Raw genomic sequence first — 144,179 nt, 5'->3', positions numbered from 1 at the left:
TTTCTCTGGAAATTATCATCACAGAGCAATGTACCCAGGGGAAAACAGCAGGCTCATCAGCTTGCTCATGTGTATATAAGGCTTTCTAAGACCACAAAGGCTTTTATAAGATGCTAAACAATAAAACAAATTGATTCAGGTCTGTGTAAATAACAATAGATTATAGTCTCGGATATTACACATTGATAGTATTTTCACAGGGCTGTCAAACACTTAATGGTATAGCCTTCAGTAAAAATGCTGAAAAAAAAAGGCAATTAAAATGGCATCTAATAATGGACTTTATGGTTCGTTTTAATATTTAATATTTAAATGTACATAAACTGAAAATTAATCTAAAAAACTCCTTTCTGAGATAGATTTGAAGGAACACTGCTCCGGTATAAAGGCAAATATACTGAAACAGCTGCAATGCTCATTCCGTTGCACTGTGATATGCATATTTGAGTTCAGTCATAGGCTCTTGTAATAGTTTGATTCTGACATTAAAGGATACTTTGTAATCTGTATTTTAGCATAGTACCACCACCCTATAGTAAAAAATATTTTCTGATATAAGCATGGCATGTAAAACAAGCTGTTTTTTTTTTATCAAAATGCTTCAGTTTTAGCAACTCAAGAAAGCTTTTGCAAATGAAATCCTATAAATGTGTTGTAAATAATAACGTACCCTTCAATTCCAGAAAAGAAAGAGCTCAGCAATGATATTATGAACTCCATAAAATTCCCAGTGGCATAGAGGAGGTGACAAGAAAAATTATATCATTCATGAATTAGCAGGAGTTCTAAAACAATTAAAAAAGCAGAAAGACACCCTGGGGAACTGAACGGGCTGAGTATAAGCTCTTAGTCATTTTTCACATGTGAGGTCAATGGTGGGGTCATTCGCTTGAGGTGCAAGCTGATAAGGCTCTGGAACCACCTCTCTTTCAGATCAAGGGTAGAAGTGGATGCCGTGTAATAGCAATAATAAGAACAGCAAGATATTTAAGCATTGTTTGTGGTTCGGTTCAGCTGTTTGCATCTATCCCTGATTGGCTTCTGTGGCATCACACCCACCAAAGGTAAATGCTGTGGTAGACAAGGAGCAAACAGCTAGAGAGTGGAATTCAGTTGCACATGGCAGAGTAAAAGCCTAATTCATGGAGCATAGAGCCTAGAGCAATACAGCAGTGGCTAAAATAGCTGAGATCTTTCTTGATAAACATTTATTTCTGTGTAACCTTCTCCATGTTGGACTGGAGATACCAACAGGTTGTGCAAAGGAAAGTTTCCAAAGTAACAATGGGACATTCCAGATCACGGCTGTGGGTCTAAAATGAGCATAGTGCAGAAGGACAGTAAAAAAACATGGGATAACCACCTCATTTATGAAATTATTTGAAGTCTGACTGTAAGAGTGACTCACTGCTCCAGGAACTGTCAGGGAAGAAAAATACTTCAAGCAGATTTATTGATGAATTATTGCCAGGAATGCCAATATTTTGGACAGAAAGTAATTATTGTACATATGCAAAGGGTACCTCAGAGTTTTTTTGGCTTATCTTTCTTGTTTTTTCTTGTCTGTGCAAGTGTATCACAGTGGAAGGTGCAATAGGAGTGGCTGTGATGGCTGACTGAAAAGATCTCATGAAAATTTTAGGTCCAACAACAGCAATCTCCCTTAGGAGTATATGATTGTAATTAACATAGTGAAATCCACAATACAAAAAAGCACCTGGCAAGGCAAATTACAGTATTTGAGGTGTAAATTAGGCACTGGGTCAGTAGATGTATAATTACCCAATCAAAAAATATCACAAATGTATTTTCATGCTTGTTGTTTCTGTCCACCTGCAATGGCTAAAATATCTCCTATACCTCAAAGTGTGGTGGGGTGACACTTGTTAATCTACTTCCCCTGTTGGAATTCTCCTTAGGTACCAGCATCTATCAAGAATTTCTCACTGTTTTGTAATGGGACCTGTCTTGGACTGGGGGATCACCATTCCCTTTTCCTTTCCTTCAAAGTGACTACACTTGCAGTGATGCAGGAGCAACCCCTACAGCTGAGCTAAATCTTCCTACAAGGCTATGGACCATGTCCTGATCTGTCAAACCCACTAGCAACTACACCAGTTCAGTTTAGCTTCCCTGACAGCATTTTCTAGGAGAAATGCTTTGTTACGGGGCACAAGATTTCTTTCTAGGGCCACATATCCAATCCAGAAGTCAGGAGGAGCAGTGACTGCACCAAAGTTGGGCTTGCAAAGTAGGGCAAGTTCTCAAGATACTTGAAATGTGTATCTTGGTAAAACTTTATATAAGTAATATTCAGTAAGTACACTTAAACCCAAACAAGTTTTTTTTCTGATGTTAGCTCTGTTCTCAGGTGTGAGATCATCCAAGAAGCAGATCTGTTCATTTGTTTGTGCTTCTCCTTTAAGTCTCTCTTGTAGTCTAAAGCTATGTTAGCTGGAATTCCCTAGGTGTGCTTAATCCCAAGTAAGAGCAGGTTCCAAGTACTGTACGTCTCTGGCCCAGAACACTTTTTTTTAAATTTTTTATTAGTTATGGGAAGGAAAGATTACACTGAGGCTGTGGAGGTCCATTTTCATGTTCTGTTTAGTTTGGGTGTTTTGAAGGTAGTACAAAATACACCGAAACTTACGTATTCATGCATACATCTCACAGGTTAAGCTCAGGAATTTCTGAACCATTAGTTGTACTCAGTGCCAGTCAAACCCTTATATAGTTTGTGATTTTTAATATGATATGTGAGTTTATAATACCACACTGATAGAATTCAGTGTTCACAAACACCATGATAGCACCCACAAAATAGAAGGGCAAGAAGATTATAAATGAAAATTTGTAATAAACAAATGCAAATATAGAATCCCTGTTCTCATTTTGTGGGCTATAATTGCATGCTTACTTTGGAAAAGATAGCCAAACAATATTGCAACCCATAAACAGAGATGTTTAAGTCAAACTTTAGCTGAAGCTCTGGCCTATAAAACCCTTTTTGAAGATGCCTAGTCCGTGACTATGAATAAGGATGAAAGGTTATCTTAATTGTTAAACCTAATGTATTCTTTAAAACTGTATTTTAAATTATTAACAGCATTGAAATGCTGAGAAATGTAAGTTAATGAAAATTTATCTTTGAAAAATGTTACCCTGGAGGCAAATCTGTTGAAGTTATTAAAAAAAAAAGTATTACGTGTTTTTAATAGGTCTGTAGGTATTTAAAATCTAATTTAAAGGTATCTTTATGTATTTCTTATTTCTTTTTTTCAAAAAATTTAACAAGAAATCAGAGAACTACTCAATTCCCTGAAAGAGCATTAAAGCAAACTCAGACAACAAAGCACAGAAGGTAAACTGCCAGTTTCCAAACCTTCACCCAAAGCAAGCCCAAACCTAAAGTCCTAAACATTTTGCTTGTTCTTTCCCCACTACTTTCCTTCTTCTGGGAAAATATCATAATTCAGCCTCTCTTCCAGGAACACAAGACAACAGTGCCTCAAACAGGCTTGAGATCAGCATCTTGCTGGTATTTTTTGGCTGCTACTGATCATACTCTGGCCAGACAATGAACATCCAGCTGCCCTCATATCAGGTATTAGGACTGTAAGACTCAACATACCTGTTTTTCACTTTCTCTGCTCTTGCTATCCTTTATTTCTATGTAATTTTCTCCTTATCTGATTCCAAATTATTATTGAATGTAATTGACTTGTCATTCCTGTAGAAGTGGCATGTTGGCAGGGTACTCTAGGAGACACTTGGCAAATATAGTTAGTAATTTGACTGCTGTGCATAGAAATATAAGGTTGTAAGACCCATTTTGATTTACTGCTGACAACATAAAAATGTCCTATGCCTGTTATTTGATGCAGAAGAATTTTGCTTACAAGTTGTTTTGATATGAATAGTGAAAATGCATCAATCCATACAGACTCATAGCAAAATCTTCATCATTCATTTTCAGTTATTGAGACAAATTAGTAGCAGGTACAAACCTTGTCATTAAGGCCTCAACCTGCAAACACTAATGTAACACACAAATAATTCAGTGGAAGTTTAGGTGACTCCTTCCATGTTCACAAGGACTCTCAGGATGGGGGCTCAGAGGTGGAAAAAGGAAACATAGACCATTATTTCACATCTTGCTCAGTACACCTCCCAAGAGGCAGTTCTTGCCTAGGTCATGCCAAAACCTCCATGCAAATGAACAGGGCTCAGTAAAAGTAGATTCCCTCTTGATTTATGTGTATTCAAATAGTTCTAGGTAAGTGCTGCACTGCACTGGATAGCACCACTTTGCTGTCTTAACTTACCCTTTCCCACTTGCTGCTGCATAACCCACCTTTCAAACCCTGTTCTTTGCTTGAGTGTATAAGCAGAAATACTTATAACACATCTGTGGTTTCTCTGATAACCCCTATTTTTGAAAGCAATGTCAAGATCTATATATGTTGAAACCTAATGAGGTGTCAGTCTCATATTTTCTCAACATAAGTTTAAGCACAAAAATAAAAGCCTGCCTTAAACCAGCTTACAGCCAATACAAGGTATGACAGGCAAAAACGGATTACACCCAAATCTGAGGGCAGTGCTGGGTAGTGGTGGTCCCACCAAACAAACATCCTATTAGGCTTTAATTACATACATATCTTCTAAAAGACATTTTATGAAAAGTTTACACAATTGTTTTGATGTAACCAAGGTACCCAAGGGGTTCTGGTGTATGCAATTCATTTTCTCAGAGCATCCTCATACTCAAATAAAACAATCTGTTTGAAAGGAGTCTTGTTTCAGTGCTTTATGATTCTTCCAGTTGGTAAAATTTTCCTTGACTTACACCATGGAAAAGTACAAACACTTCTGAGCCATACTGCCTGCGCCTACTACACTATGTCTCTTAGTCTTCGTAATTAGTACCTCTGAGATACTACATCTTCATTTTTCTAGATTTGTATTTTAGAGACTTGCTTCAAAAGTCTTTTCAAAATTGCAGTGCTTTTATTCATCAATAATGAACGGTACACACAGAAAAGCAAGAAAGCATCGTGTATGAGATGGGGTCAAAACTTTCTGGTGTTTAGTTTTTTGAGATACTTTGAATTTTCTTCTCCAAAACATCGTGCTTTCATTCACTGCTAGTAAATGACATAGCGTAAAGGCAGATATGTTTTTAAAGGCATCAGGTATAAGACGACAGAATCAAAATGTTGTAATACTAAGGGTCACTAAACTCATTCATGGAAATAGTACTCAAATTCAAGAGAAAATACATTGGATACTGAGTTTTAGCATGGGTTTCTAGTTAGTCAAGAAAGAATTGGATATTCTCAGTGGATAAAATTCAAGAAACAATTTCCAGTCAATTCTACTTGTAATAGGTGCAAAACTTCCTTTCACTTTGAATAAAGCTGGGTAGAGTGATGGCAAAGGAAATGCATGTCTAGCACTGCTACCAGGGTGCTAGTGAAGCATCTTTATCTTAAATTCCCTAAACCAGCAGAAAGGTACCTATGGTTTCAAAGATACTCACTAAGGAAGTGCTGAGGCACAAATTTTATGAGAACCATAGAAAAACATTAGAGAATTTAAAATAAATTTAATGGTAAATTTATGCATAAATACACTGAAGAACATTATTTTCCTTTGTGGATTTATTTAATGAATATGATCTTCACTTCTTTGTATTACCATTTTGAGATTTTTTTTAATGACAGTCTAAATTAATAGAAGCTTTCAGGCTCTGAAACTATGAAAAAGTATGAAGCTTCAGCTGTCAAGCTTTAAAACTTAGCGCACTGAATACAAATCTTTCTCATTGTGAGAAGGCACGAGGCAAAACCCCCCACTTAATTATTCACAAATGTAATATATTGAAGTATCATTAACATTCAGGACTCCATCTTAGAGTAATTAAAATGCAGAGAGACTTAGAGTGGAGGTCATTTAGAAAAATACCTATACAGGGGCATGAAGGAGGATGGCTGGAAGACAGAAGCCAGGCATTTTAAGGAGGAAAATAAATGCTTGCTGACTGAGTGTCCAAAACACCTTCAAAGAGCCTTGACTAAGGAGACATAAGATATCTACACATTTTTATAAGTGTATTTCATCTGAGTACTTTGTACATAAGCTCCCTGACACATCAGCAGCACTTCAAGGTTACTTTTTAGTAATGTGTTTTTTGTACAGACCACTTCTGTCAAGCTCTCTGTGTTGTGTTTGACCTTTAACCATGTGCAAAAACTCTGTGTATCCAGTGCAGTGCCTCAGGCATCTTGGCCTCAAAGCCTTCTGAAAGGGAAGACTGGTTGGTAGATCTGACTGAAAACTGGGATAAGATTTGCTTTGGCAGAAAATACCACACGTGTCTTCTTGTTTCCTCTGAATGCTGAGCATTTCTTCAAAACTTTTTTTTTTTTTAACCTGGATTTAAAATTCAGTTTACTCAGGACTAAAAGTTTCATTTTATGGTCCTCTGACCCTCATCGGTCAAAATCAATATTTAGATAAATGAATTTTTTCTTCCTTCAGTACTGTTTTCCTGAGATTAGGATGATTAAAATTTATTCTGCTAAAAACCCCACATTAAGTACCTTATGAGCCAGTGGCAGATTTAGTGGGTGTATGTGTCTCAATGCTATATGCTAGTGACGTACCTGTGACATCTGAAAGAACAATGTTATCCAAAATGGTTAGTAAGCAAAAGGCAAGTGATGACAGCCCCACATAATCTGACATACATTTCCTCTACACTTGGCTTGTTTTTTGAAGAAAGTGTTTAGGTAGATAAGTCCTCATATGAAAAGAAAGGACGGCCTTTTGGTTGAGACATTTGATTTGCATTTAAATTTCAGTCCTCTTCCTTTTTCTTAGAATCATAGAATCAGCTACATCGGAAAAGACCTTCAAGATCATCAAGTCCAAATTTTGCATCCTACTGCCCCACTAATTGGCTTTTTCCTCATTTTTCTCTTCTATGAAGTAGAGAGAGTCAAACCTTGGTTTTGCCTATTTGGACTGGGTGTTTCTAAAGCAGAAGTATGAATTAGAGGCTGATAAAGACCTTCTCTTCTGAAAAACGCTGCAGAATCTCAGCTGCTGAAAACTGGTTTTCCTGTTCAGCTATCCCTAGCTCCACAGCTTTCATGGATAATTCCTACTTCTTTTGTTAATCAGGTTCCTAAATTTTGTTATTAAAGGAATTAAATTAAAGTAAATACGAGATTAAGGTTTAAGTGTCACGCTCTGCATGTATTGCACAAGGCCAGGGGACAAAACACTTGAAAAAAAACCTCACTGGATTTACTCAGGTTCAGAAGTAGCAGATTTTGACAGTAGGCTGAAGATAGTCAAGTAACAGAAGAGGAACAGCATTTTCTGCAGCAACAGAAACTGCTTCAGACTGCTGAGGAAAGTTGCTAGTATTGGGGGTGGAAAAGGCAGGGTGCTAGTAACACTGAAGGATCACCCAATAGGGGAATGACTTACTACTTCACAAATTGGCTTCAAGGTGTTCCTGAGAGGCAGGAATTTACCTGTGACAACACCATGGTGCTGGGGAAGGAAGATCATCAAGTTACAGAACGGTTTTGATTGAAACAGACCTTAAAGATCATTCAATTTCAACCCCCCTGCCACAGATATGGATGCCTTCCACTAGATCAGGTTGATCAAAGCCCCATATAACCTGGCCTTGAACACTGCCAGGGTTGCCTAGCTTCTCTGGGCAACCTGTGCCAGGGTCTCACCACCTAGATATTAGATATTTTGCTAACATCTAATCTGAATTTACCCTCTTTCAGTTTAAAGCCTTTCTTGTCACTACATGCTCTTGTCACTACATGCTCTTACCTCTCCAGCTTTCTTGTAGCTCCTTTAGGTACTGGGAGGGTGCTCTAAGGTCCCCAGAGCCTTCTCTTCTTAAGGCTGAAAAACCCAACTCTCTCAGATTGTCTCCATTGGAAAGGTGCTCCAGCCTTTGGATTATCTTTGTGGCCTCCTCTGGACTCACTCCAACAGGATACTTCATTCACTCTCCCACAGGAGAAGTGGATTCAGATTCCTCAGAGCCCAGGCAGTTTACAAGTTCTGTGACGCTGAAAAAAATCTCCTGTGTGCCCCAAAGAATGTCTTCCATTTGCAGCTTACATTCATTTCTGTTGTAGGCAATGCCCATCTAAAAGCAAGTAATGGCAAGTTTACACCACCTGGAAGTGTGTGTGATCCCAGGGCAGATCTAACAATGATGGTCTCTAAGCTTATCCCACCTGGGGATGAAGGTCACTAAACTGGGGTCCCAGAATAAGTATACCTGCACTGGTGCAAGCCTGTGTCCAGACAGTTAAACATGTCTTTCAGAAAGCTGTCATCTATCTATTTGTGCTTTCATGGATATTCTTGCAGCAGACAGCACTTCACACCAAGGTATTCACTACTCTCTGTTTTTCCCAAAGTAGCAAAAAAATACACTATCACCCCTGGTCTGCTTGCTCTCTTCTAACACCATATGGACATATCAGCTTTCTATACCTGAACTGTAAGTTGAAATGGTCAGAAGACATTGACTCAAGTATCAGTGTAAGAGTGCAGTACAGATTTTATATCACCACTGTTATACAAACAACACACAGCTTCTCCTTTTTCTTTCCCTGCAGCAGCATTGCCCCTGTCTCTGGAGGGATATAATTCACAGATCATCAGCTGAATTACACAAATGGGCAAAACTAAAGTGATGCTACTCACTCAAGGGCTTGCAGTCATCTGGTCATGAAGCTTGCCTAGTTTAATAAATGCCAACTAGTACCCCATGCAGCAATGTGTTTTTGAAGGTGGGTGCAGAGATACAATGTGTAGTTTTTCTATCTACATTGGCCTTATGTTCCACAAAAGCTCATCCCACCTAATGCTCACACCACATAAGTGCTGTGCAGAGACCTCCAGCTTTACCACAGCCAGGCAGCTCCCATGGTGTTGCATTGCTCTGTGCAGGTGTATCAGCTTGGACATTGAAGCAACCCACCTGGAAAGTGCTCTGCAGGTTCCCCTAGCTCAACTCTACAGTGCAACACAGCTGTACTGCTTCTGATACCTGCCAGCTCAATGCAGAAGAAGTTCAAGTGCCTCTGCATTGTTTGCTACTGCTCTGCTTTTCAGGTTACCTCATTTGGTATTTGAAGTCGTATTTGCAGTTACTTTGTCTTCTGTTACTGTGATGTTAAGTATGGTGTAAAAAAAAAAAGTCAAAAGAGACTCAAAAATCATTGCTTTTTGGCCAAGAACAATTTTAAGCATATAATCCCTATGAAACATCTGCAGTGGTTATTTTAGGGTTATATTGCTTCCTAAAGTCCTTCACACTTCTGTACAAAACCAGCCTTTTTGCTAACAACCTCTGTTGCCAATTCTACTGCAAGCAGCAGCATAACCTTTACAAAAGATAAATACATGTGGAGCAAGAACCGCCAAGCAGTCCAACAGTGTTAATAACTCTCTATGGAAAGCAAACCGTAATGTTAATTTATGGAGTTGAAGATCAAAAAAAGATGTATCTGCACACTTAGACTATTCAAGTGTAGTAATCACTTTCAGATTTTAAAATGGAGCTTTCCATCAAGCCAAGCCGCAGCCTCCTTTCCCTTGCTGTGAGGAAGCTTTGTTGAGGACAGCTAGGTTTGTCTTTCAGAAAATGAGTGCTTTTAGCAAGTGAAGGCTGAGTTTAAATCTCACATCCCTGCACACAGGGACTAATATTTCACTTCAGAGGTAGGCTCACAACTGCGTGAGGGCAATAGAAGTGCGGTAGCCATCAGTTTCGATATTGTTATTGTAGTTGATGTGAGTTCAGTATCTCCACTCCTGAGTATGCTTTAAAAATACACAAGTCAATGAAAGTCATCTTTGTTACAAACAGTACAGAACATCACTAGGAGCTTTGTTAGAAACTATGCTTTCCTCCAGGTCCATGGCATCTAAAAGATATGCTCTCCAATACCAACTGTTTAAAATTCTATTACTTGTCCTTTCTAACACAGAAGCGGACACTGAGAAGCATGATGAGCTTCACTATCTCTCTGGTTAATATATTTGTCTTACACTTCCAATGTTCACAGCACAGGATAAATAGAGGCCTCAAATCAATTAGCAAATGTTTGTAAAGTTTCTTAGAGTTTAAAAAGCTAAGTGCAAGCTATTATTACCTCTTGCTATAATTTTGCTACCATTAATCATTCTGCTTCTCAGGGGGAGGACAGCTGACAACCTTCTTAAAATTTGATTCATTTGTATTAATCAGAAGTATTATCCAAGCCTTTCCTGGTGTGAATACATTAAATACTTCCCAAACGTAATTGTTACATTATGCATATTATTACCCCCTTTGGCCCCAAGTTGGTTAAGAAAACTATGGGGTCTTCCAGGTTATTCCTCTTGGGAAAAGACAAGGATGGCAGAGTAAAGTGCCAGTGTGTGTACAGCTTTCTTGAACGCAAGGGCAATCCAACAGAAGGTGGATGCTTCTTTGCTTACAGCTACAAACTGCTTTCAGCCAAGGCTGAGTACAAAAGACTCTTGGTGCACTTGTTCCGTACAGTGCTGCCCACACTGTTTCACAGTGGGCCCAGTGTTTCTTGACCACTTTCCCCACTTTTCTGATGTTCCTCTTTTCCCCCTCCTTATCGGCATGCCAGGCTATAACCAGACACTTTACTCTGTGACACCATTTCCTACGGCACACTGTTCCCATGTGTGGTTTTGTTTGGGCCCATGCCCAGTTTTCACCTCCGGTCCATACTTGACTTATGTTACATCTAACATAAGTCAGACAAGAGCAGAGACTGATTGCTGAGAAGAGTAGAAAGCAGACAGTAGGTGTGGGATGGGACAATAAGAAAGACTCTTCCTAAGTACCCAGATGGGACTGTGTGACTTTTATTATTGAAAGAAAGAACTAACGACAAGAATGTGAGATTGGTCCCTCTCTTCAAGAATAAAATATGAAGGCAAAGATTTGTTTACAAGCCCTTTTAATTCCTGTTTTTCTGAGTTACACATTTTTGTTCATTTAAGGGCTTTGTTTTCATAAATCTAGCTTTCACATTTGACTATTTTTTCCCCTGGAATTTCTATTTTAGGGAAAAGATTCACTCAGCTTCATACCAAAGCTCTGGGAAGCCTCACTGCAGGTGAATACTTACAGTGTGGTCTGGAGATGAATTTTGCAAGAAATTTGTATTCAGAAAAAACGAGCACAAGACTTGTCCAGATTATAATAACTTTTCACTCTAATTATCTTAATGACTATGCTCAGTTGTCCTAGATGACTGGCTCTGAAAGAACTTCCATGAAACAAATGAAACTGCCTTTTCTGGCAAAGCAGGATATAAACAGGAGCAGAGGGAAAGGTAGGCGTATTTTGTGTGGGAGTAAAATAGATGCTCTTGTCCTGTTTGCAGACTAGATCCTGGGGTGATCTCCTGTCACCCTGCCAGCTTGTCTGTCATCTGTCACGTTTCCAATTTGCCTATCAGCAAGACAGAAAGAAATTCTTTTGAATGAAAGTGATTGACTGTGTCTTGAGGAACCCGAATTCAATCCAAGGCTTTGTCCCAAGATCTCAGGATGTTACTGTGATAATCTCAAAATAGCTTCTGTAAAGGCATCCCAGGCTTCCCTCTGCCTACCCACTCACTGAAAGGTAAGAAAGCTTCAACAACCCTTCTTCCTTTGCTTTTCCCTGCTGTCACTTCAGAGGACATGGGTATATGCTGTGCTTATATGTGCTAATAAATGCAGCCAAATCCAGTCTTTGTATGGGAATTCAGGTGTTTCTGTATTACACATAATTAGTTCACAAAACCCATAGGAAGTATATATTTACCCTCCATTTTATATGTTGACTGCATAAGGGGAATCTTTAATCTGTCAGTTTTGGCAGCATGCTCTGAGAGCAACAAAAGTATTTTGATGTGTGCCACAAGTGACCCAACGCCTATGGAGGCAGCATGCTCCATCTCTGTGGCAGGATATCTTTTCCTGGAGTGTAAACAGAGATTTAAACCAAAAAGGAATCAAAACATATGAAAGCATTAGCTGAATCTTAAAATAACTACAGTAGGACTCAGCAAATGCTCACTACATTCGTAGTCTTAAAGCTCAAGACACGGGCCAAGTATTCAGGAGCTATGTGAGTCTGGGCACTTCTCCATGCAGGGATGAGCTAAGATAGTAGCAGTGATTAATTTAAATGACAACTGCAGCCTTTGTGGCACTGAGGACAAAATCTGACATCAACACATAGTTGATTGTGACTAGAAAGAGGTAGGTTTCTTTCTCTCTCCCCTTACTGAAAATCAGAAAAGTCCTGTTGCTGAACTAGTAGGACAGAGGGATACCAGCATCAGTCTGCCTTGCACTGTATTCAACTTGGTGTTACCAAGTGGCATATATTTGTGGCAATGCATGTAATTCCTGAGCATCTTCCCTTCACATTTCCCATTTCCACTTCTTTGTACTCAATAACTTTCTGATTATAATCCCCTAAAATCATATTGGCTGTATATGTATATAATCATTTGCCTGTGTATTTTTCTTAGTCTCAGGAAACTTTGTTTCTCAATACATGAAAGAAAAAAATTGAAGAGCTCTGAAAATACCTCCACTGTTGTTTTGTTTGTTTGTTTGTTTCAGTTATGCCATTCTCATTCCAGTGTTTTTTCTGACTGCAGTTGGTGTTTATTGGATGTTCAGAAGTATGATACATAATTTCAAAGTTACACAGCACCTTTAGATCCTTAGTCTCTTTTGATATAGACAAAAGAGGCAATTTTTGAGACTTCTTAGCTCCTTTTTGGAAATTCTTAACAGTATCCAAATGACAAGGTACCTGCAAATTCCTGGCTCTTAGCTGAGGCTATGGAGACAGAGAAGGCTTTGCCGGGAAGGGAACGGAGCATTTTAACATCTTCCTTGTCTTTTGTGAACTGCCTGGGCTCTTGTTGGAGACAGCTGATGCAGCCCACCTTTGACCACCGTTCCAGTCTAACTACAGTGTGGTAGATTGTGTCTATATGCTTTTATAGCACTTTTCAGAATGGTAAATTAGGGTAAATTAGGTCTATAGCATTTCCTGGAGGACATGAGGATTGTTTGATGCTTTGATGAAGAAGCAGGCATTACTTGGCAAGATCATTGTTCTCTTTTCCCTTTTGCTGTCTTAACCTATGGCAATATACACATCTTAGTAAAGAGAATGGTTCTGCAAGATGATCTAAAAAGAAGGATAAGCCAGACCCTGGTAATATTCTTTCACAGTTTAGTTTGCAGCTCGAGAACTGTGTCTGCAATTCAGACTCCTTGTGTTGGGCTCCAGGAACTGCTCTGGTAAAGTCATGAACGACTCATGAGTGATAATGAGACCAGTAACATAACTGTACCCAGGCAGTGACCAATAGTCTTGGAAACTGGAACTAAGATTTTTAAATGACTGAGAACATGGCTGAAAAAAACTGAGCCCAATAATAACGTAGTAATAGCGGACCAAGAAGGTAAACTGATGCATTCTCCATTACTGTGCAATAGTCAGCTATGGTTGAAGTTTTTGCCCGTGTGTATAGTAATCTTGCTATATAACATGTTATTAGTGTGAAAGGAATTTTGGTATTGAAAGTCCTAATGAATTAAAGCCTTGTGGGGTACACAGTGGAAAGAGAGATTTACTTGATGTGGACAGTGTTTGGAAGTTTTCTAATTAGGGGGTAGGGCAGTCAGCTTTGTTAGAGCTGGCACGTGTTTTTGGCTAAGTGGAAAGAGAAGTTGCTTTAATTCTTACAATGGGTAAGACATTTAATGAGACAAGTTGTTTTCATTTGAAAATATGTGATATATATGTAAGATACACTATCACAAAGTAAATGCAAATTAAATTAGACCAGAACAACACGGGACTCTAATTTTATTGCCAGGTGATATATATCACCTCTAGCTAATTAATAAACATGTAAATTAGGCAGGCTGAGGATAAAGAATATGTCAAAGAATCACTTTCTGGAACAATTCCTCAAGATGATGTCATCATGGCTACGATCTATCTTGCTTCTACCACACTAAGTATGTAGAAGCTTCTCTGTTTTGGTAAAGCTATTTTGGATTTTAGCAGTTAAGATGGTTATTCCAGATTTTGTTTGACTGTTTAAAGAAGCAAATCTCATACAAGCTACAAATGTGATAAATTAGAAACTTCACTAAACAACAAGATTAATTTATGAGAACCTTGAAGAAGATGATAGAGCAAATACAGGGAAAAAATATTAGAAGGAAGTATTGTTTGCATCTGACTCATAATCTAAATGCAGAGTTCATCATCTTGAGAAGGAAGCATCAAGTAGAACTTTTTTCCTGTGGGAGAAGAAGGCAATTCTTCAAAGTATCGCTCCCTCCTTATGAGATTTCACTCAGTCCTCTTGGATGGAGGGAGATCTCCGCATAGAAACACAGAATGGTTTGAGCTGGGAGGAGCCTTAAAGATCATCCAGTTCAAACCCCCTGCCATGGTCAGGGATACTTTCCACTAGACCAGGTTGCTTAAAGCCCCGTCAAGCCTGGCCTTGAACACTGACAGGGATGGGGCAGCCACAGCCTCTCTGGGCAACCTGTGCCAGTGCCTCACCAGCCTTACAGTGAAGGACTTCCTAGTATCTAATCTAAATCTACCCTCTTCCAGATTAAAGCCATTCCTCTCGTCCTGTCACTGCATGCCCTTGTAAAAATCTCAGTGCCAGTCTCTCCTCAAAATCAGAACAATCTTGTATTGCAATATATTAAAAAGGAAACAGCGTTACCTGACAGTAACAGCAACTGTCACCAGCAGCGGAACTGACAGCATCTCCTCCACCATTAATGGACGCCCTCAAGTTCAAGGGTTCAAGGTGTACAGTTTGGGCCCTGAATGGGTAGCTTCACTGAGTAGCTTTTCCTGCACATAGCACCCCAACTGGACCTGCAAGAGCCCACCATGGCTACCTATGCCACATGAAAGGATTCAGCAGTGGGATTCTTTTACCAGAGACCTCTTTATGATGGGCTTGCCCAAGGAAAATCCTAGTTGAACCATGTATTTATGGAGCCCCAGTAGTTCAGTTCTGCTCTGTACCTTGCCCTGCCTCAGTACTGACCTTGCTTGGCTGGGGAATGATCTGTGCATGGGAACACAATAGCAGGGGTGTTTCGCTTGGGCTGCAGGTAGCTCCAGACCAGGCTGCCCTTGCCTCTGATCAACCCGTGCTCAGCAACTGAAAAAACAGCACAGTGGTGGGAGAACATCAACACATGAGAAAAAGGCACACATTTTGCTGGTTCTCCCAGTTCTGGGTAGATCTTGCTTGACTCTCTGTTTAATCAGACTGCACAGAAGAGATTCCTAAAGCTGTGCCCACTAGACTTTTTTACTTTGCCTATGACCTGACAGTTCTGGTCACGCTTCCTTTCTGCAGAGACCAAATGTGTTTATTAATGTGATTGTTGGGTAAAAATAGTAGCAACTCCTAAACTCAGTAGTGTGCGAAGGGGTTGATGTACCTGCAAGCATAAAGAGAAGTGAGAAAGCCCAAGACACTCAATTTGGAGCTTTGAAAAAATGCTACACATACCCTATGAACTCCAGCCAATTCAGAAGGAAAGACTAAATCCCTATTCATCCTGCAGGTGCTTAGTAATGGGTTAGAGAAATATGCATGCATGTGGGCTGCCTGTGTTCCATGCTGAGGAGTTGCAGGGCTGCAGGCCTGTGCTTGCCCCAGGCACAGGCAGGGACATGGCTGGGAACACTGGCCTTCCACTATGTGTCAAAATCTCTTGGCCACACTTGTGCAAGGCATGCACCTCCCTTAAGTGTCCCATATAATCAGCCTCAAAACAGGTAGCAATTTAGCTTCTACAGACTCATTTTATGTGATTTTTCTCTCAGTTAAGGCATGTGAGAGAGTCTGGGACAGGGTAGCTTTCTTGCTAACTTGTCTTAGTCCTAACACAAGAAGACAGATTAGCAAAAGGGCTGCCTCTGTCAGGGCTACCTGCTCCTGAAGGAGTAAGAGGTAGACAGTGATTCCACTTGATCTGTGCGGCACATGTAGTTATACATAGATTAGTGATCTTATAGCTTGTGGGACATTTATCAGACAGAGGCTATCAGGATAAGAGGCAAAAAGGCAAAGATTCCCTGCACTTTTAATAGCACTTTTTTTTTGTATTATTTTTTTTTTTAAATTCAGATTCCTAAAATTAACATTTGCAGCAGATCTGAAGGAATGTCTCTCTTCCATTCCTCTCCTACAAGAAAGTGTGCAAGTGTTCCCCTGGGGTTATACGTCTACAAACTTCATGACTTTGCAGCTAAACTTACACTAAGCTTTTTTGCTTGGTGAAAGAGCAAAGCACCGTGAAACTGCCAGGGCTTGGTGGCCCTCTCCTGGCCACACTTGTGCCATACACTTGTTCTCAGATCCAAACCCGGCTGTAGCCCGGCGCTGGGCTCCGCGCTGTGCTCTGCACCTCGCTCGGCAGCTTGCTGGCAGCAGGCACCAGCTAAAAGCACACACGCAAAATAAAGTAAGAAGTTGATTATATTTACCTTGGATTAAACAGGACACCCTCAGGTTTTATGTACTGGCGTTTTGCCAAATGGTATGCTAAATATAACCAAAGCTCCTTTATTGCTCATGATATGAAGCACTGTTGGTCACAAATAAATGTAGAGAACCATGCTGATCATTACAGGTAGGGTCCACCTCACCTAACTTTGGCCCATCGGTTCTTCTGACACTTATTATATGTTAGCATCCTTTATAGTTATTCATTTGGCCTCTTTCAGGTTGAGATTACTTGCTTTCTAAGGGTGTCTCTTTCTCTCCGCTTCAGAGGCAAGTCATCAGTGCCAGCCACCAGAATAGTCAGTTAGCTTTTCTCTTTCCCTGTGAGAGGCTGACTGTCTTCTTATTTTCATTAGGGTGGAAAACAGCTATTCCAGCGAAGTCCATCACATTGCCTTAGTATGGAAAACACTGTAGATAAAAGCAGAACTGGGGCCCAAATCTCTTTAAGGATAAAGTTACTGGAATCCTTTTCCTTCCTTTCTCCCTCCCCCTTCTCCTCCTCCTGTCGTTCCCCCACTTCTCTGAGTGGGAAACCATTCAGGGTTTGTGATACTCCTTTTCTCTGAAAGCATGTCAAATTTGTCCTGCCTTGATTTCAAATACTGAAGACTAAAACATTTGAAATGCAAATATTTTACAAATATGCTGTCAACATGCCTTTCATAAAGACTGAAAAGTCACTTAGCAGGAAAAAGAAAGCAAAATACTCATTAATGATGTATTGCTGATGGAGTTTGCAAGTGACAGAAAAGACTGGGCAGTGCTAATGTGAAGTGTTAGGTCACCACTATAGTATAAACTGAATTCTTTGGTGAAGTAGTGAAATTCAAAGGCTTATGTTTTTATAACACCCCATGTCATGTGCATGTAGGAACACAGGAATTCCCATAGTATCAGGCACTCTGTCATAAGAAGCTGTGACTATTTCTTGTATATCTTTTTTAACCAGCTGAATATAAGCACTCAGTGCAACCACAGTCAAAAGCACCAATGTGGTCCCAGGAGACAAACCACCAGCCATGAGATGAGACCATTGCCCACTCTTTGGCCTGAGCAGGGGTGTGTGTACAACTCCACACCCAGTCCTGCTGCCCCAGGTTCCATAACTGCTGGAAAAACAAAGCAGGTGTCAGAGAAAGAAAAGAAAAGGAAAACAAGACAGGTGGAAAATGTGTTTTCCTCGTGAAAAACTGAGGTATCTGTTCATATTTCTCATACAATAGAAGGCTAAGGGTTTGAACAAAATTTCTAAGAACCTACATGAGAGCAAAACTTAGTTAAAGAGCTCACAGACCTGTAGGATATAACAAGCTGCCAGGACTGGAAGGAGAAGTTAAAAACATTTGTATTGAAATAAAAAGATAAACCACATGCCTGAAAAAAAAAAAAAAAGAAGAGATATAAAGGCATATAGTAACATCCTATGATGAGATTGTTAAAGGCTTGTCAATGCCTCAGAGCAAGAAGCAGCCTTTCTTGAGTATTTCAGAAGAGTGTATGATGCCAAGCTCTCATTAATTTGTCTCTGAAAATCTTACACTATGAATACACAATATAAATTGATAGCTGATCTAAACCTTTGTTAGCATAGCAATCACTTGAAAAAACTAGCACAGAAGGAGTTTTATAGCATTCTTATTTGCAGCAAGGTGATTGCTTCCTTAGGAATAGGCTCATGGTGTGAAAAGACTGACAGTGTAAACAGGCCAGATTTGTCCCTGGTCAAGAGCCAAGCCCTTAATCCATAATTTTAGAAAGAAACACATGAGAGGCAACTAAGGACTGGTTTTCCTTCAGGCAGCATTACTTGGCTCCAGGGCTGCCCCAGGCTGGGCCATCACATCTCCTTGGCTTCATCCCTGCTGCAGCTCTTGACTGTAACAGAGCACCACTGCAATGAGCCACGTCAGCTAGCAGCATGCTAAAATGACTCTGCAGCACTCTGCAACCTTGGAAAAACAATATTAGGTTGGCTGATGCTGGCTAGAGCCTGGTACAGGCAGGTGCTTTCCTGTTTAGAACAATATTCTTCTGTAAACACTGAATAGTGCTAAATCCTAACACCTACTGTTACAACGAGCAACACACTATAAAACCTGAATATTTATTGTAATGCTTTCCGGAAAGATTTGTCATAATCTGTAGTAGTCTTCTGAGATTAGTGCTGTTATTACAGACTTCTTTATACTTCTTCATATTTACCTATGAAGGCAGGAAGGGATCACGTAACCTCTGAGATGATAAAACCTTCCTAATACTGCCTTGTGTTCCTTATGTGTTGGCTTGCTCCAGACTGAGTCAGTCTTACATGGAAAGAGCTATCCTATTGTTAACTTCTGTAGACTTAGTGTGCTGGGGGAAAAGGAATTCCTGCGCTTCCTGAACTTTAAAAGTCCTGAACTCTGAATTCAAAGAAAGACATGGTGTTGCTTTACAGACTGACTTGTTTATCTGTTTCTCCCATCACCTGTTTAGTAAAACAAATCTCTGTTACTTTCTGGGACAAAGAAAGCTGTCAAATGCCAAAACATAAGAAGTCTCTAGAATGTGAGAACAAAGAAAGAAGCTGCCAAAGTATGCATTGTCTTGTCTATTGTCAAAGGACTTCCTATCTGCAAGTCCAAGAAGAAAGAAAAAAAAAAAAAAACTTCTTCCAGGGTGTTTTAGCCATTCTAGAATTACATTTAGGTGAAGCTGAAAACAGAACTCCACTTTGAAATTAAAAATCAATATTTTGTTTAAGTGCTTGAAAATGCTCATAATGTGTCTACTTTTCACTTTTCTAATCCTCTAAATGATTCTGTCAATTTGGCTAGAAGTTGCAAATAATTTCAGTCTATTCTCAAATGGCATCATTTTGCAAATGATGTGGCTTTTTATCTTTAAAAGGTGGGATGGTTCTTCTTTGCAAGACTTTATTCTCTGCATGTGTATGGGCACACAGAACTGCATGATCCCTTGGAGAGGGAGATGGAGCTAATATACTTTCTTCAGAGAGAGCTAGCTGAATACTGATAAGCTGCTAGGACATCCTTTCCCTGCCTCTCTCCCTTTTTTGTTTTGTACATCCATTGGGATGTATACAAACTTAGGTGTCGGGGAGAAAATACCTTTTCTTTTTCACCCCAAGCAACTGCATTTATTATAGATAAGTCTATCATGCCCTGTCCCTGTATTTTTAGAGCATAGAGGGAATTATTTGGCTATTTCTAGATCCAAAACACTGGATTAGACAGAAGACTGAGGGGTTCAACTGAATGCAATCCCACTGCTACAGCCCTTAGTAATGACCTTGACAAGCCATGCATGCCCACCATGTTGATGGTGTGCAAAACATTTGGTCTTAACTACCTGTAAATAATTTAAGTGCTGAAAAGTTTGGTGATACTTAGTAGGCCTATTATCCTTAAGTAGGCACTTAATTATCCAACAAGATTCCTAGGGAACTCCAACAGTTCTCCCTCATTAGGACAGAAATATATATATTTTTTTTTTGTCCTATTTCAGTAAATATCTCCTAGACAAACAACTAGATGTGCAAGCTGAAAGCATTAAAGACTGGTTAATGGTCTCCTGACATGATCATAGTAAAAAAGAGTAAAACCAGAACACGCTGTGTACACAAAAAAGACTTCAGCCTACATATCCATGGATGGCATTATGAAGTCTTGTTCAGCATCCACCTCTGTTGCACCATTTCTAATACTGTATTTCCCATCATTAAAAGGAAAAGAAGGTGCTGCAAATCACGTTAACAAGTAGCTGTTCTCAGGCTGTAGATGGAGCACCTACTTTATTGCATGTGCACATACCTGAGTGTCTTCAACCAGAGATGCTATAGTTTGTGACATTTATTCTACTTTATTATTAATGACTACTCTTTGTTATGGCTGGTTATGAGTACTTAGTGCTTTTACCAAAGGACTGTGTGATGGCTAAACAGATTTTGTAAAAGAATGCCACTTTTGACTTTTCTTCTTGTAATGTATTGAAGGAATCTAAGATCATTTCTCAAAAAATGATGGGCAGCAGGCCTTGTGCTTCCAGCCTTCAGGCTGTCAGGGACGGTGTCTATTTATTGCCCTCTGCTGGTGTCACCCCTAAATTTGATGTTTCAAACCTTACTTGTCTACCTTTGTCTCATTGTTTATTTGCAATTTGCTGGCAGTGAAAACGATATTCTAGAGAAAAGATGGATTTGAAGATGGTTACTGGTAAGATCAAATGTCGTGTGCTTAACTGTCAAGAAATGAGGATGTTCACAAACGAGCTGCAGAAAAGCTGTATCTCCTAGGATATTTCTTTAAAAGGGTCTTCACATATGAGAAGAAATATGAAAACACCTCCACAGAAATAGACCCTTGAGAAAGGGAATCACAATTTGAGGAAGCTGAGGAAACTCCTCCTGACTTTTTTTTAATAGAAAGCTCAAAGCAGTAAAACTGAAGGTTCCCCGTTGCTTAGGTATTCATTGCTTTACTACATCAGAAAAACAATGTTTTAGATAAGAAAGTAAAATTACTTTGAAAATAGACTGAAAATGTAATTTCATTTTTAGTTATGTAGATAATGTCTCTGTTCTTTTTTACATCATATAACAAATGATTAAGCCCTTCTGGAGAGAAAATATCTCCTTTGCCTTTAACAAAAAATGCAGTCAGCCATACTAGTATCTGCCAACAGATGTGGTGCTACACAACTGGGAAGTCTCAGGGTGTACTGTCCAGCTGGGTCCTCTCTGGTTTGTGATCTAATAATCCAACTGCACAGCTGAGTTCCTGGTCCTTCTTTCCTATATTGTCCTTCCCCTTCAGCATCCATCTTCTTCATCTATTCTTTTTCTTCTTCCTTTTCTCTTGCTCAGCTCTTGTGTTTATCCTGTCCCTGCCACTTCAAAGAGTTCAAGAAATAAAGGCACCAATTCTTCTCCCAACCTTATTAAATGTATAAAACTAGCTAGAGACTGTCACCTATAAAAAAAAAAAAAAAGGATAGTAAGCACAAAGTGCTGTAGTGGTCAAAGCATGCTCTTTAGAGATAGCAAACCTGAATAAGATACCAAAAGCAGTAAACCGATTACTTTCTTTAGGAATATCTTAAAGTGTTTCCACTTTCTTTCTCAAGAACCTTGCCTATATATTTATTTCTCTCTATGATCAAAGACTGCTTTATTACCTTGCATTTTCCTCTTGTGAAAATATATCACCCATGAACTTGCTTTTATATAAGATAAATAGGCTGAAAGATTTAAGTCTTTGATTGTATCAGTTTCTCCAGACCCTCAAAACTTCTCTCTTTTCCTTTCTCTTCTGTCCTTCAATGTCCCTGTGACATATTTTTTCTCCCAAACATCTCCTTGCTGGGAGAAATATAAAAGGAAAATTCTGATTCTGCTTCTGAATGAATTGAGGTTGACTGCTCCTGTGATCCCAGGCCAATTGTATCTCTGAGCAGTTGGAAAACACTTGGGCTGGACAGCTTCCAGAGGACAGAGCTAAAAAGCCTTCAGCATTTGCAAACTTATAGTAGTTTAAATGTTGCAACTCTGCAAATGTGAAGAAAGAAAATGGTATGCTTCCAAACCCAGGGGGAGTTCTCTGCTCCTGAAGAAGTCCAAGTTCCTGCTCCAAAGCAGAAAGATGCCTGCTGACACTGCTGAAAGAAATTGCTCGTAAAACTGTTTCAACTTAGCAGAGCAATCTGTTCTCTTCTAATTTCAGTCCTGAAAATTGCTAGACCAGTTTTACTGAAACTTGCTTCACTCCTGGGGTCTTCATCCCAGTTCTACCCCAAAAAGTACCAAGCCTAAATACCTCATCAGCCTAAAAACATTCAGCAGGTACACTGCAGTTATATGTAAAGAGCAGCAGGGTAACAACATGAACATCTATGCCAGTCATTAAGCCCCAGTATGCTTTGGATTTTATACCATCCATTACCCTTTTCCTAGAATTACTCTTCTGTTAGATTTCTATAGGTCTCCTTTTATTTTGGTACTGAACATCTCAATATTAGTCACTGAAATTAAGGTGGCGTATTTAACATATATTTTCCAGCTTGTATTTCTTTACATACAAGCCCAAATTTACATGATATATCTGTTCAGGTTTTCTGCATTCTAGTATTTTGGCTGTAAAGACTGATTTGAATAAACATCATATTACATGACTGTCACTTATGATTATGCAACCCCCTTTGTCCCTTGCTTTTCACAAATGTTTAATATTTCTAGATCTGTACAGAGAAAGAAAGCCCTGAAATACCTTTGTTGTTTTTCTGTACATTTTAAAAAAAACTTGCAAAAGGAGTTACGAATATTTATTACAATCATATATTTAAATGGTTCTTATAACATCTTGATCCATAAATGAATACTGCACAGCACAGAATGAATGAGAAATTGCTGAGTATTCTATGAATTCTGTCTGACTTGCTTTGCTGTTCTAAAGCTCCCCTTTTGTTTTGCTGTAGAAGTGAGTTATTGAGATCTGCAAGCAGCTGGTTCACTTCACATCACAGAGGAATACATCAGTCCTGACTAGCAAAGCAGAAGATGGACTGTACTGTATAAGAAAGGCTGGAACTGAGCTAAGCCATGTTAAATTAATGGGTAAAGCTTTCAGAACTAACATTTTATACATGAAGCTCTGCTACTTTCACAAGTTGCCCAAAGCAAAACTCCTTAGTTGAATTATTCACTAAGGGCAGAGTGAATTCTTTTGTCCCCTGAGAACTGCTTTCCTAACTCTCATCGAGGATGTATATTCTTCGGTCACAGTACTCTCCTTCATGCTGGATGAAGTTGGATTGATGCTCTTGCTGCCGCTGCATTCTCTGGTAAATCTTACCAGGGCAATCTTGACAGTGTGAGGCCAACTGATTTTCCACCTACTGTTCTCTTGGTTGATCTGCATTTGCTAAGGAGACACCAGATTTGCATGATTTGTCATCAGTTTTTCCCAGACCGCTGCTAGATATAGCATCATTCACGCTTATTAATCTTTGTGAACCAGACAAATTCAAACAGGAGGCAGGCCCGGCTTCTCCTCAGAGCATCATTTGGTGCAGTAAGCACATAAGGCGGACACCCAGTGACACACTGAGAAAGATTCAAGGCATCTAGCATGTGCTGATGTAAGCTGTAACCTGAATGAACAATAACCATAGCCACACTTTTCCTTTTTGATGTTTACCATAATGACACCTTTAGTTTTCAGGAAGCTCCAGGAGCTGTGCTGGTCAACCCATATTCTTGCAAATGCCATGAAGCAAAACTGGTCAAGAAGTCTCTGCTGCTCACAGCAGCAGAGTATCACCAACCAGAGAGTACCTGGTACCTTCCCCCTTTTGGGTCCCAGTTCCTCAAATATTCCTTGCACAGAGCTCTGCAGGACACAAAACCTCCACACGTAAGGCCAAGACTGGCAGCAGGATTTGGCAGGGGAAGGTGTATGCATTCTTTCCCCAGGGGCAGCAGGGCTTCCCAGCTGCAGGATTTGGCATTCCTGACTCCCTGTTCTTGTGGAGCTCCTGCTTGGGGTCACCCCAACCCCCTTTCTCACAACACAGGACTCTGCACCTCCAAGAAACTGCTGCTCAGCAGTGGTTTTGCCAGCACAAAGTAGTTTCAGTTCTTGAACAGATCTCCAGTGCCCCAGCCACTTCAGCTGAGGTTCCACTGTCCAGTTATAAAACATAAGTAGAACTCTTAAAACCAGTGAAGAGGTGAAGGGGGAAAAGGGACATGCTGGCAAAGATGGATACTTCCATCTGAGTTCCAAGTCTGTCACACCATCCATTAATTTGTCATCTCTAGTCTTGGCTATGCATTATCAGTGACCCAGAGATTGTGGATAAAATCAGGCATCAGCACTGTCAATCTTTTCTTATAGCACAGGCTTTATAAAGCTCCATAGCAATCCTGAAAAATATATGAAAAGCAGGAAGGCTCTTTAAGCTAGAAAAGATCTGTTTGGTAATGACTGCAACATCAGTGCCTGTGCAGAGGAGCTGCCAGGACTGGGACATGTCCCATTTAAAGCTTTTGTAGCTTGAACATCAGAATCCAATTCCAGGGGAGGGAAGAGGAGGATGGGTCCCTCTGCTCAGAAACAAAGATCTATAAATGATCACAGGCAGGTGGGACAGAAGAATTTTATGATGCTGAAACTGTGCTGAAGAACTGAAGAAAAGGTGGGAAGGAGACCCTGCAGTCTGACAAAACAGGTAGGGAGAAGATTGTATGTTGGACAAAAAGAGAAAATACATTCACCAAGGATACTCCTTGGTGTGGGGGAACTAGACTGTTTAGCCCTCATGTTATCTGAAATGTGGGAGCAGCTGTAATAACTAAACATCATGAAGAACTACACTTCACAGATTTCTTTTTCTTTTCTGTGTTTCCAATTCCAATTTCTGTAATCAGCTGACACCATATTTTTATTTTCTAGAATAAGCTTGCTGTCTTGTTCTTAAGTTTATCTGTTATCAAGACTAGGCCCCTCTTGGCAGACGTTAGGCAGTGACCAATCAGTAAGCCACAGCTTTGGGAACCCCACATGATATGAGGAGAGTACAAAGAGAAACTTTCATTCTGTTTCATAGGGGAAGAGGCAGACATAGAAAGACTGCACATATATCTACAAACCAGTGGAGCTCTTAGAATCCTTGGTGTCCTCTAATTATCTATCACTTCTGCCATTTCTAGTGGGACTTCTAGACAAATAATACTTGGTGAATCATAGCCTTTTATCTCTACAAATGCATTCTAGAAAACCCTTTACTTATGTCATTTCTCATACCACCCCTATTTTGCCTCCAGCTGTGCTGGTAAGATGCAAGTATGTCTGATTCTTGAAAAGTTGATGAAGAAATGTTTTAATCCTGATTTCCATACCAAACATTTAATAACCAAACAATAATTTAAAAGAAAATAAGTAGCTTCAGTCAACTAAGCAAGTTCATCACTGTAACAGACAGCTCTTTTACATCAGTTCATAATTATAGTGCAGAGAACTTTCTGTTAGCAAATACCTTAAAACAACTGGACCTTATGCCTTCAGTCATTTCTCTGTGTAACTCAGGCAGATGGCCACACAGAAGGTGTCCACTGAGAAATAATTATTTCCTGAGGTCCCTGTTAACCTCTCAGGCTTCATCCGAGGGTTTGGAAGCATATAGAAAGGCCCTGAGTAAAAATCATTCAGACTTGGCAAGCTTGCTTCAACAATAGCTTGTGGAAGAGCCTATTAGGAAATTTAACGATAGACTACATGAGCTCATTGGCCACAAACTGTATTAGTCCAAAAGGTGGCAGAGGTTCCAGTTAACGTATTAAAATACTTATGCCCTCATGAATGGATTGTGGGGCCAGGGCATAGAAGAATAGTGAGCGATATAATATCTACTCTTATTGAGCAACCTTTAACAGCTATTGAGTTTCAAGTGTCAGCTGTCAATGGTGTTTGTATTTTTCCTAAGCTGACTGTCTTGACCTCAAAAACTCCTACTAATTGAGCTAAATATAGGAAGGGAGGCTGATGAGATAAAGCTGTTGTGGAAGTAGGTTACAGCTTCTTGACAGTCTGACATGAAAACACTGTTTCTGCAAAAGGTAGTAATCAGCTTTCCCCAATGTTGGGATGTTCTCATGCTGCCCCACAGCAGCATGCTGCCCTCTTGGTTGTGCCAGACAAGAAGTTAAGCTCAAAGCAAACTAAAATCCTTCTTCTCATGCTTGGTGCAGGTTGTTTTGGCTATCCAGCCACAGCTCAGCCCCAACCAAGACCTTGGCTAGCAGAGCTGAGAGGAACAGACAGGTTCAGCGAGGGCTGGGGTGGGCAGGCAGGAAGCGGAGGGGGTGGCACTCTTCAATGAAATTTTGTATTAGCAGGTAATGTAGGTCAATAGGAGCAGGTATCTAGAGTGAAACAGTTGTGCTGAAGACTTGGTGCCTATGCTATAGCCATCTTTCTTGGGATGTGTATCCAGCTCTAGCTCAGCTTGTAAACTGAATGCCCATCTATGGCTGCGATACATTCACTGCACTCTTGAAGAACCTCTGCCCCTTCAGTTTTCCCGATGAAATTCAACCAGGTGGGCATTGATCAATTTAAACTTTTCACTGCTGTTTTTCTCCTCTTGATTTATCACACAACACACTTTACTTATTTTCCTCGTCCAAAAGAAGGCCTTCTTGATCACCACAGCTTACAAAGCAGATCTCCAAGCAACACAGTGAAGCCTGCAGCAGCACCTGGCAGCAGGTGGCAAAAGGAAGGGTCCACAAAGGAAGCCAACCAGTTTTTACTCTTGCCCAACCGTCCTACAATGGGAACCCCACCTCTCCCATTCAGGCATTGGATGGGGTCCATAAACACTGTGGGTGGAAGAAAGGAGGAGGCATCAGCATTGTGGATGTCCTCCATCTTAAGGGCTAGAGTGATAACTTACCCTCCCCACTAACAGCAGGTGGGGGAAATATATTCTTGCACTATTGTCTTTGTTGGTCCCATTACTTTTAGGTAATTTAGGTATCCACATAACCTATTCAGTTCACTCATTTCCAAGAATGAAGAAAGAGAAAGGCTCCAATAGAGATTCAGGGGCTGGATTTCACAGCTGCTGGTTCCATAAAAAAGCCTGAGGATGGGTGTATGGCATAATAAATTAGGCAATCTTTTTCTTTTTAAGAGGACACATAAATGACAAACAGATAAAATAAAATGCCTTTTTTTTTTTTCAAAAATGCATTGAAGAGCAGAGCAATTCTGATTTCATCGCCATCAACTTTTGGACATTCAGCAACTTCTATGCTAGAGCCACACGGGAGCTGCCACAGCATTATCAAGCAAATTTACTGAGATTACCATTTTTGTAAAGGATGACCAAAGAATTAATAAGGATGATGCAATTAAATTCTGTGGTTGACTGGAATATGCTATTTAAGTCTATTTAAAATTAGAAAAGGAACCTGAGACTTTCTTTACCTACATTTTAGTTCATTGCTTATTGCAAGAAATAAATTCTAGTGCTCAATTATTTACAATCCTAATGGTGTGGTTTTCCTTTAATTGCTGAATACAGATAATAGTTTCTTTATAGATAAATATATATCATGTTTATTCAGGAGTGAGGGGGAGCAATAATTAAATACAAAATATCTGAATAATTGCAAATTAAAGAAATTAATAACCGAAGAGATAAAATTATGTTTATATTAGTAGAAAAATTATCTCCCATTTGTGATTAAATTCTGCCAATAATATATTATGGCTGTCTTAATATTTTGCACTAGAAAATTAACTTGTCACCTCTGCAGTAATTCTTTACAAAAGATATATTAAGCTGGTCAGAATTTCTGAGTAATCAAAAATATTTCACAAGGACAATGATTAAGCATTAGAAATTAAAAAAATAATCAGACTACAGGATTATTTTATAAGCAGTATTTTTGGCCACTGAATCTGAGCATGGTGGAACCTGTTAAATATTAACAGACAAGTGATATGAAAGGATTAGTTTGGACTGTGAGCAGGTATGGTAAGAGGTAAGCCCTTCATCCTGGGTCTGAGTAGAACTGACAGTAAAATATTTTTCAATACCTCTGAGGTGAAAGCAGAAAAGTGGATTCTATTTGATATTCTAAATGAACAGATACTTGTTTTTTTTTTGTCAGAACATAAATTAAGTGGAAATAAGAGGACTCTTTCCAGTTCTTAGCACTGTTCTCACATTTGGCACTTATAAAATGTTCTAGATGAATATTATTGAACACAATTTTGTTTAAATAAACTTTTTTAATTTACTTTTTTTTTTTTTTACTTTTTTTTTCTACTTTTTTTTTTTTTTATTTTATTTTGTGGTGCCTTTTTACCCAGGAAATCAAGTGTGAACAAGAAGTAGGCTCTAGCATGCAGGAGGAAGGTTATGGCCTCTTGAATTTCCAGTTAATCTTTGTCTGCTGTTTTGATCCTTCCAAGAGTGCTCTTTCAGACAGAGTTACCGAGATGCTGCAGCAACATCTTATCAGTATCATCCATGCTGCTAGAGCTGCAAAACAAACCTGACCATCTTCTACAAACTGTAAGCAGGGCCGGCTCTGGTAAAAGCTCAGTGACTGTACTCAGATGGGTTACTTTGCCACATGAACCTCCCTTATTAGGAGCCGTGGTTGGTGCCTGGGTGCAAGAGGCTGCCAGTTCTCCAGGCAGTGCTGGTGACACTCGGATTTAAATGTTTCTCTCAATTTTTGGACTGTTAAAAGCTTCCTAGGTGACTAAATATGGGTCATGCAACACTTCATAAATCACAGCATCACAGAATGGCTCCGGTTGGAGGGAATCTTTGAAGATCATCCAGTTCCACCTCCCCTGCTATGGGCAGGGACACCTTCCACTAAATCAGGTTACTCAAAGCTCCATCGAACCTGGCCTTGAACACTGCCAGGGATGGGGCATTCACAGCTTCTCTGAGCAATCTGTGCCAGGGCCTCACCACCCTCACAGTGAAGAGCTTCTCCCTAATATCTATATGTAATTTGAATGCATAGTCAGTGAAGGGTTACCAGGATTTAGAGATTCAGAGCAGAAACACAAACTTCAGCATAAACATCTGAGGGGCTTAACCTGTTAGATAGATCACCATAGACCAAAACCTGCACTGACCACTCTGAGTGACCAGCCACAGTAGGACTGAGGATGTCACAGCATGAGATCCTGGCATGTGGACAATCACCCTGCTGAAGGCAAGTCTGTCTTTGGAGAGGCTTTTCACCCATGCTGTTGAGAGATATGTCCATGTATCTGTGTCAGCTGAGGGAACAGACTGTTTCTCACAGAAAACAATGAGATGAGAAAGGGCTTGATGATCACTATAACCAGAAAAATCAATACATAAAAAGAAATATCAGGCTAGGGCTGGAAAGTGATCTTGTTTCTCTATGCAGCAATTGGAAAACTGCTGCTAGAATAGTGTGCCACCAGGGAGGATGTCAGGGAGGGGGAAGTCAAAGGAAAGACACAGAAAATGATCCAGAATAGGGAAGGGATTCTTAAAATGCAGAAGGACTGAGTTATTTAGCTTAAAGAAAGTGTGAGAGGTCTTATAATAACTTTAGATGGGTATCTACACCCAAAAAAACACTGATATGTGGGTTACTTTAACAGACATGAACTCATGGAAAGAGGGAGGAGGAGGATCTAAATAGGGTTGCACCTTACTCTCAGCTCTGGTTGGGGTTGTGTATTTGCTTTTCTAGTGATACAGGAGCAACATTCACACATTCCCCCTTCCTCCCCAAGAAAGCTGCACATCTCCTCCAGCCCCAGCTCTTCCATCTGGCAGACAGCAGCTTACCAGGATTCAGCAGCTAGAAGCTGAACCCTGCCAGATAAACTCAGCTTTGAAATAGAACAAAATTTCCTTAAGTAAGGAAATTAGCAGCTGGAATGATTTATCAGGGGAAATGCACATGCTCTTAAAATGAAATTGTCTTTCTATAAACTGGCTGTCATGCAGTTGCAGAGAACATCCTGTTTATGCAGAAGACCAGAGTGCATGAACGCAGGGATTCCTTTCACCTCTACAGTCTATGAAAGATACAACAGATGTTTGTAGACATTTTGGTTCCTGATTGTGCTGACTTTGCAGCAGTGTGCTGACCCAAGGCAGGATGCGGTGCAGCTCTATTTACTACTTGTCAAATTTGGCAGATACAGGTAGGAGAGAAATGGATCACTTTCAAACAAAGAAAAATTGTGTTTCTTTCACTTTTTCTTCCCAGTGTCAATCAGTGTAGCAGCTGATTAAAAAAAACAGAATAAAATGGGGTCAGAGAGAAAAGAACCAACATCTAGTACAGAATTTCATGCCTTTTTGATCAATTTTTCAAAATAAATATGTGAATGTAGAGAAGTTTTATCTTTGTAGACAGAAGTACCATGCAGAATCAGGTCACTGCTCTGGTGGTTTGCATTTAGCTCCATCCATTTCAATGCAGCATATCTGAGGAGCCCACAGCGATCATGGCCATGCCTTGGCTGACACGGGTGAAGAAGCACCTGGAAGGATAGGAACACCATTGTGCCCTCTTCTTTCTTCTCTGATCCCAGTGCCTGCTGGCTCTGAAAAGGTGGTACATCACTTCTGCTTTTACACACACACTGGCCAAGCCTTAATGCGCATTCAGAGCAAGCTGTTTTTCTTGGGTATGCCAGCTGCAATGCAGAGTAAACAGAAAGGCAAATGGGCTTTGAAGCTCTGATTGCGATGCAGTGAAAATAAAAGCCTTTCTACTGCCAAAAAAAAAAACCCCAAACCCAAAAATATCAATTGGCAATGGTAAAGAGTCTCTTTTCAGTGTTATTCCTTGCTTACACTCGCACCTTTACTCCTTTATGTGCCTACACAAATCGACACCAGTTAAGACGCAGCAGCACATGTCATCTCGAGCGATTTGATGGCTGGCCTGGGAGAGCACTCTGCTCCTCTGTTCTTCTAACTCGCTTTGATCACCAGCTTTCCAGCACGGAGGTAGACAGAGCATGGAGACAGCAAGACCTCCCCTCTTCTTGGCCAGCGTATGAGGCTGGGTGTTGACTGGGCCAGCAGCACCACTGGGACCCAGCTGCAGATTCCCCTTTCTGCAGGTGGTTTTGCTCACAGAGATGCCGTAGGCTGGTTTGGAAACTCTGGCCAGGCATTTCCCACCACTGAGCCTTTGCTTTCCTCCCCTATTTCATCTGGCAAGCTCCTCAAGTCTGGGGTTCTTTTCTTTTGCTGGTCAATGTGCATCAAGTAACATCAAATAACAGACAGCTTGTAACAGTCCATGTTGCTCTGTTCCTCCCCTGGCTGCATACGTAGTACTTCTGCTACTTGATGCTTGTCCATCCTAGTAAATGCAGGCAGATTCCTGAGCACATGACCATAAGTATCTACCCTAAACTGCCCTGACCCCCATTTTGGCTGTGCTAGTGCTCCCCAAGAACAGGTTCCAGGCAGGCTGGCAGTGAAGGCAGCAGGATGTCCACTGCCAGCAGGCAGTGTGGCTTCAGCTGCCTTCATCTGCAACCCAGCAGGTAAACTGGCTGGAACACGGGCTGTCCTGATGGACAGGGAAATTTCTGGGCATGTTTAATTTATAACTGTAGACACATGGAGAGGGTCAGCATGCCTGTGAGTCCATATAGCACCCATACAGACAGTGTCTGTATGCAGACAGTGCTGCACCCAGAGAGCACATCCAACAGATGTTTTTTTTTAACTGTTTTTTTAAAACCAAGCTGGACTGAACTCATAGCCCAAAAGGAGTGTGAGGTAAAGTAGCTTCACATGCATTTTATTACTTTCATTCCTCAGCTGTTCCAGAGGCTGGAGTTGTCTCTGACATAATTAGGGTTCTATTGCTCTGACTATAATGTTCCCTGTAGCAGAGCTCATAGTACAGTCCTAGTGAAGAAACCCTGATGGCAGTTATCCTCTATTGCTAAAAGATTACTGCAATCATACCCTTGGCTTTTCCTTCATTTACTAAAGAGGCTGCAGTAAGGGAGTAGATCTTTATGTTGCACAAACATACCAGAGCATTGGGAACAGCATATCAAAAGCAATAGATTCTATCTTAAATTCATAGGTAATTCTTGAATAGCCAACTGGACAAAAATCTAAATTTAAGTACTCCCAAAGTCTGTCCTCCAGCAGATTTTGCATTTTGGTATTCTTATTACTCAGCTTTGTACCTGAGGTTGAGAAAAGAGCAAATGTGGAAAATATGAGGTAGTCCTAACAGCTATTTATATCACCTTAAATTATAGAAAACATAAGCTTTCTACTGAATAATGCTCGCACCACTTTTTTCCAAGCAGCTGCACAAAATCATTACTCTTTGCAAAACTATGCTTGCTTGACTTTGGAAAAAATAAATTTCACATATCAACATTTCGTTTTGATAACTTAAAAAAATATTATCTCCAAATGCCAATTTCTAGGTTATGATTAACAGCAGACGAGTTTACTTCGAAACTGTCCAGTTTTTACTGTAAAAGACTGTAGGTCTTAGTAGAGGACTTGGATTTATAATGAGGTCCCTTCCAACCCTTGGGATTCTGTGAAATCTGAAAATGCTGGGTTAGTTATTTTGCATCCCCAAGGTGGAGAGATAATTGAACTAGTTTCCTCAGCAAAGCAAGCTCAGGCCTGTGAGATGAAAATCTGACCACAAGATGGCATTTCCTTCTCACAGTAACATTCAGTAATGGGCAGGAATATTTCTGAAAAGAAAATGAAGCAGTGATGGGCATTTCAGTAAGCCAAAACCATTTTAGACAGGGCACTCACTGATCGCACTGCCCAGTACGGCAAAGGATTGAAGCAACAAAACAGGGAGCAAACAGCATCTCTTCTTCTCATGCCATCCAGACTGTGGTTTCCTCCCCTCAATGAAAATTCCTAATGAAAATTCTGCCCTTATGTTTTCAATAGCTGCAATTAAAAAAAAAAAAAAAAAATCAGAATCCACCATGAATATAATGCAAGCATTCTGAGGCTTTTAAAGGGAAGGTTGAGCATTAAAATAGATTTGAGAACGTTTTGATTGTAAATTACTCCAAAAGACAATCTGTAGCTGATTCTCTTGACAGCAAAATATTTCGTCATTCTCAAGGATGAGATAACAGTTTTCTGTAATTCTTCATTTCCAGTACATGCCTAATATCTGTGGTATGTTTCCAGTTATTAAAGAGTGATGAGACACAAAGTAAGGCTAAGGGCTCAGCTAAGAATTACTTTAGTAATCTTACCACAGGGAAAATGTGTCTGGCTCTGGAACTGATGTAGTATAAAGGCTAAATTTAAAAATACACACATTTTAGCTGACACTGCTCTTTAAAACAGAAGGCTTTAGAAAACAAATGTCTTTGATTTCTTATGTGCCCTATTAAGTAGTACCTTTCCTGTCTCAAAGCAGTTTATTAATTAAGGACTCGGTACATGAGTGTGGATTCTTTCCAGCCTCAGACATTTCATTTCCCCGAGTAATGCCACATCCTCCTGCACCAGCAGCAGTGCCCAGGGACTCCAGTGCCATAGGGGATGTTCCCCCAGAGTAGAGGGAGAGCAGAGGCTATAGGGTTTCAGACTGCCCTCTGCCTCAAGGCAGCAGCAGCAGCAGCATAGTCACCACCATCTGGTTTCAGTTAGGGCTTAAACAGAAGCTGGCTGTGTGATGAGGGATGCTGTAGGGAAAAACTGGGTGTCTGCTAGATAGAAGCTGCCTGAAATCTCCCTCTTGGCCTGAGTCATGCCTCTCCACACTGCAGGCAGCTGGGGTTACAGGCAGCTCTGAGAGCAGAGGGATGGGGGCAAGCAGGCAGGAAGTACATGTGCTACAAGGAGGGTAGGGCAGCTTGTGAAATGCCCTGACACATCATTCTATTTGGACATGAACGTGTCTTGTAAATCACAGTCCTGAAGGCTGTTCCTCTAAAGGCATGCATGTACATCAGTCCTTGCTCAGGCATGCTGCCCTACTCACTACTGCTCTTCTGCTTGCTCTGAAGTGAAATATCCTGTAAATGTTCTGTAAACCACAACCTAAGACAGCAAAAATGCTGCATCTGGCTGAAACTGCAGTGAGAGTTTCAGGATTAAGGCTGCTATCATCTGTACCGCTATCATCTGAACTGGATTGACAGGACCTCTTCAAAAAAATTGATGTGGGATCTGTAATGACCATAAGAGGTCATGAATCCACCACAACGGCTCATCAGGAAGATAGCACCATGTTTCCCAGTAAAAAACTGAGGCTTCTGCTCATCTGATGAACCATGAATATTGGCTGATACACCTTTGTCTTATTGAAGGCTTTCACTAATGCACTAGACAAGTATCTTGCTGCAATTAGCATCTGAAATCTAAGAAACAAAAGCAAAACTCTCTTCAACTGTGGCTTGGAGAAATGCCATATCAAAGTTTTCTCAAGCTCTGCCACTTTTGTAGAAATTTAAGAGACTCCTTGTTCAAAACATTAAGTGAATGACTGTGTGCTACTCCCTGTGTTTATTAGTTGGAGGCAACACTTTCCAAAGCTTTGTCTGTTCTTGAACTGAAAGAACCATGCAATAGTAATAATAAATAATAAAAAAATGAGAAGTGTTCAGAAAATATCAGAGAAAAATTAATCAAAATTGTCCTTTCGTTTCACACATCAAATTCTGTGTCATCTTTATCCAGCCTGTTTAAAAATGGCTCTGTTCTGTTTGCTGTGGGAAAACAATAGCATAGATAATTTATTCAAAGCAATCACTTATTTGAGATCTGTTATAGTCAGCAAGCTTCAACAAAGCCTTGTATCATCACAGAAGCTCATGAATGCTATTAAATATCCACATATACCTAATGTGACACTCCTGACACTCCTTGCCACCTGAACAGCTGCAAAAAGAAACCCAAATCAGCTTCAGCACACACTTCAGAGCTGAGAGCATCTTGCAAGAGCTTTCACAATTTAAAACACCGACTCAAGGGGAGGGGGGAGGTTGATAAAATTACTTAATAAATTTATACACATAATTATTAATATTTCATTTCTACTACTGCAGCTTAATTTTGGCTTTTCTCCTCCACACTTTCACCCAGGGGAGCTACTGCTCCATCCTGTGTGCACCAAAACCCTGGCACTTGGAAAGAAGCCCACACTGAATGCCACTGGGGTGGCAGAGCTCATCAGAACTAAATACTACTCAGGTAGACATGACAGCTTTGCCTACACACCATGAGTAAGCTTTCCAAGTCAGAGAGGGAGCAAGAAGACTGATGCAAATTCTTTCCACATAGTCTTGGAACCAGCTCCTTCATTTACTAACACCCAAGAGCTGGGACTTCACAATAAAACTGTTTAGCCCTGAAGATTATCCATGCTTCTACCTCTGTGACCAACACAGAAGTACACTTTGAGTGTGGGTACTTGAACTACAGCCAGAACCAACTATAAACTGGCCTCTCTCCTCCACTCTGGCTCCCACAGGCAGAATGATCAGATGAGATCTGCAATACATCTGCAAGCAAGTACAGATGCAGCTTTAGCTATTAACAGCTTAAAATGAAGGTTTTCCCAGATTTTCAAAGATATGAGTCCATATCCTAATAGACATGTGACATACATAGCAAATAATACATGCAGGCTTCTCAGATTCCAAAATGACTGGATCTTCACTAAAGTTATGCAAATAGTACAGAGATAGATTAAATAATAATTGCAACAAGTATTTGCCTCATTTAGTTTTTCTTCAAGTTAGAACTGGATCATCTAAGATCTTCACAGAAGTTCCATAGCTCAATTTTTGACCATTTGTCATGGTTTAAACCCAGTTAGTCAGCTCGTTCACTCACACCACCCCCCCACCCCGCTTTCTTGCCCTGCCTCTACTCCTGGAGGGACGGAGAGGAGAATCGAAAAGAATGCAACTCCCATGGGTTGAGATAAGAACAGTTTAGTAACTAAGGTATAACACAAATCACTACTGCTACCACCAATGATAATAATGATAAAGGAAATAACAAGAGAAGAGAATACATCATCTCACCACCAGCCGACCAATAACTTGCCCCCCCCCAGCCCGACCAAGCACCAACCGATACCTCCTCCAACCCCTCAGTCTACCAGCCCTTCTGGGTAACTCTCAGTTACCTCCTGGGCATGACGTGCTGTGGTATGGAATACCTCTTTGGCTAGTTTGGGTCAGGTGTCCTGTCTCTGCTTCCTCCCAGCTTCCCCTCCTCCCTGGCAGAGCATGAGGCTCACAAAGTCCTTGGCCAGACCCAAACATCATTGTTATCAGCTCTGTTCCCAGGCCGAAAGTCAAAACACTGCACTGCACCAGCTACCAAGAAGGAGAAAAATGACTGCTACTGCTGAACTCAGGACACCATTATACTTCTTTTGCCACTGAATGTCAGCCTACCTGATATGGCAAATCCTGTGGTCAAAAGATGTTCCCATTCATAGACTCATACCTCCTACCAAAACAGCCCTGTTGACTCTCTTTCTCCCTCTCTCCCAAAACCCCTTCTATGGCTCCATATAGTACAATCTGCTGTAGGGTTGTGACCAGCACACAATGAATACTGTGCTCAGTGAGATCTGATGCAGTCATGATATTGGAGTTAATTACCTTACTTACCTTACCCTGGTGTTAATTCAGTTAATTTGACAGTTGTCATCGTTTAAGCCCAGCCGGCAACCCAGAAACCACACAGCCACTCTCTCACTCCCCTCCATTCCTCCCCCTGCTCCCGGAGAGATGGGAAGGAGAATCGAAAGAATGTAACTCCCACAGGCTGAGATAAGAACAGTCCAATAACTAAGGTATAACACAAATCACTACTGCTACCACCACCACCAATAATAAGGGAAATAACAAGGGAAGAGAATACAGCTGCTCACCACCCGCTGACTGATACCCAGCCCGACCCGAGCAGTGATCTAGCCTTTCCAGGTAACTGCACCTGGTTTATCATATAATGGGCATGATGTGCTGTGGTATGGAACACCTCTTTGGTTAGTTTGGGTCAGGTGTCCTGTCTCTGCTTCCTCCCGGCTTCCCCTCCTCCCTGGCAGAGCATGAGACTCACAAAGTCCTTGGTCAGGGTAAGCATTACTGAGCAGCAACTAAAAACATCGGTGTTATCAGCACTGTTCCCAGGCTGAAAGTCAAAAACACAGCACTGCACCAGCTGCTAAGAAGGAGAAAAATGACTGCTACTGATGAAACCAGGACACCAGTCATCACAGGGAAAGGAAGGGAAAGGAAGCCACATGATGCAGTCAGTATAAGTAAACTTGGTTATGCTGCCTATTGCAGTGCCACTTTTCATACCTGGTACTATGACAGATTAAGAGCCTTCAGAGCCAAAGGTCAGAAGACCATCCTTCCACCCATGGCTGCAACTTCCAACAGCCTAACAACATTTACTTATGTAGTAGGTCTTCTGTGTTTCATCTAAAAATCCATCCTTCGGATACATTTTCTCTTACAGATGTTTTATCCAGATGCTTACTTCTACAAGGAGATTGTATTTTTCCATTCTTCTGCATGTATTCATTTGTGGTATAAGGCTTGCAAAGATTTTAGTATTTGTTCTGGTTTTACATGGTCTATAAGCATATTACTGTGACCCAAAATGAGTGTTTCAGTTCAGAAGGTATATAACCTAAGTACAGATCACAGACACAGATACACCTCAGAAATACACCAGAGACCGGTAACATTCTCTGCTGCTTAGCAAGAAAATTTTCTACTTACAGTAGATTCTTTTCACCTTGGTTACAAAATTTATTTGAAGAATGGGATTTAAGAGAGGCTACAAATGCTACTGTTTAGGAACAAAGAATATTTAAGCCTCGAGGAGATGCTTGAGGGTTGCTCTGGTTCCACAATGAATGGATCTAATCAATTAGTAAAATCAGTAACATCTCATATAAATGATGGTAAGGAATCCTTGGTATTGGTGGCATCATAGTACTACACATAATATGCTACAGATCAGTTGGTCTCTTTTCCCTGTGAAACAGGGAAAGTTAGAATTACACTGAAAACAATAGAAATAATAGTCCAATGTTGCCATTTCTGTCAGGTCTGCAATACACCATTGAGGAGATAAAATTATGTCAAAAGACCACTTTAAGTGGAAATGAAGAGAACTCCCTCTGTTTCACTTCCAGCTGCCCCTACTATGACTTGATTTCTGCATTCAGACTAAAGTTTTCAACCTAAGGTGCAGGCACTGCTCTGAAGTGGTGGTGAAGAAGTCCTGTATGATGCTCAAGGGGTGGGAACACTGACAGCAAAATGCGTGCAAAAATTCTTCACTGTGAGGGTGGTGAGATACTGGCACAGGCAGTCCAGAGATGTTGTAGCTGCTCCATCCCTGGAAGTGTTCAAGACCAGGTTGGATGGGGCTTTGAGCAACCTGGTGTAGTGGAAGGTGCCCCTGCCCATGGGAGGGGATTGGAACTGGATGAGCTTTAAGATCCCTTCCAACCCAAACCATTCTAGGATTCTATCTGCGGAGAAGGACTTGGGGTGTTGGTTGATGAGAAACTGAACATGAGCCAGCAGTGTGCCCTTGCAGCCCAGAAAGCCAATCGTATCCTGGGCTGCATCAAAATCTCCTGAGACCTCACTTGGAGTAATGTGTACAGTTCAACATAAAAAGGATATAGAACTGTTGGAACAAGTCCAGAGGAGGGCCACGAGGATGATAAGGGGGCTTGAACACATCCTATATGAAGATAGGCTGAGAAAGTTGGGGCTGTTCAGCCTGGAGAAGAGAAGGCTGCATGGGGGACCTCATGGAAGCCTTCCAGTATCTGAAGGGGGCCTATAAGGATGCTGGGGAGGGACTCTTCATTAGGGACTGTAGTGACAGGAGAAGGGGTAATGGGTTAAAACTTAAACAGGGGAAGTTTAAGTTAGATATAAGAAGTTCTTTACTGTGAGGGTGGTGAGGCACTGGAATGGGTTGCCTAAGGATGTGAATGCTCCATCCCTGCCGGTGTTCAAGGCCAGGTTGGGTGGAGTCTTAGGTGACATGGTTTAATGTGATGTGTCCCTGCCCATGGCAGAGGGGTTGGAACTAGATGATCTTAAGGTCCTTTCCAACCCTAACTATTCTGTGATTCTATGATTCATTCTGCATTCACCCGCAAGAAACCAGCCTGGGTCCAGCTGGATACTGCAGGATACAGATGGAGGGATCAGACCATGTAGCCCAGTGGTCTTGTATCTGAAAATAAAGTATGAAGACATTTAAATGAATCCCTGATTTAGTCTGTAAGCATCCCAAGTATATTTGTACAGTGCCCAGCACACTGGACTTTGGAAGCTATAGGGATCATAAAATAGTACTACTTGTTTTCTAGATAGGATTTAAATAAGCACTATAAAACTATTTTACCAAATAAATAAATATCTATTAATGTGCTGGTTAGCTTCCTAGACTCTAAATTAAAATGACCTAATAAAAATATCCAAATGTTTCAGTCGACTCAATTTTTTATCTAGATCACTTAAATCAGGATTATCATGTAGCCATATTATTTACCTATTTTTCAGGCCTGATTAAGAAAACACAGTGATTGGAAACTATCTCAATTGGGACATATAACATTTATGTGATATTTGAGCTGACTGGAGACTTAGAAGTGCTGTTTGTTATGCTACAGCCAGTTATGAAACAAATGATCTGGCTCCAGCATGAACTGTTAAACTGAAAACATGCCAGAGGGAAACAGCTGTCAGTACATTAAAAAGTAATTTTCTCAGACAACAAAGACTTAAACCAATCATTTTATAAACATATTTCTTTGCCCAACCAGATTTCTGTAATTCTAATGGTTCATCTGCTGCATGGAGAAATAAAGTAAGCTTTTGCTCATATGATTTGTCAAGAATTTCTACTTGGGAAGAACACACGGTGCTAAAAAAATGAACAAGGATAACAGTATTATCAGGATTTCAACTACAAAATCCATTCTGTCTACACGCAATGAAAATGGATGCAATGCATACCACAAACCTTTGACAATGGCCAATCCACAGTTTGCATTTAAATCAGACTGTTGCCAGTGTCAATGATCATATTTTTGGAGTAATTTTCTTCAGATTTGTGACAAAGGCTTTGGATTATAAATTAAAGACACGGCCAAGCTTCCCAGTGATGTAAATATGCATGTCTCTATTAAATTGGTGGATGTAGGGATTTACACAGCATACACATCCAAAGCCATGCTTTTCAAAAAATCTATGTCCTATTTCATGCTGACCCAGGCAGATTGGTCCTTCCGACAAAGGTCAGAGCACTGTGTTTTCCCCAGTATTATTTTGTCCTTTTGCAGCATCATCCAAACAATTATTCCTGTATCCCACACTGTCTTAACTCCTCTTCCGAAATATCACTTCTGTGACCCTTAGCCAGCTAGAGAAACCAGAGATCCTGAATTACTCTTTCTGTGCCTGCACATTCAATAGCCCAGACAGCAAAGGTAGCACTCAAGTGTAAAAGCCTGAAATCCCAGCTATTGCACTTCAGAAACTAAAACAAAATTCAGCACCAAAGTAATCCATTATCGTAGTGCTGTGGCTTAAGAGTCCTGAGAATTGTCCTAAGGGGACAAGAAATCTCAAGTTCACTAATTTAAGCTGGGGGATTTATGAGACTGGAATAGGGTGGCTTTATAACCCTGTTAATGACTGGTGTCATGAATAATTTTAGCTGACAAGCTATTGCTGGATGAAATATATTTATTTACTTTGCCTTTCACTCTTCAGCGAGCCAAGTCTTGACAGAGCTACTGTCTCTGTTTTTAAACTTATTTTACCTGTTACTTTTCTTAAACGCACAGTTCCTGGTGTTGCTTCGTAGAAATTATTTTTCTTCTTCTTGCTTGTTATTCTTCCCTTTTTATCTACCCTTCTTCTTCTTCTTTCTTTCTTCTGACCATCCCTCTTTCCCCCTTCCTTACTTCCTCCCTGCACTGAAAATCTTAGCCTGCTGTAGAGAGTAAAATACAAATGACCTGTATGGATGCTAACTACCTAGAAGCCAAATAGCAAGGAAAAGGAACCCTCCAACATATTTATTTCTAAATTCCCTAATCTGGGGCCAGGCGTCTCTGGGCTTTGAAGACATGGAACGGATAGCAAGGTCACCCACTAGGATTTAAATCCAGGGCTGTCTCCCCAGTGCAGTACTGCAAGTGGCAGGTGGCAGCCGTGCACAGATACAATGTGTTAAAGCAATAATGATGATTATTACTCAGCACTCCTCTCCAGAAGCAGCACCACTAATGAAAATGTGATCTGCTCTAACCTAAATATGTCATTACCACCGACTTCTAGGACACATCTAACAGCACTGGTTGCATACATCCTCAGCAAGGCCCACAGCTTCTGCTTCCCAAGAGATGGCAAGACACTGCCTCTGCTCTCCCGCATGGAGAAGAGCGAGCAACCCCATAAATTTGCCTGTCTGGTGAATATGTTTTTTTTCTCAGAGACGGTCTCTGTTCATCTGGCTCTGTCTGGCTGTGCCAGTGTCTGCTGTGCATGGGTGAGAGGGCAGCTGTGCCTGCACCTAAGAACCAGGAATGCCCCAAGCTCCAGGCAGGCATGGTCCCTTGGCACAATGGCATCCTTTGCCAGTGACTCTTCCCTGGCTAGATGCTGTTTTCCCCAGCTGAGCAGGATGATTCAGCACTTGCTGGAAGGTAAGTGTAGATCCTGCCAAAGTCTCCTCCATAGTGGCAATGTCTAAATGGGAGAGATACTCGGGGCTCTCAGCCAGTTTTCAGCCTACACCCATCTATCATCCATTCCCAAGTCTGGCGATTTAAGTCTGGCGCTGCTTCAAGGTCCCAAACTGACTTAGCGCCCATCTGTTTCTAGGACTGGGTGGATCTGCAGCAAGGATGCAGGCAAGCCAGAGCACTGGTAGCCTTGCATCCCTGTCCCCTGCAGTCCCCCAGCCATTCCAGGGCTCCTGCTGGCACAACAAGGGCAGGTCCCAGCACACCAGGTAACAGCTCCATGCTCCACTACACACGAGTGGATACAGAAAAGAGATGATGGAAGCATCAGTCACACTGTGGCATGGAAATGCTCCCACGCTGGGCTAATGTATAATCTCAACAAAAGGGCATAGTGGGCAGATACCATGCAAGCATGAGATCTAAACATTCACATCCTGGTCTTAAGTAAAGCTTGCTGTGGCACATGTCAATGTTTATCTTTCAAATAATCTTTCAAGTTTTTAAAAGCACACCACTCCTAATTACAGACATACTCTCATAAAAGTTGTTTTGAGCCTTTATTACATATAAATGCAGGGTAGAAAAGGAAAAACTTTTTTTTTCCTCAGCCTCTAAATACATTTAATGTAACCAATTAAATCAACATTTCCAGTTCAGACTCCACCTGTTTTTTATGATGTTGCATTGCCACTGTACATCGAATTTGCCCAGGAAGGAACAAAGGAGTACAGTCAGTAACTCTCAATTTGCAAGTGTGCAGCAAGTAATCATTTCTCAGACACAAACGCACACATGCCCATGCACAGACACTTTGAGCTCATGGCAAGTAGAGGTTTCTGAAGCCAGGGAGGCTGTGAGGCCACGTCAGACAGGGAAATGGTGGTAGGACCTCTTTCTCCAGGCCATCTACAGTGACAGCCTCCTTAACAACTGACTACTCTTTTCATTGTCAGCTTCATGGTAAATATTTACAAAGGAAGTATTTGGGTTTATATTTTTAAATCACTGTTTGCTCATTAGATTGCCTTTTGTATACCTTTGTAGTGATGCTACTGATGTTTTCTTCTGTTTCCACTTTCATCACAACTAGTTCCATCCAGCCACCTATGACTTCTTCTTGAATTTGTAAGCAAATCAGGTATCCAAGAGAGGAGCTCAAACAAATTAAACCATTTCAGTAGGAGGTATACAAAACCTGTATATTCTTGAGTAGGACAACTCAAGATATGAAAGAAGGTGTGAGGCCTTCTTTTGGGAAATTCAGCTGAGAACCCCATTTGTACTTATTTATTTTCCTTAGCATATTTTAACCAATATGTAGTCATCCATTTGAAGAGCCACCTTCATCTGACAGTCATCACCTCAACTTAACTAGCTTGGGTGTTGCAGGAAAATAAAAGGATAATGTGGGATAAAAGCAAATTAGTTTAGTTTGTCTGCTAAATATGTTCTTAAAACAACAAAGTGCTGAGATGTTATGCCTATCTAGCAGCTAAGATAGAGCCTGCATCTTCAGCCTCCACAAGCTTTAATAACCAAGGTACACTGTGCTTGGGAAGAGGAAGCAATCTCCTGAAAATGATCATTTGTGCACAGAACTATCACTCAGAGCAGGCATCCATGGTGGAGAAGCCACTAATCTCTAATTTTGGACAACTATGCTGCTTTTCAGGATTTGCATCTGCTTCCTTTTTTAGCTACTTAGTTTTGTGATGAATTGTAATGGGAGTTGTTCTGGGTAACACAAGTAAGAGTGGGCTAAAGAAGGCAAGCTGCCACAGAAACTGTGCTGTTTGTTAAAGCTTTATAAGTCACTTAAACAGCCATACTGATGAAATGTTGGTAACCATCTGCTACCAACATTTGTAAATAAATATAAGCAAACATAAATATTCCCTGGCTTGTTGCTCAATTTCAGGCATGGGTCTCTTGGGTTTTGGTTTTTGCTGGGTTTACTTTTTGTTAGGGTTTTTATTGTTATTCTTCTTTTTTTTTAATCTACATGTGGTTCATGCACAGACTTAATTTCTTCAGACTGTTTAGCTGCCTGGGGGTGATTTCATTCCACTGTCCTCTGGTACCCCTCAGTGCAAATTACTCATGACTGAACAGAGAGGAAGGATGCCTAATTCTGATTATTATTTATTATTGATATTATTTATCAGTGGCAAAACTAGCTGTAAAAATGTAATTTCTTCATGCAGACTGGGAAAACAGATTAACTGTAAACTTTCTTTACATGAGTTCCTTTTGCACATCTGAGCAAGTGGGACAAAAGTGTTCTATTTAGAGAAGAAATTTTATAGCATTTAGAGTCCTGTAAAAAGCTCATCTGTTTGGCTCTACAAAAATAAGAGCCAGACTCTTGGAAGTTTGAATCCTTAGTTTTGGCCTTATATCAGGGTCGACTGTATTACACTGTATTACACACAGCAGCAGATCTGGATCACTACTCATTTCAGCACATCCTCTCCCATGCATACATCCTCTCTATTTGTTATCACAGCGTATCTCTTTTGTTTCCACAACAGTTGCTCACTGGGAAAAACTGTATTATGAAAATTGTACTTGAAATCAGCTATCAGGTACTTCTTCAAGTATCTAACGCTGTAAATGTTACATTTGCACCATAGTGCTCCAGGGAGATAAAAGCTGCTCCCTCTCAGATCTGATTTCCTTTCTGACAGCTTTGTCTCTGCAACAAACAGTGCCTCTACGTTAAGAGTGCTCAAAGGGAAACTCACATTTTGGGGAAAGTGTTTAAGAGATTATGAAGAAATTAGAGGACTTCTTGATAGGCAGATTCTCTTTTAGAAAGTTATTTTCTGATGACTAGTAGTTAAGTTTTACAAGATGATTTTACAACTCCTCCAACACATTGAGGACTGTGCACATTTTAGACATCATCTTTTCTTTTGTTGATGCTCTGCACTGAGTTCTCTCTTATTGAACATTGCTTCTAAATAGATTGGTGAGATGTAATATAGTAGAAGCACCTCTTGATTAATTTTTTTAAAAAGTTTAAGTATTCCTTTCTCACTAGAGCGCTAGATCAAATATAAGCAAAGCTGCGTTTTTTTGTACAAACTAATGATCTTTTTCCTTCCAAATGACTGCAATGCTTATGAGAGTTGCCAGGATGGACAAAAATCATTCATGAATTTGTAATAAGGATCTTAGGTTCCACACAGCAAGTATTTTGTAGTAGAAAGAATACATTGCCAAAGAATTCATCCCTGTTAATAGCACACTGCAGTTTTGAAACACTGGCCTTTCAGACTTGAGTAAATTGGAATAGGGCAGAATCCTAAAGTTGGAGAGTAAATGGTCTCTTCTTACTGGGACTGACTTCTGACTGTATTTGATATGCTACTGTACAGGTGGAAACAGAAAGCAAGGCTTGCACTTGAGGAACAAAGTGATCACGGAAAAAGGAGGAGTTACTTGGCTCTCTTGCAGTGAATTTTAACAAATCTTAAGGGGTATGTGCGTGAAAGTACCACAAGAGGCTGTAGAACACGTACAAAAAAAAGTATACAAATGAAAAGGAGGAGAAAACTGACATCAAGGTATCAAAAAAGATGAAGAACAAGTCCAGCGCCAAACCCAGAGGCAAGAAGACTTTCATGACTTTGTTAAGGGTGAAACAAAACGGTGAGGTAAAGTATCACAAACATCACCCCCTCCTAGGCAGTATAAAAACAAAGTCCAAAATCAGCTCATCTGCCAATCAAGGAACCCAGAGGCACAAGGAGGCCTTAGCAGACAGCATCCTTATCCTCTGCGTGATCACACACGTGATCTTGACTAGACCATTTGAATCCACACACTTTGGTGCTTCTGACTGTATGGGTGTGAAAGCATAAAGGGAGACAGTAACTGTTTACAGATACTTAGTTTTTACCGATACTTTGTAAACTCACATTCCCCCTCCATTAGCTCGCACAATAAACTTTATCATACTCATTTCATATGCTTTTTAATTTTTCAAATTCCTTCAAAAACTAGAGATCCCAGGTACACATTCTTTTAACAGATGCATGCCCCCCCGCAAAGGTGTTTGCTGTAATTACCGTTCAGCAGCTTTAAGGTAGGCGGAGCACAGCACCACTACGACAGGCTTTATAAAGTAATGGCAACAGAAGGGGTCTAGACAGCTTGAACAAAACTTCATGCGAATCAAATCTTCTCACATGCAAAAACAGGCAGCGTAAAATCTATGCATCATTTAAATTCTTCTTGAGCCTTTAAAATTAGGGAGTAAATGGCTTACAGGCCTTTAGCTGCGCCAGTTTCATCCTCATTAAACACTTCAGACAAAAAGAAAATGGCAGTAAATGAAGGCCTTGCAGACTGCATCATCCCTTTCTGGTAGTGCCAATAACTAGGCAGATCATGCAATATATTTTCTTTAAAATGACAGAGAAAGTTGTACTGAACTCTCCAGAAGGATTTGAAATGAAAGCTTAGTATAATACTGTAGGATCAGTGTGGAAACTTGGGGGATTTAGGAGTCTGATGATAACACAGAACATTTTAGTTTTAGGTTACCATTTCAGATTCAGACCATTTTCCAAGTTTCCATGAAAAGTTTCTATCTGCTGAAAATCAGGACACATGCTATGCAAATCTGCATCTTCTGTCCTGGTTACACAGAGCAACATGCCAACCTGAGAAAGGCAGAAGTTGGAAAGCAGATTATCTCCTTGGTGCAAAAGGCAGTACCCTTTGGATTCAGGCTCCACACACAGTCAGACCAAGAGGCCTTACAGGATCACCAGTTAAACACGTTTTGTAGCGAGGACAGAAGAGGACACACATGCCTAAATGATTCTTAAGTGGATTTAGAGTAATCAAACTGGGTTCCAGAAAACCTACACACCGTCTTACTCTGAATGTGTCTGACTTCTCAGGTGTCCTATCCAGAACTGTGCTTTGATATATAAAAAAAAATAAAAATTCCTGATCCTGAACAAAATTGAGCCACTTCACATAAGCCTGTCCAACTACTTCTTCATAGAATCAAAGACTAGTTGGAAAGGTTGGAAAGGACCTTAAGATCATCTAGTTCCAACCCCCCTGCCATGGGCAGGGACACCTCACACTAAACCATGCCACCCAAGGCGATTCAATAAGTACTTATTGCTTAACCTGCAGCATTAGCCACTTCACAAACTGCAATGGCATGTACTGCTTTCTTAGGACTGCCAGAAGATGAGCAAGATATATGTGAGGTGCTGCATTCAACAACTCTTCGAAGTACTGATGCATTCTCAGGAATCCCAGCCTCCTCTCTTTCCCTTCCTCTCTCTCCCTCTCTCCCTTCCTCTGAGGAACTACCATGTGAGGCTGAAAAGCCATGTTTCCTCATACAGTTGCTTCTGAAACCATTCAATTCTTTGCTGTAGCCTGTAGCCATGGAGCAGGAAGAAGCACCAGAAGTCCTGACAATTTCTTCATAAATGTCTGCACAGCAGCTAGTTTTCTTCACTTCTGGGGCTTCCAAGCACTACTCCAACATAGACAGTGAAAAAACAAAAGATGAGAACATCACTGAAGTAGAGGATAGAAATCTGCAGCTCACTAGCCCAATGTACACAATGCTACCAACTGGCTTGTGCGTGTCTTATTGAAACGGCTGCTGTGTCTTGCACCAGGCTCAGGCTAATAAACATGGTAAGTAAAAGGAAATCCTTGCTGACTGGCAACTACTACATTTCCCTACCTCATTTCTGTATATTCAGATACTTTCAAAAGTTGGTTTTTATTTTCCAAAGCAAATGACAAGTGTAAAGCATGGTTTAGACTCTGCAATTTTTACAACCAGGCTGCGATTTTCACACTCCAGTTTCCAACTATTCCTTTAGCTCTGAAAATTCAACTTCAAGGATGAACATCTGTGATGCTCATTTTGTAGCTGTGCCTATCATACATTTTGCCTGACACTCATATTCCTGAGAGCTATATAAGACTGTTAGAAAACAACAGCATTTAAAAAAATTTCAATGTCCAGAAGTCTCTCACAGGCAAACCTGTAACCCTTACACAGAAGACACAGATGGGTTAGGATTCCAGGCATGATCCAATGATTTACTAGCATCTAGCAATCAGACTACTAGATTGGAATAATAGTAATTAATTGAGAGAGCTCCATGTAAAAAAAAAAGGAGCTCAGCAATGAAAACTGTCATTTATGGTCTCATGTATACTCACTTTGGCTCCACTGAGATTGAGTGTTCTACATGAATCATACCAGTGCACTGATAGTTTGGCCAATGTTCAGACAATACATCAGGGTAGAGAACTGCATACGATAATGCAACATCCTGTTTGGAGGCTTAAGAGGAAAAAAATCTAGCAATAATCACTTCCAAGGCTAGTAGCTCAGTTCTTATTGCCTTCATAATGACTCCACAGCTATTCAGTCAATGAAAATGGAGTCTGATATTGAGCATCATGAAGATAAATTAACAATAAAATGAGTCTCACTCATACATCCACCGCCTACTTTAGCGAAGAGATACAGTATGTACTTTTAAAAAATGTTGCCCTTCTCTTTAAAGTACTGAGATGGTTGAAAGGGAGGTAGAAACAAAGCCTTTCTCTACTAAATACTGGGTTACTTTCCTGAAAGGGAAGGGAAAAAAAAAATAAAAAAAAATGCTGTTAATATTCAGTAAACGAATTTCCCATTAGAATTAATAGTTCATATTATAAAAGCCTCTTGGTTTATCCAGCATTTTAGCTAAGAGTGAAAACACAACAGAATTCTTTTAGGGGGTTCAGATTTGGCACTAACACCGTGCATTAAGTGACAGATGTCAGGATGTTTGCCTTACTACATTTTTTGTAAGACCCAGTATCACAGACAAACCTACTATATCCCAGTTAATGAAAAACAAACAAACAAACAAAAAACCACACCCGAGCAACCAATCAAGCAAACAAAAACCCTTAAGAATTGACATAAACCATACCAGGCAAATTTAATCTCATTTGATATAAGCTTCCTCCCTCTTTCCCCAGCTTGAGGCAGTCTTTTCTGTGTCTCAAGTTATGCTGGAAATAACCTAGAGAACAAACTCTTGGCTGGGGACCCCAAATGTCTTATGGTCAATGGATATACCCCCTGAAGACTTGCCTTACCTCTAAAATGGAAAAACTAGGATTTTACAAGTGTAGCAATTAAAAAAAATCCATCCATACTAAACCTGGGGGTTATCAACCAAGGTTGAGAAACCAAAATACTGAGTTCATTCTTTAAAATCCATCTTGTTAAAGCCACATTTAGGACAAAAAACAAAGGCTAATGAACAGAAGACTCGCTGTGTCATGTGTAAAAGTAGACTGCATGACATTTGCATTGTGACGGGTCTGTGGAATGCTCAAAGGCTATTATATTATTGTTTTAAGCATCATATGTATCTTTATCAATTTGATAATTACAGCTAGTTCAGTATATTGCTAGTTCAACAGGTGACAGGATAATTTCTTACAGGAACAAATGGAGTCGGTATAAAGAGGCGTATTAGTACAAACTGCAAGGAAAAAATGCAAACAGCAAGTCTCCTAAAGTTCCCAAAAGAAACAGCACAAACAGAAAGGACAGCATTACCTCTGTTTGCCACTGCCCTCCCGACAGAGGTACTCAATCCTGAAACCAACTAACCCGGTTATCGTATCCTCACTTGTACAGCCAAAAGCTGCCTCATTAGCGATGCCCTGTGTGATACGCAGCTAAGCACCAGCACAGAAAAAGACATCAGAACATGAAGCTGGGAATGGAAGGACAAGGTAGGCGAAGTCAGGATTTAGATGATTTGAAACTGCCACAGAATTGCACCTTAAACTGGTTAAAGTAAGCAGAGTCATTTTGAGAGAAATGAGTTAAGGAATGATCATGTAAGTGGCAATCTGGGTAGACTAGATAAAATAGCATCCCCTGCCTGGAACAGTGATGAGGACACGCAGGACAGGCTGAGGAAGACAAAGCTTCAGCTGAGTTAGACACAGCTAGACACAGTTCCCACCATGACTGACATACCACTGGTATCACATGCTTTATGAGACCACCTGAAGCTGCATATGTCAGAGTGATTCAGACCAGAAGGAGTTTTAATTAAGAAACTCCAGGTTAAAGCCTGAAGTAATCCAGCCAAGTAACAGAGGAAGGGGAAAAAGAGTAGAGCAATTGCCCTTGTATCACTGGATGAAACCAGAAACTGAAAGTAAGCAGGAAATCTGACAAAAAAATGAAAAAAATAAAAATAGAGTCCAAAAAAAAAAAAGGAGGAGCTTTGAGACTCTATGTCAACAAATTACATACATTTCTTGAACCATCTGGGTAGTTCTGATTTCACTAAACTAAGCATTTGTAGAGTATGTGGTTTGATTCATATTGCATAAATATTTCATTGAGCTGGGAAGAGACAAATCAAAATACAGGTCTGGTGCAACTACTTCAGAAATTAACTTCTGAACTTCCATTACCATAATGATGCTAACATACTTGAAATAGCTCTGACGAAGAGAAATAAAAGTTGGCTTAAGATCCAGAAGCACCCACAGTGCACATGCACTTTTAGCACAGAACTCATGGGATATATGATGCTAAATTCAAGAACAGTGAAGTGCAGATTAGGAAAGAGATACTTTATGAAAGCTTTCTGAACAACAGGATATTTTAGATCATGGAACAGGATCACAAGAAACAAGCGGGAGCTGCAGTGCGGGGCAACCACAAAGGACAAAATAATACATTGGTATAAAGGAAGGCTCTACGAAGTAACAGATCCACACATATCTGTTACACTTGGTGACAGGTTAAGTTCAAATGAGAACAAGATGGCTGCTAAACAAACATTAAGTATGACAGTGTCCTGGGTTCAGCAGTAGCAGTCATTTTTCTCCTCCTTGGTAGCTGGTGTAGTGCAGTGTTTTGACTTTCAGCTTGGGAACAGAGCTGATAACAAGGATGTTTTGGTTTGGCCAAGGACTTTGTGAGCCTCACGCATTGGGAGGAAGCAGAGACAGGACACCTGACAAACTGACCAAAGAAGTATTCCAACCACAGCACGTCATGCCCAATGTATGGGGGTTAGCCGGAAGGGCAACTGCAGGGTTGGAGGAGGTATCGGTCGGAGCTTGGTCGGGCTGAGGGGGGGCGAGTTATCTCGGCTAGGTGTTGTATTCTCTTCCCTTGTTATTTCCTTTATCATTATTATCATTGGTGGTAGCAGTAGTGATCTGTGTTATACCTTAGTTACTAAACTGATCTCAACCCGTGGGAGTTGCACTGTTTTCGATTCTCCTCTCCGTCCCTCCGAGAGCAGGGGGAGGGCAAGAAAGGGGGGGAAGTGAGCGAACGAATTACCTGACTGGGTTTAAACCACGACAGACAGGAACAAGCCCCTAACATCAGTAGCTTTCACATTCTACATGAACTCTAATATTGCAATTGCCTTATCCATTCAGTTTGGTTTCATGAACCTCATGTCACTTTTGGCTAAGAGTTATAACCTCTGCTGTAAAAAGGGAAAGATAATTGCAGTTTTCCCCAAGTACAATTGATTACAGAATTCCTTGAAATGCCAGAAAAACTGGCTTACCTCTCAGACTATCCATATTTTTACACAAAAGCATTTCCAGCACTGGTTTCTGCTGACACAGCTGTTTGGCAGCCAGAACAACAGGCTTTTTTTTTAAGTATCAATAATAAAAATAAAAGCATGACATATCCCAAAGCACTTGGAGCTACTCCTAATGGAGAGCTACAGAGTGAGCACAATCTTCTCCTGTAATTCCATCACACCATGAAAGGATCTGGTGTTCAAAGTGATCTTTCCTCATTATTGCCACCTTTAATACCGCTGGGGTGGGGAAGGACAGGGATGAGCACCAGCGATGTAGAGACCATTAGGTCCTTAAAATACTTACAAATAAAGCTGCCTCAATTTTGGCCCAAAGAGACACATCTCTTGTGTTTCTTTCAACTAAAATTTCACCTAAATCATCTCTCCAACAAACTCACCAAAACCCGACCAAACCACAAAATCAAGCTGTTCTGGCACGAAAACCTCTCCAGCTGCACAGGAATAAAACCCGATTGCATTTGGGAAACACGACACCGCTGAACACATAACGGGGGCCCATCCTGCCAACCAAGCAAGGTGACTTTGAGGGAAAGCTTCCCGGTGAAAGACGGTGCCACCTGCCCCGGTTCTGCTCCGCACACGCCGGCGCACCCGCAGCGGGGAGGGAACTCTGCTGCCCGCCTCACGGAAAGGCTCAATCAGCGCCCAGACCCGCCTCTGCCGCCGGGCTCTTCCGCCCGCCCCCAGGCGGGGGGCGCACGTGCTGGAGGGAAACACGACGCGGCGCAAGCGCGGTGCGGCCGCCCCCGGGGAGGAGAGCCTTACATCTCCGGGCGCCTAATGGACTGATGTCATTTCCCCGACTCCGTGCCTCGCCAGCCCATTGGCTGCTGGAGAGACCGCTATCTGTAGTTACGCTTCCCGGTTGGCTGTTGCCTCGTCGGCTCTCGCCCTATCCCAATTCGGGCCACGCAAATTAAGGTCTCTAACCGCGCCTTCTGCCCCAGCCCCTCCTACCGCCCCTGCCAGCTCCTCCTTTCGCCGCCTGCTCCTCGCTCTCATTGGTCAATAAACGTGCTTTGCTCCTCCCCCCCTCCTCTGCAGTGAGCTCCCTGATTGGGTGGCGGCGAGCTCCCTCAGGTCCCGCCCCTTGGCTCGCCGCACTGCGCATGTGCTGGTGTCGTGCCCCACGCGCGGAGCCGACGCCGAGAAGGTGGGGGGGGGGGTGTACAAACGCACAGAGCACACCTCCCGCGAGTCCGGTCCCGCCCCGACCTCCCCGAGCGGGCGTGGGGTGGGGTGGGGGGGGTAAGAGGGGCTGGCCGTGGAACGGGTGGGTGCGCGCGCTGGCGGTATCTCCCCTGCCGTCAGTCCCGCTCGGCAGCCGCGGTGGCAACAGCGGTAGCGGTCTGGATAGCGGAGCCGCTGTTTTCTCTTCTTCTTTCTTCTGCTTCTTTTTCTCGTTCTTTCTCTCCCCCAGGACACGGTGAGCACAGTGGCGTGGAGGCGGGCTCCCCTCCCTTACAGCGTCGGGGTGCGGCGGGACGCAGGAGCTGTTCTTACCCTAGATTGCGGGACCTCCTTCTTTCCAGCCCGCCCCGGCAGCAGCCAGTAGCGACCGAGGGAGGGGGCGGCCGGCGGCGGCTCCTCGTCCTCCTGCCGCTCCACACCATAAAGAGGTGCTGTGGCGAACAAGGCGCTGCTTCCTGCCCAGCTCCGCGCCCCAAGCTGGGACGGGCGTCGGCTGCCCCTCGGCCGGTGGGCGCTGGTCTCCTCGCGGGGCGGGCCTGGCCCATAACTCGGCGGCCGGCAGCGTATCGCGGGGTCAAAGGGAGGGTCGCCTGAGGCAGGGGAGTGTTGTGGCGGCGGGTGGAGGAGACCGCGGGCGCGGAGGGTTGTCCCCGCGGAGGGAGCGCCCCGGCATCACCGGGCTTCGAGCCGCCGCTGCCGCCTCTTGTCTGTGCTGGCGCTGGTCGGAGTTGTCATCCGGGACTAGGCTGGGCTTTCTCGTCGTATTTCACGTCTGTCATTGCCTGGGAAACTTCACGAGCTCGAAACAACTTTGAGCGGAAAAAGAAAAAAGTAATTTTCTTTAATGTTATAGCTGCTGGAAAACACAGTCGGCAAGTTCCTCTTATAATTGCAGCATCACTCCTTTGGAGGAAGCGAGACCTGAACATAGGATCGCAGGGAAAGCACTTAATCTCAACTCCTTTTGTGTAATGTGTGGAAAGACTAGGCTTTTCTGTGCCGTAGGACTCTCCGTTGGGAGGTTTAATGTCTTTTAAAGTATTCTGAGGCTTTTCAGAAAGATTTTAAGTGCAAATTGCTCCTGCCGTAAACCTCTAATCTGGTGAATTCAAAATGAATTTGGGTATTTGAGGAGACTGCTGTGCTGGGTTTTGGGGGTTTGTTTTGTGTTTTGTTTTTTTTTTTTGTCATTTTTCTGTAGTAAATGTAAATGCAACCGCAACAGTGCTGGATATTGTTGTCTGAAATTTGGGTGTATTCGCTTGCTACTTGGTGTTTCTGACATCAGTTTACGAAACTTGTGTGTGGTTTCTGCTATCTTTGCTATCACTGACCTTATTCAGCAGAATCCTTTGTGTTATTGGTACTCGCAATCTTGTGTAACTGTCTGCCATGGCTATAGAAATACATAACATGGTTGCAGTTTTCGATGGCTATCTTGCTTCCTGCTTGCTTTTTCTCGCATAAATCTTTTTAGAACTAAGACTGAGAGTAACCTTTTTTTTATCCCCCCTTCTTTTCTCCCTGCCCCCACCCCCAATTCAACAGATGCAGTTTATGTTGCTTTTTAGTCGCCAGGGGAAACTGAGACTCCAGAAGTGGTATGTCCCATTATCTGACAAAGAAAAGAAGAAAATCACAAGGGAACTTGTTCAAACAGTATTAGCCCGCAAGCCGAAAATGTGCAGCTTCCTGGAATGGAGAGACCTGAAGATTGTCTACAAAAGGTTATTCTGTCTCACTAACCTTGTAATTGCCTTACATGACAAACAACGTAATAAGTAGCAAGCAAATAATGAAGGTTGATTTTTGTTGTTGATGTGGTTTTTGGTTTTGTTTTGTTGTTTTTTTCTTTGCTTCTGCTGGTTATGGAGAACACCGACTTCTCCCTTGAATCTAATTTGATAACCAACTAGGAATCATTCATATGTGGAAAATCATTCATGCGTTTAGAAATGTGCTGAAGAAATGAGGTTTCCTTCTACTTCCAGAAGGAGTGGTGGAGTCTTGGTTCTCCGTTGAGATTCACGCAGTATGTAAATGCTTACAAATATGAAGCATGTGAGGTTTAATACATGATAAAGAAAAACTGAATTTCATAAGTCAGTGACTTCATAAATCACCTGAAAATGTAGCTTGCTTTTAAAGGCTTATAGAAATAAGGAATAATTTTTGAGATTACCCAGTTTGTTTTTTTGTCATTTCTTTAATTTTGTTTTTTCTGTATATACAAAAAGGCATTTCTCCTAATTGAACAAATCATGGCTAGCTTTCTTCTGATGGAAGTAATGTATAATTTTTTTTGCAGTAATTTCATTTCTCAGTTGTTCACTAACTTTTCTAGGAGTATCTTAAAAGCATTTTTTAGTTTTGTGCTGATCTTTAGAATGTAATCCTCATCCTGATTTGGTAGGCTGAATCTCTTCCAGCTAAAGCTGGTGCTATGAAACCTTGAGTTATCTCCCCTAGAAGGTTTGTGCGTTTGTATTTCCCTCTTTGAGATACTAAATGATTTGTGCCCTACAATAAATATTATTATATTCTCTCTGTAGGTAAGGCAGAGAGGACTAGAGGTGAAATGAAGAGTTTGTAATTCTTTCATAGTGTACCAAATGCGTAGAATCAAAAAGGCTTAGAGGTTTAAGTCCTGTTTCGTATATATGTTGTTGCATGGAACTTCATGCCCATGAATGTCATTCATTCTAATGCATGTAGCTCTTTAACAGGGAGGAGGAAAAAGGAGGAACAATGCATAAGGCTGTTTTGAAAGCATAGGTAGTTTTTATTTCAGCATCTTGATTTTCTAACAAAACTTCTTGTACATGCATGTAGGCAAGCTTACTTGAATGCTGTGGGTGCTTGAGTTCTAATGCCTACAAGTGCTTCTTTAGCTGGGCTTTTCTGGGACTAAATCAGAAAAATTTAGCATGAGTAAGCCAGTCTGTTCCCTCCCTTGCCCAGTCTTGAACAGCAGTAGCTCTTCTGGTGGTGGTTTGATTTCACGCAGCTGCTTTCCCTTCTTGTCTGTTTATTGCTATTAACAACTTGTCATGTCCTTTTGTGTCTAAGGGAAGTGGTGAAAATGTGGCTGTGACTCTGTTGCTGAAAGTTTTGGTGTTCATGCATCTCAGTATGTGTTGTGGATCCTCTGGTCAGGGAGAATGAAGAAATTTGCTGGGAGATTTATCCTAGACCATTTTGGGCTGGACGTAGACTGTAGCCCGTCAGCTAGGCTGCTGGTGTGCGCAGCTGACTGCAGTAGCTTACTTACTTCACTGTGCAAAACAATCTGGCACAGTTAGCCTATGAAATCTTGTTTATTAGCTTGATACAAGCTGATCTTAACATCTCCAGTCTTTACTTCTGCTTTTTCGGCATGTTCCGTTAGACTAAAACATCATCAGAAGGACTAAGTGTAAGAGGTGATAGTTTAGATTCTTGTATCTGATAACATTTACAGCTTTTAGGTTAGTGGGATTTTTTCCACTCATCACATTGTCATTAAAGGTGATGAGTACAAGCTAGTATGATTTCTTTGAAAAGAGAGATCAGTTATAACTCAAAATTATATAATCCCCAAAAGACGGTTATGATAGTCAAAGCCTAATACATTCTGAAGGGTGGGTGGCTAAAAGAGAAACACATCTGCGTGAGTTTTGCATGGTTTGTGAAACTGCAGAAAGTGTTCCCAGTTGCTCACAGACAAAAGTATCTCCTGGGATCTGTTCTTGTCCAATCTGTTATTGGGAAAGATCTGAACTTCTGTTGCAAATGTTTTTCAATATAAACTAGAAAAGTATGTGCATAGTGCGATTGTATATGTTGCATGTGATGCTGTTAAGAGTCTGAAAGTGCTGAAATTGATGTGCTCTTTTTGTTTTTAGAGTGTATTTACTGTCAACATGTGAGAGAGAATTGATCTAGATATTGCAGCTCAGAGAACTGTTGCCATTATTTAGAAGTGTCCTCAAGGGTTGCATTGATGCACCTATTTTCAAGAACAGAATGAACTGAAATGCAAAATTGGCAAGCCAGTAGGTTTTGCTGCCTTGATACTTAGTGTTTATCAAGAAAGCTGGGCTATTTTGATTAGCCTCCTTAGCTCTCTAACGTGTCATCCTTAGTTTGCTTTCTGAATGAAACTTCAAGCAAATAGAACTGTTTTAAAATCCATCTGAATGTGTGTGATTTATTTTCTTTAGTTTCACACATGTAGCATTGATAACGGTTGCAGACTAGGGTCAGATGAAAAGGCGCCCTGCTTTTTATGTGGTTGTGAGTTGGGATGTATGTACTCTGTAGCTGGTTTGGAAGAGAGTTTGTCTGGCTAGTAGACACTGGAAGATTGGAAAAGGACATGAGTGTTTAACTTCAGGAGACGGAGATTTGAGTGACTTGCTGAGTAAAAAAAAAAGAAATTCAAATATGGGAAGTCAACAACAATTGCACTTTATGAAAATAGAGAGGGAGACATCTGCAGACAGCTGATTAGAAACTTAGCAAACACAGTTGATGATTGCTCTTCATGTTTTGTCCTTCTAAGAACTAGCTGTAGTGGTACTGGTGCATACAGGTTAGAAATTCATGCAGCTGTCTGCTTGTGGCAGAGAAATGTGTTAAATGCTAAAATTTGTAGTTTTACTGAAAAAAGGAACTTAAGATAGGATGTGATTTCCCCCCCCCCCAGATGTCAGCTGGTCACTATTTTAGCTTCTGGTGGTATGAATTATTTTCACAGTATACTGCAGGCAAAATTGGAATTGCAGAATAGCTGATTTTTATATAAATTTCACTTTAATATTTGGCTAACGTGAGGCTTGCTTATTGTTGTTTCATAATTTGATTAAGGTTTTTGCCTTTGCTTTTATATGTTTGAAGTATTAAGTTATAAAACTTTAGCTTGTGCTGCTCTTAATGTTGTGGCAGATGTCTTATACTTTAAAATAGTTTTCCAGAAGTCTTTAACATAACCTAAGTTCTAAAGCTTTTCTTTTCAACTGTCCCATCCCTCTGTCCCCTCCTGATTCCCACCCTCCCTCCCTTCCTTCCCCCCTCCACCCCAACAAAAGACACTCTTCTTTAAGCAGTGTGCCTCTTAAAGTATTATGAACCTAAGGTGCAGGCCTGTGGCTAGTGGTATGTTATGTGCCCAGCAGTTGACATAATCACTGTCTATGTACATCTTAGCTGCCAGTTGTATCTGTTAAAAGTATCACTGTGATGTTAATTAGGTGACTGTGTAAAAAAACTGAATGCAATTATAGTGAATTAGGTACTTGGGTTTGATTATTTTAACTTAATCAGGCCTTCTTTATACAGAATTTCAGTTCATGCGTCACTAAGAGGACCTTGGTATTGAGAAAAAAATTCTTAGATGATTAGCAGTACCAAGTTTTTGTTCATTTCTAAACCTACTGGGGGGTATAGCCTTGCTGAAATGAGAAACTGTAAAAAAAAAAATAAAAAATGCTTAATTTCAGTAGTGGTATTGTTAATCTCTCTATAACTGAATAGTGACTGATCTGCCTGTCGTAAATGCTCAGAACTTGTTTCATCAAACAAATGTGAGTTTTTTTGGAGGAGGAAAAGAATCTTCTACCAATCACAACTTACTAGCTGTCCCAGTTTTCATTGGGTCAACAGCTATCATCAAACAACAGATTCTTGGGCTCCTGTAAGCACCTGCCTGCCTTTTAAAGGCAGCTTGGTTGTCATTTGCATTTCATTTCTGCTCCTGTCAAACTCTGTAAGCTTTAAATTTCTGCAGTTGGGATCTATGTGCAAAGTGACTTCAGATGCTGACAGACTTTTGGCTTGCTTGTAGCTTTGCCTGGTGACAAACTTCCAGGGCTGGCTTCAAGTAGGCGTTCTCTCAGCTAATAGGAGAATACCACTGAACTGATAGGGTTTAATCAGTTATGCTCTGCACTCAGTGACCTGATCTCCCAGCAGAGTTACTGAACCTCGTTGTGAGTAGAGCAGTAGCAGAGAACTCTGCTGAAGCTTTTCCTGCTAATCATGAGGCTTCTTGCTGCTGAACTATTGCAGCTGTTGAGGGGTAGGTTCATGGATTTTTTTCGTGTTGCAAAAAAATCTCTCTAAATTAATCTGTCTGAAGGCAAGAGTTTGTAAAAGTATTTATATGCCTCTTGTGTTTCCTTTTTATTTAATCCACATTGGATTTTTAGTTTTTTTTTTTTTCCAAGCTCTTCTGGGGGCTTCTGTGTTTGCTTCCATGTCTGACAAGTGGAGGGAGTTCTGTCGTAAAATATTTCCCTAAATGAATGTAAGCACCTAACTTGGGTGTGAAGACACCTGCTGAGAGAGAAAAGGGAAAACAAAACAAATCCAACCCAACACAAGAACAAAAAAAACCTCAAACCAACCAAGAAAAAAAAAGACCAAATCCCCAAACAAAACACAATAGCAAGTGGAAGAAAATAGGGCAGAATGTTTCTTACAGACTGCACTAGATTTGCTTTTGTGTGATGTGGCATACTTTACTATAAAGATTTGTCTTTTCAGTGGGTGCATACGGAAGGCAGGTTTATGTCGGGCTCAGTAGGGGAAAACAGCATTTCTGCAGAGCAGAAATCTTTCTTCAGCCTTCAGCACCATAATCTAATTGTCTTTGTAGGGCATTCTCCATGTAAGCTTCTACACTTGGCAAAACCTCTAGTTTATCTGCAGTAGACTAAATGTGGATGCTTTTTTATGAAGCCCTGGCCTGCAAAAGAAAATTGATATTAAACTGTTGTCTTTGAGAATTTGCATCTGAAGAAAGGTATACCTTAGTAGTATGCTCATGCCCTTTGCAGTGATGGCTGACTTGTTTATAGTCTAACATTATTTGCCATATAGGCTTAATGAATCTGCATGTATTTTCTTTTGTTGAGTAGTGATCCATTAGTTACGGTTGCTACTTAGAAAATACTTGGAAAAATATTCTCTGCATATAATGATAGATAGCCAGGCCTCCCTTTCATGTTAAGATGCCCACTGGGTAGTTTTTGTTTCTTGGTATTCTTTTGCCAAAACTGCAGTTGGCAGAGCTTGAATGTGTAGTCTACTCACTAGCTGCCAAATAAAGTCTTTCAAAAGTATGCTATGTTTTCTTTTAAATGAGGATGCTGAGAGCAGACATCTTTCTGGGAAAGTACTTTGTTAGGTAATCTCTCCCTTCTATCCCCACCCCCGCCTCTTCTTTGTGGGTATTTGCATAAAGTAGTTCTGTTCATCAAAAGGGATTCATAAGTAATGGGGAAGCACAAAAGGACTGTTTTATGTGGATAAAATTCAAATATTTGATGTAAATTTGGTAATGTTTCCTGGCATGCGTTTAAAGTTGTGCTTAAGCACTGTAAAGGAACAGTTTAACTACACTTTATAATCAGTGCTGCTCATCTGAATATAAAGAAAGCTATATGAAGAAAAGATGGATCTGGCCTGAGTGCTGGTAATTAGTGCAAATGTCAACTAATGCACCAAAGCTCTTTCTCTACAATGAAATACAGTAAGTTGGAGTTTGACTTCTAAATTCCTCAGTAGATTTGAAAATGTTTTTTCTTTATAGCATCACTTTCCAATACTTTTTAAAATAGCTTTGTCTAAAAGATGCCTTATACAAATTGCATCTTGCAGGCTAGTTGAAAAATTAGTGAGGCACAAACACAACAATGTAAAATCAAAAGAACTGTGCTCAGATAGGATTTCTGATGAGCTGACAAGTCCCTATGGTGAGGAGATGAAAGAGCAGGGATTTAGTGTTAAGTGCTTCAATGGAGGTGTCTTCCTCTCTTCCCTCCCCCTAAAGTTTTGTGGTAGGATGGAAGAATTGGCAGGCAGTAATTTTGTTAAAATAGTTTAAAACTCTTATTCAAAACTTATTCTGGGAAGTTTTAACAATGAAGCCATAGCAATTTGACTCAGAGCTGGGGGGGGGAGGCGGCGGAGTGTTCGGATCATAAATGGTGCTAGGTGAGCAAATTTGAACATACTAAAAAATGCAACTTTTTTTCTTGGCCAGACTTCTAGCCCAAACCCTGACAATTTCTTTGTGGGCTTACAAAGTCCCAGCTTATAAAATATGCATAACGTTTAAAAGGTCTGTATCTCTCTGTGCATGGGAAACAAATGCATATCTTAAATTTGGCATTCATATCTGAATGGCTTCTTTTTTCAGTAGGGCTGGATACGGTGTGCTTAATGTGGCCAGTTGTTCTGAGTAGGTAAACAAAAGCTGTTTCTGTTTCCTGTAAATTATCAGTTACAAGAGGTGTGACTTGAAATCTCAGTTGTGCCATGTGTGTCTGTATAGCATATGGTTTTAGCACTTAAAAATTCAGCTTTCATTTCTGGTTTGTTTTTTTTTTTTAATCAGCTTTTTTTTTTTTCTACACATGACTTAAGAGTATGGTAGAGCACAGCAGAATTGAATGGTCTTTTTGTTAAAGTGGCAAGCCAAGATATCTTAAATAAAGAATTCCCTGTCTTCCAAGGTGGCAGTGGATTGCTAGAAACCAGATGATGGTGTCTTGTTAGCCTTATACCAGGATAGTTGGTAGTGATCGAGTTGTTGACTTTGTAGCAATTGGGGTATATGACATTAGTATTAATTTTGGAGCTTTTGGGGCATTTGTTAAATTCTCTATAAAGACCAAATTCTAATCGTTAGTTCAATTTATCTTTCCCAAGGTATTTTCTGTAGTTTTTATTATCTTAGTGTGTGGCTTTTGTGATAAAAATTTAAGATTGAATCTGTTAATTAGTATACCAGTGTTTGGATATTACAGATAGTAGAAAAAAAAAAAAAATTGCCCCAGAATTCTGCCAGGAGGCCAAAAAAATCCCAAATGCATTTCCATTTCCAATTACCTCTTAATTCCATCAACTGAAGAGTGATAAAGACTGAAGTCTTTCTTGAATCAAGGAGGCAGATCCCATGAGTATGTCTGCTGAAAGTTCTTTGGTAGAGCTTGTATGACTGCTGATGTAGCATAACAGTCTCCTGGACTTGAGTATGAAGGACTACTGAGAGCATAATACATCTCAAGTGCATTCATTTTGTACATGTTCTTATGCTAACATCAGGATTATTTTATTACAGATATGCAAGCCTTTATTTCTGCTGTGCGATTGAAGATCAAGACAACGAACTAATAACTCTAGAAATAATTCATCGCTATGTAGAACTTCTTGACAAGTATTTTGGCAGTGTAAGTTAGCGTCTTCATGTTACAGAACTTCTTTTTTTTTTTTTTTTTATGCCCACAGCTCTTTCAACAGCTAGCTGATTATGTTTTTTAGAGGTACATCTGACGCATGTTGCTTGCTTGGCCTAACTAAACTAATGGTTGCCTATATGACTGTTAAAATACAAAATACCAGTAATTTGAGAGAACTGTTATGAATCCGGAGTTAATTGCCTTGTATTTGTTTCATTTTTGTAATAGCCTTGCTGGAGGTCAGGCAAAATCTTGTATTTAGCTTTCTGGCTAGTCACCCAGACTTCCTTGTCCTTGACACTGCTAGTGTGTAAGCATTTTATCTGCTCCCAAAGGAAGCAGTTGGTTGTGAACTAGCAGGAGCAGTGGGCAAAGAAGTGGCAGACATCTGCTTATCAAGATAGCAAACAACTGCAGTAATGTACATTAGCACTCAGAAAAACTGTTGCTCATCCTTCTACTTTCCAAGGGAGGTGCACAGAATGAATAAGAAATTTGAGATGATTGTGATTTAATGTTTTATGCAAGATTGTGCGTTCTGCCTTTGGATACCACAGGCAAGAAGAGAACTCTATGTAGGAATGTTCTCTTGTTTCATGAAGAGCCATGTTATATTGACAGTTATGAATTGAATCCTTTTCAACAATGAAAATGTTTTGCAGAGAGTTTGCTGTAACTCTACTTAAGCAAAAAAAAAAAAAAAATATTTTTTTCCATGGGATTGATTTTTTTTTTTTGTTTGTTTGTTTTTGTTTGCTAATTTTTGTTGTTGTTGCCCATTTCTTAAAAAATTCCAGCCTGAGGCTAACATCTTGGTTTGGCGAAGCTGTGAACAAGTTAAGTATTGCGAGAGGATATACCTCAATAAATAGTATCCTCCTACTTTCTATTAATGCTTGGTGTTCTTTTTAGGTATGTGAACTTGATATCATCTTCAATTTTGAAAAAGCCTATTTCATTCTGGATGAGTTCCTTTTAGGAGGGGAAGTTCAGGAGACTTCCAAGAAAAATGTTCTCAAAGCCATTGAACAGGCAGATCTTTTACAGGAGGTAAGCAAATTCAGCTTTTTCTGGCCAAAGTAACAGCATGGTAGGCTTGAATTGAAAAGTCTCCTGTTTCTGTTAAGCTTGTAGGAGGTGCTTTTTAGCATGCTTAGCATGTAGTTTCTAGTTGGTTGTTCTAATTGTGCAATATGATGCTCTCTGCTCTTGGCATGTGTATATTGTAACCTACTGTGATTTTTTTTTTTTTTTTTGCTAGAAATTCAAGTAGCTGTTCTGTGTGTATACTTAAGAGAATGATAGTTCATGCTGCTTTAACGTAGTTTTGTTCATGTGTCTTTAATTTCTTCTTTTTATTAATCAACCATTAGTTTTTTGTCATACCTGATGCATGTTCACTTCTTTACTGTTTCATTGCTGAAATCCAGAAGCTAGACTCTCTTCTTTGAGACTCGTTCAGGTATAGTTCTTATTCTAAAGACCTGCCTTTCTGCTATAGGTTGCTTACCATGGAACATTTCTGTCTTTTAAGTTGACAAAGTAGTAAAAGTAATACCATAGAAATGTACAGAATGAAGTATAAGAACAATTGTTTTTTCACTTTGAATGCTTTTATTGTTCATTACTAACTTTGAAAAAAGATTGCATCTCTATACCATTTTCTTTGGAAAACATTTGATGGGAAGGGATTCAATGATATAGAAAAGCTTAGTATAATTTCCCCATGTTTCTCCATTGTATGCTGGTAGGTTTTTTTTATTGTTTTTGGGATGGTAATGGTAGTTTTGGGTTTGTGGTTTTTTTTGTTTGTTGTCTACATTTGTGTTTTTTTGTTTTCTGGGCATTTTTTTTGTTTATTTTGTTTTATTTTGTCTGTCCCCACCCCCCACCCCCATCCTCTGAATTGCTGTAGTCTTGAGGTGAGTGTTAAGGTCCTTCCAAACCTAAATGGAAATAGAAATTCTGGTGTGCTGGGGTACTTGTTAATCTTGTGTGCAAGTCAGTGGAACATCCAGTTTCACAGTGATGGTGAGCCTTAATTTTGTTTAAATGTACTGAGATTTGCGCGTAAGATTACATATAGATGTAAGCTCACTTTTTTTTTTCTTCCCCTCAGTGTATTTCATCCTGTGAGTTAATTGCTTAATTCTCTTATAACAGTTCTCTGTTCCACTTGGTACTCTTTTTGTTGAATGTGGTATTAATAGCATGGGGAAACACATAATGTTTTTACCCTTGTAGTTATGTTTGTAATCCTTTCAGAGTACAGGCAAATCCACAGCACATTACAGTTCTGGTCCATCAACAGCTAGTTAGTGTCATGAGCAAGGTCAGCCATTACAGATTTGCTGCCCTTAGTTTCTAGTAAGGAAATTATATGCACTTGCTTATGGCTTGTATTCTGATGCACTTTTGGTTAGCCCCTTCTTTACCTTTAAAAGTAATCATCTTAACAGGAAGTCCTGTTGCTGTTTACAAAGGGGGTGTGTGGGGAATAATCTGTGTAGTCTCTGAAAATGTTTTGCTGCTCTCTAGATAACTGTTATATCTGCTTTTATATATTCCAATCTGTCTCCTGCAAATGCGCAGTTAATAATACATAAAATAGAATTACTGTACTTATTCACACTAGTTTTGAATTTTGTTTTCACCATTTTCCTAGGGCTCTTCTAAAACCAAAAGGCATTCTACCTGTAGGAATTAATTACTGGTTTCTAGCCAAACAATTAACATTCTCTTTTTACACTTAAATTTTACACAAAAGTATCACTTTTTCAGTGGAAGACTTTTCCCTTGCCCTGATAGATGTACTCTGATTATCCTTCCCTTCCCCATCTCTGAGATTTTCTGTTCTGTCAAGGTTTATTAGGTCTTCTCTGATTAAATTGGAATGTAAGAATTTATCACAGTGCCACTCTGGTCTTATGTTTGATGTTTATGTATTTCATTCTTGGTTATATTGATTGTTGATCAAGTATAAAGCTACTCCATATATCTGATTTTTAGTTTATAAAACCTGTAAAAGTCTGAGTTCATATTTAAATCGAGCTTCCAAGAAAGTTGAACTCTTTCTGCAGAGGTTTGTTTTTGTATCAAATGCTGCTGTGTGCATGCTGAGTTTGATGAAGAGGGTTGTTAAAATAATAGTTTGTCACAACTGGAGACTCTCTAGTACTTTAGTTAATTTCTGCTTCCAAGAGTACTTCAAAGCTACTGTAATGAAATGTGGTTTGATTCCAAATGCAAACCATTTCTAGCAGGGTGGCTGTGTGTTTGTTTCTGTCCATGTCAGATCCTTATTATGTGCAACAAAAGAACTTCTATTTGGCTGTGAATACTCAGGTTGCCTAATTTAAAAATTATTAATCAGTGTTGAATACACAACATTATTAATTAGTAATGCTAGATACATTAATGTATGAAGCACCTTAAAGATTAAAAGATGCACAGAATACTTAATGTATTTGTAATGACTTTCCTTTGCTTAAGTGGCTATTTGTGTGTTAAAAGGAAATATGCAGAGGCATAAATTGCTGAATAGTGAATTAGCTCTTAATACCCTTGCTTGCTTGTTTTTTCTGTGGCAGTTTTCTAGCATGTACTGTTTCTGAGCACCTACTTCAGTTTGTCATTAAGTTCATAGTGCTGTGCAGTCCACCTACTGACGGCTGGAGTTCGTGTGACTGAAACATACTAACTTTTTAAACCTTCCTCACCTTCACTTTCTTGTTAGCTCTTTAATAATGTGCGCATTTAAAATATTCATTCCCTACACCCCATTTATTACCGCCTGTTAACTTGCCAATAGTCAGTTGTCAGTACTAGCTGTGTTATACATATCAATGGTAATAAAACCAAATTATTCCAGTGTGCTTACATGCTTCCTTGTAAATCTGTTGCTAGAAATACTTCAAAAGAATTATGTCATGTAACTGGATTGATAATTTTGTATCTTGCTTGCTGTACAAATCTTAAATATTTCACTAATGATTACAAAGTCATGCCTTTCTGAAAAGGTGTATGTTTGCTTGTGTGAACAGTTTGTACTGAGAGAATGGGCAGATGCAGTATGTTGTTGCATGACTTATACATGTGGTGTGTAAACAGCTAAAAGATAATCCTGTGCATGATTTCATGATACTTGCAGTGCATGAAACTAGGAACATAACATGCTCTAAGCAAAAGAAAAAAGCTGAATTTTTTCACTCAAGTCTACTTAATTGTGGTTTTTACAAGTAATTCCACATGGTGCTAGGAAGTTCATGGTCATTTACTGAGCTAAAATACTAATATCAAGGAGTTAATAATTCTAATGCCTAAACTAGGCAATGATCTATATGTTTAAAAGCAAATATGTACTTACTCACTCATCTTCATTTGAAGGAACTTCCTAAACTTTGGCTTTGAGTGAAAACTCTGTTATTCAACCTACGTAATTTTTATAAAAAGTATTTTAGAAATTACCCCCATTTTGTCCTCCACTGTTCTTTTGTAGGGTGTGTATGTATGTAATATTTGATTGCAGAGCATCTGAAATAATGAAAATTTAAATATTTTTAAGGATGTTATCTCAATAAAAAGACCAGTGGATCTGTTGACATATCATACTTGTTTGTTTCTATCACTACTTTAGTAATGATAAAAAAATCTAAAAGCGATGTGAGTCTTAGGCTCTTGCAGTTTAGCCTCAGGTAGTATTTACTAGTCCTTCTGCATGAAGAAAAATAGATAGTCTATCAATTAACCTTATTGTCCTTGTTATTTCAAGGCCTTACCTCATCCTGTATCAAGAAGGATGCTTAAATTGTTAATGTCAGTTAACTTCCACTAGATGCTTAGGGTTGCTGTGTAGATTTAAGCTTCTATTTTTTAGAATGAGTATTTTTGAAAAAAAAAACTTGGTGTATTTCTTATGCATGCCATGAAAATTGCTTTCTTAAGCATGAAATGTTCTAATTGGAAACTATAGGTTTAAAGTTATGCATGGTAGCAGAGAGATAGTATTAGGTTGTCTTTGAGATACGACAAAATAAAGGAATGTTAGCATAAGCAATGACAAAGAAAATCCCTGTTACCTAAGCCTGGAGTGAGTGGGAGTAGGAGGATTTTTGTCTGGTTTAGGAAACGGCCTTTGTAAGCACCTGTTTCTTAACAGTTGCCTGAGAAACTTAGGATAATTAATGCAATTAATTCATTCTTCATTTAATGTTAGCTCTTCAGACTGCTGCAATAGACTGCCTTCCTAAGTTGGCAGTGACATTAATTGCCTCAACTGTACCTGTATTCCTCTCAATGTGAAACAAGAATGGATAATGAGATCCTTATTATAATGGAGATCTGACTGCCTTGATTGCCATCTGTTCTTCATGTGTAACTTCTGGCTCAGTTTCAGGCAGTCAGCTTGGTTGGTCAGTTCAAGACTGCAGTTCTTAAGACATGTATGTGCTTGATTTTACTCACAAATAATGATCTGAATGTACTCGTGGAAGATAGAGTAAGTTGTGGTAGTGTTTTTGTAGCTGACACTTTTGTAAAATACATTTCAGCTGTCAGTCCCTGGAGGATGTTGGATATGTAGCAGGAAAGAGGAGGTAATGCAGTTAGCATGTTTGATCTTTTGGTTTAAGTATGCAGTGTACATCTTATCCATTTCGATGACATCTTGTCATTGATTCCGATACACTGATCAAAAATAAAGGGGCTTGTTTATGATACTAGTTCCAGATGTTGTTTAAAAACTTGGAATTAAACTATTTTTTATTTTTTTGTGATAGTCTATGCATAAGTAGAACAATTTGGGAATGCGCATTCAACATAATCACTTTCTTTTTGAGGCATTGCATGTTTTTTTAATTGTGCTATTCAAAGTATGGGTGCTTCTGAAGTAGTATGTGAGGAAATGGGTGCATGTGTAAATGGCTTTTTGTAAGGTACTTCAGGTATGGAGAGATAGGGTTTGTGTTTTGTTTTGGTATTTTTTTTTTCCCCAGTCTTGGAAGTAAAAAGTTTAATTGCTTGTTCTTAGACACTGACATAGTTTTCCACAAAACATTACCCCAAATCAACGTAAAAGTATATTGGGCCTAAGTGATTAGTTACTTTTATGTTTGTTTTCCTGTATCAGTTGAACAGATGGTTATTATTCTTTGAATGAATAGGTTTTGTATAACTGCTTGGCTACAGTTGTGCTCTGTAACATTATATATATAATATGCTTCACTTTGTAAGAATTTATTTGCACATTGTCTTAGGCAATTTGTTTATTTGCTGTTCAGTTATGATACGGGTTGTTACTGTGGTCATAAAAACTACACAGCCTCTTAAAGTCAGCATTTGCAAGATGGAGAGCAAAGAGATACACAGTTAAGAAGTGTTAGTGTGCATGGGAGGTGTTTCCAAATGTGTCAGTTAAAGTTCCAAGCCTTGTTATGCTAGCATTTGTTCTTTGTGTATGTTTGTGTTAATTACTTTGCTCTTTGCAGCATTCTGTTTAAGTAAAATGTGACTCAAGATCTTTATAGAACTGTGTTTCTGACTTTAGGTATATACATATATGTTTATGGCTGTCTTGCTTATCATTGTCTGTACTGTAGACTGATAAAGCCTACCAACAGTTTTTGTAAGAAGTTGTCATAGCTTTATGAATACCTAATATAAATTCAGCTGGACTTAAGGTAGAAGGAACTGTAAGAATATACGTAACAAGGAATCATACCAACATTGCTTCTCTTTGAAACAAGCCTCTGAAGACAACTAGTTGTACATTTTATAGTAGCAGACAGATCTGTAAACCTTGATGTCAAAGACGTTTCCATATTTTTAATAGATACTTTTGAGTTGGAGTACTGTGGAGTAAGCTTTCCTGCAAATACTTTACCAAATCATATTCTTCTGTTTTAAAACAGTAGGAAAATTGGTCCAGAAAATTAACAGTATAATCTGCATCTGTTTTCCTCCCAGTTAGGAATGGGAGAGGGGAAATTTACTTTTCCAGATTTAAGTGTAGTCTTGAAGAAGTGTCACTGAGTCAAGAGGTTACTGTGTCATTCTTCACCCCCTTCCCATTCTCAGAGTGCTTTTTTTTTTCTCGCAACGTAAATATTTTACTGGTCTGTGAGTCTTTTAATTATATTTAGAAACATGCAGTTCAGTATTTTAATGTTCTTTTTGAATTTTCTTTGCTTTTCTGGATATGTCATGATGCTTAGGTTTTATCATAGATTTGCAGGCTGTGATTTCTAAATGCTTTAGAAATCTAATTGTCTTTTGAGAAACATTTTGGCAAATCTTAATCTATCCTTGCATTTATGAATTGAAAATGGTAGAAAGCAGTCTTTTTACCTGAGTAGCTTTTGTTCAGACCTTTAAAATACCATTTTAGTAAATCTGTCTCCATAATACTTTCTTCTTCCCGTTTTTAGTGTGTATGCGTGTGAGATGTAAGTGATCTTATTCTATTAAAGAAATCAAAATGCTGATTAAAGTTTTAAGACTCAACAAGTTGTGAGGAAGGGGATGTCCATGTAAGTATTAAATATTCATTCAGTCAGCTTTGCAAATAGAAACGTAAGGAAATTTCAATTATAAGTGAGGCAAGTTAGTGTACGTAAAGTCCTTGCTGACTGATAAATGATTCAGTACCCTGGCTGGTATAAATTCCAGTACTGATCAAGATCATCCACTTTGCAAAATTACCAATGAAGTTGATCATGCATTGATATAAACACTTCTTGTAGAATGGTTAAGGGTGTATTAATGGTACCCTGAATTCCTTATGGATTATAATTCACTTAAGGGTGTGTTTATTATCTATACATTAACCTATAGATTTTTCTCCAGAGATATTCTTCTGTTGCTGTCTGTGGAAGCACTGTGTCAGGGTGATGTGATGAAAATTTTAGCACTGCTGCACATGTCATAACTGTTTTCAGGAGCTTAGCTGTGTGCTTTTGGTCAATAAACATTGTACATTCCATGAATAATTGTCGAAGGCTGCTTGACAGTAAAGAATATCATATCTTCAAAATTACACACTCTCTGAAAGAGCGCAAAAATTTGCATTTTAGCAGAACATTTTCCCTGAATCTGGCAGAATATTGGAAAGAGCACTGTTAATGTTTGGACCCTGAAATAGTGAGGAGAAAATTTGATTTTTACTGGTGGCTGAGATTGTGTGATGTTGCAGTGCTCCTACCCTTTCCTAAAGTTCTTGCTACCTGTGAAGATGAGTTTAGAGTGACACAATAGTAGGTGAAAAGAATATGAATGTCCCCAGGAGATACTGCCATTGTGTTCAGTTTTTAGAGTCATTTCTTCGTGGTCTTGTCTGTATGTTCTACATGTCAGGCACATTGCTGGTGTGTGTTTTGAGGCTTTTATTTATTGTTTTTAAGGGAGATGCTATGGTTTTGGTGTTTTTTTTGTTGTGTTTTTTTTTGTTGTTGTTGCCAAGCTGTCTAGCAACAGTAGCAGTTCTGGTGGTGGATATCAAGATGCATTAAAAGCATAATATATATTAAATCTTATGCTGAAAGTTTGATTTTAAAAAAGAAAAAAGAAAGTGGAAAAACCCCTATTGCTCACAGTTCCCTGAGAAATCTAAGAACACCTGGTTAACAGATGGATTAAAGTAAAAATGTTCAACTTTTTGCACCAAGCACCACTACATGAAAATGTCTGGTTTATATACTGCTCAGCAAGTAACAAGGAGGCTTAATAGTAAATGCAGTACATAGCTCTTGAATTGTTTAAATTACTTTAGGGCCGGTAGGTGGAGAAGTTGAATGAAATTCTTACTTCCTTTAACGGAACAAATCTTACTTTGATATCAGTATGAGTCACTGGATTAAGCATGTTTCACATAAATCACTGGATTAGCTATATGTAAATGTGGTAGTATTCTATTCTGATATGCTCTCTCAATCTGTTACAGTAATGCACAGCTGATCTTAAATTCTCTTTTTAAAAAAAAAAAACAACAACCCAAAACCCCCAAGTTTGAATTAGTACTCCTTCAAACAAAGGTAAAGCTTTCTCAACAGCTGTATAGAATTTATTACTTTAAGGTATTCTTTGTCTTGGTAAGAACTGAAAAATAAACTTGAGGGGTTTTTTTAATGCATCTATTTGGAGCCTTCAAATAGATGTTTTACTGGTGCATATTTGTTGTTTAAGAGTGGGCTTTTTAGTAGGACCTGGTAAAATTGTATTTACTGAGTAACAATAGCTGAAACACATTTGAATGAAATAACTGAATTTAATTTTGTATATAGTTCAGAATATTTTCTAATGTTTGTTTTAAACAGAAGTAACCTGTAAATAATTGGGTGGTTGTTGGGGTTTTGTTTGCTTTTGTGTTATTTTTTGTTTGTTTTGTTTAATTAAGTAGTTGGTATTGCATTTTCACTGCCGCTTGATTTTGTGTTTGTAGAGCCAGAATGAAGACTGGGGAGGTTTGTCTGAGGATATCTTATGATTAAGAGCAATCTAAGGCATTAGCCCTTTTGACCCCCATCTAAATGATTGGTAACTACCAAGTTTACCATTTTGGTGGCATGGATTAAATGGGTGCTATGCAAAGACTGCTGCACGTGTAATTAAGTCCTTGCAAGGGTAAACAGAAAATGGGTGATGGGCTTAACTTTCTGCAACACTTGCATGATGGTCTTTGAAGAGTGCTTTGAGTGTTCCTTTTTATTTTCCTTTGTTTACTAACTGCATCAACTGGAAGTGTCTGACTTCTAGCTTTCTTTGGTGTTGATAATCAAGTGGGATAATGCAAGTTAGAGAAATGGTTACTAAAACTAATAACTAAACAGATGTTTGGCTTTGTTTACTTACAATCAACCTATGTAAATGTGTATTTACTGGAAAATGAGCTTTTTACATCTGCTGTGCAGAGAAAATTGGCCCTAAAAAGACTGGGGGGTGCTGCTGCAGTTGACTGTATATTAAATGCCGGATGCTGCATGACAGAACAAAGCTTATTTGCATATATAGTGCATTGCAACGTATTTTTTGTCCAAAGCATAAGCGGAATACATTGTGGCAGTCCTTTAATAAAGGTAAGATTTTATTTTACATAAGTCATGTTTAAAACACATGTGAAAATAATTTGCTGGAGAAAACTTTGCTGCTTATTTGATACAATGATGAGCAAGTAGTTCAGTAAACAAATTGTCTTTTGTAATGGGGAACTGCAGGAATAGATCTAACTTCATATGCAGCTTTATAAACATCAGGGTTTAGTTTCTAGACAAAAGAAAATTCTAATAATAGACAAAAATATTTTGTAATGTGTTCAAAATCAAATTCAATGTTGGTGTATGGGTATTTTTACCGTTTAAATGTTACCTAGTATATGAAACAGTGTGGTGTTTAAAACCAGTCAGACAGCTTGTTCACTCACTCCCAGTGAGTGGTGCCGGCTGGAAGCAATCGAGGCCCGCGCCCCTTCCCCGCTCCTGGAAGGATGGGGAGGAGAATTGAAAGAGTGCAACTCCCGCAGGTTGAGACAAGAACAGTTCAGCAACCAATGTACAACACAAATCACCACTCTTGCCACCAACGACAATAGTGATAAGAGAAGATAACAAGGGAAGAGAATACAATACCCCCTGCCAAAAAAACTAGTCTGACCCAGAAGACCCTGTGTCCTTCCGGGTAACTCCCAGTTAACCTCCCAGGCATGATGTGCTGTGGTATGGAATACTTCTTTGGCTAGCTTGGGTCAGGTGTCCCCTCTCTGCTTCCTCCCAGCTTCCCCTCCTCCCTGGCAGAGCATGAGACTCACAAAGTCCTTGGTCAGGGTAAACATTACTTAGCAACAACTGAAAACATCGGTATTATCAGCACTGTTCCCAGGCTGGAAGTCAAAACACAGCACTGCACCAGCTACCAAGAAAGAGAAAAATTGACTGCTACTGCTAAACCCAGGACAGTATCTACCCCTTATTCCATACCATTCATGTCATGCTTGGATCCCACATTTTCAATATACCATTGCTCTCCCACATACATACATCCACATACATACACAGACCGAGAGAAAGATCATTTTCTTAGTGCATGGACCAATCCCTATAATGCTGAGTCCATTCGGTCCATGATGTCAGGTTCCATCTCTTGTAACAATATTTCACGACAGGAAAGGCTGTGGGCAGCATTGGATCGTTGCCTGCTGATGCTGATTGTTCCTTTACTGCAGAACTCATCTTGTTCTATCATTCTCTGTTGGGATGATGGTTGGATGGAAGTCAGGGCTATTTGCTGGTGACCTGAAGACATCTAGTTGATGGGCTATAAAAGTATTACACAGCAGGCAACAGCATACAATTAAGTTCATTGGCTGTTTTCCCCTAAAATCAAATACCCTTGAGGTATACATCGGACTTCCCCATCTTCCCGCATTACCCACCAAGTATATCCAGGTCCCTGAGCAAAAGCAATCCCACGAGTGGGTTTGCCTTTACCTGAAGCAGGAATAACCCAGACTGTCTGCCCTAGCAAATTCTTCATATGCACCACAGGAACTTTATCCCCCTCTACAATATGTAACAGTTCTGACTGGGCTGGGCCAGCCCTGTTGGCAGATCCTCTGGTGTTGACCAACCAGGTGGCTTTTGGTAACCGTGTATCCCAATGCTTGAAAGTTCCCCCACCCATTGCTCTCAGTGTAGTTTTTAACAGCCCATTGTACCGTTTGATTTTCCCAGAGGCTGGTGCATGGTAGGGGATGTGATATACCCACTCAATGCCATGCTCTTTGGCCCAAATATCTATAAGGTTATTCCGGAAATGAGTCCCATTGTCTGACTCAATTCTCTCTGGGGTGCCGTGTCGCCACAAAATCTGTTTCTCAAGGCCCAGGATAGTGTTCTGGGCAGTGGCGTGGGGCACAGCTTGTGTTTCCAGCCACCCGGTGGTTGCTTCCACCATGGTAAGCACGTGGCGCTTGCCTTGGTGGGTTGGTGGCAGTGTGATATAGTCAATCTGCCAGGCCTCCCCATGCTTGTACTTCAACCATCGTCCTCCGTACCAAAGAGGCTTTAACCGCTTGGCTTGTTTAATTGCAGCACGTGTTTCACACTCGTGAATAACCTGGGCAATAGTGTCCATTGTTAAGTCCACCCCTCGATCACGGGCCAATCTCTATGTTGCATCTCTGCCCTGATGGCCTGAAGTGTCATGGGCCCACCGGGTCAAAAATAATTCACCTTTATGTTGCCAATCTAAGTCCATCTGAGCCACTTCAATCTTAGCAGCTTTATCCACTTGTTGGTTGTTCTGGTGTTCCTCAGTGGCGTGACTCTTGGGTACATGGGCATCTACATGGCATACCTTCTCCACCAGGTTCTGCGCTCGGATATCTTTCCACAGTGCAGCAGCCCAGATGGGTTTACCTCTGCGTTGCCAGTTGCTCTGCTTCCATTGCTTCAACCACCCCCACAGGGCATTTGCCACCATCCGTGAGTCAGTATAGAGGTAAAGTACTGGCGACTTTTCTCATTCAGCAATGTCCAGGGCCAGCTGAATGGGTTTCACCTCTGCAAACTGACTCAATTCACCCTGTCCTTCAGCAGTTTCTGCAACTTGTGGTCAAGGACTCCATACAGCTGCCTTCCATCTCTGATGCTTTCCCACAATACGGCAAGAGCCATCAGTAAACAAGGCATACTGCTTTTCACTTTCTGACAGTTTATTATATGGTGGGGTCTCTTCAGCACACATCACCTCCTCCTCTGGTGACATTCCAAAATCTTTGCCCTCTGGCCAGTCCATGATGACTTCTAGAATGCCTGGACGACTGGGATTTCCTATTCAAGCTCGTTGTGTAATTAGTGCAGCCCATTTACTCCATGTAGCATCAGTTGCATGATGTGTAGAGGAGACCCTGCCTTTGAACATCCAGCGCAGGCATCCAGGGTGCCAGGAGGAGCTGTGCTTCAGTGCCAGACACTTCCCAAAGCAGCTCGAAACCCTTCATAGGCTGCCAGTATCACTTTTTCAGTTGGGGTGTAGCTGGCCTTATCATTGTTGTCGTTGGTGGTAGCGGTGGTGATTTGTGTTGTGCATTGTTTGCTGGACTGTTCTTGTCTCAACCCATGGTAGTTGAACTCTTTTGATTCTCTTCCCCATCCCTCCAGGAGTGGGGAAGGGGAGAGCTTTTGGGGGGGGGGGGGGGGGTGGGTGGACACGGACCTCGATTGCTTTCAGCCCAGCACCACTCACTTGGAGTGAGTGAACGAGTTGCCTGACTGGGTTTAAACCATGACAAACAGCTATTGATCCATGTTGGGGGGTGGCTAATAACCTGCTTGCATATTAGACTTGTAGAATTAGGGTGCTCAATGAGTCATTTGTTCAAAATAGACTCTTTTATATGAGTTTTGACATACTCTAAAATAATGAGAAAACCTAAATGCTCAAGCTTGATTCTTTTCCACAGTTTTTCTTCCCCATGTTTATTCCTCTTTTTCCTGTTTATAACAAGTTCTATGTATGAAGAGTGTGATTCTCATGGTGAGAATTAGTATTAATACTGTAAAACTTTCCTTGTAATTAAAACTTAAAAGTATTTATGTTGCTTGGGACCTATGCTAAACAGAGCTTTTACTTAGGAGTCTTCATCTGTTTGTTATCTTGGCTACAAAAAAACATTCTGGAACATGCAGCCTCGTGCTTGGAGAATTCTGTGTGACTCCAGTCTCCATAGCTGTCTGCAGTATGTCTCTGATTAATTCTGTGTATGGGCACAGTTTTAGTTGAAATGTGCTTTGCCCCCATTAATTTAAACATGGTGGCATTACTAGATGCCCATGGGATGCTTCCTGGCCCGTACTGTTCCTGGGAAGGAGTGAAGGAATAGTGGCTGTTTACAGAGCTTAGTTTACGTGGTTGGCATGACTCCACAGAGTATGGATAAAGGGGCATGGGACAAATAGATGGTTGTATATAACAGATGGGGATAGTTTGCCTGCTGGAAGAAACTGCAGCTTGTATATTTGAAGGAAGATCATCTGTAGTAAATAACCTTCTTTACCTGAGAAAATATTTATCTTTGGGCAAGGGGACGAATTTGACTTATACAGCTTTTGTGCTTGGATTAACCTGATATTTAACAGGTTATGCAGCTCAGATTACTTAATCTGTGTTACTTTATCAAGCATAAACAGTCACTAGAGGAGGACAATTTGGGTTTTTTCTCTGCTTCAGAGAGATCTGCTTATAAATTTAAGGTATACCTTGTATAATGTTAAAAACCCTAGAGTGGTATACAACTAGAAGGGGTGAAATCTCTTTATTGTACACTCAAGTTCTGCTGAATAGAATTTACGCATTCTGTCAAAAACAGTTTACAGGTGGTAAAGTCATGGACTTGAGTCAGAATACAGTTTCCTCATCACCTAAAATAATGCTGACAGTGTCTTATGTTGAGAAGGATGGATCCATTCCTGCTGCTACTTTTGTGGAGGCACTTGTGTTCATGCACTTGCCCTGTGATTATATGGTTCCTAACTTGTTAGCTAAAACCTGAGAATATGCAGGAGGGCATGAGGGAAGTGCCAGGAGGAGGAAAGCAATGGCATTGAAAAAGGAAGTAAAAGACATCTACTTTTAGTGGCAGCCAGGACTTCTGCTAGAGCAACTTAAATTACACTGGGAATTGTTAAAAATATATGTAATTTAAGTGTTTAAAAAGCCAGTGTTCCCTATATCTTGTCTTCTTTCATGTCTGCTGTGGACCCTTAAGTTAGCTAGCACAGTTAGGTAAGTTCTAATTCACCTGCACCCCTCCTTTTGACCTGAGTCGTAGGAGAGTTGCAGGAGCTTCAGCAGCAGTATTGACTTACGGAGTTTTCAGTTGTCCTTTCCCTCCCTCTCTCCTTTTGTGCCAGAGAAACTTTATATGTGACCATTCTAGAACTAGATTTCAGATCCATTTAAACTGATCGAATTTAAATTGCCTATTTCTAAAAACATATAGTCAGCAGGTTTTCTGTGTTTATAACTTGGCCCTGCAAACATTTGTCCAAAGAACTCTTAGAAGGCAAAGTGCTGCAGAACAAGAAGGAATGACAATGCTTAAATACCATTGCCATGGAAGCTGAATGATACTGGCCATGACATGGTTTGTTACAGCAGTATATTCTGGTCATACCTTCAAAGATACAGCCCTGCAGTTTAAGAAATGGTCCTTAAGGAAAGGGGAGTAAGTAATGTAAACTTGGAGGTGCAGTGCTGGAAGAAAACATTAATGAAACCTTACCTGTGTAGTTTGGCAAACTGCTGAACATACAGATGCTGTGAGATTATCTGATAGAGATCTTGGTGGTTTGTAATAGTTTTGGCTCTAGCTTTACAATAAGAAGTATTCAGCAGCAGTATTTGCTTGAAGCATTTGTGATTTTGTGGTGAGGAAGTGGAGCCTTCAGTGGATGCTTAGAACCATCCTTACCTTTTAAAGATTAGACTGTCAGTTCTTCATAGCTTGTTGTGTAGCAAATGATTGGCAGGTATAAACCACTACCTCCTGGAGAGATTACCACCTGTGATCCAGCAGACTGGAGTAGCAACAAAGAAGCAGGAAGTATCTGCTATTATCCAGTTACACTACATGAAATTTCCACTGGTATTTTTACTTCTGCTTTTGAGGAGGCAGGCAGACTGGCCACTGCTTATCTTATATCATGCCCTTCTGCTCTGGTCTGTTGGGGTGATGTTTCAGAGCCCAAGTGTTTGCACATGGTAAGGTGTTTTGCTGAATAACATTTGCATGACAGCTGCTGCTGTTTCAGACTCTGGTTGAGTATTGTGTTCACTAATTTACACCAATCTTGAAGATTTCTTCTTTTTGTTCTCTGTATAGGAAGCTGCAGGCAAGATCTTGAGCTGGAGCTGGCATTGATGTAGGATTGTACTTTGGTTTTGAACAGCATCATAGTTAATATTTGTCTCTGAACACGTTCAAGACCTCATGGGTGTTTCTAGGTTCTCTGAGAATACATCTTGCACTACTTTCAAAGTATAGTTTTCTCAATAACCGTGTAATTGGCGTTTCTAAATAGTTAGCTAACCAAGGATTGGGAAATGGGTACTCTACTGTTTTGAAATCCCTGAAGAGGCAAGTGAACAGTGGAAATTTCCTAAAGCAGGCTTTCATTAGAAATGTTTCCTAATAAAGTTTCAGAATGAGAGTGTAAAAGTAGTTGCTTCTGAAGCATTGCTAAAAACATTCTTCTTAAGTGTCAGTTTCTTCCTACTGTAAGAATTTCATGTTTCTAAATAGAAGCCTTTGCACCTACTCTCTTTTCCCTATAGCCTGTTTCTGTAGAATTATTCCCAAGCTGCTGTGCACTCTGCAGCCCCACATCTTGTCTGTGGTTCTAGCTTGGGGTTTGTTTAGATGCTGAGAGAGGGGGGGAACCAATCCTTTATCAAAAGATAACAGTTGTAATTTTTGACTGCAGCTTAACATGGATAGCCTTCATAGACTTTATGCTGGTTGTGATGGGAAAGAAGTTAAAATAAAACCTAAGCAAACTTTCCCTGAAAAAGAAGGCATGACAAATATTCATGAAATCTCTGTCACTTCTGTGATGTTGTCAGTAATATGGCAGCATTGCAAAACACTGAACTTAGGTCAGTATGGTGTAGGCATAAAAAATTACGTGTCTTTCTCTTGCCTGAGGTAATAAACTGTTTTCTTGTCCACTGCAGACATGAAATAGCTTAAACTGCAGCAAGAAAATAAATTCCAAATAGATGTTAGGCAAATTTTCCAGCAGTGATGATAATTAAGCATTTAAGTAGATTGCTTGGAGGGCATTAAAGTTTCCATCACTGGATGCCTTTACCAGATTAAATAGCTTTCAGGGATGTTGTAGGTATGCTGTTTTTGGGCCTGGATTAAATGAAGTCACTTCTAATTTTAGTTTTAATTATGATTTTTAATTAGGTTGGGTCATGACAAAGTTGGCTGAGGAAAAAGCTGGGATGGGCTAGCTAAATGGTCTGTTGACTCAAATCAACTCTACCATTTTTATAATTTAAATATCTAATGATTCAGGCTGTCAATTTCAGAGTATTATTAGCTTTTTAAAAGGAGTTGTAAACACAGATGTCAGTTCGAGAAAGATGAATTCTAGTAACTTTAAAATACTGTGGAATTGCAATGTGCAGTTTGTACTGTAGAGCTATTACTGTTTTGGCAAAGCTGGGATCTAAGACCTATCTATGTATTAAAGTCAGGTAAACATTTTATGTCCAAATTTTTAAGTGATAATTTTTCAGAGATAGTATCTCATGTTAGTTTGCCACTGTGTTGTGCTGTAAGGATGCTGTTGCCTCTTTGCTAGCTGCTAGATCAACTCTTTTCTAAATTCATTAGATCCAGATGTCTGACTATCTTAAGGACATGCTTCACAGGCTCAGATGTTTTGAGGTCTACAGAGTCCCACACAAGGTGGGCAAGGTAGTCTAGGTACTGGTTGTAGAAGCTGCCGACATCTGTCCTTTAAGCCAAATTGTCTTTTCTGGTATTCAAACTAGCAGGCTAGCTCTGGAGACAATGTGGCAGGGAGCACAGTAAGATAAAAATATTACTACTATTACTACTACTACTAAAACCACCAAAAAAACCCACAAAAAAAAAAACAACCCAAACCAGGAAACAAAACCAAAATTAACAAATCATAGTTGCAGCTTGTGAGATACTGTAGTTCTGTGATGGAAAATAATGTATCAAACCCTTATTTTCCTTTCTGTTGTTTGTCAGGCAGCCCATAGTGGCAGACCCTCTGTGTGTGATGGTCTTGGATGCTCTCCTCAGAGGTCTTACTGAAACTGCAGTGTTTTCCATCTCGCTGTATTGCTGTGATATAACTTCATATTTTAGTTATTGATGTCTTCCATTTAATCTTTTAGATTCACCTCTTCAATGTCAGTTTATTGCTAGTTTAGTTGCAGGTGGTGTTTACATGGTCTATAAACTAAAAAGCCTCCAGGAGCGAAATAACCACTTTCTTCCTATCGTTACCTGACAATTCATCTTGCTTTATCAGTAGATAATAATTATCTGTCAAGATGAGACACTAATCCCATAACAGTAATTTGAGTTAATAATTTAATTTTGTGTACCAGGATTTTCTCATCAAAGAGAATGTTAATGCCTCAAGCTCTAAACCATTGAAAATATGCATAGGGCAGGGAATACCATAGGAGTGTGTGGGAGGGTAGAACTTTGCAAAGTACTGGAAGGTAACAGGTGGGTTAACATGAAACAAAGACATCCATGTCCTTTTTTGTTTGAACCAGTGGTGTAAAATGGAACATGGTCAGCACTTCCAGGCCAAAGTGTGCTAAATAGTTTGTGCAGCCTTGGACAATCTTTGAACACAACAAGAATGAATTGTAATCAACTTTGTAAAAGTGCTAGAGAGTGAGCTGCTCTCATACCTTCTGTCCAGAGAGCTAGTGTAAAATTAAGGTGAAATCTGTTACCAGGCATTTCAGTGAAGACACCAACTTTACTGGCTCCAGGTTTCCAAGGGTGTGAAACACTGGAAGGCATGAGTTGTCTTCATGAATACATATCATGCCAACAGTGTATTCCTTGGACTAGTATTGTATGTTGCCCATTATGCAGTGCCTTTTCCAGTTAGCAATATGCCTCAATATCTTGTTTTTAATTTAGGCCGACACTTAAGTGCAATATGAGAGGTTTTAAGAGTAAAAATTTCACATCTGTAATTCTCTGTTATTTGTATTCTCTATTGTACACCAAGTTCTTCTGAATTTTACCCTAAAAAAAAAAATCACAGCAGACTTCTTATATTTGTTACTGTCACTTGGCATTAGGTGCTATTGTTTTGTGAATTACTGGATTTGTATTTCGCTTGATCAGAATGATTTTGACTACTGTGGGATAATATCCATATTATTGATAGTGAAAAGCAGTATAAATCCCATAAATCTTCTAAGATATTCTTGTGCTTTTTTGTGATTGGAGATTAGAATTTGAAAATATGTAAGCTTGAATGTGTGAACAAACTGAGATGGAAGAAATTTTTAGGTCTAGAAGTCTTGTAACACTTCTATAATTTTGGGAGTGGGGTGCTAAAATAAGTTGAAGATTTTAATTGGTACATCATGAAAGATTACTAACTGGTATGCAGAGAGCTGTGGTTTGTGACCCCCCAGCACTTCCCCCCCACCCGCCCCCATTCCTGCCAGGTGTGTAATGGGCATACTTCTAAATTGCTATTACTCCATCAAAAATATCCTCATCTGTCTTTGGGGCAATGATTTTAATACAGAAAATTGAGTGTCGCTTGCTTTCTAACTCATCTTTCAACAAATTGCATATTAATGTTCATGCTAATGAAACAAGAGAGTATTAAGTGGTATAATTTGAAAGTAAAGGAAACTGTCTGCTGAGAGGCATGTCTGAGATAGCTCCTGTTTTTCAAACAGGGATGCTTTTACAGATAATACCAAGTAACACCACTGCTGTACTACCCTGCCACGGTGCTGCTTACAACTGTGTTCTAGAGGCCTGTAAACAATCCATATTTATCAGAGCAGATTTGATGTGTGATGTCAAAACTTCACGTAGCTCAGTGCCTGGGCTGTTTATGACAGTAGCCAGTAGTATCTACCGAAGAGGCTAGAATGGAGCAAATACATAGGGTGGTCCATCTCTTGGAACAGTATCTCAGCTTCAGCCAAGTTTCTTTTGAGAAAAAGACTGAGCTTACATAATATAGTAATTACGAAGTTATCCTGTATGTTGTCAGACCCAACATGCAAGTATTGGGGGGTGAAATGATGGTGTCATGTGTTGTCCCCCGCCCCAGAAGTCTAGAGTAGTCAAAAAATACAGAATTATATTTATGTATCAAATGTCCTTTTCATGTCAGTGATACCACAGTGAGATAGTATTTTTGTTTTCTTGCACATCTCTCCACCTTTCTATTATGTATAAGAATATGTACATTTCTTTTGTAGCCACGTCATGAATACTTTAATGTCCCAGTGTACTAAATGGCTTCATTCATCATGCATGCAGAATTTCAGAGGAGATAGACCTGTGACTTACTCATGACAGGACATTATCATCAGCTTGGTGAATCCAGTCATCGTGAATCTAACAGAATGCCACAACCATTCTCTGCTGTTGTACTTTCCTCTTCCCCTTCTGTTTTACAGTGTTGTCTCTTCACATGTCTCCTTTCAACAGAACTTGTGCTTGCTGGCATATGGTTTTAACTTTTTTTGTGTGTAAGCTTGAAGTCTTATGCTTAAAAGTTCTGTAGAATTTTCCGAGCTAAATAGCTATATACTGCAACACCTATACTGTAACATTACTTGACCTGCGTTTATCTTGCAAATAAGTTGTGGTGGTATTTAAACATACTTAAAACCTGTAGATGAAGTTAATATTTACAGAGAAACTAATGAAGTAGTAGTATGCAAGCTGAATACACACAAACGTTAAATGATGTCACACAGTTCTACACAGACCTTGCATCTTAATTAAAGGTGCGCACAGCAATATATTTAATGAGACCTTCTTATAAAGAGGAGGAAGGCAGAACTGATATGGGCAAAAAGAATGACAGGTAAATCTGAAGTTGCAAAATTTGTATTTAATTGTTCAAACACTCTTGTGAATAGTTGAACAATTGCTGCTACTGAAGGAGAGAACAAGCTCATTGCTTCACAAATGGCTAGGGTTAGAAAGATTAATTTTTTAAGTCCATTTACAGCATACTTGAAAAATGTCATCTTCAATTGGCATTTCCAGTTTTAAGTACAGACTACCTTGTATATCAGAGAACTGCCACAAGGATGAATATAAGTGCCATTCATTTAAAAAGTAAGGGCAGAGAGAGAGGGCATGTATTGCATCCTCTGTTTGCCTAGAAGAGGAGAATAATTTGTAAGCTCAAACGAGTGCTGGTTTTGAAAATTGTTTAATTATCAAGAAATTGATTACTGAGATTAACCACATTCTAGTTGCATGTACTATATGTGGTAATGCACTACCTTTTAAATGTTAAACTGACAGAAATGGCAGATTTAGGGGATTAGACAAAAGATCTGGATTGGATTTGCAGCATTCTGAAGTCTTAGAAAACAAGATCACAGGAGTGGCTTTCCACTTCAAAGTTTGCCTTTTTTCTGTAAGACATTAACAATGTGTTTGAATGTCTGGTTAATGCTGCTTTAGCCTGCATTATTTCATGCCTGTTGGCTTAAAATGCTGTGCATTGAGCTGTAATGAGATGCTGTTTTTCTTGTTATCTGTATACAGCTGCTTGCTTCTAAATGACTAGGTAATGAATTAGCTTTCCTGGCATGTTTGAAATAAAGTATTGCATGCACTTTTGTCTCATGTGAATGACTTTTTTCCTCATCTGTGTTCTGATATATTTCAAATTTTCATTGTTTGCCTGGGGTGATTCTGAGCTGCAGGTAGTGTATAATGCTACAGAATGCTTTCCATAACAATTGGCTAAAATGTTTGACACTTCCTAAAAAAAAAGTAATATGAACAAAACATAATTCATCCTACTTGTTTCTTAAAAGTCATAATTGATGAAATAATTCCTCTAACAAAACACATTAGCCTTTAGGTGTTCCTTGAGATTGTACTGTTGCTGTGTGAATAAGAAGGCATGTCTGCCTCAAGGTTACTGCTGTAGTATTAAAAAAATTAAAATCTTACCGAGTTTTAGGGTGAGAGACCTGTGGGGAAGTAGCCAGTGTACTTGAAATACATTCTTTTAAGTTCACTGTTAGCCAATTACCTTGATATTCTTGAAGAAATTTAATCTTTACGTATATGCCTGCTGAAAATTACCCACAACTCTGAATTGGCAGTGGAGACAATAATACTGGGCTGCTCTAAAGACAGTAGCAGCAGTGCACTGTTTCTTCATAGCTATGGAGCAACTCCTCAGGTCGTTTAGTAAATATTGTGTCTTACCACTGAGTAACTGTAAGTATCCACTGCTGTCTAATCAATTTAAAATTGTGAAGTTGTTTTAGTACAAATGTTTGCAAGACCCTGAAATGCCTGAAAAGTTACACTTTGTCACTTCTGTTGCTATTGTTAATGTAGGATTTTGGGTTGTTTTGTTTGTTTGTTTTTTTTTTTTTTGGAGTAAAATGTTTTACGTTGGTAGATAGGGGTGATGCATGTCCTCTAAAACGAATGCAACAGAGTAATCTGGTAATAAAATACGACAGGTTATATTAAAAATGCTACAAAGCCTTTTCTTCAATCAGTATCTCTTTTGGGATATTTGTGTTAAAATACACATGTAAATCATTAATCCTGCCATTCTCTCTGGCTTTGTCAAGGTCACTGCAGCTCTAAGAATATTTAAATATTGCATCAGTGAGGAAAAACCACAACATCGTTAATATAACATACAAGTATCTTGTTTCCAATTTTAACTTATGTTTTTTCTTGCCATTTCTTACTTGCTGCTGGCTTTTGGAAGCCATCTCAAAGTGTTCAGAGGTGGCCTGTTCCCAGCACTGACTGACTTTTAAATGAAGTTGCCTTTAAAATATGGCTTGTTCTTTCAATTCTAAAATCACTTTATACATGAACGAATGAGGATTGTGAACTTGATCATTTTGTGCTACATACAGTCAGGGTTGATAAAGACGATGTTTTGATGTTACTTGCAAGATCTAAGACGTTTAATTATATATTTTGCTGACAGTGTTTTTCTAATATTTAGAAAGCAGTTGAAAAATAATTTGCTGCCTTAACTGTTATCTGCCTTTTTTTTCTGCTTCATGACATGTCTTGGTTTAGGATGCTAAAGTAAGTTTATTCAGTCTGTGGATACTAAACCTGTTTGTTTCCATAGGGGCACAGTATCCCTTTTTGATATTGTTAATAATTATGGAAAAGCACAGCCTAAATATTTCTGATTAAACTACCATTTTTTTTCAGATGCTATAGGAATAATGACTGATTATAACTGATGATAACCCTTTGCAATGTTGTATTAAACAACTTGCTCTGAATCTAAACAAAGCTATTTAAGATTAGAATTAATTTAAAACTTTATGCTTGGTGTGGAATAATACCATTCCAGTCCTGGCAATTACTCCACTTCTGCAGGGGTCAATTTTTGGACACCAGCTGTACCAAGTACTTTGTCCTGGTTTTATGAACTATGTATAGGAACAGTGTGGAAAAAAAAAAAAATAAAAACCTGATCTCCTATGAAGAGCTTAAGGGATACTGTGTCTTAGTTGCATCAGTCATTTCATTCATCCATTTATTCATTGTTCCCTAACAGATTTTTGAGACCTATGAAACAATTCACCACAAAAATCATTGACTCCATTGCAAGATGCTTCCCCATCTGTCCCCATTTCATGTCTTTGTTACTGGCTTGTGATTTGTTCCCTACTGGTACATCTGAATTTCTTTAGTTTTATTGCAGTTAAGGGCAATAAAATCTACCAGCGATTTCTGTGAGCCCTGGTAATCTAATTATCAGTACTTAGAAAATTGCAGCTAATCCTGTGTTTGCAAACTGCAGTACTTCTTTATTTTCATGCCTTTCAGCTTTTCTTCTTTTAATTACGCATTTTTCATACTAACTCAACTCATATATGGTACTGTTAACAGAAGTGCAGGGTCCATTTACCACTGTCTCCTATTTTCCCTCCATAGGAAGCAGAGACCCCACGTAGTGTACTTGAAGAAATTGGATTGACATAAATCTTCACTTCAGCTGATGACATATTAATGTTTCATACTGTAAATGTTCACTGCCTTCATTGTAATGTTTAGCTAATGGTGTAAGATGCTGTTTGTCAGTATTACTGTTTTGCTAAGCTGCTTCATTCGGGCCTACAAGAAAAATACTCCTTTTTGAAAAGGGAGTAAGAAATTAAAAAGTCCAGAAATCGTAAATGAAAGGGAATTACATTAAAATTGACTCAGTGTCTCATGTTGCTGCATTTATAACAAAATTGCATTTGACTTCAGTAAGTGTACTGTTTTTTTATAAGCAAACTTGACTTCAGGAAATAAGTGTATCATTATGACATATCTAAATGAAAAGAAACTATGAAATGTTATGGTGTAGAAATTGTGTTTATGCAACCAAAGACTTTGTTCATCTACATTTCAGTCACCAATTGTGATAATTCTGCTTATTTCAGTTGATGCATAAAGCTTGGAAATGCTAGTTTATTACTGAATTTGTCATTATACCAAAGAATCCTGTTAGGATCTGCATATCTCACTGGTAAAAACTGTTAAGGTGATACAGCTTTTGCAAGAAAACTGCAAACTGCTTAACTCACTAGGCAGGAAATGTAGCTACTCTGAGCAAAACTCTGCACGTTCCTATGCTAAAAAGGGAATGTGTGAATTTAAAAAAAAAAGGAAACTTTTTAAACTTAAAAACCTCTGCACATAAACACTAAAAAGGAGGTAGGCTTTCAGACTGTATAGAGGTGCATAATGAAAATTAGATAATTTTGAAGATGGGGAAGAGGGAGCTTTATAAAAGTGACTTTTCATTGTTTTCTTTCAAACTCTACAAATTAACTTGTATTTATTGGTGGTTTATATTTATGCTTTAATGGGTATATAGGTACCTTAAAAAAACCCAAATCCCACAGTAAAGGTCAATGTCATTTTAACTGCTTTTCTTAACTTACACCTTTAACTGTGACACATCCCTTACAACACTCGTGTGTGACATACAGTTGAACCAACTAATTTGTAGTTAAGAGCTTTTAAATATTAGATTTGTACAGTAGATTCACTGCAACTTACGTCAAATGATAGCAAGTAATATTTTGACACTTGGAGCAGCCAAGCAGTAGTTATAAATGAAACCTCTTTCACTTGCTTGAGGGAATCAGATTCATGTATACTTTTGAGGTCATGCATCATGCTTTAGACTAGCCAAATTCTGCTGTGCATCTGCATGGTCTCTGAGGAGGCAGAGCTGCTTCCCTCTCTTCCTCCCTCCCCAGTAACTTCACTCTAAGAGTTAATATTTTGGCTTGTTTGCTTGAGTCAGTAGTGCCACGTTTTCACAAACCTTAGCTTTGGCGCTGTTGCTGGAAGCAGTCAAGCACTGCTAGTATAAGCATTTACATAGCCATCTGGAGAGCCAGACTGCCAGCTTGATGCCATCTAGGTTAAATTTAACCCACTGGGACTGGCTTAGTGTTGCCACAGCCACCCCTGATACAGATCCCAGTATAAATAAATGCATGGGGCAGCAGAAGGGCAGTGCCAGGGTGGAGCGTATGGACTCACTCCTTCGGCCCTTTCTGGGATTTAAACATATGAATTGCTGGAGACTGTTTCTGTTCTAGGGCACACCAAGGCAGTGGTTTGCATTTCCCCAGTGCATGACCTGCAGGGGTAGGCAAGGGGAAGGTGGTAGCAGAATGACCCTTGTGTGAGCTTGAAGCACTAAAATTACCTTAAATCAAATCTGAAGCAATTTTGTATGTATTAAACATGTTTTTAATGTTTACACTGTCACTTGTATGTGCTTGGCTGGATTAAGCTTTGTTGTGGTTGTGACAAACTGTTTGACCTCTGTCTGTCATATTGGTTTAGTTGTAATAAATGTCCATTTTTACACCATTACCATGTGTTTATATGTAATCAGTTCTGGTATTTGCAAAGAAGAGGCTACTCGGTGCTAGCTTAGAAAAAGGGAAATTTTATTACAGTGCTTAACCTGTTCTTGAGCACTTTATTAAAAAAATGTGAGAGTATACTGTGTCCAAGATTAGTTATTTACATCCATTTGAAGTGTACAGAAAGCAGTGAATTGGCAAGTTTCTGGAAGGCTTACCACATTAAACATGGAATTTATTAAAGTGGATGCGTAGTGCCATTTCATCTGCAAATTGAAACAAACCACGTTGAGAAAGGGTTCTGGATAAGACAGACCGAATATTCATATCCTTACATGGAACTATGAGCAAGTCATTGCAACAGCCACAGTCCTGGTCTCGACCAAAAGTCTCTCAGATCAGTCTGTTCTCCAGCTTTCTGAAAGAACTGAACTGATTGATGTTATCAGAAGCATGGGGAAAACTTCATAAGCCACAACACCATCTTAGGGCCTTTCTTTAGCATGAAATGTTTGTTTCTTAAATTTCATGTTTTACAGGGAATAGGTTGGGGGAAGCTCAAGCATTAATTAGACTTTCTGGATTGTTTAGGCAAGTTGACTGTTGGCTTGAGTGTCTTCAACTTCACTGAATCTTAGTCTTTAACTGAAAGAGCCCTTCCTAAACATGTGCTGTTCCTTTGGGGTTAATGCCATGATGATGATGGTGGCCCTGTGTCTGTGTTTGGAACGGTACCATGTGTCATGGGTTGTGCTTGTACAGCTCGCTTTGTAACCTGCCTCGTCATAGTTTACCCAAGTGTAACCTTGTCAGTGTTACATATATTTTTTTAACCAGAGACAGATAACTGAATTCAGCTCATTCAACAGTGCTGAACAGAAGGATATGTGGAATAATAGGGATTTCTTTTAATTACAACTTTTGCAGTGAAAGCAAAATCAGCTGCACTCTTTAGATGATGTAAGAAAGTAAATGAAACCTTTAAATTATTAAGTAGCACAAACTTTTAATGTTTTGTAAGAAGTGCTGACCCAGGACAAGAAGCAACAGCATCTTTAAGCAGGCTCTTATGTTTCTTTGGGGAAAAAAATAAAAGAATGTCACTAATGAACTTCCTTAGGGCAATTTCTGATATGCCCAATGGAGTAATGCAAAGCTGAATCCAAGAAAGACATATCGTCATCAAAGGATGTAAAGCTGTGAAGTTACTTGGGTTGCATTCCAGGCCTCCTGCTCTATGAGCAATAGAAAGCTTTGCATCCATCTGCCACTCCTCACTCTGCTGGTGGTTAAGCTGCTCTGGGCAGGCTGCTGCAGAGGGGAACAAGCCCTGATCCCTGGTGCCTGAGTGCTGCTGGGCAGCACACACTATTGCCTGTGTCCGCAGGAGTTCTCGCCACGCTGCCATTATTTCCCTTCTGCCACTGGGAAATGCACTCTTCCTGCTGGAGATCTCCCTGCCAGGAAAGGCCTCCCTGCTGCCTTGACAACTTCTTCCCACTCTGTGTCAGCACCTGCTTTGCCCATCACCGTAACCCACCTCAGCCAGCCTTTCAGAATTCACAACTGAAAGAACTTTGAAAGCCACTGCTTTTAAGCAGCCACAGAAATGTAGAATTCTAGACTGGTTAAGGGGCCTTAAATATCATTCAGCTCCAACCCCCTACCATAGGTAGGGACACTTTCCACTAGACCAGGTCACTCAAAGCCCTGTCCAACCTGGCCTTGAACACTGCCAGGGATGGGGCAGCCACAGCTTCTCTGGGCAACCTGTGCCAGTGCCTCATCACCCTCGTCCTTCAAACCAAACCAAACCAAACCTTGGCCAATATGAATTCAGTTTCTAAGGTCCTTTTATGTGGAATAATGCAGAATAACAGGCAGTGAAAACAAGTTATTCCTTGAAAATTTAAATCCTTTCTGTGTTCTTCTTGGGTTTCTCCCCTTTGGAAAGGGAATTAAGCTTAACATTTAAAAACTTCTAGTCTTTTTGTCTCTTCAGAATAAAAAGCTCACTCAGCTAATAAGGAAACACAAAACCATGCATGTAACACTAAAGATTATGAAGTAGGGAAACACTATTGAAGTATATGGAAGTCAGAAAACTGGTTGAATCCCAGGTTTCATGCTAAAAAATACAAAATAAATATCAAGTTTTACAGCACTCAGTTTCTGTGTACTAAACAGATTGCATGTAGAAGAGAATGATAATTACAGCTACCAGTCCTACACTGTACAGGTACAGCCAGTACATTTGGGTCCAGGCCTCAAGAAAAAGAAGCTGAAGCTTCAGCCATTATAGTAGCAGAAATAAAGTATATTTAAATTTTTACATGCACCTCTGAGCAAGTATTTTTTTTTTTTTTTATTATAAGAACTTATTTTTTAAAAAAATACAGCAGCTCAGGTTCCCAAATCCCATTACAAAACCATGGGGACACAAAGCCTAATTACCTGTGGAATTCTCACATGGGCATTAGCTGGCACCCAGTTTCTAATCCTGCAGAAGCCTGCTTTGCTGGTCACGGGTTCCCACCACCCATTCCACTACTGCCCTTTGAGCTCAGCAATTGATTTCACTCGGATAATGCTCAGCTATGGCCTGCCACCTGACACAGGATATACAGTGCACTACAGGTGGCAGGAGTCAGTCTCAACCAGCAGGCTGGTGCAGCAGCAGCTGTGGGAAGCCAGCAGCACCATCCAAAGGGAGGTGTTACTGGCCTGCCAGTTCAATCCTGTTCCAGGGAGCCGAACTGGCATTTGCCACATTCTGCATCAGTGACCCAACTAGACAAGTGAGCATCTATGAAAAAATAGAAACCTTGGGGAAAATCTGCCTGTAAGGTCTAGTCACAAAAAAAGTACAGCACAAGAAAGCAGTGGTCACAAATTTCCCAAATGTAATTTAAAACTTAGTGCTGTCTATCCTTTGAAATATGCCTTTAAAACAAAGTTGTTATTTCAAAAGTTATGCTATTAAGTTACAAGTCCTACATCTGTTAATAACTAAAACATTTAATCAAATTAACTAAGCTACAATTCTGCCTACCGTTATGACAATATATAGTGAAAGTCGTTTCTGAACTGAACATCAATATATAGCACTTTTGTTGTATTACTCCATATTGGACAACAATTACACATGAAAGAAGGAAAATGTATAATCAGCATGCTAGGTGCAGTATGCATTTAGAAAAGCAAAAATATATATATTATACCCAGAAACAATGTTCATTCACTCTGAACTATCCTTGGGGAAAAACATTCTTGTGAGGAATGCTGTCATAAAGTTTAGATATCCAGATTTTCTGTGGGACTTTATTACTTTGTAGGAATTGTTAATGAATACCAATTTGGGATCACTGCATTTCTGCTTTAGGCTTCTGACTTCAGTGGTCAGAACTGTATTCTAATAGCGGAAGCCCAAGTTCTTTGGAGAGGCTGAAGAGATGGACGTGCCTCTGCAGACCCTTCAGGGCACCGTCAGTGCCACAATCTGCTCTCCAAGCACCTAAAGACACCTACGTACCCAAGTTAAATACCGTAAGTTAAACAGTGAAGTACAGTCCAACTAACAGCACAAGTCTTCCATTTAAAAGGGGAGAAATATTTGTAAGGATTTATCTAATTGCAGGTACTTTGCTAATAAAGCTGTCACTTAAAAAACATTTTTTCCCTGATAACTTCACTTTTATGTACCCTGCTCTCCACCTTGACTGTAGGAAAACTAGGCAGTAGGGTGCCTTAAACCATTTGTAAGATAAGCCTAAAAAGTCAAGTCCTCCTCTCGCAAAAACCTGAAGTATTGTTTCACTTATAAACCCTTCAGTTTCTTTAGCCACTCTGCCAGCATCCTGAGCCTTCAAAAGTACATATATGCATCTTTGGTTACCAGACGTGCACTTTTCCACCGCTCCTTCACAGGTCAGGCAGGTTGTTTTCAACTACAAATGGTATGCAACCAAGAGCTAGGACAGTATTTTCTATCCCCACTCGAGGATTACAACCTCATGGTCTCCACTCATACTTGGGGATTAAGATACTGAATAAATCAATTGTTTTTCTGTGTACTTCCTACTTGGTTTTAGTCTACTGCAATCCCTACAGGCACTTAACTCAGCAGCTCCATCAGGGGAGAGAGAAAAATCCAACACAAGTGACCACAAAGCTCCTACTGGGAAAGTATTGTACAATCAAACAGCAATGTCTTTTAGATCCCTTTTCTCCAACTCATAACAGGATTATATTTACTTTGTCTTGAACGAGATTTCCCATGAACAGATGGAAAATATAAATGGCAGTCTTCTACAGAGGCTTCAGGTTGCAATATGCTGCAGTGTGAATTTACAGCACACTGGCTGTTCTGTACTAACTCCTTAAAAGGAGAGTAAACATTTAACACACACGTAACACAGAAATAAGCATATACCAAGTAAGCTTTACTTCTCTCTCTATGTGTACTTGGTATGCATCCAGGTGTTGCAGCAGTTCAGAAGGACAGAGTAGCTAGAGTACTTGACATTCACACCTTATATAGGACTTAAAACTTTTAATTTTCTGAAGCTTAGCACACAATGAATTAGGTTCCTTTATTAGGAAGAAACATTTATTGTGCAAGAACACTTTATTTGAAACTCAAATATCTGGTGCCCTATTGGAAAGATTGCTTTGTCAGCTCTAGGTTTGATCAATTAGCAATTTCTGAAAGTAATTCTCACTTTGTTTTGGGAGTTTCACTATTCTTTCCTCTGCTGCTTGATCTCTTTTTACCCCTGCTCCTGGATCGAGAGGAACTCCGGCTTCTGCTCCTGCTGCGCGTTCGACTATGACTTCTGCTGCGACTGCGGCCTCTCCTCTTTCTGCCCCGGCTGTGAGACCTCCTCCGTTCTCGGCTTCTTGACCTTCCCGATCGACGCCTTCTCTTGTTTTTGCGGCGGTTCTTTTTTCTCTCAGATTCTCCATTTCTCCGGTAAGAATGATCTGGGCTGGGGCTGCCCCTTCTCCTTGAGCGGCTGTAATAGTCATCACGATGGCTTGTCCTTTTTCTCCTTTCAGAGTTTTTAGACGACTGATTAGTCCGTTCAGGAGAAATACGTATGTCTCTATTGGCCTCCCAAAACTCATTGTTTGGATTTTTGAATACATGAAGAAAATTGCAGTGTTTCCCTCTTGGACACTTCTGCCTTTCAAATAAGCCTGCAACAGATTAGGGTTTGCTTTTTTTATGAACCAGACCTGTTAAATCCCTTTCTTCATTATGTGCCTACCAGAAAGAAACTTAATAAACTGCATTTCACATCTTCAAACAGAAAAACATGCATCTGACCTCCCGTCAATTTAATTCACACAAGATTAGTTTTCAATATGTACATTCCTTGGAATTAACTTTCTAACAGCTATGAAGGTTTTAGCTTAAAACAATTTTCATAAATACTTTTACTACCTTAATCTAAGAATGTAAATATAGGTAAGTCGAATGTGATAGTTACTGCTAAGAACTGATGGTTCAGAAACTGCTGTTGCTTTTTAAAAATAAATTGGTACTTCCTGTAGTTTCACTTTAAGATTATTATTTCCAAAGCATAGATCCAAACCTTCTTTTCCAGTCCAAGGCACACCCACTAGAACAATTCAGACACACATGTGACATGGCAGGAGTATTCCCTTTCCTTCCTAGATCTGCAGTCAAGCAAATCAGCATGTTTGTCTTCCAAACAGAAATGAACTACAACATTAGGCAGATCTGAAAGCTACAGGCTAATTCCCTCTTTTTCACTTCCAGAAGTACACTTTCAGTAACACACATTCTCAGTTTGTGACTCACCACATATAGCAGTTTTCCACCTTGTCACAGGACAAAATTCACAATGAAGCTGTCGGCCTGCATACCATCGTCCACTGAAGAGAGCAAGAGCTGCCTGGCAGTCCTTCTCCCTTTGATAAGTAAAAATGACAAATCACGTTATCATCCTACAATCACTTATTATTTACCAATTTTAGGCTCCCATTACAGTATGAGAATGAATCAACTGGATTATACAGACAGTGTTTTTTACTGAACTTTGGAGTTTAGCTGTAAAACTGTGTAAGACTGTGAGTACTTACGACTGATACTGGACATATACATTTCCTCGAAGGTGAGGCTCATAGTTGCAACTGACCTGAGAGGATGGAAACATAAAGTTGGCACAACTCAAGGTTTATGCTATACAGCAGCTCACACATGCTAAGATCCTGCTATTCCAATATATCACAGCTCATCAATGTGAACTTACAAGTGATTCTTCTGAAAACTTAGTTTTAGCCAAAAAAAAAAAAAACAAACCCAAAAAATCCCAAACAAAACACCCCACAAAACAAACAAAAAACCACCCTTCTGACTTATGTTTGATGGTTTCCAGCATTATGCTTTTATTAACTCAGGGACCTCTGCTTCACTTAGTCTGCAAGACAGCCTGTACTAATTGTCTTGCATTTGTCTGGACCACCTCTACTCTGCAACAGCAAAATCCTGCTCTGAAAATGACCAGTAGTATCCTCACGTGGAAATCATAGAATCATAGAATCGTTAGGGTTGGAAAGGACCTTAAGATCATCTAGTTCCAACCCCCCTGCTGTGGGCAGGGACACCTTACGGTAAACCATATCACCCAAGGCCTCATCCAACCTGGTCTTGAACACTGCCAGGGATGTAGGATTCATTACAGTAAGAGAATCTTTAGAGCCATTTACCTTCACAGCATCCTCATGAGATGAGTTAGAAAAGCTGAAGTCGCTAACTTTCATCACTGAACAGTTCTGAAACACCTTTTTTCATAATGATTTAGAATTCAAAGTGTATCTAAAGGTCTCAAAAATACATTATTCAACTTCCAAAAAGCTTGTTGCTAGTTACAAAAGATTCTGAGGTGGGATGGCCCAAGCAGGCAAGAACCCAGTTCTCCAGGGCAGAAGAGCGTACCCAGCTTCTTTTGACTCGAGGCCTCTTCTGATATCAGCACCTAATGAGGCAAGTGGCTCCTTTCTTCACTGAACCGCGACCGGCCCTCAGAGAACACCTCTCTGTCCATTGGATTAGGCAAGGGCTTCAGACACAACCACAAGCAGTTGAATAATTAAATAGTACAGAATAAGCAGTCAAGCTCTGAGATAAACAATGTCAACACAAAACCAAGAATGGTTTTGCCATAGACATTTTTGGGTGGGAAAAGAAGTGTGTTTTGTCAGATCTGCCAGATTCTGATGTAGCTTCCCAGAAAGAACAGCAAGAATAAAACCTTAGGCCACATTGAAAATGGAAGTCATCTCTAAGATAGGGGTGTGCATAATCTGATTCCAAATGATAGCAGAGACTCAGCTCACAGTTAAGACCCCTGCAGCCAACATGCAATTTCTGAGTATCTCTAATAAATGAAAACACCCGTGAGAATCACATTACAGTTGCACAATTGCTTCAGAAGCTGAGAAATGCCATGCTAAAAGTTCTTACCCCATTATTAGTCACAGGGACCCAAGAAGGTGCAACTTTGCACAGTTGCATATAGCAATGATACAAAGTCAAGGATCTGAGTTAGATGGTGAGACAGCATTTCCACCCACACTTCATCGGGAATCTATATCCCATCTTCTAGGTTGGAGCATAGCCTGCTAATACTCCATGAGTCAAAATGTGGAGAGGATGCTCCTCCAAACCAGTGAAGGTTTTTTACCTACAAAGCTTATACAGCTATTGAAAATTCACTTTTTCTACTTTCCTCTTTTTTTAAATAATGCAATCTCAGTTCTGAGGCAGCTGTCAGTAGATGGAAACAATAGGAGAAAAGGCACTGCCTGCCTCCTGGTGACTGCAGGAAAACACTCAGGAATGGCAAGCAGGAAAGGATGCTGCACTAGACTTCACTGCAAGGCAATTTCACTATCCAAGCCGCGTATTTTGAAGCGACATGGGACTGTAAACACACATCATTCATCTCTGGGGTCTCCATACACAGGTCCCTGTTTTTCCCCCATAAGAAATCATAATATAAATGGGGAAAATTCAGTACAGAACGTTCAGCAAACCAAGCACACAAAGGATATATGACAAATCTCGACACCATTTACGTAACTTACCTTTTTATAATTCCTCCTAACAAAACATCTACTACTGTTGCAATTCATTGTAATTTGATATTATTTTATCCAACAAGCTCTAAAGTTACACTCTTTGGGTTTATAGTCCAAATACATTTTATATCCCCACTATTTAATTCCTTAGGCACAAATATAATAGCTCAGACATATTGTCTAACAGTCTTAGTGGACCCTCTGGGGCTTATCAAGGGCTAAGTAAAGCAGGGACTGTGAGGTAAGTGGACTGTTGAGCAGTATGAGTAACTTGCAATATAAAAGTACAAGCTTTTATAACAGTCAAGGGAACAGGACAGAAGATTTACCCGGAGTAAGACAATGCTCTATAACAGCATTGACAAGTTTACAAGTGACATGAGAGACGTACAGTTTGCTGTAAGGAAACTGTATAGTTCTCTTGTGTACATGGGATTTAGCTAAGGCATGCTGGACACAATTCCTGATAAGGCTAGTAAAACACAACTTAGGTGGTATATGTTAGATATTTAACAAGCTTACATTCAGATGCATACCTTGAACTGCACAACCTTCCCCACATTCTGAAACTCAGGGAGCACGTCCTCGTAGAACTCCAGGAACTGCTGATAGGTCTCCTCGTCACTATACTCGAGGCTTGCATCTGTGTCATAGTCATCTCTCCGGCACTGCTCCATGCCAAAAGTAATGAACATCCCTCGAACGAGTAGTGTCTTACTAGATGTTGGATAGTTATGCTTGCGAGAACACCTGCGCATTTGTAGTGAAGAAAGGAAAGTAAAAAGATTATCACTGTGAGCCAAAGATGCATCTATTGAAACTTCACAAATGCTTCCCATTTCAAGTTACACATATTACAACAGAAAATCAGTTAGGCAAAGATTAACATACTTCAATTATTAAAACAGTTATTTCAGAAGTGAGTTTACATATAACCTTAGTGCTTTCTGCCATGCATAAATACATTCTTGCTTAAAAAAGCACATCTGCAAAAGCTGTAGGTACTAGTAACACAGTAAGAGCTGAAGTTCTTTTAGGCTTCTAGGTTTAAACAATGTTCCCCACTTCTGAAGGGCTTTATAGAAAGACTACTGACAATCTTTTAAGACATTTTAAAGCAAGTCCTTGCTCTTTATTTTGCAACTGGAACAACTTTTACTGAAGTTTTTCTTATCATACAGAGGTAGGGAGAAGAATTGAGGGAAGGAACGCACATTTAGACCTGAAATTGGATGAGTACAAGATTGGTGTTTTTCCACTTCTAAAAAAAAAACTAAATTAAAAAAAAATGGATTCTTCTAAGTAAGTCTTACCTTAAACTGCATCTTCTTGGCAGCCAGAAAAGTATTAGACCTCCCTCATCATCCATCATGTTCAGGCTATCTCCCTCACATGCTAAAACAAAGTTCTGCTCTACAAACCTTTAGTTTTAGTACGAAAATGGATTTTAGCCATCGTGTTTATTTCACTGCGCTTTATGATCTCCATTTCAAACACTGCCCTGAGCAACTGGGTCATGCACTCTCCAACACATTTCTCCTTTTCAAGACATGATCAGAAAAAGTCAGACTAGTCTACTCTCTTTATCTAGCACTTGCAAAGCACAGACAAATTGGAGGAGGTCAGGTCTCAAAATGGGCAACTGCAAACTAGACTTCAGATCAGAAGTTTCTTTCTGTATCCAATCAGTCAGAAATTGACTCTCACTTTCTGGTTGACACTTCTGACTTAAAAAAACTACCGACAAAAACAAAACTCCAAACCCAAAACTAAATCCAGAGACAATTCATTTGTTCTATTTGAACAGAATCATAGAATAGAAGCTCATAGAATAACAGCAGCTCAAAATATACCCAACCAATACTGTCTGTACACAAAATGAATACAGCATTTGACAGAACACAATCAGCCTCGAGGAAAATGAATTACCCAAAATCCAGTATTACTACAAAATATTAGGGTTTGAATTACTGGAGAAATTAATAATGGTGAACTCAGCCAGTTTTTACCTTCTTCAAGACATAGTGAGCTTTGACAAGATTCAGCAATTATTTTATTGATAATACTGACTCTCAATTTTTCACCACTGAGGTCCTTTTCAGCTTCCGACCCATTCTTCTAGTCCTTATCCTAGCTGTACCTTGGTCCTTCAACTTATCGTCAACACCAGAGGTTAAAATGACCAGAATATGGAGGAAGCAGGTATATCAGGAGGAGGAAGGAAGATGAAGGAGAGGTAGCTGATGTCAACAACAGGTGAGACAAGAAAGGTGGAATATGATATTTCTCAGTATTTACCAAGGCTGTTCACAGTTCAAAGCAAAACTGATTTTTATGCAATCCATCATTAATCCAAGGAGATTACCTCCATTAAATATCACTGAAACACAAATACTATTAAAAAATATAAAGAACTAAACATCTGAAAAGCAAAAATGCTGCCTGCAGTGAAATAGCTGGCCAAAGTTTTATTTAGGAATTCTGACACATATTTCAGAATAAAGATGTATAAGAAGATGGAGCTATTGGAGCAAGTGTAGAAGAGGGTCGCAAAAATGATCAGGGGGCTGGAGCACCTCTCATATGAAGATAGGCTGAGAAAGTTGGGGCTGTTCAGCCTGGAGAAGAGAAGGCTGCGTGGAGACCTCATCGCAGCCTTCTAGCATCTGATGGGGTCCTACAAGGATGCTGGGGAGAGACTCTTCATTAGGGACTGTAGTGACAGGAGAAGAGGTAATAGGTTCAAACTTAAACAAGGGAAGTTTAGGGTATATATAAGGAAGAAGTTCTTTACTGTGAGGGTGGTGAGGCACTGGAATGGGTTTCCTACAGAAGTTGTGAATGCTCCATCCCTGGGCAGAGATCAAGGCCAGGTTGTATGGAGCCTTGGGTGACATGGTTTAGTGCAAAGTGTCCCTGCCCATATCAGGGGGGTTGGAACTAGATTATCTTAGGGTCCTTTCCAACCCTAACTATTCTGTGATTCTGTGTGGACTTGAAGCTTCCACAGAGTTGCATTATCTCATAATTATCCACAATTTACACCACACCGAAACAAATTACTTCTAGGATAGAGAAGGCTACAATAGCTGGACAGTAGTATAAATTAGTAAAATAGCCTTATTAGTTTATGCTGACAATTCATATAATAAGTATCAGAGTCTTTCTCTGCTGAGTTATAGTTCCTCCATAATACACACAAAAAAATCAGGGATTTTTAGCCAGATGACATACCAAGCCTGTACTAATAACAAACATATTCTGTTTGAATATATCTGTGCATGCTTCAGAGCAAAGGAAAAGTCAGTCTGACCAATGTAACCAGGATGCAACATCAGTAATTTGCCTTAACAACAAACAGTTCAATTCCAGCTAGGGAACGCTTTCGCTTTCAGTGTCTGGTTCCATCATGAATAACATAACCACATCCAAATAAATTAAAAGTAATTTGCATAGCAATTTTTCTTCAGTTTGCATATGACCTAATGAAGTTGCTTCCCTTTCATCTCTCCAAAACACTCCTTTGCTGGTAAATATTCAATTAATTACCTGTCTCCGAATCGGCAGGAACCTGTTTTAATGTAGAATGGGCAATTCGCTCTATCCTTCTCTGTTCCTATATTCTCTGGGGGTTCTGGGTTATGCCAGGTCACACCATTTTCCAGCTGTGTGGAAAAAAAAAAACCCAAACATTAAAATACACAGAAGTTAAAAAAGAATAAGGAAACACAATGTCAAAATAAAACCACTACCACCAATTAAATTCATATGTAGTTATAAGCACCATGTTACTACAAGGCAAGCTGAACCTACTTTAAGCACTGTGTTACTACGCTGCCAAGTGGCTTGGGTCTCTGGTGATGGACACCTCTTTTCTTGGTACTTGCTCAGTTTTAAGAACAAGCCTTTATTATTTTTTTTTTAACAACAATAACAAAAAAATGACTAAAGTGGATGCTTTCTTCTGTTAAATGAAAAACAGAAAAAGAGTATTTTGCTCCTTGAGCAGCAACTTCATTTGTTTTCCACAGGAATTACAAATATTGGACAGGTTCTTTCCATTCAGCTAAGCCAGTTAGCTACTTCGGCCCAGGACCTGCTGAGCAGCCCTTTATACACCTGGCAGATAGAAAGCTAGGACTATTTATTCATTAGTCTCTGCAACAGCTCAGAGCTCAGTAAGGTTACCATCATTATTATTTTTGTGCAGCTAGAAAAGGCTAAAATAATAGTAACATGCCAAAGGCCAGAATTAAAAAAAAACAAAATAAATTCAGCTGGCACTGGAAGTAAAAGCCTCCATACTATAATCTCAGGCCATTAAAAATTTCTGTAATTCAAAATGGGATTATCAAGTTGCAAGCCATCACTGACCACAGAAAGGCACATTTTAAAAAGGGAATTTTCATTTTGTTAACCAAGAGATTTGTACAGCTGACTCACCTAAGTTCTCATTTAAAATCAACTGAAAACTGTTTACTTACAAGCAGCATTTGACCCTGCTACTAGTTCTGTTCATGACTCTCGGACATAATTTTCTTGTAACTTAACAGCACCATTGCTCCGACAGCACGTAACTGATCCCTGTGCTGATACTATAATGAAGTGTCTAACATAGCACATTTCTGCCTATTCCTTTGCAGAAATGACTGCTAATACATCTTGAGCTCTGGGCAGATAGCTCAGAGCATTTTTCCACACATATTATGAAACAGATATATTCCCTACCTAAAGAACAGTTTAAACATAATTTGGAACTTAATTCAACTCCAATGTAGCTATGGCAATCAACATTCAGTGGGTTAACTAGATTAAAACTTCATTTTCAGATTCACACAGTGGTTTAAGCAGAGCAAGAATCTTCATGAGTTTAACACAGGACAGGAATACAAAGCCAAATTATTCTGTAAGGCAGTGGGAAGACTGAATTGATCCTCCTTAAGATTCAAATGAAAACCACACGCTGCCAGCTTGAGATCCATGCTTTTCCAGGCACCCAAGCAGTCAGCTTCTCCCTCCCATACCTTTCATTTTTCCCGTTACAGATCCCTGCCCTCCTCTACTACAGAATCCTTCTATTTACAGCCTGCCATCTGCTTAAAAAGACAAGTTTGTCTTGCCACCCAGAAGGACTGACAGATTTATTGAGAATTCTAATTCACATATAAACCACCACACACAGTGTTTAGCCTTTTTTTTTTTTTGAACAGCACATAGCAGTATTTCCGGATTTATTTTGATTCAGATCTCCTGAAGAGGAATAAGCATGCACAACTGCACTGACACCAACCAGCCAGAAATATGCTTAATTATGTTCCACCCAGTAAATAATTGTTTATAGCCATGCAAGCCACTACATATTAAATTTATTCAGGCCACTAGGCTCTTGAGAGCAGATGGACAACATGCTAGAAGGGAACACTGGATAGCAATTAAATTACTTTTCAGTTCTTTTTGAGAAAGTCTCTGAGCATACCTGGCTTTCAGCTTGATCCAGCATCCTCTGCACAGCTGCCTATAAATGGTGCAAACACAGGACTAGTGAAAACCCTGAAGACACACAAAACATCTGGTTTCTTTAGTTAAGAACCTAATTTACAATATTCAGTGATTATACATAATAAAAGTTTGATGGGGTTTGCTTTAAAAATGGAAGGCTTACTTTTGCTCTGTAGCAATTCAAGTACTACAAAGCTGTTAAAGGATACATCAGACAACACCTTTGTGTAGATGATTTTCTAATTTAAATGCTAGACAACTTTAAGTTTCATTTTCTCTTTTAAAACTATCATTGAGCTACTGAATACTTATATACCTCCTGCTCTAGTACTCAGTCTGGTTACAGACAGGTTCATCATCATTTAGCTGCCCTAAGCTTTTCAACTTGGAACATTCTATGTAACACATAGAAAAACACATTGCTTAGTGAGCTTCTGTTAAAGCAAAATATGTAACTGTTAAGAAACTTTAATATCATAAGTTCACTGTATCTAGCCTTTGAAATACCAGAAAACAATGAGGTTATTTTTCCCCTTTCTTCTTCTAAGTTGGCTGAGCAAAACAAGTCACCCTCCAAAACTGGCTGGAAATGCGTTCTAACAAATTATGCTCGGATGTTACAAGAAAAAAAGAAAAAAAAAATTTAAACCTAACCAATACAAGAAAACTTTGTTCTCATTTGGAAGAGAATTAATTAAATTAAAAAAGAGCAAATTTAAAAAAAAAAAAAAAAAGCAATCCAACATGAGGATCCAGACAGCATTATCAAGTATGTCAGATACTATTCACCTTAATAAAGAAAAACAAATCAAATCAAACATCGTAAAAAAAAACCAAAACCAACCCCAAAATACACACCAAAAACTAAATAATCAAAACCCCAACCAAAACACCATCAAATCAGAAAACCTATTTTCTCACCTTAGGGAGAGAATTTTATTTTATTTTTCAAATCACTAACTCAGAATTTGAATAAACTGCTGTTTAAAGAGACAGGCAAAATCAACTTTCTGCTGCTGAAATGAGTGCCTCCATTCACAGCTGGGTACGGTTTCCCTCTGGGTGACTGTCAATGCCCTCTATGAGCCAATTCAACCCACTAAACCAGTAAAATAGTAACCCAGAAAAAAACACAACAACAACCAACCAAAACCCTCCCAGCCAACAAAAACCCAAACCAACCAAACCAGCCAACAACCAAACCAAAAAGAAAGCAGCTTCCATCTAGTTCAGGGAACCAAATTAGCTCACTGCGGGCTTGGGCAAAGCCAGACACAAGGAGATGGAAGGAATAAAATCCAGCTGTTACCACTGAAGCAGTTGAACCTGCTTGAACTCTCTTGAAACTATATCTCAATGTTAAATAAAGGACATAACCATTATTTTCTCTCCCTATTCTACAAAAATAGGACACTTCACACAAGTGGAAGTAAGACGGGAAATACAACTGCTGTCCTTTTTCATTGCCCATGCAAGTGTTATGTAAGTAGTGACAAAACCAACTATTGCATGCAGGAGCCAGTCCTGCTCGCTCATGTCTCTTCTCCTGCTGTGGCTATGAGACACAGCAGCAAGACACCTCCCAGTGAAACAACAGGACTCTTTTGTGATTGTTGAGAAGCTAACATGACCGATCCTAGAAAGCTGCCATCACCCTTTCCTGGTGATAGGCCAGTCCTCACGTTGGAATTCTCTACAGGACATCTTACATCCAGGCCATTCAACTTCTAAAACTTAAGAAGAATGTATTGTTAACAGAAAAGTTATTATTGCCTTGTATCTTCAGTACCATTTTTATTCCACTCAAAGAGCTCTGAAAAAAGATACGTTCTGTTGGATGAGTCGGGTAAAGAAGAGCTGTATCTTTTAAGAACTGTGTTAAGGAACAGCAGCAATGTAATTCCGTATTCCATATCCTCATAGAGCATTTTCTTCAACACTGGCTGTATTCAACTGGGACATTTTAAGGAAGAAGTTCTTTACTGTGAGGGTGGTGAGGCACTGGAAAATGTTGCCCAGAGAAATTGTGGCTGCCCCTTCCCTGGAAGTGTTCAAGCCCAAGGCTGGACAGTGCTTTGAGCAACCTGGTCTAGTGGAAGGTATCTCTGCCCATGGCAGGGGGTTGGAACTGGATGAGCTTTAATGTCCCTTCCAATCCAAACCATTCTGTGATTCTATTAAGTAAGGATTATCTTTAATGCATGATGCAAAAAGTGTACAACAGAACCTGAATTCACAGTGTGCTTTTGTATTTAATAGATACAGAAATTGCATACTATGAAAACCTAGTTGCTTCTAGGTATATGGATTCACTGTATCCTCTTTATCAGTGAATAACAGTTTCAGGAATATAGACAGAACCAAGAGCAATAGTATTCTAACACATTTATACAATGGCTAATTAGACTGAAATCCCTCTTCCAACATTCAGACTGCTGTATCTGATAATGTAAGAAGATATGTAACACGTTTATCCTCCCACTGCCAGGAATCACCTCTCTCTCTTTCTTCTCCTGCTGCTTCTGCTGTGCCGCTTCTTTCTCTTTTCTTTGCTGCTCTTCCCACTCTTCTTTTATCTTCCTCTTTATGATTAAAAAAATAAAAAAAAAATATTTAAGGAAACTAATGCTTTATATCAATCAAGTTCAAAACAATCCTGTTGTAATACAACTCCCTGACCATTAAGTTTTCATCCAGTCATAAGCAACTAAACCTCTAGAGAAAAAAAGAAAAAAAAATTAAAGAGCCTTTTTTTTCCCTGTTTTAATTTTGCTCTTCTAGAGTGGAAGAAAGAAGAGCTTACACTTTCAAACATATCGACATCAAGAAAACTGAGTCCATTACAGAACAGTAAAAGATACTACACTAAATCTAGCTTGCTGCCAGACACAATTGTAATACTCGATTTATACATCACCTCTTCTTCTTCCTGACGTTTTCTTGCAGCCTCTTCTTTTTCTTTCTTAAGCTTGAACTCTTCTTGGGCCTTTTCTTCTCTCAGCAACCACTGTTCATGTAGCTTTTGTCTACCAAGGAAACCAGATACCACTTAGACAAAATTTAATGACTATCCACAACTGATAGAATTCTCATGCATACAATTCAAATGTTATTAGTTCAGGAATAACTACAGGTCATCCAATCTTCATTAAAAAAGAAAATTCCATAGGAATCATTCAGACTTTAGAGAAAAAACTGTATTGCCCAAAATAGACAAAATGGATTCAATTTTACAGACTATACTGAAACTTTTCAAAGTATCAAAGTGTAATTAACTACAAATGCATCTACTGCATATATGGCATTTTCTAGATTCTTCACCTTTCTGCCTCAAGTTTCTTTTCTTCTTCTTCTTCTTCCTCTTCTTCTTCCACTTCCTCCTCTTCCTCCTCTGACACTGATTCATCTTTTTCTGTAGTTTCTGAGAAAACCCACAAAACAATGCATCTAAATAACGGGATGCTGCACTTAGCAAAGATATACAAAATTATATCCTTTAAAAAAACAAAAAAATCACAACCTACTCGTTCCACTAACAATACAAACCACACTTACCAGAGTCTCTTAGTTTGGCAAGTGCCTGCCGCTTTTTTTTTCGTTTTTCTTTCTTTAGAATAGCTCTGTATTTTTGATGGCTGAGGATAAGAAAATATTAATTACATTAAAACAGCCAAGCAAAGGGTTTTTACTTCATAGATGCACTCAATTTACATCAGCAGTCCAAAACCCCACAAACCACAAAATTAACAGCTATTCATAAGAAACAGTAACTCTACAGGGACATCTGACATGATAATGAATCTGTGGCACCTGCTGTCAGAGCCACATGCAGACAGCAGCAGCAATCACATTTGGACACAACACAGAGGGTCTCAACCTTCCAGAGCTGTGCAGTATAGACGTTATTGCCAACTCCATGAACTCTCCCTTAGTTCCTGAAACCTGGATACTAGGTAAGATTAGGGAGAAAAATTTGCGGCTCTCCTATCCTGCAATTTTGGCACACCTTTCATTTCATTCTAGTCTTCCTCTCTTACATAGGGTATGAAATTTTAAGTCCCTTCCCATCTCCTTTGATATTCTCTACAGGCAGCAGCCTTAATGTACAGGTAAGAAAAGCACACTTCACCATCACTGCGCACAATGCTCAGGTCTACTCTTCTGCTACTGAAGCTTGGCCAGATTGATCCTTCCTTGTCTGAAAGCTCAGCAAGGCTGCCTAGAAACAACACCATGCTTTTGTTATGGTCATAAAACCATTAAGTATCTGAAAGCCTTTTCATATCAACCCCTTTTCTATCATATTTCATTCTAACTTTATTCTTTCTAGCCACTTCATAATGGAAAAATAGGAGGGAAGGATGATCTTCAGCTCTTGTCATTCTGCCATGCAAAATATTCAAATAGGAGATCAAAATCTTCAGGTTTTGAAGTATGTAATTCTAAAAGATTCCACAGGTGTAAATCAGGCAGCCAGAACCTCACCTGCATCTCTCACCCTTCTGTTCAGGCTTACTCACAACCTCACCATCTGCATGCTGTCATGGTAGTTATTTCGGCAACAGAGCGCTTGCCCTCAAAGAGCAATGCCTGACCGCATGCAATGCCCACATCTGAGCCTCCTGCCTTTGGTAAGTCAAGCAAGCCTAGTGACTCCTCTTGTAATGCCACCTGCCTGAAGTGAACCTCATCCACTCAGCAGGTGCCTCAGGCCAGCAAATGAGAATAGCTCCTTCCCAGTCCCCACACTTCCTTAGCTGCTCGTGAAGCCTAAGAAACAGAGCCAGCAACTCGCCTCGCTCCCAGCCCACAGCAGCACACGAGGAGGTGGGCAAAAAGCTTAAGCCCAAGGAGCAGCGACTTGGCTCGCTTCCCCTTCCAGCCACACAGCACTGGCGATGAAGGCCACTCCAGCATGTGCAAAGGGTAGGCGCTTGCGAAGACAGGGAGCGGGGATCCCACCATCAGCGGAAGGCGCCGGATTTGCAGGCTGTCTCCCCGCGCCGCGGCCTTTGCCGAGACTCTCGTGGCCGCCTCTTCCCCTGGGCGTGGAGGGCCGACCTCCACCTCCGGCTCCCCTCTTGGCAGCGCCGATCAGTCCCACGGCACTGTGCCCTCCCCCACCCCCATCGGGCCTCTCCTGCGGGATCCCCCCACAGTCCCGCTGGCCATCCCGCGCTCCAACCTCCACCCCCCACGGGCGCCAATTGCACACATCCCGCTCATCTCCCATGCCCGGCGGCGGTCGGTCAGCCATGGCCGCAGCCGCACGTAAACTGCGCCACTCCCAGGCCCGTCCGCGAGGCGGCCTCAGCCGCGGCCGCCGTACGGCCGGGGTGGTGTCGGCCAGGGCTGGGCCACGACCCTCCTCGGGGATCCCCAGGCCCTTCCCCTTTCCCCTAGAGGCGGCGGGGAGGCCCAGTACCGGTACCAGCCTCGGCCTCACCTCAACTTCCCCAGAGGGGACTCGGGCAGCAACATGGGCGCCGCCATCTTGCGTTACCAGGGGGATGTCACGTGATCCCTTGGCGGAAGGGCGCAAAATCCCTTCCGGCAGCCTGAACGGGGAGCGGCGGCGGGCCCGGGTGGGAGGTGCGAGTACGCATGCGCACTGCGCTGCGGGCGGAGACGGGGACGCTCGAAGCCGCCGAGAGGGGGGCGGTGCGGTCTGAGGACGAGCTCCGGTCACCGGAGGCGGGAGGCGGAGGGACTGGCAAGGGTATCTGCTGTCCTTCGGCGACTGTGGCCGGGTCGCTGAGGAAGGTGCTGGGAGGCACAGGGGCTGATGGACTGCAGCCGTGGGTTTCTAGCCGCCCCTCAGCCGTGTGAAGCTGCAGCTCCAGTGAGCTGGGTAGTGAATGCAGGGGGAAGAGGACAAGGTTTGGGTGGCTGGCGGCTACAGCTGTTCTTAGCGTGTTTATGCATTATCAAAGTTACTTCTGTAAAATGTGGGAAACAAGGCCAGAGCTGTTAATGGAATCATAGTAAAATAGAAATGGGTTGGAAGGGACCTTAAAGATTATCTCGTTCTAAGCCCCCTGTCACGGGCAGGGACACCTTCCATTAGACCTCGTTGCTCAAAGCCACATCCAACCTGGCCTTGAATACTGCCAGGGATGGGGCAGCCACAGCTTCTCTGGGTAACCTGTGCCAGTGTCTCACCAGTGGCATAGTGAAGAATTTCTTCCTAATGTCTAATGTAAATCTACTCTGTCAGGTTAAAGCCATTCACCTTTGTCCTGTCACTATGTGCTCTTGTAAAATGGCCCTCTCCAGATTTCTTGTAGGCCCCTTTAGGTACTGGAAGGCTACTCCAAGGTGTGTCCTGAGCCTTTTCTTCTCCAGGCTGAACAACTCTCTCAGCCTGTCTCTATAGGACAGGTGCTCCAGCCCTCTGATCATTTTCATGGCCTCTTCTGGACTCACTCCAGCAGGTTCTCCTTGTAATTCACATCCCTTGCTCTTGTATTCACATCTGAGAAGATGAGATAAAGTTACTCCTCCAGCCAAGAACTAGGATTCAGCAAATGTGTGGAAAAGTAGCATTTTAAATTCCAGTTTATTAAACTGTCTTTAAAGACCAGAATTAATTTAGTCCACTGAATCTTTCTTAGTGGTTACCTTCCCAGACTTCCTGAGTAAAGCAGTACACTTGGTGCACTGTGCAGCAGCTAGCCTGTGTTTTTTTCAGCACATTGCAGCCTGTGCTACGTCAATACTCCCAACTGAAGTGACTAGCTGCTGACAGCTTGTCCTCTCTTACGTTGTGTTGGTTACCTCGTGACATATGTTTGGAAACATGAGGTGTGCAATGCTTGCCAAAAGGCGAGCTTCTAGTTTGTGTCTTGGCTGCTATGAATACAGGTGATGGATAGCTGTCTAGGCCTACAGCCTATGAAACTGCTGAGGAAAGTTACAGCTCCAGTATAGCAGGGGAACATCAGGCTGGTATATTGATGAATTTACCTGATGCTGCTGATATATTCCTATAATTGTCTCTGAGGCATACTACCTGTCTTGATTATAAATGTATTTCATGGCAGGAAATAAATTACAATGCACATACAGTCATGGGTATGATGGGTCGAAATATGCAAGTTGTCAGTAATCAATTCCTCAGCGACATGCATTATAGATTGCAGTCTTCAGAGGCAATGAATTTTTAGGTTTTGCTTGGGCACATTTTGCATAGCCATTAATAATGTACATTGTTGATTAAGATCTAAATTATTGTCAGAAACCACAGTATAGGAACTTGTGCATCCTAGAGGTAGTATATTGCATAAATAATCTGAGCTGCAGGCAAAGAAGCATACCAGAGCAGGCTTTGTCAAAACTGGATTAATTGACCGTGCTGTTTGTTAACAGCATAATGAACATCCTCTTATTTATGCTGAAGCTCAGTGAAGTTACTCAAAGCAAACATGTGACTGCTGTAGTCAGCAGTTATGTTTGCTGTTTGACCAGTGAATATTCAGACCGTGACCTCTCTGCTATTACCTAACAATGTTTCAGATTCTGGATTGTCTTTTAAAATGAAGGATTTGACATTTTTATTACTTTTACTGTTTGTGCAGAACATACATGTGAAACCACACATGATTTGCTGCTTCTTAGGTACAGAAGATGGCAGTATTGTGCACTTTACAACTGATGGACCATTGACACCCATGAAAGTTTTGAAAAAAATACAATAAAACGTGTTTCATAAATCTTATTTCATTAAGTAATTACAACTGTAACATTTCACCTTCTTTTCAACACAGTAAGTGCTGTACAGTAACCTTCATTTATCTGTAAGTCAAGCCTGACTTTCATTGGTATGCTACATTCTGGCATTTTCCTGATATACTTTGGGAAAGAACCATCTTGAGCTTATATATTTCAGCAGTGAAAAGGAGGATCTCTTGTAAGAAAACACAAAATACATCAACTGTTACAGATACTCATAATGGTTCTGGAAAAAGCTCTGGAAAAACACCTCTTTGAAACAGGAATACAATAATTGTGTTTTTCTCCATATTGTTTATTCTTATTAATTTATACACATAATAGCAGTTTGATATTCAAGTGCAGGCACTGAATTCCATACAATTTAATTGATAAGGTGTCAGAAAGAAACAAAAAATGTCCATTCACGTACCGAAAGTAATGTGGCATTCTGGTTGATAGCTGTTAGCCCTTACATGGGGATTATAGACCACAGACAGGCCTTTTCAAGCAGTTTATTTCTGTGGAAACCTACACGAAGTTTATGGAACTCCCATGTTTCCTAAAGAAGAATAAATACACCTGTATGGTATGGTACTATATGAACCCCATCACGGGAAGGCCAGTACTGGATACACTGATGGTACTTCACAGAACAGGGCAGAACAGAGAAACTTTCCTCCTACAACTTGAAGTTACATATCATACTGCATTGTAAGTCTTCTGGGTGTATTCTAAGACCTGTGCACAGAATTCTGTATGCAGCAGACCCACTCTGGGCAAGAGTACAGGTACTCCATTTAGCACACATTTGCACTTCATTTCCTTGTGCTTCTGGTTTCCATTTCTGTCATATTTCCTTCCATTGTGGACTGACATAATCAGATAAGAGCTGTTCACTCTCTTTGTTGTATGCCAAAGCCCTGTGTTGAAAAAAGGAAGGTAATTTTTATAAGCATGCGGGTTACCTAGAAGTTGCCCTCATCATAATTTTGGCCATACACTCCAATAGGAGAGTGGTCCTCATGGAACCTTACTGCTTTTATTTTCCTTCCTGAAGAAAATTGACATAAGAGAGCATGATACAAATGGCAATAAATCACTGGCACTGATTTGTTTGACTAAGAAAGTGATCTTGACTAGGAGACATTCAGGAAGTGTGGGTTTGAGATGGGAAATAGTTTTTGTTGACACTTCAGGGATGTGAATTGTACTGTAACAGTGAAATGATGGAAGCAGCAGCATCCTATGCAACACCCTCTGCAGCCCATTGTGGGCAGTCCTTGGTGCTTTCCAATGCAGAGTGCACATTTTAAGACAATATATGTGAAATCTGGAGATTTCACAATCTGGAGACATCCTTCCCCTGCCTGCTGCCCAGTGGCTACACTACTGGCTCAGATTTCTCATATACTGTCTGATCTGTGAGCACTGATAAAAACCCTGTAACGGTGTAAGTCACTTTTGCATTATTACATTGATGACAGTGGTGGTGGTCCGCATTCAGCACCCTGTTTCCCGAAAAGTTGCTGGAAAAACTCCCGTTTAATGAGACTTAGAGGACCTGGTCTCTTGGATGATACTGTCATTCACATAGATCCTAATCTCATCAGCTTCTGAAGTCAGCAGAAGGTGTGCAGTGTTTCCATTTCACCTGGGGAATTGCAAAGCACTGTGTACAATTAGATCTACAGTTCTCCAGGTACATTTCCATGAGTGACTAATGCTGACAGTAGCACATTGACTCTTTCCTCATGAGAGTTGAACACAGCTATTTAAGACTAAATATTAACTTCGTCAGAGTTTAAAACTGTTAATTTGTCAAATTTGAAAACTGAGGTTAAGTTTGGCCATAGCTGTTAATTAACTTATATGATAGCTCTCAATATTTTACTTTCCTGGGATTTTCCATTTCAAAGCCTTTGAAAGAAGCAGAAAAGTACCTTGCTAATCATGTTGATAAGATTGAAGGGGTTTGTTTGTTTTACCAAGTCATATGCTTTCTTGAAATTTCAGTCCTTTCTTGATTTGTTTGGAAGTCCAAATTACAGTATACTGTTAAGTACATGCATACAGGCAATACATGAACTTCTGGAAGTCACAAACACTGAAAAAAACCATCAGTATACTGGTATTTTCAACAATTCATTTAGTACAGGAAGAGAAATAGTTCCTTGCACTAGATCAGTGATATTTCTGGGATGTAGATTGTGCATGAGATTCTGCATGGCTACCACCTGTAGCTCAACAGTAGTCAGGAAAAACAAAGTTACTATAAAAGAGGAACTATCTAAAAATCTAACACCTCACAGAGTAACAGAGTTAAAGCCATACCTTGCATATATGCATGTAGATTGTCATTTGTTAAAGCAGACGGATGCCTGACTAATTAATTTGTGGCAAATAAATGCAGAGATGCTTCAACAATGCTACTTATCTGTCTAAAATGGGAGCTAAAATGGGTAATAAACCCATGCATGTAAATTTATTACTGAGGTATGAAGTGACAGGATGTCTGTCTTTGTAGATTATGCTGGATAATCTAAAATTACCATGCATGTAGATTTATTACCGAGATATGAAGTGACAGGATGTCTGTCTTTTTACATTATGCTGATAATCTAAAATGCCATTTGTAACCTGAAAGATTAGGGAGATTTTTAAAACAGTATTTAAAAATGCCATTAATTTGAAGAAAAGTTATCTTTCTGCTAACATCTCTCTAGTCTAGCTTGTCCTTCTAGCTTATTTAAAAAACATGCTGGCTTTGGAAAAAGATTCATAGATGTGCAGCAATCAGTTGTTTACATGCAGTGCATATACAACTGGCTAAGCACATGAGCTGTCAGCTGGATGGGTTTTTCCTGGATCCAAACTGCTATGCACATATATATCAACTGTGCGATGCTCTCCCTGTGAGCTCTGAGCTAGGGTTTTTATCACACTGCTGCTTCTCCTGGCCTCCTCCCCTCTCCGCTGGAAAAAAGCATTTGCCTTGCTGCTTGCCAGCAAGACAAATTGGGGAAAATCAGCCACCCCAGCTGGAAGTTAGCAGCCCTGGTCAGGGAACCGAGTCATGTTGTCTGAGGTTGCTCATGCTGGGTGTTGTGTGCCTTCGATGTACTTTGACACCAGCTCCTTGTGATTCTGAGGGAAAGAACTGATTTACAGTGGTTTACAGCAGGGAGGAATGGTGATGCCACGTATCGACGCTCAGTTCTCTTTGCCTTCTGACAGCAGGGAAACCACATTTGGCTTTTCCCTTCCTAAGTTCTCCAGTATTTTCTCCAAAGGTAAAAAAAGGTTCACATGCTCATTATTGAAGTAATGCACATGAATTTAGAATGAAATTGATCACATTCACATTCTTCTAAGGATTTTTTAAATTACAAATTTTACAGAGAAGTCTTTCATACATCGGTACATTTTTCAGTGCTCTCCTTCTGATCCATGCGTATGCAGTGTGTTATTTGAAGCTGTCATTAGAAGTGAATACATGATTTTTATGTTTTCATAGGCATAGATCAAACGTCTGAGCAGATAATGTATCCAGTAATTTTGTACTCAGAACTGGTTGCCTAGTGAGAGCAAACAGGTGCCCAGAAATTAGTCTGATTTAATTACTTCTAAAGATGGGATATCAAGTCCTTTAACAGTGGCTTCTAAAAATAAGATTAAATTAGTAAAACACTAAGTTCTCAATTACCTGAAAGTCCAAGTATTCCTATGTAGTAAATACTGGTTATTGTTTTCCATAAATTTAGTCACACAGTTCAGTGAAATTTTCTCATTCTTGTGCAGGTCTTTGGTTTTGCAGTCTCAAGACACACTTCTCAGTGCTAAAGGACCAACTGAAAGTAATTTTGAAGCTATTTTCGATTTGTGAACTAACCATTAATCAGAGTGGCTACAGGGGGACTACAGCAGCAGAGTGAAATAAAATAATCCTGTCTTGCTACCCAGAATGCAAAGACTGTTCAAGTACTTATGATACATTCCAGTTTCTGAATTCATTCTCCTCTGCATTTCTTAAAGTATTTTCACATGTGTGCATATATGTATACACAGCATGCCATGTCTACAAAACAGAGTATGTGCTTATTCACCATGCTTCTACAAAGTCTCATTTTATTGTACCTCTTCTTATTCTAGTTGCTACCATAATGATCCTCCAAGAGCAAGAAAGTATTTTTCCACTTTTATAACATTCTTTTCATGCAAAGCAATGCCTCAGTTGTGAGGCTTTTGTGGGGAATGAGACGTTCACTCTGCCAGGCTCAGACAAACTCCTTAGCCAGAAAGTGGAGTGGGGCTTTGTCAGGGTTGGGGGTGCATGCCACTGGGAGGATGATGCTGGCTCGTCAGAAGTCCTGTGAGTTCAAAGGCAAAGAAGAGGAAAATCTGGAGCCCTGTTTTTTGGGGCTGGGGCTTCTGTGTTCATCACTCGTTTATTTTGGGTTGAAAAAGGTGTCTAGTCTTCCTTTATCCTCAGGGGCCCTCTGTGGGGCCAGCCAGTTTCTGAAGGAAGCTGGGCAGCAGCTTCCTTTGGGATCCAGTGGCACCTGAGCTTCAAATTCACCTGCTGTGGGTAAGAACACAGCATCCTACCACCGCAGTCGCTGGCTGCTCAGCTGTGATGTCCCTTGGACATCTGTATGCCTGTCTGACATCGCATATATGAGGAAAAAAGGTTGGTCTGGTGAAGTTTTGTATTATTCTAAAAAGGAAGAAGGAAAATTAAGAAGCTGTTATGGCTTTTTTGTTTTTTACTACATAAAAAAGATAGTAAATAACTAACAGAAGACACTTGTTTCTAGTGCCTGTTTTAGCTAAAATAATGGGGGTTAATTATTAAACCCTTGGTTGCTCACATATGCTCCTGATGCTTTAATCCTGGGTCACAGAAAGTTTAAGAGTGCTTTACAGGGGAGGCTCACTTCTTTTTCTTCAGCCTTTCCATGCTGACAGGATGTTACGGGTTTTGCTGGTTACTCTCTCTGTAGCTGCTATTGCTCATGCTGAGCTCTGCAAGCCAGGTAAGTTTTGGAGCTTATTCCCACCCTTTCCCAGATAAATGTAGCTATGAGTTTACATCTGTAATGCTGCCAGCTTCTCAGATTTCTATTGTAACTGGTTGTCTCTGGTTTGGAGGTTGAAATGCTGAGCATTCACTTGTTTTATGAGTTTGTAAATTAAATCTGGAAGTTGATCTCACTTAAAAAGGTCGTGGTAACTCTCACTGAGACTCTGTAGGGCTATGGCTTTTTTCACGCCAGTAACCTCTGTCCTCCTAACTGGATGATCTGTAGAGACAAATTTAGAAGAGCTGCCATTTGTGAAATAATCAGAGAAGTAAATATATTTAAGTCCTATTTTGGCTGATTGTCAATATATGTTTCCTTTTTTTCTCTCTTCGTGCCAGATACACAGAATGCTTTCAAAGTACGGCTTAGTATCAAAACAGCTTTGGGAGATGATGCAGTAAGTAAAATATCTTCACATATTCATCCTAACTGAATATATAAGAAGTAATGTATACTGTAAAGTTTCTGAAGGCAGCACAAGCAATTTGTTTTGAAGTGTTAATTGTAATAGATGTGCTCAAGTCATGATCCAGGCATCCATTTCTTGACATTTGACTAGTCCGCTCCTTAAAATGGGATCCTTTAAGAGAAGTATAAAGCTCATATATTCATAAAGATAATATTCTGTGAAATATTTTATTTTTTTCCTGGAAAAACAGTAGAAGTATTACACTTTATGCATGAGAGGTGCAGCATAAAACTTAGTCTGTATTTTGGGAAAAGCACTTCTACTTCAGTGCTAATTGTAAAATCAAGTATGTCTGGGAAGAGAAGCAGGAAAAGATTGTTAGGTCTTTATAAAATGGGACTTATGTCAGACTCTCAGACTGCTCTGGGGAGATCATTCAAGCATATCTCATCAATTCTCTACTAATGTAGGGCTTCATCAGACAGTGGCCTTTCTTCTCATGAGGCTCATGAGGACTAGAATGCTTCAGCTTAAAGCAGGTCCTTGAGCTTAATGAAGTACTGTTGTGAGCAATAAGGGTCTGTGATACATAAGAGACTGGGACATTGGATGACTGAATGGTCCTTCCTGATCTAAAGCACTATGAAATATGGCAGAGCTCAGTACTTTCTTTGCAGTTTAGAATGCTTAGAGCAAATCTGCAGTGTGATATAGCATAAAATTAGATATGAAATGTCTTGAGCAGTTTTCTATCTGGAAGTCTGGTGTCTAATTATATTAGGAGCCCTGGGAAACAAAAAGCAGTTGGTTACATAGTATAAGACATTGGAGACATGTAAGTCTCCCTGTGACTGTAGAAGCCTTTCCAAAATTAGGGGTGGTGTAGCTGCTGTGCTTGGAGCTGTGGTAGCTGTACTGTCTGTTGCAGTCGAAGTTTGAGTAGCTGCTTTGCTTGCCACTGGGGTAGCTGCGCTGTTCATTGCAGCCAGAGTTTGAGTAGCGACTGTACTTGTCGCTGGGGGTGGTGAAGCTGCTGTGCCTGGAGCTGGAGTAGCTGTGCTGACTGTTGCTTTGCCCTCAGATCCACTGACATTTTTTTCCTTTTGAAGGTGCTGGACAGTGTTGAACAAGGCCCTGTAAGCATAGGCCAAGCCCCAGCACGTTGCCATGATTTGTCCATCTCTGGTATGTCCAGAATGGCCACACAACTCATTTAAGTGTTTCACCATTCTTCTGGTGAAGAAGTTGTTCGGTGGTGAAATTCCAAAGTACTGGAGGGGCCCACTGACCTAGATACTTGCCCATACTATCCCACACACCTGCCACTCATGACTGTCCAGCCTCAGGGAAAATCTCTTGGTCCTCCTACATCGTAGTTTGACCCCGGACAAGACCCAGACCTGACTCTGCTTAACTCTTGAAATCAGTCGTGGGCAAAATACACTCTGTATGCATGCCAACATGGTGCTCCCCATCACGATCAGCAAACAAGTCTCAACAGCATTAAAAGGCCATTCAGAAACTTCTAAACTCTCAAATGTAAATGGTCTGGGGGGAGGACTGGGAGGGTAAAAGGATGTCTCCTTCACAGGTTGAGCACCTGAGAAGGAGAAAAAAGGTGTGTAATTGCTAAGCACTTCTATTATATACCTCCCAAAGTATAAAGGTGGTGACCACACTGGGAACATAAGCCAGATCAGTTTCATGATCAATGATTCTATTGTATTACAAGTCATTACCATAAAGTACAATGAGACAAAAACCTTAGCCCAAGCCCCACACTTGAAAAACACTAATACAGCAAATACCAGATGGAAGTAAGATACGATATACTGAAACTGTGAGATCAAGAGGAACAACCTTGAGAGCCAATAAATCAGCATTGTGACGAGTGACTATTAATCCGGTCAGGTCTGTCGTTATCTCAACCCTTCGGGCCCCATGTTGGCGCCCAAAAGAACTGTCGTGGTTTAAACCCTAGGCAGACAGCTTGTTCACTCACTCCCAGTGAGTGGTGCCGGGCTGGAAGCAATTGAGGCCCCCCCCACCAACCTGGGGTCTCTCCCCTTCCTCACTCCCTGAGGGATGGGGAGGAGAATCAAAAGTGCAACTCCCACGGGCTGAGACAAGAACAGTCCATCAACCAAGCTGACATTAGCAGGGACCTTATCCTGCTGGTAACTTCATAAACCAGACAAACTGGGAAGAAAAGTTCCAGATACATGCTAAAGTATTTGTGGAAATTCATATTGAAATCAATTCACTTGGGTGAGAGACTTTAATTAAACAGTAGTGTGAGCCTGATTAGTTCAAAAATTTATTGAAAATAGTGTTCTATGGCTTCTGTTATTGAAGCTTCTCTCGATGGTAACTGTAATGTTTCAATTTAATCTTGGTTCAAAATAGTAGCAAGGAATGAAAATTGCAGTTCCCAGTAATGTTCTTTCTTAGTGCTTTTTCCTTCTCCAATTGTAGTAAAATAAGGGGGGGGGGGGAGGGGTATTTGATCATTTGGGACCTTTTTTTTATTATTTTTCATCTAAAAAGGCTTTGATACAAATAATGAATCTTGAAGTCATTTTGTATCACAAGAAAAAAGCAGTAACTGAGGAGTCTATATTTTTTTTTAGATAGTAGTTTATTTCATATATATCTTCTGAATGGGACAGTTTAGAACAGCATTTTAGAACAACAACATGCAGAAAGTGGTATGATGCCATACAGAATTATTCACAAATAATGAACAATTTACTAAGTGCACAGGTAGTAGTTGCTTCTTTCCGTAGGCTTTGCAGTCTTCTTTGCAAATGCCTGAAATTGAAAACTGAAACTACTATCAAACTGAAATTTATTTTGATTGAATAATTTGGGACACTTTGCTTTTTCATTTTATTTATCTCTTTTAGCAAAGAAAAGCATAATGATGTCACTGTATCACAGTAGGACACAGCCTGCTTAGAACATCTTGGTTATGATGATCTGCTGCTAATTCTTTTCCCATTCATTTCCAAGTCACTTCAAGCTGGATTACAACACAAAACACTGATACTGTGGGCATTTTGCTCTAGGATTGGCAGGATAACTCCAATGTGCAGGGGCACAGAAAATAGGTTACTGTCATTTTCCACAAGGTTTAGTGCATGCCACTTTTTGTGAGGCTGATAAAGACAGGACACCATTTTTTAATCTGTTTACAAGGCAGGCTGTACTTTGCGGCAGGAGTGCCATTTCATATGTTTATATGGTTCTTATCACAATGGAGCTGGAAAGAGCAGCTAAGAGACCGTATATATTTAGCTGTTACCATTTTATTTGCAAATAATGGGTGTACTTGATATTGTTTGCTAACTAGTAGGAGGAGACATGGTATCTGTATCCGAAATGAAAGGAAAGTGATTTATGAGTCTGAGGATGATGAGTAGCTTCTGGAATAGGTGCTAGTCACTAGTTGCTTCCTATGCATGGAGGTAGCAGAGTGCTAGAGGGTTAATTCAAAAGGGCCAAAGACAGCTAGGAAGTGAATAGAAATTATATGCCCTGAGAATTCCATGTAAGTCTGTGTCACCACTCAGTTTAAATGTCAGAGTCAAAAAGCTGGTACCTCAGGGGCTGCAGGCAGGTGAAATAGAAGTATGTTCATATGTCTGTAGCCGTACTGTAGCCTGAATGGCTGTTTAATTAAAACACAGAACTGTTCAAGAGGGAGGGGACCTTGGAAGGTCCCTAGTCCCCTGCTGCTCAAAGCCAGGTCAACACTGAAATCAGATCAGGTTGCTCACGGCGATTTTGTAATATTATAATCTATCTTGTTCTGCTACTTTAACATTTAATGTTATCTTCCTTAGAGCATTACTATACCATTTCACCTCATCAACAACTTACACTTATCATCTTTTACCCATTCTATCATCAACCTCCTCTTTTGCTACAGGCACTTAAAACTGACTTTTACAGTCAGCTGTGTCTAATTCTCCTCCTCCGTAACATATAAAGGATGACAAGTGCAACTGAGCCATGGTCTTTGTGTGTGTTCCTCTGTGTAGCAAAGAAGATGGTAAACAATAACTTTTCTGATACTGTCATGTAAGGTTTCATTGATAAACAGAGTTATGCTTATAGTGTGTGGTTGCAAATGATATTTAATATTTCCTCTCTAAGCAGCACAAAATGTGCATTAATAGGTGTACTTCATAGGAACATGAGAGCAGAAGCAACATCCTCAGTCATCAGCTGCAGTCCAGGCTTTTGCAGTTGGAGGATAAAGGTGAAACTGATAAAGCCTGATAGTAGAACAATTCAGGTTTCTAGGTTTCTTTGCACCTACCCCTCTCTGACTGGAGAAAGCTGATGATTAGAAATTGACTTCTGGCAATCCATGCCCACTTGTCCTGAATTCATACAGTTTGTTAGCTTTAAGGTATTCTTGCCATACTTTTCCTCCTCATTATGTTCCCTTCCCCTTGCATATTCCTTCATAAATCATGTCCTGAGGTTCTTGTTCATATGGAGGCCACAGCAACCTTAATCTCCTCTTAACTTCTGTCTGATCACTGTTTTCTTGGGACTTCGTGCCCTTCCACCCAGAAGGTTGTTTGCAGCATCTTTTTCAGCATCTCAAGCAGGCTCCCAGTTTCTGCTGAGCTTTCTCTCTTTCCCCATTTCTTGCAGCTTTCTGTTTATTCTGTCTTCTTTTTAAAGTGCTTACTCTTTTAGCTGGGGATTGAGTTCCTCACTACAAATTATTTTCCCTGTTTTAAGATGCCCTCTGTTACTCTGACTTAAAGAAGCTATAGGCTACTGCATTATTTATGAAAACTGGATACTTGATAGTGACAAATTGTGCATATATACATGTACTGCACTGAATGAAGCATACCAAATACATATACTCAGTAGTACTACATTGCATTTGTGTCCATGAAATGGAGTGTGCGTCATCATTATCCATTTTCAACGCAGGCAACTGATTCAGTTATCTCTACAGCTGGTTTAATCCACTGGATAACAGATGATTAGTTGTTAATGTCCATTTGGACCTGTTCTCAAAGACTGCAGATGGCATGTAGGGATTCAGTCCGTAGTATCACACACAGAAAAAAGATCTTCCCTTTTAGTGCTGCAAATTGTGCTCCATGGTTTAAATACAAATGTCTTTAAAATCATGATAAGTAGTGTTATGGCTCTCATCTGTATTAATTCCTCTACTATATTATCTCTTTCTTTTAGTGCTAGTTGTTGTTATTACTGACATATTTTCATCAATGCAGTGGGATCAAAATGCAGGCTTTTATAATTTCTTTTCAAAGATTCTCTTTTTTTTCTTTTTCTCTTTTTCTTTTTCTTTTTTTTCTTTTTTCTTTTTTTTCTTCCCTTCCCTTCCCTTCCCTTCCCTTCCCTTCCCTTCCCTTCCCTTCCCTTCCCTTCCCTTCCCTTCCCTTCCCTTCCCTTCCCTTCCCTTCCCTTCCCTTCCCTTCCCTTCCCTTCCCTTCCCTTTCCATTCCCTGCCCTTCCCCTGCCCTGCCCTCCCCTCCCCATGATTTTTTGTCAAGAAAACAGAGAACAACTTTTGGAGCCTGCATTTTAATTTCTGTTGAATTAGTAAGGATGCTATTTTTCTTTTGTCTCATGTGCGATGTAGTAATTTGTATTATAGTTTAGTTTGTCTTGTTGCAAAGATGACATGCAACAATAAGGCCATAATCTCATTTTATTTCTTGGTGTCCTGGTATCCAACTCTCAGAGACTACCTTCAGCATTATCTTTTTTTTTTTGAGGGGGGAGGGACAAAGTGAAATAGTCTTTGAGAGTGAATTTAGGCCTTTTGCTTCACTAGGGTTTATCCAGCAAAAGAGTCAAGGCCATCAATGCGGGTGTGTGAGGGAAAATTCTAGTAATATGCCTTATCTTTGGTGCAAGAATCTTTGCATCTCCAACTTTTGGAAGCATTCAATGCATTAAGCTTTTGGAAACATTCTTTGCACTTTATGTTGTGCTTTATAACAGCTGCTCTTAAAAGTCCTTAGTGAACGCCAGATAGTGGGTAGGAATTTATTTTCATAGCACAAACAGAGAATTTATTCATTTTCTTGATCAATATAGCATTTCAAGTTCAGTGACCCTTTTCCCTTTTCTGTATTTCACTGGTGCTGAAACTGATTATCTTCCTTCTTCCTTTACAGTATGCCTGGGATGCTAATGAAGAGTACCTCTTCAAAGCAATGATGGCTTTTGCAATGAGAAGATATTCCAGCAAGAGCACGACTCAGTAAGCACCTACTCTGATTTGCCTTATACATATTAAAATGCTGTACGTAGTGGTGCATTCTTTGCTGTAAAGAACTGTAGAAATCCTTATATAAAGTTCCTGAAAACAGACTATACCACTATATTTATTTGACACACAGATATATGTTTGTCATGGTTTAACACCAGCTGGCAACTAAATAGCATGCAGCTGCTCACACACCCCCCACAGTGGGATGGGGAGGAAAATTGAAAACATAAAGTAAAACTTGTGGGTTGAGATAAAAGCAGTTTAATAGTTAAAGTGCAATGTGCTACTGCTAGTACTACTACTAATAATAATGAAAGTGAAATAACAAGGAGAGACATATAAAACTAGAAGGGAAGAAGAAAAGAGAAAAAAAACCACCACAAAACAAAAAAACCCAGAACCCCAGTAAACACAAGTGATGCACAATAAAATTGCTCACCACTCACCAAACGATATCCAGACCAACCCAAACAGCAATTGGTCCCTTCATGCTTAACTCTCCCCCCGCCCAGTTTCTATACTGGGCATGGCTGCTGTGATATGGAATACCCCTTTGACTAGTTTGGATCAGGTGTCCTGTCTCTGCTCCCTCACGGCTTCTTGTGCCCCTCCTCACTGGCAGATCATGAGACTGAAAAGTCCTTAATTGGGGTAAGCATTACTTAGCAACAACTAAAAACATCAGTGTGTTTTCAGCATTGTTCTCAGACTAAATCCAAAACACAGCACTGCACCAGCTACTAGGAAGAAAACTAACTCTATCCCAGCTGAAACCAGGACTGTGTTAAACATCACACTGTCTTAAGCAATGTTCAGTCTTTGGACCAGTATCCCTGTTGATGTGAGTTCAACAGCTGCGGATCTCAGTGGATTGCGCCGTTTCACTTTATCAGAATCTGACAGTAAGACATGATACTTTCTGCACACCATACGGGGAAGAGGTGAAGGGACACATTGGCAAGGTTAAGAAATGCAGTACAGATCCTTGAATAGGCAGCTTTGGTGCACATTTCAGAGCACAGCTCCAGTGGTATGCTGAAGATGAGCTGACTTGGGGAACTGGAAGGTGGATGGCTATGCTACTGCTCTGTTCTGCTGCGTGTATCTATCCCTAATAGTGCAGTGGTTGAGTTACATAACGTCAAGAAGTTTCAGATACTGCAGTTCAGACATAAATCAGCCTCTAATTGGTTTTGGGATTAAATCCACCCTGAGGTATTGAATATTCTTCTCAGGTTTCTGATCCTTGCAATTTATGAAATTAGATATCAGAATAGGCAGACTATTTAGCAAGCTGTATTTTCAGTATGTATCTTAATTGAGAAACCTTATAAGTGAATTTCTATAGGTCTATTATTTTTTCATTTTTTTTAGTCTTAAAGGAAAAATTTATAGTTCTGGTAGGCTAATGAGAATAAGGTTTTTAATTTACTTTAATAAACCCTGCTTCACGCTGTCATTCTATCAGATGAAGCATATTCCACGTTTGCAAAGGTATTAGTTACCTTTAGTCACATGGTGATTATTGTGGCTGCTGCACTTTCTCTTAAATACAAGGCGATTTCCCTCTCTGTGTAACACGAATGTTTGGTTCCTTGCCGTTTCATTTTTATTCCTCAGAAGCTGTCTCCTTTGAGCAAGAGAGCCATTATACCAAGCTTAACAGAAACAGCCAAGTATGCTACTGCACCCAATTAAAATGACATTTAAAAAAATGAGTTCAAGATACAAGTTAATTAAAGGTGATTATGCAGGGCTTTTTCTCAGGTTTTCAAATTAGCAGAGGTTTCAGAATATCTGATCCGTAAAGATTTGCTTTTGTATACTTATTTTAGTCTCATGTCCTTTTTGTAAATTACTCTCTTTCTTCAAAGTCATAGTTCTTTCACATAGGAAAAAACCTGGGTCAGAAGCCAGTGATCTTTTTCCTCTTTAAGCAAAATGGCTCTCTGCACATTAAAGTGAAATTAGAAAGCTTGATGCAGGAAGAGTTCAAAAATCAAGCCAGTATGAAAGCAGTTAAAGTTTGAATGGAAGTTATCTCTATCCACTCTGGGAAATCACAGAACTTATGCTCACTTAATTCAGTCTCCTACCAAGACAATTTTTCCTATGGACAAATACAATAATGTCAGTGTCACTGCAGTTTGCAGGAGGGGTTGCACATGTCAATAATTTCCTGCTGCTATGTTTGTCAGAAGTAAAGTCAGTATAATATTTGGAAACAGCTAGGTGTGGTCATCTTTATGTCTTTTTAAGATGGTATAGGACTTCCTTGTGTGGGGTATAGCTTGTTGGGGTGTACCTTCGAGGTATAACTGATAACTCTTCTAGCACTTCTAGATACCTCTGGGGTCATGTGTAGACAGCATGTCAACCAACAGCTGTGCCGCTCTGAGATCTGGTCCAACTTGCTAGGCAACAGACTGAGGAGTTTCCTATTTATAAATTTCTCACAAGTCCCAGAGGACCTCTGACTCTTCAGAGTTCAGCAATGGAGAGCTAGGTGAACCTCTCAGTGCACCCCAGCTAACCTGCCTGTTACATGAGATCAGGAAAGTTATGAAAGCCTCCATCCTGTTAGAAATCTGGAAATAATATACTCCTTTCCCCACCCGTGTGGCTGGCAGCTGGAGGAACTGGGTATAGAGGAGGGAGTGCAGCCCATCTCCATCCCGTTCACAGTGGGAATGGAGGTGCAGGACCACTCAGCATCCCAGAGGGTAGAGCAGCATGCCCTGCACACTCTTGCATAGCTGGTAAGGAGAGTGTTAGCACCAGCAGGAGCTGGTGTCAGATGAATTACATTGCGCTGCAGGAGCTTTTACAGATTAATGCCAACACATTTTCTTTGGGAGCTGTAAAAGATCAATGATAATTATTCTCTCATAAAATAACAAACAAATTGTTTGTGACTGCATCCTGGTAGCATCTAAATTTACCCAAATTTTGCATCTGTTTAATTCAAGACTTTTGTCAAAATAAAGACTTATGAAAAATTCACCAGTATTTTATGTAAGCAAATGCTGGTTCTGCCAGGGTATAAATTCTGCACCATCCATAACCAGGATGTGACAAACCTCCCCTTTAACATTGATTTCTAGCACACCCACAGCCTTGCAGTAACTCACAGCCGCAACTAACTCCCACATGAGACCAAATGCCATTAACTTGAGCTAGCTGGATCAGGCCCCAGAATAATCTGTCTGGTGGATCAGCATAACCATTGTTGCAGTCTGTTTCATCATTTTTGAGATTCAAAGTCATCTTTTGTTAGGCTTCTGGAGCTGAATAAAAGCCAGCCTGTAATGACAAGCATTTAAATGTGCCGCTGGAAACAACAGCTGATGGTGTTGTTGCCCTTGTGTAACTAAATGCAAAATGGACAGGATTGCACATTACATCTTGAGTTCTCTAAAGTTAATTTCTAAACTAGAATTTAATAAATAATGAAGCTCTGTTTAATGCTTGAAAGGCTTGTCAAACTTTTCAAGTTCGTATGAAACAAAGACACAATCCATCAAATTACTCAGTAATTATTAATACACATAAATATTTCTTTTTCAGTGAAGAATTAAACCCCCTTTATTTCCTGCTCTATATATGGGTTCTCAATATGTACATTACTGAACTATGTGAGCCAACCTTTGATCTCTCAGTGTTAAAAAAATATTGGCTGTAGTCTGTGTTAGTAACCCTATTTTTTATAATCTGTGACTCATTTGAAATAATATGCATCTCTTTTGGGCCTCAGACTAGTTGATCTTTAAAACAGAAAGAATGTCATCACATTTACTTTCATTCAAGTAATAGAATCTACTTTTGGTATGTCTTTTCCTCATTTGTATATTAAAAAAGCTGAAGTATTCCCCATGAAATGATGAGAAAAATATCCATCAACATTATCCATCTTCCTAAGACAGGCTTTTTTGATACTAAAAATATTGTGTCTATTTAGAACAAGAAAATAAGCTTCTAGAGTTAAAGCTGTTACAGCAAGGTGATCTCATTGCTGCTCTTCGCAAAGAGGAAGAAAGTAACATTTCTTTGCAGGAGCAGCTGCACAGCACTGGCTTGGAAGGGGCCTGATGCCTTCAGGAGTTAGAGATAGGTGCTCAGGACCTGGGGACTGTGGTTCTCTCACGAGCTAACGACCGCTCAAGGCAACCAGCTCCCCAAGTCTCTGGCAGCTCTTTCTTACCCTAACCAAGCCTTTATATCTCCATAAGGAACAATGATGGTGTTTCAGGCCAAAGAACCATCAGAGTTTCCTGCATCCAACTCACTGATGTTCACTTGCATATATTAAAGGAAATGCAATTTCAGACTTCTGCCATGGTGCCATAAAGCAGAACCAGGATCTTGTCATTTTGACGATAACAGTTTCCTATAGTACCTGTGACAAAAGTCTTCTTGCCTGCTAAGGAAGTAAAAAGATGTCCACATATATGTTTACAAATACATTTAATAAGCATAGTGCATGGAGATGTCAGATTCTCAAATCTAAACAATATATAAGCATAGTGTAGTAATTCTTCTGCATGCTGTGAAACAAACCTGTGTGGAAACAGCACAGAGGAAAAAAGCCAAAAAGTGTACCTGCTGCAAAAAAATTTCCACATTGGTGCTTGTTGAACTGGTCTGTTTTGGTGTTTACTCAATCCCCTTTGAAATTCTCAGAAGCAGTATTACTCTTTTTGGAGACTGGGAGGATTTACAGCATTCAGATTCTGCCAATGGTGGTGGCAGTAAAGCCAGATTTTGGATTCTTATAATTGAGCAAAGATTTTAGACAAAATAGGGAGCAGAAAGGAGATAAAATTCAAGTATTCTAGTGTAAGCCTTGCTGCCCAATTGATTGAGTCAGTGCTGTTTGTTCTAGAGAAAGATATGTTGCCCCAAAATGATGAACTGCTGTATCACATGCCGAAAGCTTTGACACTGGGAAGACCCCAGATTGAAGTATCTCTGAATTTCTGAATGAGAGTAAGAAAGTCAGGGTGTTCTGCCAGTCTTTATGAAATTTATTGGGGATCTCTTTGTGGATCAGACTTTCCTCACTCACCCCATTTCAAAATCATCTGTAGGGCAATATGAACTCAGATTTTCTACCTGGGCCAGGTTTTGATTGCACTACAGAAATTCCAGCTTTAGGAACTGCAGTGAAATGAAGCCTTAGGTCCTACTGTTCTAAATTCTCCTGATGGAAAACTTCCTCTGCAGATACAATTTTGGATATTCTGTGAAGTCAGCAACACACTCCCCCCTCCTCCGAATGTTGTGCTTTGCTTTTGTTTTGGGAGGAATAAATCTGCTTTGATCCTCTGACTGTTGCCAGCAAACTGATGTGAACATCTTTCCAAATTCCAGGGGATGACTTTCCTCTTTTTTTTTATAAAAATTCTCTATATTTGCAAAATTGTCATTGTTCCATAATAGTAAAAGTGGCTGTTCCAGCACTGCAGACTTACTGATGTCAATTTTATTGTGTATCTCTATTTAATACATACCTTCTCTGTAAAACAAAAGGTTGCACTACCCAAGATACCCAGAATACTGCCCAAAAAGGTTTTCAGCAGTAAGTAAAATATTTGTGCAAAAATACGCATAATGGAATACTGTGATCAAGCCAATGCCTGTTGTGCCTTAAAAGCAAACTCGTTCTTTTCCGGACAAAGTCTACACATTCATCGGCAATTTTGACTGCCTTGTATTCCGTCCTGCCTCATGCTTCCTGTTTCTCAGGCTACTGCAGAGGTCATTTAATTATGATTGTAATTAGCCGGCAGATGGCACTACAAAACAGAACTCTGCGGCAGGAGAGGTGGCTAGCAGCTGGGAATTCATCACCCTGAGAAGGATCACAGGTTGGAAAAGCAAATGTTAAAACCTGAATTTTGATGATGGACAGGCTAAATCTTAAAACCAATTGTAGTAGTAATGGATGTTACAAACATCACTCCAGTCAATTAAAAGAGGGGCTGCAATCTTCTTCACTGACATGCTGCAGAGTTTCCTTCTCCAGAACAGCAGGAAGTATCTGAAGACTGACCATCCCAACTGAGGTTGGTCAAGACAGGAGAGCTTGTGACCAGGTAGAACTTGTGCAAAGGGGAAACGAGTCAGGGCTGCTCTCTGGAAATAAAAATGATCCTAATTCTTGGTCCTAGACTTTCAGAATATCTGCTTGCTGCTTGGACATGGTCAGTAAACCTGAGTCCTGAGCTAAATTCTTTAGGTTATTTATTAATGATCATAAAATCATAGAGTCACAGAATGGTTTGGTTTGGAAGCAACCTTAAAGATTATCTCATTTCAGCCCCCTGCCATGGGCAGGGACACCTTCCCCTAGACCAAGTTGCCCAAAACCCCATCCAACCTGAAAGTATATAATTATATATGTATATAATGTATAATGATAAAGAACTAAATATTTTTTCCCCATTTTTATCTCTCTAGCTCTCTTTCATAAAGACTTCAGCAGTCCTTTTATGGTACATGTGATGTTCCTTGCCATGCTGTAATTAATGTCACATTATATAATTCCTATGTATTATGCATTTGGCTGGTTTGTTTCCTAGTTGTGTGGATAAACTGGGAACACACAGAAAGACATAAGGGTACCATCTATCCTCAGTCACTACTATGATATATTGCCCTTCACTTTAGTTTAAATACTCATCATGTCATTCCATGGATTTTTTAAATGATGCTTACACCTTTTACTACTATGAGTGATAGAAAACGAATTTGTAAGAATCTGAAAAAAGTCATTTAAAAGACATTTTTTTTTCAGACTTTTTGCATAGTATGCCATAAGAAGCTGTGTGCCTGGGGCCTTCCACTATTAACTTCACATAAAGCTGAGCAATCTTTTTAAACAGATAAGATAAATCTTTGTCATAGCATAAGCTAAAGGTCATAGGCCAGTGTCAGTAGAATGTATACACTTAGCCCGTTGCCCTTACTCTGTGAATAAAGATGTGAAAAAGAATAACATCGGTTTCATTGCTCTTCCCTCCAACAAATGTATCCTATATGAGGACTGCATTTGTTTGAAAATCATGTGGGGAATCCCTCATTCCTGGTTCCTGTGGCATTACCTGTCAAAACCAAAGTTCTTAGTTCAACCAATGCATTTGCCCCTTTATATGGCTTTAGTCACAGCCCTAATGATTAAGATGCAAGTATGTATTTTTCCATTTGATTGCACTAAATGTGTATGCAAGACTATGCAAGTTTGTAATAGATTCAGAAATTCATTTTAAGACTCAAGTTTGGTCTTAGTAAGCTTTTTTTATTATTATTCATATTGGGAAATAGGAAATGCTGGGAGTGATATTTTTCCCTTGAGCATTAACTGTAAACGTTTTTAAAGTAAGAACTTTTCCCCCTTTAAATGAAAGAAATATTTTAAGAAAATCTGTAATATTTCAGTAATTCCTTCTGTGCACTTTAATGATGATTGTTGTTTTAACTGTCTGCAGAATTTCCAATGTGCTGCTCTGCAATGTGACGGATAGGGTGTCCTTTTGGTTCGTGGTCACAGATTCTTCAAAAAATGTGACAACTGTTCCTGGAAGTGAGGTAGAAGCAGCCATCAGGTACAGCCACTGCCTCTGCAACCTTTTCTTCCTTGCTGACTGAGAATGCTTTCTCTCTCTGGACTTGTGTGAATGAGCACTCTGCCTCTTTAAGGATGAACCAGTCCAAGTAGTTAAAACACCAAGGGGTCACTACTGTTTCATGCATGTGAGATTAGAGGATTTTTAACAGTACCACAGAATGCAAAGCACGTCAGCACTGGGATTGTGACTTGGAAGGAGTCTCCCTTACTGCTGGAGCCCCAGAAGAAATCTAGTCCTTTTCTAGAGCTTTACCTGTAATTTGCAGGTACTGTACTGCACATATGCTGCTCTCATCCAGCTGCTGTATTTCCCAGTGAGAGAGCCTTCTCCCTCAGATGAGAGAATTGCACACTTTCTGGGTGTAATTTATATCATAGAATCATAGAAACATTTAGGTTGGAAAAGACCTGTAAGATCATCAAGTCCAGCCATAAACTGTTAACCCTTGACAGTGTTAACTGTCAAGTCCATCACTAAACCAAGTCCCTAAATGTTACTTCAATGTCTTTTCAATATCTCCAGAAATGGTGACTCGACCACTTCCCTGGGCAGCCTGTTTCAATGCTTGACAAGCTTTTTGGTGGAGATGTTTTTCCTAATATACAATCTAAATCTCCTCTGGTGTAACTTGAGTCTGTTTCCTCTCACCCTGTTGCTTGTTACTTGAAGAAGAGAATGACACCTACCTCTTGCCCTGCTAGTTTCAGGTAGTCGTAGAGAGCAATAAGGTCTCCCCTGAGCCTCATTTTCTTCAGACTAAATAACCCCAGTTCCCTCAGCTGCTTCTCACAGGGCTTGCTCTCCGGACCCTTCACTACCTTCCTTGCCCTTCTCTGGACCCGTTCCAGTACCTCAATGTCTTTCTCGTAGTGAGAGGCCCATAACTGAATACAGTATTTGAGGTCATTTAACTTTCATTGCATGACGCATGCGCGTCTATGCCTAGACTAATGGCCACAGGCTCCCTTTTGGTGCTTCTCAAGTACAGTTCATCTGACTTAATTTAGAAGTCAGCTTTCACAATACAAGAGCTCCTGTGAATTCTTTATGACCAGAGCTGGCTGTGTCCCAGCTTGGCTTAAACAATCTTATGCTTACATTCTTTTCATATCTCTTACTAGAATGCCAGTCGATAACGTTGTTGAGCGTTGCTTGTACAAATGACCGTGCAGTACAAAGCAGTTTGCTTTCTACTAAATATCACATTCTGTAGCCAATAAAAGGAGTGTAGAGCTGAAGAAGGGGAAAAAAAAAAAAAAAGGGTAGTCTGACTTCAGTGATCCATCAGAACTGCATAAGGGGTTTATAGGGATGACTCCCACAAGCAGCATAACTCGTACATTTCTGGCGCATGGAGTGGAAAACAGACCTCTTTGTTTTCAGGCATTCTGTACTTTGTCTTGAAAATTCATGTTATCTCTATGGAGGTGTAATGCCTAATTCCTGATGAATGAGTATGCGTTCTTTGGGAAGGATTAACTTAAGCTCATGAGCAGATTAGACTATTTCCTACACAGACACCAAACAATAGCTTCATAGCATTAGTGAAGGAAGCAGATTATTTATTCACTGAAGTTCTCTGTCAGAGTGATGGAATGCAGGGGTTTTGCATTTCTGTTATTCTTTGATACCTTCAGTAGCATAAGCTGATTTATTTAAATCTTTTATGTGCCCTGTTTGCCACAGAAATTGGATGCTGTTATAGTATGTTTGGTTTTTAACTGTTGTCTGTCACCTGATAAAGAATATACTATTTATAGGAACTTTTATAACTTAGAAATGAGAAATAAAATTATCTATAAAACTACAATACTTTTTATTCAATTGCTTCTAATTGTAGGCTTCCACACTAAACCATTATTCTAATTCTTCATGCTACAGTAGCACATAAGAACATTACTCATGGACCATAATTTTATTGTATCATATTCTCTACACAGTAAGAATAAAGTAAACCTTTTCAGAGCTCTGTATGAGACTCAAGATCTTGCATAAATATACACAAGGTATACTTATGCATATACAAACATGAAATGCACCTGTAGCTGCCTGCATGTGTTTCAGCACATAATTCTGTAACTCCAGCTGTTAGATGAGGGTGAACAATGCTTATTTCAGCTGTTCACAATGATTCTTTCATATCAGTAAGGATGAAAATCTTTTCTAAATCAAAGACGGATTACCGTATAACGAGTCTTTTAATATGCCATGGCTTTCAGTCTTCCCCAGGAATGCTAGCTTTTCATTAAGGCTAAGAACTTCCTGTTTAAGGAAAGGCAAACATTATAATTTCCAAGAAAAAAAATTTGCAAAATCTTACTTGCATTTCCCATATATTTGTTCTTAGGAAATACTTGCTTTATGGTAATTAAATGGAATTGTATACAGGAAAGCTGCTTGTAAATCATACAACTACAAACAAAAAGAATCTCTCAAGAAAAATATGTGTAATAAATTTTCTCAAAAATTTTTAGCATTCTGAAAGAGCTAATGAAAGATACTGCTAAAGCCTCTTAAGGCTGCTTAGATTCAGATCCAAAAATGCCTGAAAATACTTAGAAGTAGTGACTGTGAGTGAAAGTACGTGTTAAAGGGTAGCAATTGGAAAAAATGTGCAAAGTATAAATCCTTTTATATGCACCCTGCAGGGAGGAAGGGCATGTAGGCTATACGGGTGGATTCCTCTGGACCAAATTTTATCTTGTGCCTCATGGACCTAAGAAAATCCACAGCAGCAAGAGCAGATGTACCAGCCCATCACATGCAGGGTGGTTCAGTCTGAGGAACCAAGGGGCACTGAAAAGTAAATCCACTTCTCTGCTAATCTTGAATGCTGCATGAACAAGATAACAGAGCCACTGTTACAGATTACAACCTGCTAAGTCTTCAGTGCATGGTCCAAACTAGAAATAAATAATAATACTGCAGGTCTCACCTATATTTCCCAGTTTTTCACATGAACACATACAAAACTCAAGTGTACAAAAGTTTGTAAGTGTGTGGATGTCTGTGGATTACTGACAAGGTCTGTATTAAAATGAAGGTCTGTGTAATCTTGCCAATATCATACTGGATCAAACTCAGCCCTCCCAGACTTGCAGCACCTATATGATTTTTTTTCCTTCTTTTTATCTTTTTAACTTGTAAAATGCCATTATAAAAAGTTGTGATGTTCTTTGTGTTTTTATGAAGGATGAACCGGAACAGAATCAACAGTGCCTTCCTGTTGAGCGACAAAACACTGCAGTTCGTGAAGATAACCTCAACCTTATCACCTCCTGTGGAGCCCTCCACACCTGTCTGGCTTATTGTATTTGGTGTTGTTCTTTGTCTTATTTTGGCTGGAATTGTTTTCCTCGTTGTTGCAGGGATTCATCAACGCAAGAAGTAAGCGGCTTAGCTTTTCTTCTGTCTTAACTGAATACTGCAAGTTAAGCCATCTGGGCTGGTTTTGTTTTTCAGATCAGTCTCAGAGAAATTATAGCTGTGCCCCCCTCTCCCTCACTAGGTAAAGATAACCCATCTGTCTTTTTCTGAGAAAAGGAAGTATAGATGTGAAGTGTAACAACTGTGAAGTATAGTAATGTTGAGTTGTACTGAGGAAATAGGGAGTACAAGAATATGATCCTGGAGAATACCTAACTAGACATGATAGCTTTACAAGACATTTGCTGTCATTGTTCTCAAGGTTTAGTGTGCCACAGGCGAGCCTCCTCTCACAGACTACCCAAATTGCTACCAAGAAGGAGAAGCCTAGCAGTGATTGTGTGCCTCCTGGCAGGGCTAAAAAAATTGCTGCTGCAGTTTGAGAAGACTCAGTAGGGGACACAATAATGATTAATGTATGGCTGAAGAGGGTCTGCTCAATGGAATGGTGCATGGTCTCACCTTATTGAGTGCAAAGAACCCAGCCCTTCACAGATTTCCAGATCTCCCCATGAGCCTAAGTGTTTGCTGTTTGGCAGTAGGGTAGGAGAGAGACACACTCTTTTTCTTTTCATTTCTGCCCTTTTTCTCTTAGTTTCTGTGGTGGCAATGGTGAAAAAGAGAAGGCTACTCATGCTGTCCTAGTGTGAGCATGTTGGAGCAAGACAGACAGCAGGTGGAATTTTGTTTCTGCCCTTTCTGTTGGCTTGGAAGTGGGCATAAGGAATAGAAATTTCTCAGGTCATCTGAGATTCTGCTGTAGAAATTCAGCTTCTGCCATGCTTTAGGCTGCCACAAAGGTTATGCTAAGCATGAAAAAATTATGAATTCAGCAACAGAGTTATATAGGAACAGCAGAAGAACTGAAAAAGGGTAAATCTCTGCTGACAACTAGATAATGTTAAAATTATTGACTATATGGTGAGCTGCATCCCCAAATACAACAGAACAAAGAATTCTTGTAAGAAGATATGAAGAGTGGTGTGTTGTAGAGGCACTTCCTTTCTGCCTCCTTATCACCTTGAAGAACATTATTTTAACTGCAGAAGAACACCACTTATTGTGAAGGATAAGTGCTTCTCATAAAGAACCTGTAGTAGTGGAGTCAGAATCCCTTTAGTTATATTTTGCATTCAGAAGAATTGTATGTATTGCAAGCCCTCTGTTTTTGAACAGCAGAATTTGACAAATAGATGAGAGCTGCTGTTGGGGGAAGAGTCTGGGCAGATACTTCGGGTGTGCGATTAGCTTAGGCCCTGTCACAACCTTCCATGTGGTATGGGCTGAGTTATTTCATCTCTGAACCTAGGCAACTTCTTCTGTAAAACTGGAGAATGATGTTTCACTATATGAAGCCCATATGTGCCCTCTGTGTTAGTAAAATGGCTGTGTGTCTATGTAGTGCTTAACTTAAAGGGGGTCTTTGAACATTTCAAATAAGTGTAATATAGATTATGCTAAATAGCTATGATTTTTTTTCTAGCTAAAATAATAATTTGTGTTTCATATCATGCTGAAAGACATTATTTTCTCCCCTCTTATTTTCAAAATAACTCAGCCGAGCTTGAGCGGTTCCCCTCAATATGGTGTAAACTACATGCTCATATCATCCTACCACCACTAATATGACTTGCTGCCTGCCTGTGGTCAGTTGGCATCCTCTCTGTGTCATGCTCTTGTTGTCCTTTTACTTGTTATGCTTCATTTCTCCTGTTTCCCTTCTTTGCCTTTACGTATAACTTTTCCTCAGAGCAGATCCCACCATGATTCCTCAGAGCAGATCCCAACCCTCCTTTTACATCAATGGCATCTGCAGGCAGGGGCAAGGGAGTGAGAGAGAGGGTAAACTACTGTTACAAAGACTGGAAAAATGACTCCAACCCTCCTTTTACATCAATGGCATCTGCAGGCAGGGGCAAGGGAGTGAGAGAGAGGGTAAACTACTGTTACAAAGACTGGAAAAATAACATGGATGGTCTAAGCTATTTGGCTGCTTGAAAGAAGAGCCAGACATCAGAGAGGAGAAATTAGAAAGTACTCATCTCTTTTTCAGGCATCAAAGTATGTGGCCAGGTTGTCAAAGATTTTAGCATGCCCATTAATGAGTTTTACTGGAAATCTGTCCAGAGCTGACATAGCAGCAGCTTTGCTGCCTAGTAAGCCGTGTTGGAAATCTGGCCCCAAGGACAGTGTTGACTTCTTATGACTCATAAAGTCATATCAACCATGGAATGGTCTGAGTTGGAAGGGACCTAAAGCTCCTCTAGTTCTAACTGCCCTGCCATGGGCAGGGACACCTTCCACTTAGACCAGGTTGCTCAAAGCCCTGTCCAACCTGGCCAGGGATGGGGAAGCCACAACCTCTCTGGAAAACCTATTCCAGTGTCTCACCACCCTCAGAGGGAAGAACTTCTTCCTAGTATCTAATCTAAACCTACCCTCTTTCAATTTAAAGCCATTACCCACTGTTCTATCACAACATGCCCTTGTAAGAAGTGAAAATGTAAAAATCAAAAAAAAAAAAAATAAAAGTTTGGAATTCTGTATTTATAGGCCTTTAAAGTATCAGTTAAATACCTCTGTTAAAGGAAGCCCAAAAGCACATGCTTCAGGCCATTCGTACTCAGGGTGGCTGGGAAGCACGACTGGCCTATAATGGAGTTTCAGGAATGAGTTACACTCATGCCTTATTTCTTGAATTGAAAAATTTTCTTAATTAGTCCTTCAGTGTGCATCACTGCCAACATATAAAATTCCAGCCCACAGCTGCCTGCAGTTGAAGAGCTCTGTGTAATTGTAGCCTTTCACTTTACAGTGAGCTGTATCAGACATACTGTCTCCCAGCCTTATGTTTGTTCTCCTGTCATTGCAGCTATAGGACACCTCCCTGTCTGATAATAGATTTGGCACATACCCAGGGCAGGATCATCCTCTACTGGTTATGCTGAACTAGACTGAAGTCTATCCTTACCCCCCAAAATACCGTCTGCCGCAGAGGCCATAAACATTTGCCTTGGGAAGAGTGAAAACAGAGTAAGCACACGTTTTTTCCGTCTGTTACTCTCCCAATGTCTAATTTACAGCTGGGGGCCTTCCTGAGCTGTGTTGGGTTTTCATGTATTGAGTAACCCACAATGTTTTCTTCTTAACTTGTTAGTATCCCCTTGGACTCAGAAATTTTTGGCTTCTCTGAATTCCTATGGCAACGAGTTCTACACATCTCCTCTTCATGTAATTTCATAGAATCACAGAATCATAGAATGGTTTGGGTTGGAAAGAACCTTAAGATCATCTAGTTTGAACCCCCCTGCCATGGGCAGGGATACCTTACACTAGACCGTGTTGCTCAAGGCTCTGTCCAGCCTGGCCTTGAACAGTGCTAGTGATGGAACATTTACCACTTCTTTGGGCAACCTGTTCAAGTGCCTCACCACCTTTACAGTAAAGAACTTCTTCCTTATATCCAACCAGAACTTTCCCTAAGTCTGAACCCATTACCTCTTATCACTACAATCCCTGATTAAGAGAATTTCTTTCAAACCTGCTTGTTAGCATCTTTTATGTTCTGGCCCCGCAGTTTTTGTACTAAAGAACACTCCTTTTAGCAATGTAAGAGCAGGTACAGCACTCAGAGGTTTCCCCTACTACTGCCCATGTTTATTTTTAGCAAATCTGTAATGCCAAGAATCTCCCAAAGGCCCATAAAATTTTATTATTGTTAATATCACTGTTATTGGCAGTTACACTGACTCAGGTTGTTAACGGTTGTCCTGAGTCAGATTGTTACAGTACATGTTGCAGGATAGGAAGAAGCAGTGGAGCTGAACTTTGAGTTTCTTATCCTCTGAAACTGCTGATGCTGCAGGCTGTAAAGTGTAACAGGTTTTTAAACTATGAACTAGTAGATCTCAAGGTCAGAATAAATCTGGAACTAAAGGAACATCGTGACATGTTGACTGATATTTCTGTATTACATCCTCTTGTGGTTGTATTTTTGGATAATTTTAATATGCTTTCGGTGGGAACTGGAGCCTGGAAAAGTGAAAGCTGTGCAATTGTTTGATCTAGAACACAGAAGTATAAATACTGGGTGGGAAGGTGACTGTTAATGAAGATTGACTGAAAAACACAGATTTGCAGCATTAAGAGTACCTAAGCTCTGGAGATCATCAAGGAGTGTGAGGGCATTCAAGTCTCCACATTTGGACACTATAGTCTTAAGATGATCAGTTTCTAAAGTTATGTTTTAATTTGCCCACATTATGGGGTAAAATCTATAACATACCTAACAGGGTCAGACTAGATGCTTAGTGTGGTCCTTCCTGACATAAAGCAAAAACAGATGTAGAGGTTTTTTTCCATTTTTGTTTTTCGCCAGCTTTTTCTTCTGCACTCTCCAGTCATTCTACAGAATGAGAAGGTGAAGTAATATTTGTAACATGCTTACAACATGTTTACTTTAGGTTTTCTGATTCCTGATTCCTGATCTCAAACCACTAAACCAGGGTTTCCAGTCTTTAAGCCTCCACCCTCTGTGGTATGCTTACAGCAGCAAAGAGGTGCACCAGATTATGCTTTTCATAACCTATAATGAACTTCTGACTATATATGCAGTTTCCTGGCTGTGGAATCATGGTGGAGTGCTGCAGGTCAACAGAATAAGATGATTTTCTCTTTCTTGTTTTTAGAAAGAATAAAAAGTCAACAGAGAGAGAAAATTTAGAAGAGAAATGCGAAGTGACAATAACAGTAGAAAATGGGATTCCTTGTGAAGCGCTGGATTTAAAAGCAGGCCGTATTAACGGAGTCTTTGCAGCAGATGATGAACGGTTCACACCCTTATGAAATGCTGCCATTGCTATCTGGTGTTTTTTTTGAAAGACTCCTGTGCCTACCTTATCTCGTCACTACTCCTCAATGTCAAACATGAAGACAAGAAAAATGTCCTTTCACTTAATTTCCCTCAAGAGAACCTTTTGCTGATGACACATACACTTGAACCTCCATTACAGAGCTTTTGTTCATGGGCAAAGCAAATGAGAAGACCTCAAATGATAGCCATTAAAGATTACCAGAAGATGTGCAGCAAAACAAGGTTGAAACCTGCCTTGTGTCAGGCATTTAATTTGTAATGATTATTTAAATATGTCCGTCGCTTGTTTTCCCCTAATATAAATGTGAAACTGCATTATTCCTGAATGTCACTGGGGGTAACATTTATCATTGTCAATTCTTGCTGGGCTTTCTTTCAAGCCATATGCAAAAGTTTCTCTGTAAAATGACTTGGTTTTGCTGATATGCAGTATGCCTTTGGATGGAATAGTGATCAGTGCATGGAAGTTTTCATTTATTGAGAAAAAAAGCAGGCTTTCACAGCCTCCATAACAGCAGATTAAAAAGCAGCTGGACCATATATAGCTTTAAGGCTAGCAAAGATCTGGTACTAAAACTGTTTTTCATTTAACAGTCAAAGTCACAAAGCATATGACTTGGAAATTAAGAGTTGCAAAAGTTTAAGATCTGTTGAAAGTAGAAGTTTCAACAAAGGGCAGATTTCTGAAGGTGCAGTCTGTAGTGAGTGGCCCAGCTCTCATTAAATCTATGAGGACATTTCACAGCTCTGAAAAAAAAAAACCCTTACATTTTTAAATAGTGAAACTAGAGTAGACATCCAAGACATAGCCAGCCTGGGGTCAGGTGAACCTTCATGTGACAGCTGGAGAGCTTCTGAAAAGGTTCAGTGCTTGAGACACCAGCTGCTGGGCTTGGTGTACCCAACCTGCATGACAACATGTAGGTGGTGGTAAGTTGGCAGAGACTTTTCAGACCTGCGTTGTTGTTTGTGTGGCTGGGAGTTGAGGGCATCAAATGGTGCCAGACCCTGAACTGCAATGTTGGATTGCTTTGAAGTCAGCCATATGTACAGACTGTAGCATCTGGGCCCTGATCCCATTCCCATTTAAATCTGTGATAAAATTCTGACTGATTTCAGAAGAACTGAGCTCCAGTGAAAGGGGGTTCAAGTGTGTGGGTAACTGTACACAGAGAATGGAAGTGTGATGCAGTATCTGAAATCACCAAAGATGCCCATATCACTGGAGGCAGAATTTAACCATTAGGCATCCTGTTTGCTGTGTTTGGAGGCAATATTAGAAAACCCATTTATTTACCAGGGTTATTCCATCAGACTCCTCACAAAGAAGAACGGGGTAAAATAGTGTCAAAGCTGCTTGTAAAGGACCATCCAGTCCTAAGGCTAGAATGTTTCTTGTCTCTCAGGGTATACATCCTTCAGTATTTTGGCTGTATTGAGCACTTTTGGCTGTCAATTTGACTTAGCGCTGGCTGTTGCGAACAGGGTGAGCAAAAGGGGAGAAATGGGGAAGAGGAGGGTAAGCTGCAGGACAAAGGGAGGAAGCTGAGAGGGAGAAGCTCAAGGGAGTTGGGGGAGAAGAGGGCTAAATGCAAAATAAAACTATGGAACCCACTGATAATTTACCTCATGTGGTCTCATCTGTCACAGTTGTCCTGGTGGTGGGTCCCTCTGGACAAGGATGGCATCTTCTCTGTGTCCCAGAGGGTGTGCTGCTCCATTCTGAAAAGGATTAATAAAGTCAGTTATTCATGATAATATCTCAGTGCTTCAAAATTACCATCCACAACGCGGAGATATATTTCTCATAGGAATGTCAAAGATGAAGCTTACTGGTGTTTAAAATTGTATGGAGGGAAGATACAGAATACAGTGTTATTATTGCTTCCTCAGTCATTACCCCAAGGTCTTTCACTTAGGCAGAGTTTTATTGAGGTAATTCAGATCCCATAATTTCTAGAACTTCACACTTTTTGCATTTTTTGTAGGACAGATAGCTACACTGCAGTGTGACCACAATGGGTTGCTGTAACTGCAGCACCTCTGTAAGAACCCGTGAAAGATTTTGGTGAGAAAAGCTTGGCGGTGCAAGAGCAACTTCAAGCTACTGACTAAGAATTACTATTATCCTGTATTGTATTATATGATACCAAAATAAAATTCATTCGATATGGAAAAGGGCCAAGCATATCTGAGCAAAATAATTATCAAGGTCTGAGTGAAGAATTCAGCCCATGGCACTGGTGGATAATTTGAAAATAGATTGAAAGCCTCTGACCAAAAAACATTATGTGATGTGGGCTGAGTCTGGTGGTAAGTATTTAATCACTGACTTCCTCCCAGCTTACCTTTTAGCCACGTAATTACTTTACAGCAGTTTGGTGTAATGTTCTGCTAATGATGACATGGGATTTACTCAGATCATACATCTTGCTTGCCTCTCTGCTGACAGAAAATGGCTTGAGAGAAGCAAATGATACATGAACAGGCACATATCACACTTAGCAATGCTTTGAAGTCAGGGTTGGTATTCGCTCTTTCACTGAAATAGGTACAACAAACTGGGTTAATCAAGGGCACAGTGCTACAGAAAAAGTCTCTGCAGCAGGATCATATTAGAAAACAAAGAGCATTTTGATTTAGTAAAGGCTGTCATCCAGAGCCTGCAAATGGTACAGTACAATTTATATTCCTTGAGGATGTTTTATGTAGCTTTCACCTTTTCTTTTCTTTTTCCTCTAAACCACCTGCCATCAAACAACCTGATAATAAACAGGAAAATGAGGAACAAACAATATAGACTGTACTGTAAACTGCTTCCTAAAACAGTGAGTCGGTTCTGCTTTCAGTTACATTTGTGCCATGCCAATGAATTTTGACAAAGGAACATGGCGTGCCGGAGACTACCCTGTTTAATTTTCAAGAGCTCCTTTTGAGAGAAAAGAGAGTAGAAAAGGAAATTCAGTTAAATGAAGCAATAAAGGCAAAGAAGTTCTGTTTGAAGAGTCGACATTTCAGGAAGGATGTTACAGTTCTGTTCAGCTTACTTGAGAGAGATGTCTAGGCTAGAATGAGCACAAATCATGCATGAACAAGTTGTTTACACTGTCAGTCATTAGCTACACATTTGTAGTGCTAGAGAATGTTGGGAACTCTGCAGTGCCCTCCTTGAATTAGAGCCAGCATTGGTTGTGAAGCAACTGTTTGCTGTGTGCAACCTTCAGTGTTGTATGGATCACAGACTGGTCTTGTAGATGAAGCTAGCAGTCTTTGTTTACCTATATTTATGCAGGGAAGATTGCAAACTGTGAGCAGATGCTGAAGTCCTTACTTGAGCCATTCTGCCACTTGCTTGAAGGAAAGCTAACCATTGTGCACTGCAAGCTGATGCTTACTCTGTGTTAGAAAAAACTAGACTGAAGCTTGTTCTGTCACATCAGCATTTGTCTTTTCCCTTCCATGGCAGTGTACAATACTTTGAGAAGTTCTGTGGTTCTCACTCCTAAACATCTCCCTGTTAGCCACCTTAAAGTCTGGTGCTCACTACTGGACCCAATATTCCTACAGGCTCTGCCCTACGTGGTCGTATTTGCCTGTCCAGGTATGACATTTGCTTCTGTTGCATTGACCTTAATGGAGAACTCTTTCCTGGCTATGCCTTCATAAAGAGACACCTTTGTTATGCATTTTGAGGGAAGACAGAAGCCAGTTCACAGTTTCTACCATTGTTCACAAAAGAGAAGGGTGAAGTGGGCACAAGGAGCCTTAGGTTAGTATTCAAGTGTTGTTCCTTCATCACTGTGAGAATGAAATAATTCCCAAATTAATACAAGTTGTGGAATTAGAACAGGAGCTTCTGGTGTGATAATTTGGTTCTTTGAACTGGGCGTCATTGTTTTCCAAGCAAGGAGAAATACCACACCTTGAAGGAAAGAGTTTTCTTATGTAACCTCCCACATGTGGAAAAACAAAAGAAATTAAATCTTAGGGCAGAAGGGCAACAAAAATGTAAAATAACTCCCAGTGAGAAGTGTGAGTCTGTGTTTCTAGATACTCCTAAAAACATGGCTCTGCTGCCCTCAGAAATTTGGTCAGTTCATCAGTGCAGTAACCTGTGACTCATAAGCTGTTTTAAATGTGCCAAGTTTTTATACAAAATGCATTGACCAACTGTCCACAATCCATTAGCAATGAGCAATCTGTGCTTGGTTTTCTATGAGCAGTTTCTTTTAGCCTCTCATGGTTTTTGTTTCCTTGTAATGTGGCATGCAGGGAGGGATGTGTGCAATGGAGTGACACCGCAGCTTCCTATGCTGACAATTGCTAATGAAAAATTTGCACTGTTAGATATACCTAATTTGATGGGCTGAACTTGCTAGTTTTCAAATCACATAAAGCTAAAGTACATTGACAGTGATGAGTGATACGCACTTGCCAGCACAAATGTGTCAGTATATTCAGTTCCATGAATACATTAAGCACTGTGGATGCACTTAGCATAATGCGTTTGTGTTTTAACTGGATATTCTGTGGCTGGATTGATGTTTGCATCAGAGGAATTCCACCTTTATAGCATGTATTCAACTTTGCTGAAAGTAAAGTCAGAAGGTTCGGTATGAGCTGAATTTGACCTAAGATCAAAAAGAAAAGTTTGATTTTGCTGTTGTCTTCCTTCTCCTGTGTTTCCCTTTCCCTTGGAGGTGGCAATCTGAAGCCATCAAAGTATCTTATTAGCGACAGCAACGGCTAAATAGGAAGCATTTAATTTTTGAGAAATAACGAGAGAGTGTGTTCTGGCGTTCTTTCTGTCAGCTTCTGCCTCTCTCCTGTCATTTAGATCCTAATTGCTACAAATTACAGTGTGTAGTTTTTATCAGTTGTGGACCAACAGACTTTGGACTGATGTACACTATGATATTGTATTGAAACAACGTTGTAGATGCTGATGTGCAGACACATGTTTAGTGTAAAATGAACTGGGAGCACTCAGTAAAACTGAAATGAGAACACTGGATGCCTAGATGAAAAGCTGTGTTTCACAGGATCAGTACCTTTCCCTTCATTGGTGGGGCAAGGTGGCTTTTTGTAATGGGCAGGGCATAAGGAATACAGAGGATTGTGCCCCTGGGTGCTTCCCTCTCCTTTGCTTTCTTAGCATATGGTCTTGATTTTGATTGTGGCCTTCAGCAGTGACACTTTATGATATCCTAATTTAACCTGCTGGTTTGTACACTCATCTGCCTTCCTGAAAATCATTCAGCTTTCTCCAAAACCATGGAAAAAACACTTTGGTTTCCTGACGCTTTGGGCAACTGACAGCATCTTTACACAACTCCTGATATTGTGATGTTGTCTTCAGATGTGGGGCTTGCCCCTACCCACAGGGCAATTCCCTCCTTGGCAGTGGTGAGCACGCTTTGGCTTGGGGAACAGCCACCAGTCTGTGCCTCTATTGGAGCGAAAAAGTGTGGCGCAGAGGTCATAGCTTTTCTTTAAGTCTGAAATCCAGGCAGTGAAGCAGCCTGCCATGGGACAGCAGCTAATGGAGGGATATGAATTAGTCATCCAAGGTGCCAGCCCCAACCCCAGGTTGGCAGGGTGCAAACCCCTCCCTGCTCTATGAAGTTACTGGGATATGGCCGTGTGGCCAGATCAGCTGCAGGAGGTGGGTGCAAGCGAGGTAGAAGCTCCCCCTGCCTCAGTTCTTCCCCTCTGAGATGAAGGTCCTGTGTGGGGGGCAGCAGGTGGGGAGTCTTTCTGCCCTGCACTCATTGCCTTGACCTCCATTCTTGCTGGGCAATGAGGAATTAATTCAACCAGCCATTGATCCACCCTGTCACCGGAGAGGAAGAGCCAGCTATGCCAAGACCGGCTGCTGGTATGTGCCTTTTGCACCGGAGCTGGTCCCAGGTGGCTCAGAGGTTGAGCAGGACAGAATGTGCCTACCTGCAGAGTAACCGAGATGTCCACCCTTGCTGCAGCACAGCTCTGCTCCCAACCTAGGGAGCAGACACAAGGATTTCACATAACTCCCTTCTTGTAGGAGAGCTCGCAGTGAGGGGAAAGGCCCCATCACATGGGCTGAGGGCAACTGGTGAGCCAGAAAGCCAGCACCCCGATCCCGGCACTGGCAGGAGGGCTTTTGTCTGGAAAAGGGCGTATGTCATGCATGCAGAAGAGTTAGTCATGTGGGAAAAAGGCTGCTCAGGGGATTAAAAGGACTATTTGCCCAGCCCCCGGTTTGAAGCACCAGGAAGAGGAGCTGGGATTGCCCCCCAGCAATGCCCAGGTGCAGCTGCAGCAGTGTGGCCCCTCTCCAAGTACTACTGTAGTGTCAGAGAAACGTGCGCTGGGGCTGAAGCCATGCTTGGGCCATCCACTGCCTCCACAAAGCCACTTTACGGGGAGCCCTCAGAGCAAGGACTTGCCAGGTATTTAACTGATTTGAGCAGCTCTTTGGCAAACAGCAGAGGAATGGCAGAGAGTGGCTCAGGCGCAACCCTGCACAGGCAGCGGGACGGCTGTTCCACAGCAGCTCGTCCTCCTTGGGGATGCTCCAAGCCATGCAGCCCTGGTGCTATGCAGCCATAGCCCTTCAGAGCTCCTCTCTGTAAATCAGTCACTGAGTAATGCTTATGTCTGTCTTTTATGCACTAGGCAGAATAACAAAGTGCAGCAGAGAGCTTAGGCAATTATCCTGCCTGGAAAAAATTGCCTGATAATGATATTTTAAGCAATTTAAAGAGTTTGTGGTGCCCAATCCACAACACAGGAGTTTCTTATTGAGGCATGCCCTGACTGCAATTCTTTGTTATTGCAGTCCTAGTTTCATAGCACAGCTCAGCCAGCAACGTGAGTGATGAGGCAGAAAGCTGTTCTAACAAAGCCAGAGTACAGACGAACATTGGCGGGCAGCTATTTAAGTAGATGTCAAACAACTCAAACCCTTGAGACTACTGGACTGGGAGTATCAGGTAGGAGCTGGGAGCCACAGTGCCTCACTGCCGACCCGAGGGGTGGAGGGGAGGATTGGCACACTGGAAAAGAATGAGCTTGTGCCGTCATGTCAGGTTATCTGCAGCCTTTGTACTGTGGCAAACTGACATAGTCATCTTTGCTCTGAGCCAAGCAGGCTGCCTGCCATTGCGTACAACATCTTTGAATGAGACTGGATTTTAACTCCTTGTTGCTCTTCTCCTGTCACCCAAGCCCAAGGGCTGCTGCCTTGCTGCCCTTGCTGGATGTTTGGGTTTCCTGAAAAGGATCAAGCTACTTCCATTTCTCAGTTGTTTGCTGTTTCCTTTTTGCTGTGGCACAAACTATCTCCAGGTTCTTGCCAGACCAGCCAGAAGGTCCACCCCAAGAAATGCTCCCAGCTCATCTGAGAGTGGATGGCATCCTCTCCCAACAGACCTGCCCTCACCATCTTAGACTACACAAGTCACTCCAAGCTCAGAGCCCAGCCATCCTTCAGAAAGCCTGTAG

At 40.2% G+C, this 144,179-nt stretch overlaps 3 protein-coding genes across 10 annotated transcripts; 2 read left to right on the top strand and 1 right to left on the bottom strand.

Moving 5' to 3' along the window:
* The first annotated feature begins 53,417 nt into the window (after positions 1 to 53,417).
* On the top strand, positions 53,418 to 87,686 carry AP1S2 (adaptor related protein complex 1 subunit sigma 2). 5 transcript variants are annotated; one of them, XM_062603755.1, is made up of 6 exons: positions 53,418 to 53,809; positions 54,357 to 54,535; positions 61,915 to 62,023; positions 62,945 to 63,082; positions 71,466 to 71,560; positions 85,743 to 87,686. In XM_062603755.1, the coding sequence occupies exons 1-5, from the start codon at positions 53,780 to 53,782 to the stop codon at positions 71,508 to 71,510; spliced, it is 501 nt and encodes a 166-aa protein (XP_062459739.1). In that variant the 5' UTR covers positions 53,418 to 53,779; the 3' UTR covers positions 71,511 to 71,560; positions 85,743 to 87,686. The 5 variants fall into 5 exon arrangements, with proteins under 5 accessions (XP_062459739.1, XP_062459740.1, XP_062459742.1 ...); XM_062603756.1 differs by lacking the exon at positions 85,743 to 87,686 and adding an exon at positions 82,043 to 83,421; XM_062603758.1 differs by lacking the exons at positions 71,466 to 71,560; positions 85,743 to 87,686 and adding exons at positions 63,463 to 63,494; positions 82,043 to 83,421.
* Positions 87,687 to 90,074: 2,388 nt separating this feature from the next.
* On the bottom strand, positions 90,075 to 106,869 carry ZRSR2 (zinc finger CCCH-type, RNA binding motif and serine/arginine rich 2). 3 transcript variants are annotated; one of them, XM_062603742.1, is made up of 11 exons: positions 106,737 to 106,869; positions 104,846 to 104,925; positions 104,612 to 104,711; positions 104,208 to 104,316; positions 103,786 to 103,872; positions 101,268 to 101,306; positions 99,341 to 99,456; positions 96,328 to 96,541; positions 93,791 to 93,846; positions 93,510 to 93,619; positions 90,075 to 92,881 (listed from the first exon to the last, which is right to left on the bottom strand). In XM_062603742.1, exons 1-11 carry the CDS (start codon positions 106,781 to 106,783, stop codon positions 92,400 to 92,402), a joined length of 1,440 nt encoding a protein of 479 aa, XP_062459726.1. In that variant the 5' UTR covers positions 106,784 to 106,869; the 3' UTR covers positions 90,075 to 92,399. The 3 variants fall into 3 exon arrangements, with proteins under 3 accessions (XP_062459726.1, XP_062459727.1, XP_062459728.1); XM_062603743.1 differs by lacking the exon at positions 106,737 to 106,869 and adding an exon at positions 106,476 to 106,669; XM_062603744.1 differs by lacking the exon at positions 101,268 to 101,306 and having other exon boundaries at positions 106,737 to 106,813.
* A 7,019-nt stretch (positions 106,870 to 113,888) lies between these two features.
* On the top strand, positions 113,889 to 138,872 carry CLTRN (collectrin, amino acid transport regulator). 2 transcript variants are annotated; one of them, XM_062603753.1, is made up of 6 exons: positions 113,889 to 114,036; positions 114,423 to 114,481; positions 120,673 to 120,758; positions 128,255 to 128,371; positions 131,588 to 131,782; positions 134,694 to 134,854. In XM_062603753.1, exons 1-6 carry the CDS (start codon positions 113,970 to 113,972, stop codon positions 134,767 to 134,769), a joined length of 600 nt encoding a protein of 199 aa, XP_062459737.1. In that variant the 5' UTR covers positions 113,889 to 113,969; the 3' UTR covers positions 134,770 to 134,854. The 2 variants fall into 2 exon arrangements, with proteins under 2 accessions (XP_062459737.1, XP_062459736.1); XM_062603752.1 differs by lacking the exon at positions 134,694 to 134,854 and adding an exon at positions 136,510 to 138,872 and having other exon boundaries at positions 113,890 to 114,036.
* The last annotated feature ends 5,307 nt before the right edge of the window (positions 138,873 to 144,179 follow it).

Source organism: Pezoporus occidentalis, unplaced genomic scaffold (assembly GCF_034315485.1).
Source record: "Pezoporus occidentalis ecotype Australia unplaced genomic scaffold, CSIRO_AGI_Poc_V1 ctg81, whole genome shotgun sequence".
Taxonomy (NCBI): Eukaryota; Metazoa; Chordata; class Aves; order Psittaciformes; family Psittacidae; genus Pezoporus; species Pezoporus occidentalis.
Note: the sequence above shows the minus strand (reverse complement) of the source record. Positions and strands in the feature narration are given on the sequence as shown.

Excerpts from the sequence above, each read along its gene's own strand:
- CLTRN (XM_062603752.1), top strand. The coding sequence starts at position 113,970 with ATGTTACGGGTTTTGCTGGTTACTCTCTCTGTAGCTGCTATTGCTCAT. Across the intron at positions 128,372-131,587 it reads GAGGTAGAAGCAGCCATCAG|GATGAACCGGAACAGAATCA; the intron begins GTACAGCCACTG and ends GTTTTTATGAAG. Across the intron at positions 131,783-136,509 it reads GGGATTCATCAACGCAAGAA|AAAGAATAAAAAGTCAACAG; the intron begins GTAAGCGGCTTA and ends TCTTGTTTTTAG.
- ZRSR2 (XM_062603742.1), bottom strand. The coding sequence starts at position 106,783 with ATGGCGGCGCCCATGTTGCTGCCCGAGTCCCCTCTGGGGAAGTTGAG. Across the intron at positions 104,926-106,736 it reads TCCCCTCTGGGGAAGTTGAG|CCATCAAAAATACAGAGCTA; the intron begins GTGAGGCCGAGG and ends TCTTATCCTCAG. Across the intron at positions 103,873-104,207 it reads AACGTCAGGAAGAAGAAGAG|AGGAAGATAAAAGAAGAGTG; the intron begins GTGATGTATAAA and ends TTAATCATAAAG.
- AP1S2 (XM_062603754.1), top strand. The coding sequence starts at position 53,780 with ATGTGTGGAAAGACTAGGCTTTTCTGTGCC. Across the intron at positions 53,810-54,356 it reads AGACTAGGCTTTTCTGTGCC|ATGCAGTTTATGTTGCTTTT; the intron begins GTAGGACTCTCC and ends CCAATTCAACAG. Across the intron at positions 54,536-61,914 it reads CTGAAGATTGTCTACAAAAG|ATATGCAAGCCTTTATTTCT; the intron begins GTTATTCTGTCT and ends ATTTTATTACAG.